Below are 124,139 nucleotides of genomic sequence, written 5' to 3' on the forward strand. Positions count from 1 at the left end.
AAATACAGCTTGCTATGCAAAAGCAGCACCAGTATAAGTAGTTAGTCACCCTTCCCACCCAACTGCCTCTCATGGTCCCTCCTATGACAAAAGTCTGGAGCCAACACCACTGGACATCTGCAGTTCCTTGCCAACAATTTCCTTCCTCTTCTAATTCTAGATCAGAATCTGCTAGATGCTTTTCAGTAGACTGAGGACCAAAGTCCCAGAAATAAGGTGGATTTGGGATGGAAAAAGGAAATTTGGGAGAGAGCAAGAAAACAATCTCTTCTCTACATAGTACAGAAGACAAAACGCTATTTCTCTAGCTAGCACTGTGAGTCTCCAGCTACCTTTTCTGGCTCCAGCCCTTCACAGAGTGTTTTGTATGTGTTATATCACATATGCTTCACCATAGCCCTTAGGGGAAGACATTGTTATTCCCACTGAACTGAGAAAGGCACTGGATCATGAGGAATTAGGTGACTTGCCCAAGGTCACACAGAGGGGAGCCACATTTTTATCACAGGTATCTGGACTGTAACTCCCATTTCCCATTTCACCAACATGTTCCAGAGCTATGAACAAAGACCTGGAATGCCGATGCAAGACCCACTCAAAAATTCTCAGATGATCTGGGATGAAATAAAATGTCTTTCAACAGGACATGGGGTGACATATATAAAAAAAACTTTGTAAAATTGTGATGTGCTCTGCAGAGGTTAATTATCACTGAATAGTTTGTACTTATAGGAGGCATACACCCACGGCTATATACCACTGAGTATGACTAAGTAGAATCGGCTGCTGTGCGGGATGCAGAGCTCTGTTCCTCCCATCAAAGTGAATTAAGGGAAAATTTTGTAACTTAATAGTGTCTTTCTCTTATTTGGAGTCTTGGGGACCAGTACTTTGAATAAGAGGGGACTCAGATTAAGTGAAAGAAATCAAAGTCAAACTTCTCTCCCCCATCTGCTTCCTCAACCACTGCCACAATACTCTGTCTTGGTGACATCAAAGATCACTGTCTCTAGTCTGTCTGACCTCTGGTTCCTCAACTGCTCGGCCACAACAGACATGTAGCCAGTACCCTCAAGCCTCACCTGTCCAGCTTTTCCTGAAGGCCAAGTCACATCTCATGATTAAGTCACTTGCCTCAAAGATGGCTCACCCATCACCTTCCTCTCACAGTGCAGAAGGCAGTAGATCCTCACCCAGAGCCTTCTTCTCCTTCAGTAGAAAGACAAATTTAGATCTTTCCTTTTCCAGCAAAATAGAGAGTGTTGACATTTCCCTTCTTACATTCAAAGCCCTCTGACGATTCTGCCTTTGAAAATTGTTTACTTGCAGTTCATTTCTAACACCTCCTTGACTATTAAATAAACACATGCACAAGTTTTTTCAATCCTCACCCCATCGGTTCCGTGTCAGAAATTCCAAAACAAACCTTTTGTTTCTTGCTCTGAGTTTGGCATTAACATTCTTTGTATCTATTTGGGGGCAGAGTCACCAAGTACACTGTCCTACAAAACAGGCTGCCAGACCCGGGATCAGCAACCCTCCTCCCAATCTGGGCTCTGCTCCCTCCTCCCTCCTCCCCTCACTTTTGCGGAGAGATTCACTGGAGACTGGGGAACTTCCTAGGGTTCAGAAGGAAAGCAAGCAAGTCCCACAGGTAAAAAGGAGGACCCTGGAGGGCAAAGACTCCCCTGTTTTTACAAAGAAAGAGCTGGAAGAGGAACCCAAGCCAGGAAGATTAGGGTAGGTTTCAGAAGTTTCATGGAAATAGAAGCAAGCCTTTTTGTGGTCTTCTGACTAGAAAACCCTGCTACAAATGTGGGTGTGAAATAAAGCGATGATGTGGTAAAAAAATAGGTTTCTAGAACTCGAGGAACCTGTTCTGCTAGTTACTTATCAGGTATGTAATACCTTCTCTGGGCCTCTATTTCTTCCTTATTAAAACTGGAATAATAATACCCACCTGTCTGGATTGTTGTGAGGATTAAAATGCTTAGTACAGTGTTTGGCATGCAGTGAGCACTGTGCAAGTGTTTGCTATTGTAGAGTGTGCTAAACCACACACCGTGCAGGGTGGAGTCCTGACTGCCACTTACAGGCTGTGTAATCTTGTGAACATTTCTTAACCTCTCTGAGTCTTGGATTTCCTCCTCTATGAAATAAAGTAAACCCCTAGGACTTGTTGCAGAGATTAAATAAAATTAAATGGGTAATTGTCATGTCCACAGCCCAGTTATGCCAGGAGAGGGCAAAGAAAATGCCCCAAAATGGCATCTGAGACTTGTGATTTATTGGGGAAAGCTTACAAGAGATAGTGACTGCTTCAAGAAGAGTTCAGTGGCAACAGGCTGACAGCCTGCACCTCCGTTCTTTGTCTAGTGGCAGCCAGCTAGACTTTCCACAGAGCCCTCAGTTCTGTACCTCTCTCCACTCAGAGCGGGGTTTTATATGTTGGGCTGCAGGAGCAGTGACATCATCAGCATTAACTTGCTTAGTCTGTTTGTTGACCAGCATCCCCAGGACCAACTTGCATGGTGCACATGCAAGAAATTGCTTTCTACAGACAACATTAACTTGCCCTAGGTCCCAGTGTGCATAAGAGACAGCCAGTAGTATCCTTCAAGATATTATGTATCTGGACTTTCCAGCCTAGGCTTGCTCTCATTAGTCCCTTAACTTGGTTAGGTTTTGGGGAACAGAAAAGGGGTATTGAGGGACATGGTGTTTTCCTGTCTCCCTTTTCTTTGGGAATGATTCAATAATGTATGGGATACAAAGCACAGTGCTTGAGACTCAGTCGATGTCCATTATAAGCTAATTATTATTACTATTTCTATAATTTTGTTGTTATGTGTCTCTCATTATCACTAGACTTGTCCTCTGTACTCCTCCAGTCTAATTCATTCCAATTTATCCCCCAGCGAAAGTGATCTTTTTAAAGAAAAACAGACTCAAAATGAATCTGTAGTGACATAAAGCATGTCAGTGGTGGTCGGAAGCCAGGGTAAGAGGGACATCAACCACAAACGGGCATAAAGGAACCTCCTCAGATGAGAGAAATGGTCTATGTTTCGACTGGTGGTGGTGGTAAGTGTATTCACATGTCAAGACTTATCAAACCGTACACTTAAGGGGATGCATTTGTTTTTATGTAAATTTTACCTTAATATTGTTGCTGGGTGGAGGGGAAATGTAAGGAGCTGGGGTGTGACTCAGTGGTAGAGGGCTTGCCTGGCATTTGCAAGGTCCTGGGTTTCATCCCCAGCAACACTAATAAAATAGTAATAATAGTAATAATAATAATAATAATAATAATAATAAGAAGAAGAAGAAGAAGAAGAAGAAAAGAAAAGGTAACCAGCCTTCCTGGTCATGCACTCTGCATTTTCTCTTTTCCATGGCACTTACCAGTATATACAATTATTTCATTCATTTCTCTACATGTATTGCTGAATTCTTCCCTCCACTAAAATATAAACTTTTGGGGACAAGGACTCTGTCTTATCCACCTGGACAACTCCAGAATCTCTAGATCCATGCCTGGTATATAAAAGGAATAATTCTTATTGACAGACTAGTTCAAATCCATTAATGGTTATAACTTCAAATTAAATGCTGATTTCACCTATTCTCATCATTCCCACTTTAACCCAGAGTACCATCGCCTCTTGCTTGGTTATGCAATTGCTTCCTTGCAGGTCTTCTTGCTTCCACAGTGTCCCCTCAATTCAGTCTCTCCAGAGCCCCCACAGTGCTCCTTTAAAAATGTAAACCAGATAACATTACTCACCTGCTTTTATGATGATTAAGAAGCTGATAAGTGAACAAGAAAAGGAAAGGCAATTTAAATCTCTATGAAAATATAAGAGCTATAATACAACAAAGGTCAAAGTCCTAACACAAAATTAATAAAAATGTAACAAATGCAAAAAATACCTCAACTATTAATAATGAATTGGAGGGGTGGCCTTCAAACAAACCAACAAAAAAGAATAATAATAATTCTTCTACTTGCACAGGTTACCACTTAGTAACTGCTGCTCCAGTCTCTGTGCCTCTTCTATCTGGTGAATCTCTACTGCCTTCCTGTCATGCCTGGTGGGACACATGAGTCTGCTCTGAGGTCAGCCAGGGTCTCATCTGCCTAAACACACAATGCAGCTTTCATTCCTTTGCGTCTTGCCACCCTTCCAAGTGCTTCCTGAAAGTGAACCCCAGGCCCTCGAACTTTGGAAACTCAAAAACTCGCCCTCTTCTCTCATTAGCCAAAGTGAATTTCCTTGCCTTAGAGGAAAGGCCCTGTTTCTCTGAGACACTCTATGCACCCCCAAGAAACACCACCTTTTATTTCATTCTCCAAACTCTGTAATTTCTTTAAAAACATATTAGGGTCAGGGAAAGCTAAAGCTGGAGAAGGGGCAAGAAATTTATGTGAACTATCCTGTTAAACATCTCACCGTTGGTGAAGTATCAAATTGCTTATCTACTTGGGTGGAAAAGGGGAAATAGAAAAAAAAAAGTGGGAGGGTGTATAAAAAAACAAGGAGCAAATGGAAAAACGTAAATTAATATCTCAGAAAATTACCTAGCTGAAGTTTCTCCCTAGGAGAGGTTTTCTGTCTGCAGATGTTGACATTTTTTTTCCAACCCTCTCAATAGCATAGAGATCTGAGTTTCATATTTTCCTGTGTAGTTGGCATTGTGAATGACTCCCCAACATTTCCATTGTGTTCCATGATTAATCTAAACAATTCTTGGCAACTTGACCCAATCAGTGACTCGTTCACAGATGGACAAGCCTGAGCCAATTTGGGTTAGTGGGATTCAAGGTGAGCCTTGATGGGGACTCTGGGAAGGCAACTTACTCCATCTTGAATGCCATGGAAAAGCAAGCTCTTTCTTTCCCTGATGTTGAGGATGGGGAAGCACAGAGCTCCCACTGCCACTAGCCATCATGTCACAGCAATGAAGGAAGGATGAAATCAGAGCTGAGAGAGGCAGAGCGAAGAAACAGAGACAGCCCACCACCTCCATGCCAACCCACCACCTCCACGCCATCATTCAGCCACTGGGTCCCGCCCTCACTCTCTGTTGTTTAAGCCACTCGAGTTGACTTTTCTGCTACTTGTTTCTCAGTGTATTCCACCTGATGCCAGGAGAAGTGGGTTGCACGGTGGCCTCACAAAGATATGTCTATATGTTAATCCCTAGGACCCACGATTGTTACCCCTTATTTGGAAAAAGAGTCTTTGCAGATATAATTAAGTCACACTTTATTATTTTCAAGTTCAGTCAGATGTTGAAGAGACATAAGTTGAAGATTTTTAAAAATTAAAATATCCTATTTAACCTTTATTACCTGACCATTTATCAAGATCAGAAGTCTTTTCAACACATCTTCATATGACCCAGCAGTATAAGGCTCTTTAAAAAAAATTTAGTTCCATTACTTATTTGGTGATGTTGATTTCAGAAATTGATTCTACTGTAATTAAAAATAATAAAAAAAAACTTGAACTAGAAATCTGAATCTGAGGTCTATCTATCTTAGCACTAAGTTAGGGGACCATGGGTAAATCACTTCCCCGTCTGAGCATTAGTTACTCTCCTATGGAACCATCAGTGCCTCCCAAGTGCATCAGAATCATGGGTCCTTGTTACAGACATGTATTTCTAAGCCCTTTCCTGGGTCTTCTGGATCAGATTTTCTGACACTGGAGCCCAGGAATAATTGGGTAACTATGATGTACAGCCAAGTTTGTACAGCACAATGATCCCCAGGCTCCATATAAATACTTGTTTTCTGATTTCTGTTCCTTCTCTCACTGTCTGGTCTCTGCTACTAGATATCATGGTGGAACAAAACAAAACACAAAATAACAATAAGAAACCAAGACCATGATTTCATCATCTCCATACCCCCCAACATCTTCACAGTGCCTGGTATGTAGTAGGAACTCAATAAATATTTGAAGAATTAATCAATGGCTATTAAATAAATGAATGTTATTTAATGTGTATCCCAATCACCTACCAATAGAGAAATGTAAAGAGAGAGAAACTATTTTAAACTTTTGTAGGATGTACTTCCACACTTTCTGACTGCCCTGCTGTACACGTCAGTAATGGGTTATGTGGATAAGGTTAGCGCATATTTAGAGACCACAGGTAGGTGGCCGAGATGCCCCCATAGGTTAGATTACCCCATGGTATTTCCCAGAGGCGGTGACAGTTCATGATTCAGCAGGAGCCAGTTTTTCCCTCATTGATTTTTTCAGGTCTAGAAAAACTTGTATCCTGCCTAGGTGACACAGGCCCTTGGGGCCATGCTTTAGGTCTCTCAAGGCCACCTCAAGTGTCTGGGGCCCCAGTGGTTGGGAAGAGGCAGTTATCTTCTGTTGGAAGTCACTGGTAGATTTGCCAGCAGTGGGTGTCAGCCTAGTACAGTGTCCTTAGCAGATGATACCCCAGGATGTCTGATATCATCTCATGTGACCCCACAGTCCTTTATCCCACCCCTAAAGGCCACCTTTTGAGCCTCCCCAGCTCAGACACTATCTGCTGGCCTTGGAAGGTACCGGCTCAGAATGAAATCTGTCACAGGGGTGGGCAACTTAGCCAGGGGAAGATAGAGGAGTTTGGCATCCAGGCCGGGGTTGTAGCGGATGCGGGGGCTCCGGGAAACAATGGCGTGCTCCATGCTGTTGGTGACGTCCCTGATTCTTGGCTCTGCCAGCTGCATCATGTTTTTCAACTTGTCGGTATCTGTTTGAGGGTAAGAGGTTCTGTTATTCTTCATAATATAAGATGAAAGTTTCTGTTATTTTTCTGAATTCTGTTCAAGCTCCCTTTCCATCAGATCCCTGGCCTAACACTTCAGGAAGGTTTTCACACCGATTTATAAGATCATTACAATTCATCTTCCTCAATTTTACAGTTATGCACTGAATTCAAGTCATTGCACTAGAATAGCAATGAGAAGAGCAGGGTTTTTTTGTTGTTTTGTTTTTGTTTTGTTTTGCTTTTGTGGTGCTGGGAATTTAACCTGGGGCCTTGTGCATGCAAGGCAAGCACCGTACCACCTGAGCTATACCCCTAGTCCTCAGTTCTTTATGTGACTGTGCCACTACAGTTGTATGAACTTGGGCTTAAACTTTCATTATCTATAAAACAGGGATAATGATACCTGCCTTGGAGAATAGCAAAAATGATTAATTGCGGGATAGGCAATGGGGTAGTGGGATTCTTAGGCTTTTTCATTTTGTTTCCTTCTTCTATGTACTTTCTAGAGTTTCCACATTTTCTACAAAAACATGCAGGGAAAAAAAGTTATTAAAAATAGTGATCCTGCCCTGTCTTGTTTATAAAGTTATTGTGGACATAAATGACCCAGGCACAGAAGGCACCTTGAAGAGCTCTAAGACAGGGGTGGCTCTCCTGTTTGCAGTGTGTGCACAGGTGTGGAGACAGGAGCAGGATGCTCCAGTGGTAGAAGCCCGCTGAGACTCACAACAGAAATAGGAGACAAGCCATATGATGCATTGCCAGACCCTCCCTGGGATTCTAGGACAGGGGCATGTCAGAGTAAAGAGAGCCCAAGGACTCCAGAGAAACTGGGGCCTGAGAGTCAGACTTCCCTGACAAGGATTTAGACTGGAAATCAGACAGTGAACAAAAGCTGTCCCAACTTGGGGATGGTCCAGGTAGGCAGAGAGTTCATCCCCTGGGGATCAGGACCCCTGTGGGTGGCTGGTGAAGATAGAGCAATGTCACTCAAGTTCCCTGCACCCCAGACTTTGAGGAATTCCCTTGCCATTTCCTGGAGAGAAAACTGCATTTTGGGGTTCTATAAGGAACCACGCTCACTTAAGGGCAGACTGTCTACAGAGAGATTATGTCCCAGGAAGCCTCAGACCTTGGGCTTGACCCCAAGTCTACCACCAGCAAGGCCCAGGTGGGAAGGAAGGAGGCAGTTGACGGGAGGAGATGGGGGGTGGGGAGACTGGTACTGGTGTATAAGTGGAAGGTGGGCGTTGACACAAAGCACATTCTTCCATCATCCTCTCTAATATGTATTAGCTCCTGTTTTGTGTGGGCACCTGCTAGGCATGGAGCAGAAAGGGAAACACAAGTTCCCATCTAGCCCGTCACTTTCCTAGATGGTGGGGAAGAATGTGGGCTTTGGATTTGGGCACCTGGGAAAATGTTTTTCTTCCTGAGAGAATTAAGGAAGAGAGTCTACAATAAAGTGGCAATTTGGCCCCAACATTTGAATTTTTGACCCCTTCTCCTCTGCTAGGGACAGGTCCTAGGCTTCAGGCAGACTCTCCCCAAGAAGAAGCAGAGGGGTTAAAAGGGGAATGTTTGATGCCCTCCCAGCAGAGTTCAGATGAGAAAAGAGACTAGGCCCTTGGCTATGCCCATAAGCATTAGAGGTAACCACGCCTGGTGAGTGTTAGCTTCAGGGCTGTTAGCACAAGAATGGTGATCTCTGTTTCTGTGCTTGTCCCTGTGATTCTGAGCACCACTTCTTTGGGAAGGTGCTCCTGTCAGTTGCTATCAACAAGCCATTTCCAATAGAGTTCTACTCTGGGTATAGTTAAGAATGACTCCTAGAGCTGTGGACATTATCACACATGTAATTCCAAATACTTGGGAGGCTGAGGCAGGAGGATCATAAATTTGAGGCCAGCCTGAGCAGTTTAGTGAAACCCTGTCTCAAAATAAAATTAAAACGGTTGGGGATGTAGCTCATTAGTAGAGCGCTTGCCTAGCATACACCAGGCCCTGGATTTGATCACTAGTACCACAAAACAAACAAACAAACAAACAAAAATCTGAGCCTGGTCCTAGGGTTCACAAGCCAGGGTCCTGTTTGGTTGGCCACAGCAAGTGGTTACCATTTGTGTAATGCAGCACTGCATGACCACTCCTAAATATCTCCTAAATATCTCTTGTGTCTGTCCCACTATTTTCCTCCAACTTCTCATAACTACTATGATGTGTGACTTCATGTCTTCATCCTTCCTTTGTAGGATCCACAATAGCCTCCCAGGTGGAGTCTTCCCAGAGCACACAACTCTGACCAATCATTCCAAAGCTATTCACTGATTTATTTGCGGCTCTGGGAATTGAACCCAGGGGCACTGTACCACTAAGCTACACCCTCAGCTCACTCTATTTTATTTTAAGATAGGGTCTCGCTAAGTTGCTGAGAGTCTCACTAAGTTGTCCAGGCTGGTGTCAAACTCATGATCCTCCTGCCACACCTAGCTCATAGCTGTTTAGAAGGCTGATATCCACACCCCTCCGTGTAAACACCAACAAGGTCCTTTATGCTCTGATCCTTAGTCTCTTCCTGCCCCAGTCCCCTCCATACCTCACTTGTGCCAGACTAGTAATAATAGCAATGCCTAAGGTTTGCTGAGCTCTTTCTATGACTGAGGGGATTACTTTACATTTTGGTTTAGTTCTACAGTCTGTAGAGGAGGAATCATCATACTTTTTTAAATGAATAAGTTGAAATTTAGAGAATTGTGTAACATGATCAGAGGGACTGCAGGAGTCCAGACTTGGAACCACACTGACTGCAAAGGCAATGTTGTGTCATGTCTCCAGATGTCACCTGTGCTTCTTCTGTGGGAAACATCTACTGTCTCTTTCCCTTTTTTGAACTCCTATTCATTCTTCAAAACTCTCTGAGGTGGGCTGGGGAGATAGCTCAGCTGGTAGAGTGCTTGCCTCAGAAACACAAGGTCCTGAGTTCGATCCCCAGTATCGCCCAAACAAACAAAAAAAAACTCTCTGAGGCATCACATTGTTGCCCATGTGAGGCTTTTGTGACGGTGGAATTAGTCTCTGTCCTGTTAACTGTTGCTTCCCATGCATGCCCGTTATTGATGATTCTCTGCATGGTGTTGTATTTGCTTTTGGATCTCCCCTATCAGATTCTCAGAGCCCTGTCTCAACCCTGTAATCACTAGGTAACTGAGGTGAAAATTAAGAGTATAACCACTTGGGGAAATGTTTATCTAAAGTGGTTGACACTTGCCTGAAATTTTTCCTCTGAAATCATGGGGTGGACTACAAATGAATCAGCCTATGGCATTTCATAAGCCCTGTCTTTAGTATTCTTCAGCATAACAATACCAGCTTTTTAAAATCTTTTTATTTTTATTTTTTTTAAGTATCAAGGATTGAACTCAGGGGCTTTCAACCACTGAGCCACATCCCCAGCCCTATTTTGTATTTTAGAGATAGGGTCTTACTGAGTGAGGGCTTTGAACTTGCGATCCTCCAGCCTCAGCCTCCCAAGCTGCTGGGATTAAAGGCATGTGTTACTGTGATCAGCAATAACAACCTTTCGATAAGTGGTTTCCACAGGAAATTTGTTTTCCTGCATATTCCTTTATAGATAGCACTAGAGACTCTTCAGTCCTTGCCTCTACTGAGTACTTACTTAGGAAGTGACTTCACGAACTTTCCAGATCGTGACTGAATTTGTGCCTCACAGCCTCACAGTAGCCCATAAATAATTTGAACCACTCTCTGCTAAAGGAGTTTTAGGGAGCAATCACACAGAGGATTTATGATATCCCCTGTCCCCCACTAACATCCAGTCCTTTTGTTCCCAACAGCTGCAGATTTCCCTTTGGGGATCCATGATTCCCTGACTCTGAATCCTAGGTCTAGGTAGAGCACGTGACCTGGCCTGAGCCAATGAGACCTTCTCTCTCCCCTGGGCACAGAGGTTGATTGGAGGTTGGGAACATCCTGCAGTTTTCTCTAATCCAGCCACCATAGGCCTTCCAGATTAGAATGAATTTTAGGATTTTCAGGGAAACTTCTAGAAAGAACTGTACCTATTCCCAGTAGACCTCACTTTGGAAGGAGGTAAGGAGATGCTACAACCATGATATTTCCAAAGCAAAGAGAGTTTGGAGTCCAGAGTCAATGCAAACAAGAAGAACTAAGTGATAGGGTGAAACCAAGTCCTAACAGTATCACTTTGGGACTGGATGGGGCTGTGCCTAAAGTCCATTTTGTTTAACTTTTTAGGCCTGTGAGTCAAAGAATTCTTTTCCGCTTCATTAAGTTTGGTTGGATTTTCTGTCACTTGGAACTGAGAAAGCCTAACTGATGTAAATCCTTGGGGTATTTTTTTTCTCCTCACAGAATTCTAATATGTCCAGAACCGAAAGATTATTTTCTTTAAGGAACACATTTCCAAAGATTTTTTTCCTGAGTCTTCCCTAAATCAATGGGTGAATGATACCCCCATTCACCAGATTCTTCAACATAATCCTAGCACTCATCTTTGATGGTTCCCTCTCTCTCTTCCCAGAACAGCTGGTCTAATATACACCTGGCATCCAGCAACTTCTTTCTACATCCTCTACCTCCTCTCTAGTTCAAAGCACCATCTTATCTAGCCTGGAACACGGCAGCAATCAGATTGGTCTTGCCCAGCTACAAATCAGATCACATCCTTATTTCTCAATGTGCTTTAATGCTCTAATTTATCCTTTGCCCCTCAACTATCCCTCACTGCTCCCCACCTACTGACTTCCTTAAAGTTCCTCCAAAAGAGTGTCCTGCCTCAGAGCCCTCCTGCAAAAATCTCCCTTCCCAGTCCCTTTTCCACTTTCCAGCAATGCCTAACTCTTATTTTTCCTTAAGGCAACTCAGAGAAGACTTCCCTATGCCATAGTCTGAATTGGGGTTTCAACTCCCAACCCTGCTCTTCTTTCATAGCCTTGCTTTCTCTTCAATGGCACTTGACTGCAGTTTTTCATTAAATATGTGCGTTTTTACTAACATTTGTCTCCCCTACTGGGTGTAAAGCTACAGGCAGTGAAGGAAAATCACACTGCTTTCTCCACTCCAACTCCCAGCCCCATGTAGTACCTCGCACCGCAACTTTGCAATGAAAGGTGTATGAAGTGAAGAAATAGCTTTCTTGGTTTTTGTTTCTTGGCTTTTAATTCTGTTGATGTGCGATGTCCAGGAGAGCATGTCACTAAAATAACCCTCTCTGTATAATTGCAGACCTGCCCCAGGCTTGATTGAGTGATGACATTTGCCCATTGCTAAAGTTTCCATCTGAAATTTCCCCCAAAGACCCATGGGTCAACGACTGAGTCAAAGGCTTGGGAGGCTGTGAAACTAAGAGGTGGGTACTTCTGGGAGGTCTTTAGGTCACTGGGGGCATGCCTGCAAAGGAGATCATGGGACCCCAGTCTCTTTCTCTTCTTTTTTGCTTCCACAAGGTGAGTTGTTTTGCTTGGCCATGAGATTCCTCCGTGATGTGCTGCCACAGGCCCAAAGCAATAACAGGGCCAACTGATTGTGGACTGAAACCTTTAAAACTTTTAAGCCAAAATAAACCTTTTCTTTTTATGAGTTGATTGTCTCAGGTGTTTATTATAGTAACAGACAGCTAACTAACACATCCATGGATTTTGGATAATTATAATTTAAGAATCTCTTTGCAGTATAAGAACTTATACCTTGTAGATACCATTGTAATAAAAAAAAAAAGGAGGCTAAACTTAGTCTAAGGGAAGATAATAAAAAACACCACAAACTTTTAAATCAAATTATTTTTACCAGGCACCAGGAACTACTCTACAAGTGTGTGTGTGTGTGTGTGTGTATGTGTAGCCTGGTTCTCAGTCTAAGAGCTTAACTGTGACAGAAAATTGCCTCTTGGGAATATACATGGAAGCCAAATAAAAGAAAAAAAGAAAAATCTGGGATAATGAGACATGAGACAAGGCCACTGAGGCTCAGAGGGAGCAGGAGCTGGACTAGATGTATGGCTGCTTCACTCTAGACTCAGGGACTCCTCCTGAGCCAGCACAGGGCCAGCCCTACTCTCTTGGCTGGTGGCATCATCAGAAAGGGAACCGGAGAAGGGACATGCCCGGCCAAATAGGTGCATGCTAATTGCACCAGCCAGTTACTGCTGACAGAGGTGGCACTGGGGCCTGCTCTCTCTCCAGACCCTGGGAGCTACTAGGAAATCTAGTGAATTCTACTCTTCTGAAACCAACTGGTTCAGCTCTGAGATTGGATTCTCTGAGTGAATGTAGAGCCCTCTGGTCCTCAAAATGACCTTCTCTTTTCTTCCAGTAGATGCATCCACAAAGCTTTTGGCCAATTTCCCCCAACTGCACATTCAGTCCATGCCCTCTCATGCTCCCCAAAGGCTGAGGCTCTGTTCATCCCCAAACTGGACCAGTGGCACACATTTGGGAAGGACAGTAAAGAGCTGAGACCTCCTCCTCCATCCTCCTAAGCACCTAAGGTTCACAGGAGACCCCTAGCTCAGGGAGATAAGAAAGTTTCCTAGAGACCCTCCCTTCTAAATACTCATGCGTTCATTTTCCTGTTTATATAACAAGTGCTTGGTGCAAGACGCTTAACACATACTAATCCTCATAGCAACCCTGAGAGATAGGCATTATCAGTAGCTTCATTTTCCAGATAAGAAAACTGAAGTATAGAGAGACTAGTGAATATGTCCAAAGTCTCCTAGCTGGAAAGAGGCAGAACCAGGACTCCAACCCAGGCAGCCATGCTCCTAAACACTCCTCTATATTTATCTCAGTACATTTTCACCTGACTCAACCTGCACAGTGATAGTCAAGGGCAGGTACCAGGAGTAGGCAGCATCTCTCCTGACTCCCCCATAAATCTTCCACTTGGTCTTTTCTATTCTCAAACCCCAGCCCTGCCACTAGCTGTATGGCCTTGGGCCCTGAGTCCCTCTGAGCCTCTTTCCCATTATCTGTAAATTAAAAGCTGGTCAGTGACCCCAAGATCTCCCTGCCCCTCTCTGAGACCCCACTCCCACCTGGGGAACTCACAGATGCGGAAGTATTCCTCTCCGTAGCTATCCCGGGTCTCTGGAGGGAGTCGCTCCCATAGCTTTTGCATGCGTGTCTCCATACCCTCCTTGCCCAGAATGGATGTCCGGTAGTTTCCTGGCTCAATGATGCTGACCTTCACCCCAAAGTAGTGGAGTTCACGCCTGGGAAATTGAAGTTGCATTTGGTCTGGGCCTCAAGATGATAGTAATCAGGGAGAGTCACCTCTGGAAGGACCTGTCTCAGCAGGAAACTGGAGGTCCCTCCACCCCCTGCTGCTGGCCCAGACACTTACTGCCTTCATGCAAATAAGCCCTCAGCCCTTTGCTAAGCTGGTCCAGCAGTCTCTGGGCAATTTGCATAAGGCAGACCCAGTAGGGAGGATGTAATGGAGGATCTAGGCCAAGGCCCTGTCTTCCACCAGGTCTTTCTCAATCTTAGCCCCCTGCTCAGTACCATACCTGGTGAAAGGGAGGTGGTCTCTACAAGGCCTGCATCCTCCTTGGAGGGTCTATCTCCATTCACTTCTCCTCATCCCTTTTCTTGATTCTTGGGGAAGGTTTACAAAGGTCTAGCCTCCCTCTTGCTATTGCTTTAGCTTCCTTGTTTTAGAACTGCCCTGTCCATTTGCTATCACCCCACCCTCTCCTCCTGAGTTAAAACACCCAAGACCTCCACCCAGGTCATTTGTTACCAGGGCCCAGTCACCTGATGCTGTCAGAGAAGGCCTCCACACCAAACTTGGAGACACAGTAACCGCCACCAATGACTGCCACACGACCACCAGAGCTGGACATGTTGACCACCCTGCCCCGGGCTTTCTTGACCATAGGCAGCATGTGGAGGGTCACTTCAATCAGTCCCACCAGGTTCACATTGATCACCTTCACAAAGTCTTCCTTGGTCAGCCATTCATTGGGACCACTGGGCAGGCCCACACCAGCATTATTCACTAGTGCCCAGAGGCCTAGGGATGAGAGGGAGAGAGAAAGAACCACAGAAAAATCAGCAGTGTCTTTGGGAAAGCACCAGGGACCATGACCTACCTGTTCAGGGCCATCAAGGAGTGGGAGTTGGGAGTTACATGAGCCTGAAGGATATTGTGCCTTTTACTGACTCATGTTCCCTTGAAGGGGCACTTTTTTTCTGATTGATGTAGTCTGTCAACTAGCTGAGGCTCTGTACCAGTCATGACCCAGGCTGCATGTGGCTAATAGCACCAAAGCTATTAGCCCTAGGATAGGAGATACCTTTTTCCTATCAATTAATTCATGTTTGAATTCCTTTGCCAAAGAGGCTTCCTTTTTCTATTCACCTAAGTGTAAGAAACCAACTCCATTTCACTTATTACCAAATCAGTTCGCTTATTCATTCATTTACCCTCTACACATCCATTCATCCTGTGTCTACTCTGTGCCACTTAAAAGGTGAAGGAAACAGAAACTGGACAAGACAGGGTCTTGTCCTTCGAGGAGCTCACAGACCAGAGAGAAAATGTCATATTTATAAATATATAAAACATTCATGAAAAATGTGATAAGGACTCTATTTAAATTGGGTCATATATAAATGGAGAAAAATAGTGGTAAGTATGGTCATTCAACCTTGACCAACACCTCAAGGTACTCTGCCAGCACAGTCATTTGCTCCTGAGGCAGATCTGGATGTGAACATCAATCTTGGCCATCTTTCCCCCAAATCCCCACCTAAGCCACACCCCTCCATCTTCCTGTTTTCTTGCAATTAGAGAGACTAGAGAAGACTAACTGACTAGCAGGGTTTGGAACCTTTCTAGGTAGGGGAGACTCTGGCCTTAAAGAGGAGAATGAGGTTCGTGAGACCCAGAGTCCATAAAACCCAGTGGTCTCTGCCTGTGGAGAAGGGAGACACAGCACTACTACCTCTGATTGTCCTGGTAAATGGCTCCAGCAGAGAATGCATTACCTGTTGGGGAACAGGACAACTTTATTTATTTATTCATTTGTTTATTTATTTATTTATTTATTTATTTATCTTCAAAGAGTAACCAGAGAATAGTCAGAGCAGATCTTTAGGGCTGTGCCAACTTCCTATTCAGGAACTCTCAGAGGCACTGAGAAAGCAGGTAAGAATTGTCTCCCTTCCCCCATCCCCAGTACCCAGTGCTTCTTAGAGTAAGAATGTTGCCCACGGCTAGGCAGAATAATCAATCCCAGATGCTAGGATTAGATTCCTAATCCCAGGGACCTGTGATATGTGGGGTTACATGGGAAAGGGGAATTGAGGTTGCAGTTGGACTAGAGGTAGCTAATCAACTGACCTTACGGGGGAGATTATCCCAGATTTGCTTGTCGAGCCCAAAAGAATCACAAGAGTCCTTCTAAGTAAAAGAAGGCAGAAGAGAGAACCAGAGAGATAGAGAAAGGGAGAAGAGGACGCAGTCCAACTTTGCTGGCTTTGAAGATGGAGGAAGCAGCCCTGTGTTGAGGAATGCAGGCACTCTCTAGAAACTGGGAAAGGCAAGGAAATGGATCTCCCCGCAACCTCAGAGGGAGCATGGCTCTGCTGAGTCCTTGAAGGTAACCCAGTGAGACCCATTTTGGACTTGTCTCCTCCAGAATTACAAGATAATAAATGTGTGTTGTTTAAGTCACCATGCTTGTGTGAATGAGTTACAGCAGCGATAGGAGACTAATACACTCAATAAGTCATGAACACAAGTGGCTCAAGGCTGAATGTAGGGAGTTGACTGAGGCGGCCTGGCACAGAGAAAGGCTCACCCTTGCTAAGGACATGTACTAAGAGACAAAAAAAAAAATCCTGTTCCCAGGAAACTATGCTAGCACAGGAAACAATAAGAAAAATAAGTATTGCATTGCGTTGGACAGGAATAAATGCTAAGGAAAAAAGTAAAACAAGGAGCTACTCTTTGGCTCCTCCTGGGTTCCAGGCGTTTGTTGCTCTTATCTGGACTGAGGTTCTAGACTCATTTCCTTTGGAGTGAGGACTTCCTCAAGGTTGCTGCTTCTACAACTGAGCTATCCTGTTCCTCCCTATCCTGTACCCACACCCTGTGTACTGGAAGTTCACTGGCAGGGCCCACCCCCACTCTTGGTTCAGCCCCAGTCTACAGTCTCCTTTCTCAGTGCAAGCAGCCACTCTGATATAGGCACCAATATCCATGGTGAGGTAAGGAAGAGATCTGTCCCCTCGCTGCCTGACAGTCAACAACAGCAAACGCCCCCACTCATGGAATCCAACCTTATGTCCCTTTGCCTCTTCCTCTAGCATGAGCACTACAAGAAATGTGTTTACACTTCCGTAGGAGCTGGTAGGACTATTGATGTTTCCAAGAGGCATCTCCATCTTTAGAGGTTTGGATATACAGAACACAACATCTTCCCTCCCTTGCTTCCTGTCAGGACCTCTTCCCTATCCCTGAGTTTCTGGGAGGGAACTATTTCTTGGGAATCACCTCTTCATGTGAACAGGATAAACAGTGCCGTGGTTTCCAATCTGACAGAGCCAGAGGCCCCAGCCCTGGTTCCCTACCAATTCCCTACATCAACTCTCTCATCCCCTTTGGACATCAGTGTCCCTAATACTGTCAGATGATGAGAGAGGGAGAGAGAGAGAGAGAGAGAGAGAAAGAGAGAGAGAGAGAGAGAGAGAGAGAGAGAGAGAGAGAGAGAGAGAGAGAAACAGAGAGATGCAGAAACATCATAAACTGAGAAAGCCGAAGAATGCCATTCGCCCCACCTTGCTCGCCCACTTGGTCCCTCACCCACTGGGCTGCTGCCTTGATGCTCTCAGTCTTGGTGACATCCAGTAGGATGGTCTGCAGTTGGTAGGAGGTATCCTGCTGAAGTTTCTGGGCCCCCTCCTCAGTGAGGCAAGCAGCCAGCACTCGCATACGCCGATCAACCAACTGTTTGGCCAATAGGTTCCCAAAGCCCGAGTCACAGCCAGTGATGAAGACATACTTCTCCGAGAGGTTGCGAACCAGATTGCAGTTCTTGAACCAGCGATACATAAAAGAGAGGTCCGTGAGTGCTGCCATTGGGTAGTGGGGAGCTGATGGCAAAGGTCAAGGCTCAGGAAACAGCAGGACAGGTTGGTTCTTGGGTCCCAGGCGACAGTCTGCTGGAACCCACAGGTAAGGAGAGTCTCTACTACTTGCAACAGATACAGGGCCCTGCCTGAAATACTCTGTCATCTTTATAGGTGGATACATCACCACCAATTAGCCAAGATGCAAGAAATTCAAGTCCAACCTGAAGCATGTCACCTCTGACTGCCCTGGTGATTACCTCCCTCACTCCCCCTGCCCTGATGGGTGAAGGTGCCCAAAATAGGAAAGTCCCCAGTGGCAATGTGAGTGCTAGGAGGAAGCTCACATGGATGGCATGAGAGGGCAAATAAGAAAGGAAGACTCAGCCTAGGGACCCCTGCCCTGGAAAAGCCCCACCCAAGCTCCACCACCAGTCTAGGGATCAAAATAATTTGCTGTGAGTATAGGCATATGAAAACATTTAGTTTTTATTTTCAGGAAAAACATTAAGATGTATTCATTAATTCAAAACAAAATTAGGCAGTGCCCCTCCAAACCCCAAGAGAAATTGAAGTCCAGATCATCAACTCTTTGGAGATCTTAAGTGAGTATCCATAAGAGATGATGAAAAACAAAGGGTTTTCTCAGGTTGTGGGCCTCCATTGTCCTGAGGTCAGAGGGAACTAGGTCCTCCCGTTAGGGAGGATGGGGATATGAAGCCCCAACTTCCAGAAAGCAGAAAGACCTGAGACAATCAAGGCCTGGCTCGTGGAGTAATACTCAGGTCATCTGCAAGGAGTCCCCACTGCACTCCAAACCAGTCCAGAATTCTACCCACTCCTACTCGCTGGGGACCAGGCCAAAGACAAAGGGCATAGCAGCTCCCCAAAAAGAAACTTATCCTCTATTCACCTCCCAGGACTTTCTTTCACACTCCAGGTAGTCTGATGAAGCAAGGAGCCTGAAGGTGGGATGACAGTGGGAGGGCACTCTGAAGAGACTCTAAAACCAGGAGACTCAGTGGGTAATTGAATGGAAGTCAGGAGTCAGAACAATTCAAAGGTAGGGGACCAGTGACAGGTAGAACCACAGGTGGCAAGAGAAGTCAGTAGGCAAGACTTTGGGCATGGGCAGGGAAGGGATCATTTTGATCCAAGCATCACTGAGTATGAGGTGAGTTCACTGGGCAGCTGATGAAAGGGCCTGGGCAGAGTCCTTAACTCTGAGAGGGAAGAGGCACAAGAGGAGGCGAGTAACAGGGTCAGGACTTGGAGGGGAAGGAGAAATTCCAGACAATGGGGCAGAGAACTCACAGAGGGGTAGGAAGATAGCTGGTAAAGCAAAGGAATAAGGAAACCAGGTAGGTGTGAGTAGTGAGGGGCCACACCCAGGATTACATAAGAAGCAAGGACAGAATGATGCTGCAGCCCAGGGTGGTTTCTTGGCTCAACCTCCAGGGTCACCTTTCATCAGGATGAGCCTAGTCACAGCTTACCCCTCCATGTTCCCTGTCTGACACAGAAATGAGCCACAAAGTTCCCTAGAAAGAAAAGTTTTATTTACTTTTTACTTTTTTGGTACCAGAGATTGAACCCAGGGGCACTTAACCACTGAGACACATCCCCAGCCACTTTTTTGTATTTTATTTAGAGACAGGGTCTCACTAAGTTGCTAAGTGCCTTGCTAAGTTGCTGAGGCTGGCTTTGAACTCACAATCCTTCTGTCTCAGTCTCTGGAGTTGCTGGGATTATAGGCGTGCACCACCACAGCCAGCTAGGACAGAGGTTTTAGCTCTATGCTCCACTATTTACCAACTCTGGCCAGGCCCCAAAGCAAAAGAATGACCTTGGTCATTCTGAACTGAGGATGATGGGAGTGTGTGTGGAGTCAGATCACAAACCCATCTCTGAAGAGCAAACCCAAAACGCACAGGCAATGGAGGAGGGAGTGGTGGCAGGCAAACCTGACCTACTTCATACCTTCCCCACAGTTCAGCACATCCTGTACTGGATCTGGCAAGCATCCCTCAGTTGCTTTTTGCCTTCTGGTTGTGTTAACAAGGAAGTTATGGCTGGGAAAAGTTAGATAATGCCCCCCAAGGGCTGAGCAGGCCCAGAGACAGTGGGCCTCCCAGTTCTTGAAGATGCAGACGAGATCTAGGAGTTAGTTCTGCCCTTGGAGAAGAATGACTCAAAACTGGCTCAAAGTAGACCTGGGCCTGATGCATTCATTTCCTGGACCTTTCTTTCTGCTCACTGCTGACCAAGGCAGTATTCTGCTGGGCTTAAACTGAAAAGACAGGCCTGGAAGAAGATGGGGTGAGGGCTGGGGGACCACATGCAGGGATGTGGATGCCTCCCACTCCCAGATGACAGGTGACCTGATGAGCTGCCACCTAACAGCTGTCGGTCTGGTGGTTGCCCTCCCACTCCACTCCATGTCCACAAGGAGTAAAGCCCTTAGCTCCTCCAGCTCATTTCCTCCTGAGTAGAGAATGTGTGGGGTATAGACTGGCCATGCCAAGTACACACTAAGAGGTATGCTCAAGGCAGTGCAGGTGTAGATTGAACTCCTGCCCCACGATGCTCATGCCTCCTTAAAATGTGTATTCCTCCATGTGGCAGGCGGGCCATGAGGTTCAGAGCCTTGAGTGACTGCTTAGGGAAATAGGATGCCAACATAGGCAGTCTTCATTCCTCAACTCCAAGAGGTGGTTCATTCTTCCTAAAATTCCCAGATTCCTGATTAATGATCCAGGGAAAAGCTTGGAGCATAGGTGACGAGGGACCCCCCTCACATAGGGTGACCTATGTAATCCTGGAGACTTGAGCTTATCCCTCCCGTCACTCTATTTTCCACTCCATGACATATCACCTCTCACCTAGCACCCCAACTAGACCCTTCCAAACACCCCAGTCTTGGTTTCATAAGGCCTTGACCAACCTTGCAGAGTTTCAGTAGACCATGGCTTCCATTAGGAAGGTGGGCTGGTAGCTTATGGAGAGGTAGGGGAGCTTGGTGCCCCAACCAGGTGAGTACAGGTATGTGTGGTAGTGGTAGGGGAAACAGGGGGTCAGCATATACTCCATGCAGTGTGTCACCAAGGACAGATTCAACCTGCTCTTTTTTTTTTTTTTTTTTTTTTTTTTTTTTTTTTTTTTGCGGCACTGGGAATTGAACTCAGGGCCTTGTGCTTGCGAGGCAAGCACTCTACCAGCTGAGCTATCTCCCAAGCCCTCAACCTGCTTTTTGTCAAATGTTTTCAAATATGTTGAGGTGTGTCCTGGATGACAAAAGAATGCACATTCTTTTACTTCCACTTATAGCTCTAAATTAGTAGGAAAGTTTCTAAGAATTCCTGGATCCACAATGATATGCCCCAAATCTAATCTATCCACATTCCCCAACAAGTGCCCCAACCCTTACCCCAGGAACAACTGTTCCACACTCAGGCACATCTGGCTGTCATCCTGGGAATATCTTGGTTGCATAAATTGAAGGTCTCTGCTAAAAAGCTATGCACAGGAAAATCAGCTATCTTCAAACCTAGCTATCTGACTATGAGTTCACCATGTCTTCCCTCTCTAACTTTAGTTGGAAGGTTCAGATGAAATAGTGGTCCCAATTATAAGATTAGACCTTTTTATTAGGTGATCAGCTGACCACAGCACTATGGGATGGGGTTAAATATCCCTACCTTATGGGGGAGCCAGAACAGGAATGATTGACCCTGATGGTAATGGAGGTGCAAAGGATGGACCCAACGCCAGATAAAGAATCTGCTTCTCTCCCCTCTATGTACAATTCAATCACAAGATGCCAGAAACTTCTCACCACAGATCACCTTGACCTCCAGTTTAGTACTGTCCTCCCATGCCTCCTGTAAGAATCCCACAAGCCTCACAATGTTGGTTATGCTGGTCTTGAGGAAGTCTGGCTCAGTAATGGCCAATTTTATCCCAAAAAGGAAAGTTTCCTGTTGCAAGACAGAAAAGCAGATGGCAAGGATTTCAGAGGCCTTGGAAGGTGTGTTAGTTAGGTTTTCATTGCTGTGACTAAAATACATGACAAGAACAACTTAGAGAAGGAAAAATTTATTTGGGCTCAAGTTTCAGAGGTTCAGTCCATTGTGGGCTGATTCCATTGCTCTGGGCCTGAAATAAAGCAGAACACCATGGTAGAAGGGCATGGCAGACAAGTTCTGCTCTACTCATTGCAGCCAGGAAGTAGAGAAAGAAGGTAAGATGAACCCTTTTAGGGCAAACCCCCAGTGACCCATCTCCTCCAGCCATGCCCCTCCCGCTTATAGTTACCACCCAGTTAGTCCATTCAAACTAGGATGGACTGATTAGGTGCAGCTCTCATAACCTAATCATTTTATCTATGACTATTCCTGCAATAACACAAGAGCTTTTAGGGAACACCTCATATCCAAACAATAACATTTCATCCCTTGTTCCTAAAAGTTCATGTTCATCTCACAATGCAAAATGCATTTAATTTATCTCCAAGAGTTTCCATAATCTTAACAGTTCCAGCATTGCCCCAAAGTCCAAGCCCAAAGTCTCATTTGAGACTCAAGTCAAACTTGGCTGTGAATCCTTGCAATGGTTAAAAGCAAGTTGCATCTATCCAATATATGATGGCACAGAATAAACATTCCCATTCCAAAAAGGAGAAAGCGAGGCTTTAAAGGAAGAGATGGGACCAAAACAAAACATAAACTCTACCGGGTAAACAGTTCCTGTAGCTCCACCTCCAGCATCTGGGGCACATGGTAGCAAGATGTCTTCTTCAGAGAACTTGGGCATTCCCACCTCTTTGGACTTGCTGGTTGCAGCACTCATGGCCTCTCTCTTAGGCTGGTTCTGTCCACAGCTAGCAGCTTTCCTAGGCAGATAGTCCATGTAACAGGCATCTCTGAATTCTTGGGATCTCCATTCCAGCTTTGGTTTTACCTTCAAAGCTTCATGCACTGCCCTCTCTGGGGGCAGTCAATGATTCTAACTCTGCTGCAATTTTCCTGGCATCCCAGGATTTTCTTCAAATCTTGATGGAAGCCTCCATGACCCCTTACCTACAGCATCCTGCATTCCTGCAGAACCAATACCACAAGGGCAGTGCCAACATCTGCCACCAGTTTTAGCAGTAGTTGGGCCCCTTGGGATTTTGATGCAGCAGTCACTGAGTGTCTGGGCAGCTGAACATGGTGAAACAACTTCCTAGACCCTCCTGTGTGAACAGGGTTCCCCCAGGTTCTCTTCTCAAATGAATTTTTACTTTTATACCCTTGAATATGTGATAGATATGGTCTTGCCAATTCTTAAGAAGCCCTCAAACCATCTTTCCTAATGTATCTGTGCAAAGTATTCAGCATCTCTCCAATGTCTCCTTAAAAACCACAACTTCCTTGACCCCAAGTTTTTCCTTGACATTTTCCTGATCAACTCTGCTTTCTGTTTCTGATTCTCACAATAAATCTGACTAAAAACTTCCAGCAAAATCCATGCCACTGCTTGAATGTGGTGCTGCCTTGAAATTTCCTGCACCAAAATAGTACACCACCTTTAAATTCAGCCTTACATAGTCTCAGGACATGGGCAAAATGTAGTTAAGTTCTTTGTCAGAATGTCACACAATGGCATCTAATCCTATTTCCTGTAGAGTCTCTATTCTTCTATTCTTCTGTGAAACCTCATGAGCACAATCTATACTGTCTGCGTTCTTATCAGCATTCTGGTCTTCTGAGTTCCCACTAGAATTGCCCATTAAGCTCTGTTCACAAGATTCTAACTTCTCCATCATGTGTCTCCAAACTTTTCCAAACTCCTCCCACAAACCCTTTCCAAAGGCTTCTGAACCACATGGTCAATCTAATCACAGAAAAATTCTCACCTCTTGATACCAGTTTCTGAGTTGGTCGGTCAGGTTTTCATTACTGCAACCAAGAAAACGTGACAAGAACAATTTAGAGAAAAGGTTTATTTTGGCTCATGATTTCAGAGTTTCAGTCCATGACTGACTGATTCCATTACTCTGGGTTTAATGTGAAGCAGAACATCGTGGTCAAAGGGCATGGAGGAGGAACACTGCACCACTAATAGTGGCCAGGAAGCAGGAGGTAGGGAGGGGCCTGCACGGAAGATGAACCCTTCCAGGGAACAATCCAGTGACCCTCCTCTTCCAGCCATACTCCTCCTGTCTACAGTTACTATCCGGTTAGTCTATTCAACTAGGATGGACTAATTAGGTTACAACTCTCATAATCCAATCATTTTACTTTGGAATATTCCTGCATTAACACAGGAGCTTTGGGGGGATATCTCTTATCCAAACCACAAGAGAAGGCAAGACAAAATGCTAAATAAATTCAATTCAATAAAAGCCCCAAACAGGATTGGAATGAGATAAGCTAGGAGGCCTGAGTAGTTAGAAAATACAGCATAGGGGAGAAAATCATGATGATGGCATTTCCTGTGTGTGCTTTTCCCCCCAGTACTGGTGATCAAATCCAGGGGTGCTCTACCACTCAGTTATATTCCCATTCCTTTTTATTTTGAGACAGGGTCTCGCTTAGTTGCTACAACTGGTCTCAAACTTGCAATCCTCCTGCTTTAATCTCCCAAGTCTCTGGGATTTCAGGCATGTGCCACCACACCCAGCACCTCTAGATGTTTAAATGTCGTTCCATGTATTTTGCATATGCTAGCTTACTGCTCTAAATCCTGCCTGTTCTGCTTCAAGGCACTGATAATTAAGAGTTATCTTCTGCCAATTCCCTCACATCCCATGAATTACAAAACTCTGCCCTCTGTACTCCTCAGTCCTCTTCCTCTCCTCTCCTGTCCCAGAAAATTCTCCATTCTTCTCTCAGCTGGGCTCCTGCAATTGCCTTCTGGGGAACATCTCTGCCTTTGGTCTTAGCTTCTCCACCCTGCGGTCAGCAAGGTCCCTGGATGCTGATTGGCCCAAGTGGCTCCTCTGCTTCAGTTCCCTCTCAGGTGTTGCACTGCCCACAGCATAAAGCACACATCTGTCCAGCCTCTCAGGCCCTCCACAAACCCCTCATGCCTACCTGCCCAGCCTTTCTCCTGCTTATCTCAAGTTGACATGTGGAGGAGGGGAAGGAAGCAGATATTACTTCAAGTCTTCCAAACAGTTGTGGAGTCTTACCAGCAAACACCCAGGAGGCATCCCCTTCACAGAGAAAAGAAACCAGCAGACACATTAGGAATCTGGGTGATACTTCTGTCCCCCACACGTTTCTTCATCCACTGGGTGTCTGCAGTGATGCTCTCTATCTTGGTGACATCCAGAGAGATCCCCATCTCCATCCTGTCTGACATCTGGTCACTCAGCTGCTCCACTGCCTCTTCTATCAGGAATGCAGGCAGTAAAGTACCCTCAAGCCTCACGTGTCCAGCTGCCTGGCCAGCAGGCTCCCAAAGCCCAAGTCACAGTCCATGACGAAGATATACTTGTCTTGGAGGGGGCTCATCACCTGCATCTCCTGATGCTAGCAGAGAAGGCAGCACAGACCCAAGGGAGTTGTCAGGCAGAACCACACAGCTTTATAGAGGAAGATACATACATGCTGGGAGGAAACAAGTCCGACTTCTATTCAGATAGGAGGACATAAGACCAGAAGGCTGTAGTAGGCAGACCAGCACTAGGTACTCTGGCATGAACGTCTTAAGTTTTCTTACTGTTGGTCTACATGCATGAACAGTTCCAATAGATGCCATTGGATTTCAAAAGAATGCCTTGACATGAGGACTTTTTTTTCCTAACCACTTCTCCTTGTCCTCTCACTCCTTAGTGATCTCCAAATCCCCCATCTCCACCACACTCACACACATTGGAAACCTTCATTCAGAGTCTCCTGGGTGACAACTGTTTTTTTGTTTTGTTTTGTTTTTACCTGCTGGAGTCCTGGTCCTGGGTATTCCTAGACAACAGAAAAAAATCTTAGTAGAAGGATACATTTTAAATTAGGATACACATGGATTTCAAACCCAGCTCTACTACCAAGTAACTGAATGCCCTTGGACAGCTTTCTAAGCTCCCTGAGTCTGTCTCAGCATCCAGATCACTCCTCGGAAAACCAAGTGAACATTCTTCCCTCAAGGACTACAAGGAAAAGACCAAAAGAGTGGACAAGAATAGGTCCCTCTTGGTTTCGTAGTTCTCTGGAAAAAAGAAATGGGAGATCCCCAAGGGGAAATTTGACCTCAGAAGTAAAGAGGGAATCAATTGAACAACTGGTTTCTTAGATGTATTCAATGAAGAATTTATCCCTGAATATTCATTCTAAGATACATTGAAATAAAAGTCAAAACATCATGTTACTTCACAGGAAATAGTTGTGATTTGTGCTGTAAGAGGAAACATCATTTTAGTTGACAGGACATTTTTGTGAAATACACTGTAAAAGGAAATTGAAAGCATTGTTTCCAAGTTGAGAAAACCACATAAATTTAGTCAAATATGAGTTCAACATTTCACAACAACTTGTCTTCCAACCTTGTACTTCCCTTTATATTTGTTCAACTAGGACAAAACACTTCTCTACAGAAATTGTAGTTACTGACCCAAATGCCAGTAACAGCAGCAACTGTATTCTCTGTGACTTCCTTAGACCATAAGAATAGAAGAGGAGCCAGGTGCAGTGGTGCACACCTGTTATCCCAGAGGCTTGGGAGGCTGAGACCAGAGGATCGAAAACTCAAGGCCAACCTCAGGAACTTAGCAAGGCCCTAAGTGACTTAGTGAGATCCTGTCTCAAAATGAAAGGACTGGGGACATGGCTCAGTGGAAAAGTGTCCCTGAATTCAATCCCCAAGAACAAAAGGAAAAAATAAAAATAAAAAAGAGGAGGAGAGGAGGAAGTCATGTTTTCAGAGAAATGTTGAGTTTGGGGTTTTGTGAAAAAAAATCTTCCTTTCAAAGAGAGACCAACGAGGTGAGTACATTTCCACAAACAGCTGTTCTTGCATTGTGTCTTCCAGTCCACCCTAAGCCTGGGTGACATGAGGAATACTGAGAAGCCAAGGACAACAAATTATAGTTGTCCAAGAAGTCAGTGCAAGATAGGTTTGAGTGGGGGACAATGATAGGTTGCAGTGTCTTGTGATAAATGTCTATCCATTGACAAATGAAATGAATTTTTTCTCAAAAATAAACCACAGAGGGTTGGGACTATAACTCAGTGGTAGAGTGCTTGCCTAGCATGCGTGAGGCACTGGGTTCGATCCTCAGCACCACAAACAAATAAATAAATAAAATAAAGATATCGTGTCCATCTATAACAAAAAATATTTTTAAAGATTTAAAAAATAAACCACAGAAAACATGAAATTTGAATTTGAATTGCAAAGTTTAAAATAATTGAGGCATTGGACCATGAGGACCATTTGCATCATTCGATTCTTCAATCCAAAAGGGGAAAAGAAAGGGAATGGGGGCTGGGACCCCACTTACAGGAATGACACTACCAGAGCTACTGAGAGGGAAGAAGAAGTGACTTGCACAAGGCAGGCATATCAGTTTTTACACTTCACATCCTGAAGACACCAGCCTTGGTTGTCCATCACATTTTCTTCCCCATCCTGTCCTGGGGCCTCCCATGCCTGGTCACACATCCAGAATCCAAGCCCTTCAGACACTGAGTGTCAGAAAGCAGAAAAGACTCAGCTGAACACGCATCACAGAGACAGCAGGGTTTCCTGAACCTCAGCCAGGCATGGAAGGCCCTGAACTCTAACCATTGGAAAGGTGTTTGTTCAGAGTGTATCCAGTGTGGCTGATAGGGAACTTCCCCTCAGGAGAACAAAGACAACTGGAGCCTGGACCCCATAACCACTGTCTATGGAGGAACCCTCAGGGTGAGGGGGAGGATGCTGTTTCTCAACAAGGCTTGAGGTAAGAGGGGCAGGGAGGCAAAGTGGTAGGTAGGGGGAGAAGAAACCAGGGTTTCATAGTTGAGTATCCCAACTGTCCATGTTTACCACATCTCTGATGAGTAAAGAGTAGGAGGAGATGAACTTGAAGCAAGAGGCTTCCTGCAGAAACCAGAGGCTCAGCTCTATGAAGAACAGTCATATCCCGGGGGCTCTCCCCAAGTGCTAAGCGCTTCTTGTCAGCAGGGCACTGACAGTATCTAGGCAGAGCTACCTGCTTAGATCAGGGGAGCTCAGCTCAGCTACAAGGAAACCATTTTCTTTAGCTCCAACCCCACCAATACTCCTCCTCCACACAAGTTGGGGCTTCTGCTGAAGAGGAGGTGTGCCAAAGAAAAATCAGAACTGGATAGGACAGGAAGTGGGGCTCATTGTGGAAATCTGTTCCAGCCCTACTCGGTCTGTGTTGGGGGTCCCCAGAAATGAAGGGACACCCATTTCCTGACAGAGCCAAAGATCTTAGGGTTGAAGACTTGAGGTTGGGTCTCAAAGACCTGTCCTCACAGAAGGCCAACACAACAAAGGGAAGGAGTGAGGAAGCCCCTTGTGCCATCCTGTGCACTCTGGTGAAGTGGGCTCATGTCCCTGCACAGATCCATCCAAGTGAACCCAGCCCCTCATCCAGGAAAGAAGTCTGGAAGGAGGAGAGGGAAGCTCTGCCGAGGGTCTGGAATGAAGGCTTGGACTGCTTTACACTGCACTTCATTTTAAGGCACTGTTCTTCAGTTATGACCAAGTTGGCACCTTTGAGTCACAGTCCATGCTTAGAGCCATAGGTCTGACCTGTGCATAGCCAGAATCCCAGTGAAGCCCAGCATGGCGGTCAGGGACTTGTATTCTCACACTTCCTTGACCTTCTGGAAAGGACTCCTGGAGCTGAGTCTAAACATCCCAAACACCAACCCTGATGGAGATGAAGTGAATCAGTTATCTTTAATTTTAGTTCATTGTGTTCTGTGCATGTGAATGTGCTCCATGTGTGGAAGGGGTGTTGTTATGGTCTGTGGCAATGCAGGATGTTTGCAAGTCAAGTGATTGGATGGTGAAGACTGTGACCTAATCAATCCATCCAAGTTTGAAGGGATGGGGCATGACTGGAGGAGGCGGGCCCCTGGATCCTGCCCTGGAAGGGTTCATCTTCCCTGTGGCCCCACCCCCCTCCCTCTCTTTGCTTCCTTGCTGCCATGAGGGGAGCAGCGTCCCTCTGCCTCACCATGAGCCCAGAGCAACGGAGTTGGCCATCTATGGACTGAGACCTCTGATACTCTGAGCCAAAATAAACTTTTCCTCCTCTTAGTTGTTCTTTTTTGGGTATTTTGGTCACATTAATGCAAAAACTGACTAAAACAGGTGCTGTCTGTGTGGGTACACATGTGGACAGGGTTACAGAATTCAGGAGGCTTCAGGTGAAAAAGTGAGTTCTTGCTCTGCCATTGAGGGGACAACATGGGTTGACTGTGAATGAGCTGACATAAGTGCGTTCAGAACTCAGAGCTCCTTCAGAACTCTTCTGGTTCATCTTTGTTTCTTCAACATCCAGATGTTGGACCCACACTCACTACAAGTTTTTAAATGAACGGCACGCAAAATATCACATGGCATTCATTAATATGCAGAATTTTAATGTTTTATGTATCAGTTAAAAGTAAAAATGAATAGCCCTGCAATGTCAGATATCACTGTTTTCAAAATGGACACTGGTCAATGTCCAATTACACAAGGTTCTCTAAAGGTTCCAAATCCTCTAGGGCAAGAAAACCAAGACACCTGGGGTGGTACTCCCAATTCCAGTGACTTACCCCAGGAATCTTCATCATTTTCTGCAAATGCTTTCTCTGTTCAGCCCACACTCCAGAGGATCATCACAATACTGACAACACACAGAGCCAAGTCTCAGGAAGCTGGGGATAATTCAAAGGCTTTCTTGTTCAGCACACAGAGAGTGCTCAGCAAATGTTGAACAGAAAAGGAAAGACCAGGGTCCAGAGTGACTCTCACTCCATACCACCAGAGGGGAGAGGGCGTAGAACAGAGGTGACAGACCTGAGAAATTGCAGGACAGAGCTGCGGTGACTTTAAAAGCAGGGTAGATCACGAGGGTCACAGAGAGGTGACTAGTGAGGGGAGGGAAGTTTCAGGTGCCCAGGAAAGGGATCTGAGACCTGCCAGATCCTCTGAACATCTCTGCGCTGGCCCATTCTGCTGTCTGATCCTATGAGTTAGGGTATTTGGAGTCTCAGAAGGGAAACAAGTCCCCCTCACCTCTGTAGCAGGCAGGGCTGAGAGAGGGCAGGGATTAATACCACTTCCCTCTTCTGATCCCACCTCAGGTCATTCCTTTCATCCTCTACTCTCCATGAAGACACCTGACTCTTCCTCCTAGTGGTCCATACTACTTTGCTCCTCATGCCCTTAGTTCAAATCACTGGGCATAGGTAATCAAAAGAAAGCCATGGTTTCCAGACAAATAAAAAATCGATTTCTGGGTCTCTGCCAGGATCTGTATTGAGGACATCTCCTCCCAACCAATGCCTGCAGACTTGGCACCTGAAGTCTGAGGGTATAGGTTGGCTGCTGATTGCCCACCTAAGCTGCAAAGATGGTTTCAGAGGATGGGTGCCCCTGCTTTCTCCAGGTCGTTTGCATGCTGCGTGAGGATATAAACCAACCAGGGATAATGCATAGCCTGAGGAGGAGGACAGGAGGACAGCAGGTGTGAGCTGAGCATCCTCTCATCTGCTCACAATCTTCCCACCTGTGGGGATTCCTCAAGGCTGGTCAAAAGGCTCAGAACCTTGAGCAGGTGCCAAAGTTAATTGGACATCAATGAGTGCTATGAAGTTCCTACTCTTTGGCAGAATTTCTTGAGTCTTTCCTCCTAACTCACCAGTTGTGAGTAATATCTCAACAGAATCCTTTGAATGAAGAAAGTGGGACAGATACCTTAGTGACAAGACAGCTCCCTCCTTCCACCCCAGTTCCCTTTCCCTGAAGCATCCCCTCCCTCACACAGTACCCAACATCCCACAACCCAAGCACTCAAATGTTGGCTTCACAGGGCCTTGGCTGGCTTTGGAGACATCCAGGAGATCACGGCATCCACTAGGAAGGTCGGCATGTAGCTCATGGGTAGGTAGAAGAACTTGGCATCCCAACCAGCTGAATACCGCGTGCGGGGGTAACAGGCAGTCAGTGCATGCTCCATGCAATCTGTCACCCAGGACAAGTCCTCTGAGCCACTGTTCTCCAATGATCTCATTGTTTTCATAACTGTTCAGAATGAGAAATGATCCAGATGTATTTCCATGTCCCAATACTCCTGCTCTGGGATCAACTTAGGGAGGAAAGCGTCTCTAAGAATTCATGCCCTCCTTCTTCCTATAAGCAGCCTGAGTTGAACTGTGAAAATGGTGCTCTACTCACTTGACCCAGGAAACCCCACAAAATCATGCAAATCAAGAGGTTCAAATCTTTGTGTTCACTTTAAGAACACCTGTGAAATTGCCCAGGCCATCAAGGGTATGCAGATCTGAAATGTCACTAAGTATCTGAAAGATGTCATTTTGAAGAAGCAAGGTATGAATGACTACATGACCAATGAAACTCCACACCGGTACAACCACAAGAATGGCAAGTTATATTCCATGTATATATAATATGTCAAAATACACTCTACTGCCATGAATATCTAAAAAGAATAAAGTTTTAAAAAATCATAATAAGAAGAGGCAAGGTGTGCCATTCCAGCATTACAGAAGTGGCATTGAGAAATGTACCCAGGCCAAAGAGTGGGGCTGGATTCAGGGTTGGTGGCCCCCAAAAAGTGCTGAATTTTTGCTGCACATGCCTCAAAATGCAAAGAGGAATGCTGAACTTAAGGCTTAGATATAGATTCTCTGGTCATTGAACACATCCAGGTGAATGAAACACCCAAGATGCATCGCTGTACTTAGAGAGTTCATGGTCAAATTAGCTCAAATGAGTTCCCCTGCCACATTGAGATAACACTGAAAATGAACAAATTGTTTCTAAACAGAAGAACAGGTTGCATGAAAGAAAAAGATCTCCCAGAAGAAACTGAAGAAACAAAATATATTGCATGATAATAAATTCAACATAAAATAAATGCAAATAAAAGTTTCAGGGGAGGCAAAGGAATTCCTGCTCTCCACCCCCAGAAGCCATGCCCCAAATCTAATCTGTTCCAGGCCCCAGGAGGTGCCACACAACCCATCCTCTAGGAATAACTGTTCCCCACCTCTGCCTCCTCTGCCTCTGTTTCTGGGAATATCTGGGCACATAAATTGAAGGTCTCTTCCAACACTAGAAATAAATCCAAGCATGTGGAAGGCAGCTATCTCTCGTGTCAGCTGACCATGAGTACACAAGTGTCCCTTCTCTGGTTTCACTTTTGTCCTTGTGAAAATAAGGCTTTTAGATGAAACAGTGTCCCAAGTTTTAATAAGCCAGGACCCCTTCTAAGGTGACCAGTTGTCCACACAGCACCAAGGGTATAAGGCCAATCATCCCACTTTGTGAGAAGACAGAGCTTGGAGATAGACCTGATACATGGCAGGCACTACTGGTAGTAGACTAAGGATTTTAGAAGAGGGTTTGCGTGTCTCCCCACCCATTAATGTATACCATAGCTTACTCACAGGATTCCAGATACTTCTCTCCATAGATCTCTTTGACCTCCGAGCTGGCCTGGTTCCATTGATTCTTTAGGTTCTGGGAGAATCTCTCAAAAGGGCAAATGTTGGTCCTGAAGAAACCAGGCTCAATTATAGCCACCTTCACCCCAAAATAAGAGAGCTCTCTCCTGCAAGGAAGACAGGCAGAGAGCAAGGATGTCAGAGGTCTCACAAGGCAAAACATAAACAATAAATAACATAATTACACTTCAACGTAAGATTGGGTGAGAGAAGTTCAAAAGCTTGGTGTATAGTATATAGCACCTGAGGCTAAAAATTGTGACGTTGGCCTTCCCTTTGTATGTCTGAATATCATTCAAGCTTTTTGTATATACCAGCTTATTGCTCTAAACCCTGCCTCTTCTGCTTCAAGGCACCAATTAAGAGCTATCTCCTGCCAGTTCCCTCATATACAATGAATTATGAGACTTTGCCCTTGTCATCTCCTCTATACTCCTCAGACCCCTCTCTCCCCTCTCCTACCCCGGGAAGTTTCCCAACCATCTCTCAGCTGGACTCTTGCAAGTGTCTTCTAGGGAGCACCTCTGCCTTCAGTCTTAGCTCCCTCCATACAGGGCCACCCTTCACACTGCATACCGATTGGCTCCCCTGCTGTAATCCCTACCAGGTATTGCACTGCCCACAGCACAGCCCTGTCCAGATCCTCAGGTCCTCTATAAACCCACTGTGCTCACCTGCCCAGACTCCCTAATGCCAGGTCCAGTCTTGTCCTTCTTCCCCAGGAGGACCCCCCCCACCAACTTAGAGGGAGTCAGCTAATGCTCACTCTGGGCCTGTCTGATGATGTTTTCTCACCCGGGAAGCCCTTCCACCCATCCTTATGGATCTTCAGCCCTCAGCTAAGACCCCTTCTGTAGGAACTTCCACAAATCTGGTAGCTGCCATGGTTACCATGGCTGATTTGGTCACAACTGCTCTAAGGGATGGCAATGACCAAGTATCTTCTATCCCAATCTGTCCCAGCTGTTGGAGGTTTTAGGTCAAGGACAAAACCTTACTGTGCTAGGATGCAGTTATTATGCACTCAGACAAGAGCCCCCCAAATACCCCTTGAATTGACTAAGATGCTGGTCCACCTCACTATGAGGGCTCCCTGACACTGAATACCGTAGTGGTCACATCCGAGCTCTGGTCCAACTCCAATTCTGCCTCAGAGACTTTCTGCCTATGGACCTTCCTCCATGGTAAGATGTGTTTAACCGCATTTGAAGCCTAGCACCTTTCCCTCTACCCAAGACATGGAACCGTGTCTCCCAGTTCAGATGGCCTAAATCCAGAAGGCAGAAAATGAGGAAGTCACAAAAATCAGAGAGGGAGTGATCTCCAAGATAGGGCCTCCAGTACCTGAGATTGTCAGAGAAGGCCTCTACGCCGAATTTGGAGATGGAGTAGCCACCACCAGAGATTGACAACCGGCCCAAGACACTGGCAACATTGACCACGCGGCCTCTTGCCTTCCGTACTAAGGACATCAGGCTCAGAGTCACCTCGATCACTCCAAACATGTTCACCTCCAGTACGTTCACAAAGTCCTGTTTGGTCAGCCACTCACTGGGACCAGAGGGTAAGGCGATGCCAGCATTATTCACCAGGCCCCAGAGCCCTGGGAACAGTGGGAAGATGAGAGAGTCACACTGTATTTTGCCTGTGTGGTACAGACACAGTTATGGCTCAAGTTCACATTGTACCAGACAGAGAACTCTGACAGGTGTTGGACGGGGAGGGGTGGAACAAGCGACAACATGGTATCTGTTGGGCTAGGGGTGCAGAAGTCAGGAGCCACTAGACGACAGGACTGACACCTTCCTCCTCCTTCTGTGATTCTTCATGGCCCAGTTCATGGGAGGTAACTGGAAGTCACCAACTATCTGATGATAGCAAAAAGGGATGTTGAAGAAGTACTGTGCATCCATTACTCTGGAAACACAGAAACTACTTTTGACCTCCTAAAATTATTGGCATCCTCACAGACATTTTATTCTCTCACCTACATTTTCACATCTTCTGGGCAGCTTAAACTGAGGGCTACCTGACTGTCTCAGGGGTCAAGAAAAACAGGAGAGAGAGAAATGGGAGAGGGATAGAGAGAGAGGGAGGGAGAGAGAGAGAGAGAGAGAGAGAGAGAGAGAGAGAGAGAGAGAGAAATGGGAAGAGAGGGTGCAGAGGAAAAGGTGAAAGGGAAAAGGAAGAAAAGACAAAGCTAATATCTAGGTAGAATATGGTTGAGATGCAAAGAACTGAAGTCCTAGTTGGGGGATGGGGATAATTTGGAAAAGAGTTGGTGTGTTTGTTTTCAGGAAACTGAACTTGAACCCTCCTGCATTGATATTGAGCAACTTTCCTGGGGAACTGCTTGTGAAACTCACAGGGCAGCTTTGGGGAGGAGGTGCCCCACCTCACCTACAGCACCCAAGTCCCGCCCTGTGCCTCAGAAAAATCACACCCTCTCTTCCCACTCACCCAGAAGACCCTCACTCCTCCCCTATCCCCAGTTCACTGCTCTTCAGGTGAACCACTCTGGAAGACCCCAGCTCCACCTCTAGGACCAAATGGCATTTCTATACTACAGATTGCCTGCGGCATAAGCAGGAGTCTGTCAATTTAGGGAAGTGGTGGTGCCTGGTGATCTGAGCGCGTTTTCCTCCTCAGTTCAGAAACGTACTTTGCCCTGTGGGAACGCATAATCTTTCACTACGATATTTCATTCCTAAGAGCCCAAGGATATAATAAATAGAACTTTATTAAGACAACATTTATGATAACGAAGCAATTTCAATATACTACTCTGAGGTATGTTCTAATAAGTAGGGTAGTGTCAAAGGATTGCATGTTCCAAATCATTAAATATTACCATTTGAAGAAATTTTCCTTAAGTGGTAAACTACTCATTTTTTAAGTAAAAAATATAATCCCATATGTTTAAAAATGTTGAAAGTATTTATCTCTGGGTGGTGAGATTTTAGATTAATTTTGTTGTGGTTTTATGCATTCCAGTACTTTCGACAATATTGTATTTTGCACTGACCCTTAGAAAAAAAGAAATCAACATTCCTTTCTTCCCCCTAATAACACAGACAAAAATAATGTAGTAAAAGAAAGAAAAAGTATATTATCTCATCAACATATTTTATGTGCTGAGAACATTTAAAGTCTGTTATTTTATTGTCTTATTATGAACACAAAACTGCAAAAAAAGAAAGAAAGAAAGAAAGAAAAGAAAAGAAAAAAAAAGTGACCCCTTCCTAGTTCATGACTTTGCTGAGCCAGTTCTTTTCCTTATGTCCTGCTCTGCCCCCAGGAATGCCCTCAACCCTCTAGATGGAGGAGGATGGCTGGCTGGTAAGAACAAGTTACAGTGCTATACACGAGCCTGGCTCCTGCACAGCGCTCCCCACTCCCCCAGCCCTCCTGCAGAAAGGCACCATCTCCAACCCAGCACTCTGCATCTAGTCATGCAACCCCCTGGCTTTGACAGGAGGACACAGAACAGAGAGGAATTCTTGAGGGCAAATTGTCATCAGGGCTCCCTCTCACCAAGGCTAGAGAATTCCAAGGATGGGAGGTGGGGCCTGGAGATAGAATAGTTCAAGCTGGCATGCTGGGGAGGGGAAGGAAGCAGATATTACTTCAAGTCCCCCAAACACTTGTGAAGTCTTGCCAGGGTGCACCCAGGAGGTGTCCCTTCACGAAGAAAAGAACCCAGCAGACACATCAGGAATTTGGGTGGTACCTCTCTCCCCGACATGCTCCTTCACCCACTGGGTGGCTGCAGCGATACTCTCTGTCTTGGTGACATCCAGGATTACTGTCTCCAGCCTGTCTGATGTTCGGTCCCTCAGCTGTTTGGCCCCCTCCTCCGTCAGACACGCAGCCAGCACCTTCAAACCTCGCATGTCCAGCTGCCTGGCCAGCAGGCTCCCGAAGCCTGAGTCACAGCCTGTGATAAAGACATACTTGTCTTGGAGATGGCTCACCACCTGCCTCTCCCGGTACCAGCGCCAAAGGTAGTACAGGACCACAAGGGCCACCAGGTAGAGCCACATGGCTTTGTAGAAGACAGGCACAGACACCGGGTGAAGTAAGTCTGGCTTCTGTTCAGGCAGAGGATAGAAGGAAGTAGGACACAGAGCTGTGGCAGGCAGGACAGCCTGCAGGCACTCTAGCAGGGAGGCTTTCCTTTCCTCCCTGGTCCTGCCCCTCCTCTGTGCTCTTTGATCTACTTTGGCTGATAATGATATTGAGAATCTTTTGGATATCCCAAGTCCAGTCCCAAAGAAAACATTTCTACTCAGCAAAACTTCCCTCATCCACAGATTCTTCTCTCCCTTCCAGTATCCAAACAGGAATACACAAATATGCACACACACACCTGACACACACGCCATTCTGACCTAAGTTTCAGGGTTAGAACTGTCTCTACTTAGCTTGCACACCAACACCCCTGCACCATGAATTTTCTGAATGCAGGTAGAGATTATCGAGAACCTACTCTTGGAACTGAGACAGCTTTACAATGAAATCCCTCTTTGAATGTGAGTTTCCTCATCAGGCTCAGCACCCAGAGTCACTCCCCAGAAAACAAAAGTCATTTTCATTCTCTCTAGGGACTATAGGAATAGGCAGAAAGAGTGAACAGGAAGAGGTATCCTCCTGGTATAGCAGTTGTCTGGAAAGAGGACTGAAGAACCACGAACAAGTAGTCTGACCACAGAGGTAAAGACAGTGGGGAGAAAGGGAATGGGGCCAGGAACTCCAGCAATGATATTCTCAGAGCTGCTGGGAGGGAAGAATAGAAGGACTTGCACAAAGCAAGTATAACAGTAGAAACTTACACCCCCTGAAGATGTCCATTCTTTAGCTATGTGGATTCAGTTTGACATGACTGCAGCCATCTTGAATCATAACCACCATGACTGCCCCAGAATAAACCCTAGGCAGATTTTTTTTCTTCTGCGTAGTTTCCTATTAGATGGGAACAATATGAGTAGGATATAGTGCTTTACAATTAGACTCTGGCATTGGGGATATGCCTGACTTTTTTTTTTTTTTTTTTTTTTTTAAGCATATTAAGCAGATTTTATTTAAAGGTAATAATACAGACTTCTCCCGGCAGGAAGAAGGGGGCCATGACTGATGTTCTAAAGTCCCAAGAAGTGAGCGCACCCTACATCTTTTATAGGTTAAAGTCTCTTTTGTTCTCCGGTTTTTTTCCCCCCTTATCTCTCCTTCCTTCCTGCCTACATGACTAGGCCTGGTTTTGCATTAAGTGAGAAGCCATGGGCAGGGGGAGGGCCAGGGTGACTCAGGCAGGGCCCAGAGGGCATTAATTAGCAGCTCCTTGCTTGCAGTCCTTGATAAAGGCAGGTAAATTTGGTCATCAATGGGCTCCAGAGATCCTTGACATTCCATTCTTCCAGGGGCAGCCTCCAACTTCCAGAGGCAGATGGCTTCATGGCTTCATTTCCTCGAATTGACCCGATTCCCTATTTCTACACTAACTACCTGTCCTTAATTCTGGCTTCATTCCCCCCTTTAGCTTTAGGAACTCCTAACTGCTATAAGGAAAAGAAAGGGGGCGTCGATCGTTCTGGCTGCTTCAAAGGGGCAGCGAGGGGCAAGCAGTTTGGAGTTCCTTTTTTAAAAATCAGGTCAATCGAGGGGTCCAAGGTAGAAGTCTGGTTGGGGAAGAGCAGGTTGTAAAGTCATCTGGGGGTGGGTGCTTCTATGAGAGAAGAACAAAAAGACATGAGTACTGAAATGAGATTAGTACAAAGTACATGTTGCAACATCTGGAACATGCCACTGAGTATTATGAAAATGACAGAAATTAATCTCTCACCAGGCAGAAGAACTGAGAAATTGTTCCCATAACTAGGCCTAGCAAAGGCTGGAGAGGACAAGGCCTTTATTTGGGAACTTTAACATTGTCCAGGTTATCAGGAATGTAAACACAACATTTAACTCTTAATGTCATAGATGTTCCCAGAAAATATAGTTAAGCTACTTAATGTCATCTGATTTTTGTAAAATTATGCCTGACTTTTTGATACCAGCTTAACATAAGGTACATTCCAGGCAGGATAAAATCACATTTTTGCCCTAACCCCTCCCTTCTTTCTGACCCAAACTTCAGGTATCCATCTGGTCTTTTTGCCAGGCAGGGCTATGCTTCCTTCAGTAAGTCCCCCAGTGCAATACTAGACCTATCTACCTTTCTTTCTTCAATCTGATGGGACCTTGGAACCAGTACTCATACACTCAGACAAGTTGTTCTAGACCTCCAGCCCCTAGTGCCTGTCACATTTTCCTTGCCTCCAGCTCTGGGGCCTCTCCTGCCTGGTCACATGCTGAACATGTGACTTAGTTGAACATTACTACAGAGATGACAGGGTTTCCTGAACCTCAGTCAGGCATGGAAGGCCCTGAGCTCTAATACTGGAAAAGTGTTTGTTCCATGCATATCCAGTGTGATAGAAGGGAACTTCCCCTTAGGAAACCAAAGATAGCTAGAGCCTAGACGCCAAAACCACTGTCCACGGAGGGGTTCTCAGGGAAAGGGGGAGAATGCCCTTTCTCAGCAGGGCTTGGGGGAAAAGGGGAAGAGAGGCAGAGTAGTGGGCAGAAGAAACCAGGGTTTCACCGTTCTGAGCTGCTTCAGACATTCACATTTACATGGATTTCTATCCCTGAATGAAGGGAGGTGGAGGAGGAGATAGACCAACAGGAAAGAAGCTTCCTGCAGAAACTTGGGCTGGAGAAGAACTGCTCCTCCTGGTGGTTCCCGTGTGGTACTGCAGTCTAGGTGCAGGTGTTGGCTTGCCATCTGCCACCAAGGATTTTTCAGCCCATTCCTGTAATGGTCACTCTCTCTAGGTGCCCCTCTTGCTGGCACCCTACAAGAATCTTCCACAAAGGAGGGAAACAACAAGATTTTGTTGACTGGGCAAGGCCTGGATCGTGTGTTAATTACTCAAACCTGTTCTAAGCCCTAAAGGGACAGAAACCCAAACCTAAAAAGAGAGACTCCTTCTTGGAGTATAACCTGGAGTCAAAGATCTGGGGGGCAAAAATGGGGAGTTACTGGCCTCTGTACCTCAGAAGATCCAGGATAGAAGTGGGAAGGAGTGAGGGTTTTTCCTCATGGCAGTGGTGCACCATGACTGGATTGGGCTACAACCCCTGTTCATATTCACTGCACTGGATCTGGCTCCCTTCCCAGGAAAAGAGGCCTGGGAGGAGGTGGGGCATGCTGTGGGTCTATGGAGATGTTGAGACCCAAATGTCTCAGACTTTTTTATCCATGTGCCTTTCCTTCCACTCTGTCAAGTCCTTGAGCTACAGTCCCAGGTGAAGCCCTGCATCCAGAGGTGTTAGCAGAAACCAGAGACCTCATAGTCCATTTCCCTGACACTCTTGAACACCTTCCCCCAGGAGTTACAGAATGAATTGACAATCAGTGTATTTTTCAGAGAAGAAAAATTATAGAAATCTAGAAACTTCAGTTTAAGTCTGAAGCAGTGGTTTCATTTGAATAAAGCAACATGGCTGGTGCCTTGAGAGTGTTGAACACCAGAGCTTGGGTGGACTCAAGAGTCCCCTGTGGGCAGGACTGACTCTCACCATTTTTTGAGTTTTTGGCACCTGGCAGTGCCTAGCTCCTGGCAGAGCAGAATGACTGCTTAGGAGAAAGACATTGTAACATCTGGCTGCACTTTCCATTTTCATCTGTATTTCTTATGTTGTCTTGACAGTATGAGATTTCTTAAGGCCTCTACTTTCTTCATCTTTACAATGAAGGAAGAGAATCAAGAGGACTTGGCAAGTTTCCTAAACCTAAGTTTAGGAAAGCCTAAGAATCCAAAATGGTGAAAACTTAGAAAGTCAGAGCCTCAGAAAGCACTGGAGAATTCAAGGGCTGCTTCTCACCAGCATACATTAGGTGCTCAATAATAGTTAGCAAAAACTGAAAAAAATCTGGTATCAGCAAAGGTCTGTCACCACATCCACAGGGAGCCTGGGAGAGGTGTGGGGTTTGGAGGATAGATCTGAGGAAGAGCCACCCAGCTTCTGTGTGAAGCTAGAGGAGAGGTGGGAAACAGAAGGAGGAGGTAAGGCAGAGGCATGCTGGGAGGTTTCTGGGTGGTGTGGAAGGGGAGGATGGTATCTGGGGCCCCGGTCCATCTCTTATCAGTCTTTCCAAGCTTCCTCTTCTTTAGAGTAATGTTGCTCCCTCCCTCCCCCACTCTTGGGAAATCACAGAACAGTTGTCCTTCTCATGGAAGGGTGGGGGTGGGGAGTAAAGACCTACCCCTACCTACTCCTTTCAAATCCCTCTCCAGACCATCCCATTAAGGGTCAGAGTACATGAGGGATACTCTTCCTCCCTCACTCAAGAAATTTCCCAGAATTCCCAGAAGCGAAGGACCTGCTCTGCTTTTTCTTCCTAGCTCCTTGCAGGAGAAACTCTTCAAGGGGTCATTTTTAACCTGTGAGGGCATCACAGACCCCTTTGAGAATCTAAGCAAGGCTCTAAGTTCCCTGAAAATGCACATACAAAACTAAATTTTACATATACAGTACTTTGCTGGGAGATCACTTCTGAAGTCTTTGGAGCTAGGAATTCTCAATTGAAGAAGTTTATTGAACTACTAGCAGTGTTGTTACCAAAAGTTCAGTCCTTTTCCCTGATGCCAATCTAATAAAGAGGACATGGCTTTAAGAAGAAGGAAAAAGAAATTTTATTGCTTTGCTAGCAAAGGAGAAACACAGGGAACTCAAGTCCTAGAGGCTATGATTCGCCCCATCAGCAGGAACAGGGGACTTTTAAAGTGGAGATTCAAAGCCTACTTTCCATGTGTTCTCTGTTGGAGTTGTAATTCACTTGTTAATTTGGGAGATAGTCATTTCTGAGATCTTCTGGTATCATCCCCAAAGTCTGGATTATGTACTCAAGGAGAAAAATCTGCCTAAAATGGGGAAGAAAGGTAATCCTGCTTCCACTGAGATTAGTGAGGGAGAGAGATTAGGGAGGAGCAGGGAGAGAGAAAGAGAAAGAAACACACCCATATAAAAATAAGTTGCAGTGTCAGAGCAGCAAGGGCTACATTCAAAGTATAAAGTGGACCACTGTTACAGTGTGGCTTGGGGAACTTATTTAACCTCTTTGTGCTTTGGTTTCCTCATCTATGATAGTACCCATCTCATAAGTGGTCATAAGGATTAAATGACATAATATGTGTTAAACATATTACGACTGTCTGATAACTGGCAAATATTTAATTAACATTTTACTATCACTACATGTCTTCTGCGGTAATTTATAGTGGCATCTGGGAATGTTCCTATCATTCGATTTAAGAAATACAACCCCAGAGAACTAAGTAAAAAATGAAATTGGTATTGATCTAGTTCAGAGAAAAAGTGATTAGTGGTAGTGGGACTATATATAGAGAGAGATCTCAATGTTAATTCCACAAAAGGTGATTTCTTCTTCTTTATGCTCAAAAGTGGGAAAAGGGCATGTTCATGCCAAGCACTTTTCGTGTATTTGTCTCACATATCTTAGTGACAGAATCATCAATGACTGACCCAAAGTCACACAACTATGCAGTGGTGAAACAAGGTATCAAAGTCAAGGTCTGATCCCCAAATTGGTGTTATCTTTCTAGGAAGAACTTGACACAGGCAACGCCATTTTGAAACATATCCTCCATCTTCGAAGGAGAGTCATCTCACAGTCACTCTGACTCAGTCTGACCGAAACCCCAGACAACACTCCACCATCATGCAAAGAAAGGAAATTGTTATCTAGGACTGAAATCCTAAAAAACACCTGATCAAAATATGAAGGTGACACCCCAGGGACCCTTCCCTGATGACCTCCTAGCAAGGGACTAATCGCAAAAATTCCTCCCTCCCTCACTCCCCTATGACTACCCCAGGCTGTGAGCGGAAGATGGGTCTCAGTCTCCACTGGGGCCCCTCCACAGCTTTGTCCTGAACCTGTGTTACTGTTGAGCTGCATCTCTTCTCCCTTCATCTCCTTCACTTGGTTCTTTCCTTACAGTCTCCACTGTGTCTTCAGACTAAGCAGAGAGAACCCAAAGCAGGGAACATCCTTCTTTGGGAAACCTGGGGAGCTCCTTTTCCAGGGTTGCTGGAACAGACAGCAGACAGGGTGCCTCTCTATTAGCCTAATTCAGCTTCTTTGCTCAGTGACCTGGAAGGGGACAGGAGTACAATTGTCATCAGACTCCTCAGACTTGATCCTCCCAAACTCTACCTACCCCTGCCACACAGGCCAGGAAACATGGGGGTTTCTGGGACAGCCTGCCTCACCCTTTCTCCAGGACCCAAACATAAGCCCTTTACCCTGCCCAGCCCTGGGAAGCTGTCTGCCTTTATCTGTGCCTCTCAATACCTCTTCCCCTACCTTCCTTCCTTTTTCATTGTTGATCCCAATGTCTTGTCTACAGTTTTTGGAAAAAAAAAAAAAAGTGAGCTGGGGGGAGGGAGAAAGAGTAAATTTCCAGGAATTGTTTCAGGCCTGCTGCTCCTGCTACATAGAGCAAAGCTGTGTGCCCCCTCCTGCCCAGGTTGGCAAGGAGCCTAGCCTCCTGCCCCTCCCTCTTGCCTCTCCTCCCAGTCTCTCTCTTTCAGCTGACCCACCCCTGCCCCCGCCAAATTAAAAAAAAAAACCCAAAAACAAAAAACAAAAAGCAAAAAAAAACCTTTGCGTGAAAACTATACAGCTCTCACTTATTTCTTCCTGAGGGAACAGCTCTCCCTCTGAGCCTCTGCCCAAAGGAACCACCATGACTTCCTCTCGATGGGCATAGGTAAAGTCTGGGAGCAGGTGGAGGCGAGGTTGCAGGGATGCTGTCTCCATATGCCAGGGAAGATTTGAAGACCGAAGAGACAAGAGTCACTAAAATGCAGTCTTGAAAGGAATGGAAATGGTCATCGGCACAGTTCACATGGAGAGGATGGAGCCCAGAACAAGGGCTTCCCTGGAGGGATTTTAGTCTAGCAGAGGCTGTGTCTGCATGGCTCAAAGGCACGGAGAGGGAAATGAAATTTTTTTTTTTTTTTTTTTTTTTTTTTTTGTGGTGCTGGGGATCGAACCCAGGGCCTTGTGCTTGTAAGGCAAGCACTCTCCTGACTGAGCTATCTCCCCAGTCCCCAGGAAATGAGATTTTTCAGAAGTCTTCTTATTGAAAAAAAGCTACCAATGGGATCGAAATTAAGGAGAGAGAGAGAGAGAAAGAGAGAGAGAGAGAGAGAGAGAGAGAGAGAGAATATGAATACAGAACTCTCTGAAAATTCAAAGTAAACCACAATTGGTCTAATAGGTACAGAGGGCTTAAGAAAAATCACAAAATGAAAAACATCCCCTCCATGGAGAAGGATGGGGTGATAGTGGTATAGTAATGTGAAAGTACTTAATGCCATTGAACTGTACACCTAAAAGTTGCTTAAGGTATAAATGTTAAATATTAAATATATATGTATATATATAAACACAATAAAAAATCAAGTAGCAAACTTAACAAAATCCCCTCCTTGAGTAGATAAACAAAATGTACATATAGTGTACATATATATGTACATATAGTGGAATATAGCTCATCATGGAAGGAAATTAGGCAGACACAGGTTATGTTGAGGATGAACTTTGAAAAAATTATACTAAGTGAAAAACCCCAGACACAAAATGTCACCTGCTGCAGGATTCCATGTGTAGTAAACATCCACACTAGATAAATCCATAGAGGCAGACAGTAGACTGGGGTTTGCCCTCTTTCTTGGCCATGCTTGAGAATGGCCCCTCTGCACCAGCCTCAGGATCCATGGAGAAGGACACCACTCTGAGTTCCATGTGTCCAGGAAGCACCACAAGGGCATCTCTCTTGTGTCCTGGACTTCTCTAAGCTGCACAGATACATCAAGGACCTTGTGAAGGACAACCAGTTTAAGAAGCGGAAGATGCCGTTCATTGTAGCCAAGGGCATTCACATGGGCTAATTTGTGTACTGTATCAAGAAGGCCCAGCTCAACACTGCCAATGTTCCAGCCAGGGCTCCAAGCCTGAGGGGACCATCATGTGCTGTTTGGAGAAGCCTGAGGATCAGAGATAACTGGCCTGAGCCTCTGGAAATAGCACCACAGTTATCTTCCACAATCTGGAGACCAAGATGACAGGCATGAAGTTTCCCTTTGCTCTTCAGGATCATTTCCCATACCATAGGTGCCAAAAATGACAAACCCATCCTGAGGGTCACTGGGCTTACTTCAAGTAATAAGACAAAGAAGAACTGCTGGCCACCCATGCAGGATATGACCATGATTCTGTGGAACATCCCTTCTGAGGTGGTAATCACCAGTACATGGGCAAACTCTCTACCACATGCAGAGAGGTCCTTGCTGGCCACAAAGTGGGTCTTGCTGCCAGACTGGGTGTCTCTATGAAACCAAGATAAAGAAGGTAAAGGAGAATGAGGAATAGGGAGTTACTGCTTAAAGGGCACAGGGTTTTTAATTTTGGGGTGATGAAGTGTTGAGGACCAAGACTGAAATGGAAGTTGCACAATGTGGATGTACCAACTGCCACTGAATTATATAATTTAAAAGGACTAATTTTATGTTACGAGGATTTCACCTCTATATATCTTTATCTCTTTAATACCTTCTAGCCAACACACCCTTGACCCTACATCCTACAAAACAGGGTTCAGGTGGCTCTACCATCTGTGCAGTGAGTCAGACAACTCTCTGGACTCTTAAGAGGACAGAGAAGCCCATCTTCCTCCCCACAGAAGTACATCCTGGTTCTCTGGAAATGACCGAGGTGAGAGGGCTCTGAGAGGCAGACAGCTCTGCTGACGCAGGATCTTACCAACACAATTCATGGGTTCCAAGCCCCTTACTCTGTAGCTTGGAGCGAGGGAGAAGGAAAGTCTGGTCCCTCCCTCACACGCCTTGCCCATCGTGGCCCAAGCCACACACCATGCCCTTCCCTTTCCTTCCCATGGTGAAGTGTGGAGTCTTGGAGAAGACTATGCCCTTTTCCCCTCCCCCCAGCTCCATCCAGGAGTCTCTATCCCACATTCAGTCTTTGCTCTTCAGATCACAAAATGAGGACAGGGAGCTGGAAACCCTGTGGGCCAGGTAGGAGTAGGTAAAGGGAGAATGAGGGGTTGAACTTGTAGGGACACCAGAGTCATTAAAAGCCTGACTAATTTTCAGATTTGTTTTAGCCCCCACCCTGCAGTTCTGCTCTAGTAGGAATCAAGACAGATGAGAAGAGTGGAACTCTAAGCCAACTCAGAGAGGGAAATAGATTTTTTTTTCCCCTGTGCTGAGCCCTTTGCCTTATGGCTCATTTAATTTAATTCTCACAACATCCCTCTTAGTAAGTACTATTGTCCCCATTTTGCAGAGAAGAACTGAAGCTTATAGAAGTCAATTCATAGAGCTAGTGAGTAAAGCGGCTGAATTTTAATGCTTGCATCCTGACCTCCCTACTCCCTTTTTGCTGGGACGTCCCCTCTAACAGGATTGGGAGAATGCAGGAAAAACCCCAGCCCTCTCCCACAGAGCTTCAGCCAGTGACAGCTACTTCCCGGATGAAGGGCAGCCCTGAAGCCAGCAGCCCCATAGCCAGGGTCCCTCCAGTCTCCTTGCAACTCCCTAACAGCCCAGACCTGCAAGACCTTCAGGACTAAAGGTGCATCCAAGAGAAATCCAGGTGAGTGTTGTCCTTTCCCAGGGAAGATGGAAAGCCAGGGCTTGGAGATAGATTTCCCCAAGGGTGAATTAGAGGGGAGAAGTGTATTTGTGCACACTGTCCTCCCGCACCTGTTGTCTGAATGGCAAGACAGAGCAGAACCCTTAGTGAAAACCCACACCAAAAGTGGAGAGAAGTGGAGATCGGAGACGCCCTGGGGCTGGAGGTGGGGTGGGACTGGCTGGAGCTGGGAAGAAACCTTGTTGGACAAACTGTTCTGGTCTCTTCTGGTCCTAAAATCCCTTAGCAAAGTGTCTGTGCTCTTGGCAAACATCCCTTTCTTGTTCCTTCAGTTCCAGAATCTTTTCGCAAGATCCCCCAGTCTCTGTGCCTTTACCTGGGGGACTCAAGGCTGCTTTCAAGGTCTCTGTTTTCTTCCAACCCTCTCTTCTTCCCTACAGGTGCTTGCTGGTCCTCATGTCAGTCAGACCCAGCTTGGGGCCAGGCCCCTCTGAAGGGCCCACTGCAGCATCTGACAGTGAAGAGTTCCACAACTGGGCAGAACTGCTCTCCTTCTTCAACCACACTTTATCCGAGTGCCATGTGGAGCTCAGCGAGGACACCAAGCGAGTGGTCCTCTTTGTCCTCTACTTGGCCATCTTTGTGGTTGGGCTGGTGGAGAACCTCCTGGTGATATATGTCAACTGGCGTCGCTCAGGCCGGGCTGGGCTGCTAAACCTCTATGTCCTCAACATGGCCATCGCAGACTTGGGCATCATCCTGTCCCTGCCTGTGTGGATGCTGGAGGTCATGCTGGACTACACCTGGCTCTGGGGAAACTTCTTTTGCCGCTTCACTCATTACTTCTACCTTGCCAACATGTACAGCAGCATCTTCTTCCTGGTGTGCCTCAGTGTCGACCGCTACATCACCCTCACTAATGCCTCTCCCTCCTGGCAGCACTGCCAGCACCAAGTGCGTCGAGCCATATGTGCAGGTGTCTGGGTCCTCTCGGCCATCATCCCATTGCCTGAGGTGGTCCACATACAATTGGTGGAGGGGTCGGAGCCCATGTGCCTCTTTATGGCACCTTTTGAAACCTATAGCACATGGGCCCTGGTGGTGGCCCTGTCGACCACCGTCCTGGGCTTCCTGCTGCCTTTCCCTCTCATCGCAGTCTTCAACGTTCTGACAGCCTGCCGACTTCGGAGCCAGGGACAGCCTCAGGGCCGGCGGCACTGCCTGCTTGTGTGTGCCTACATAGCTGTCTTTGTCATTTGCTGGCTACCCTATCATGTGACTCTGCTGCTGCTCACTCTGCATGGGACCCACATCTCCATCCACTGCTACCTGGCCCACCTGCTCTATTTCTTCTATGACATCATTGACTGCTTCTCCATGCTGCACTGTGTTGCCAACCCCATCCTTTACAACTTTTTCAGTCCAAGCTTCCGGGACCGGCTGCTGAGTGCTGTTGTCCGTTACCTTCCAAAGGACCAGACCAGGGCCCGTGCACGGGCTTCCTCTTCTTCCTCTTCCACCCAGCACTCCATCATCATTACCAAGGAGGGCAGTCTGCCCACTGCAGCCACTGCCCCCAGCCTCACGCAAGCCTGAACTCCCAGGCACCCTCTCTGCTTCCAAATGCCTCATCTCCATTTGGCAGTCTCATAGCCAGCTGAGGTAGATGCCAGGCTCTTCCATGAGCCAAGTAAAAGACTGGAGGGGGAGGCGAGAAACTTGGGGGGAGGGAAAGGGTCAGAATACTCATGATATATCAGAAAATACTCAAGAGGGGAGAGGGAGAAGGGGTGGGGAGGAATAGAGAACAGGTCCTTCATTGGTATTGTACTATTTGTTTTGGCCCTTGTGTCTAAGGGAACCATGCAGAAAAAAAGGCGAAATAAATAATAGAGAATAGCCATGGCTCTGCATCTCTGAGAACTCTGCACTTCCAGCTGGGCTTGGGAAGGAAGCTGAGGCTAAAGGGATACCCTGCATAGGAAACTAGACGCACGCATTTCATAAATCACCCTAGCCAGAAAGAATGAGCTCCACAGGAACTTCGCAAAACTTTCCTTTTGTGTTTGTGTGCTTGTTGATCTTCCAGCTCACTATGCAGGTTGTGGGGACATGAGGTCAGAGGTCAAGGAATCAGGAGGCCTCAGCAGGACATTCCCTATCTGTGCATCGTCACTGCTATGATAAGTGGAGGGGGATGGGGTCTACAGGGGTGGGGCAAAGCTGGGTCTGAGACAGGCACCCTGCAGCTGGATCAGCAGGATGATCTCTCCACCCTTCACCATCCAGGAAACAGGGCTCCATTTCCTTACTGATACCCTCCCCTCCCCCTTGTCCATCCTGCTCCTCCTCCCCCAAAGTAGAGGCACTGTTCCAGAGTCAATGCTCCTTGTAGCTTTTGATTTAGGACAATCTATCTTTCACGGAGACACAGAGCTATCAAAATCCCACCACCATCCCCATTCTCTCTTTCTCTCCAGATCATAGGAAAACATCCAGGGACATCCATTCTGGATCAAACCTGGGTACAGTTAGTAGCAGGTGCTGACAGCTGCTCCATCCCTCTGCCTTTGTTCCCCACCCCCACAACAGGGATGGGAAAGTGGAAATTTCCCAGTTCTGTGACAGAGTAGAGCTCTAGCTCTCCAACTAGTCAGTTCTCCCTAACCAAGTCTTTTCACAATTTTCCTGCCTGACAATTTACGGTAACACTTGTTGTACAGATGGGGAAAGAAGTCCTCTTGTTAACAAGTAGGTCTTCTGGAAAAGGCTCATTATCAGTTTGGAAAATTAGGCTCATGAACTTGAATTCATTCTGATGTAAAGTCTAACAGGCTCTGGTTTCCATCTTTCAATAATGAGTCACATCTTTGACCTCTCAGTCCTGCTTGTGGAGAGCCAGGGAGCTGCAGATACAATTGCTGATCTCATCCTCTGTCTCCTCTGTTCTGCTCAAGAGCTCAGTGTGCCTGGGATGTTTAACTTGGATTAACTACCACTTACCTGAAGACCAAATCCTCTACTTTTGGAAATCTTGACCCATATTCAACAGATGCATTAAATATGTGTTCCAATGGTGGATGCAGCCCAGATCTGTCAGGAACAGAGGGGAAACCAGTATCTGCCAATCCCTGCTCACTTGGCCCAAACTGAAGAGGGTCTTAAGCTACAGACAGTTGCTCAGTGACACAGAGCTGAAACCTTTTTCAAACCAGGTTTCTGGATTGTTCTTGGGGATGCAAGAAGGGCTTAACCTAACAATGCAGAAATGGGAATGAAAAGACTTTTTTCCTTTATCCCCACTTAGAAAGCAAGCCAAGATCTGTTGCCCTTATCACTGCCTGCTTTGTCTTGGGATCCAGTAGCTTTCTGAAGGAAATCCTATTTTACTTGTGTCACATCCCAAGTCACCACAGAGGCCACTTCCCCAAAACTCGTTATCACCCTGGCAGTAGGAATACTTCCTTAGGATCTTTTCACCCATGGAAGGAAAGACTGGGAACTAGCTATGCTGACAGCAACAAGGCTGTTGTGCTCAGCAAACATTTATTGAGCAAAAATGAGAGCTGAGCCTGGGTCGCGTGTTCTGCAACCAACAGGACCACATCACTCCCTAGCTGCTAGAGGTCTGTTTCTTCTGTGTGAACACATTTGCACCAACCTCATCACATTATGCCAAACCTTTCCCTCCTCTCTATTCAAATCTTCCTTTCCCCTCCCACTTTCCATCTGCCTCTCCACACTCAAAGACATACTGCTTCACCAGGAACGAAGTGGCAATGGCAAGACAATTTACAGCTGAATCACTTACTTAGTCCAACTAGACATTCAGTCTCACTGCTCTCTGGGCTTGAGAGAAGAGCCCCTCAGGGATGTCGCCCTGAAGAGGCTGAGTTTTTGACTTAAGTTCCCACTCAAAACTGATCAACAAACTAATCCTGGGGAATCCCAGCTTTAGGAAAGGGAAAATGGGCTACCTGAAAGAATTCTGGCATCTGCTGAGCCAAAATGTGAAAGGGTGATGGGCCCAGATATTCTGAACTCAAGGTATGAGCATGTTCATAGTACACAGGAAGAGAACTCTCATTTTAAATTTCTTTTTTTTTTATTCTAAATAAAAACCACACTTTGTGCTGAACAATGGAATATAAAAGAATCAGATGTACAACGATTTTAGACATCTACTATTTGGGAAAAAAAGTTTACAAAATATACAAAACTTTACAGCAATAGATAGTAAACACTTAAATATTAGGAGGTCAGTACTTATTAATTTAATGGAAGGAGTTAGACATCAACAACTCTTTTCCGTTTCATAAGAGACATTAGCTATTAGAGATGGGGGAAGTTTGGGAGGGTTGCACAGGGGATGGTGTTAAAGAAACATCAAAATCAAATGTTTCATTTTCATTCTGATGTTGTTATAATGCATAATCACTCTGAAACTAATGCTGTGTACCCTGCTTCCTGTCTCATTTGGTGCAGGATTTAGGGAAAAAGGACATGTGGGGACTCCCAGATGGGCTCAGACTGCTCCACACAACCCACTCCCTGCCAAAAAAATTCAGTGTCTGTCTACAAAGGGATTTAATTTCACTTTCAAAGTTGAGAGATCTGGGGAAAAGAGAGCACAGCAGGAGGCCGGAAAGGAGTGTGTGTGTTGGGGGGTGGTCATCAGTAGCAAAAACCTGACAGGAAAAAAGGCATTGAAGCCAGATTTGTCCTGGAGATAAAAGTGGTGCTAATAGATCAGAACATTAAGTGAAAAAGAACTTTTGCCCATTTCTTGGTTTTTAGGGGTCGCCTGGACCCAACCCCCTCCTTACCTCCTTTCTTTCCAACTAACCATGAATTAAAGGGACTTCTTGGAGTCTTAAAACTCAGGACCAGATACTGTTCAGTAAAGCTTCCTTCCAGTGGATACTGTGGCATCAGTGAGCCATCGCGTCACTGGAGTGCCAGGTACTGATCCCATTCTAGCCACAAGCAGACTCTGTTCATCCCAGCATGCCAAACAAGGATTGCAGTTTCACCTCAGGAAACAAATCAGGAATGGCCTCATGTTTGGTTTAACGCTCTACAGTTGCCATATTGAAATTCCTAACAATTTGTGAACCAGACGGCTTTGCAAATTATGTAACTGGTCCTGAGTTCAGATCAAAAGAAAAAGGGAAAACAGAAGAGAGAACATTCAAGGGTAAATAGAACTTCAGAGCACTACAGAAGGGGACAGTGCTAAACTGGGTTCCTGGAGAGAGGGGGCAACACAATCAAATGAGCATTAGGTTGAAAAATTTAAAAAGACAAAATAAAATTAATCCCTTCCACCAGATACTGTTCAGCAGAGCTTCCAGTGGATGCTATGGCATCAGTGAGCCACAGGTACTCTAGAGTGCCCTTTGTCACAATATAGTGTTCAAGTAAAACTCAGAAAAGCGTGAGCTAGAGGCAGAGGAAGCACAGAAGGGGACTTCAGTGTGACTTCACACAGGAGAGTTCAATGTGAATACAGGGGACACCCAGCAGGGTAGGGTTTGGTCAGTGACACTCATGAGCTACTGATCCTGTTGCTACATATCTGACTGGGACCGACTGGGCCTCCCTGATCAACCACTAAGCCTTCGGGGCATTAGAGGGTACAGTTCTTTTGTTTAGTGTTTCAAGGGCAAAGTTTCAAGGATATGTGTTTTGGTTCACTGGCAAAAAGGGAAAACTTCACAGTTTCAAATTAAGTATACAGACCACCCAGCATCCACAATAACTGTTAAAGAAAAGGGTTTCTCCAGTATGATTATCCACTTTCAGTTATCTGATCCAAAAGTACTACCTCTCTCAAACTGACCCCCTCAAAACCCAGTCCTCACCAACAGTCTGGGAGGAACCCTAAAGCTTGAAAATCTTGGTAGATACTTGCTCATGGCCTGTTACATTCCCCTTCTTAAATTCCTAATGGTTAGGAAGGTGAGAAGCCAATCAGGAATGAAGTCTCGGCATTACTCTTCCTGAGGAGAATGTCCCAATTTGGGTTTAGATGATGAAAGGTGGGCCTTTAACTAGACACTGGTGCCTGGAGGTGGCACTTGAGAGTATCCTGTCATCTGGAAAAGGACTAGAGAATCCTGTGCTCCATTCTGAGGCTTTCTCAATTTCGACTGGCAAGAGAGGCAGTAGGCCTATTAGAGACAGAGCTTTGGTTTGGTCATGTTTCTTAATATAGACAGATAGGAGGGTCCCCATGTTTAGAAAGGATAAGAAATTGTAAAAAGGTCCTTCATGTGACCTGATCCTCTCAATTTAATCCCCAATCTACACCATCTCAGGATAGAAGGGGAATAAAAAGTCTGGAAAATTTAACTGGCCCCAACTTTCCAGAACTTACCTAAAGGGTTCTGTGGATTTACTCTGCTACAGACATCTGGAGAGAAAACTGACTTGTTTAAAAGGCTTGACACATTCTCCCTGATTATACACCTGTTCCCCAAATCTCTGGCCAGGACTATTCCCTGGAATATGGCTACTTGCTGGGGAGAAACTCATTTTCCTGAACTCTTTCATTCAAAAGAGATGCTGGGTAATATGCATACAAAAACAAAAAATAAATAAATATTAACATCCAAAAAGGCTTTGTGAGTTAATTAGCTTGCTTGTGAAGCAACCTGGGTGTTGCTAAGTCCCACTGGGGGCAGTGTCTGGCGAGGCCAGGGACTCCCAGAGCTCGCCTTAATAGGGTGAGGTAGTAAGAGTTACTGAGGTGCCACCTTGTTAAGTATGCAAGACTGAGGGCCCTCTCCCTCCAGCCTTCTTTGGGCAAGACCCCTTCGAAGACCAATGAAAAATGGAGTCAAACAGCTACATGGACTGGGCTACCTGGGAGGGCCTTAATCAGCTGCCACCCTGGAGATGATGCAAAGACAGATCGAGATCAATTCCAGCAGGTCAAAGGTGAGCTGCCAAAGCTCCAGCACTGTCAGCACAAAAGTAAACTACAGGTTACCCGACTGGGACAGACAGTCAGAATGCACACCCTGCTACATACCAATTACTCAGGTCCCTTTAATCCTCAGGGGCTCACAATGTACTACCACTCCACCTCCTCCTGGGTCTTCCCATCTACCCTACAGGCCAAACCTTCTGGGTGGGAAACTGATGTAAATTAAGGCAAGGATGCTGCTGTCAGACCTCCCCTCTCTCCACCAGGAAACTCAAGGTTACTGGAGGTTGCCAGAATGACAGATGATTATATCCCCTTACTCTGCTCCACAGGGAAGGCCTGTTTCTTTGGAAATGAGAAAAGGGAGCTTCCTCTCTTGTCCACCCAGACAGCACTACAGGACACCCCTTCTGCTAGCAGAGTTATCCCAAAGCTTTCCGACATAAATAGAAAGCTTTGTCCCCATTTTGGATTTAGTTGCCAAAAGTTTTTCATTGTCCAGTCAGCAGATTGGGGCCATGGAGCAGGTAGGCACCTCCATCCCTGACACCTTTCCCCTGCTAAGAGCTGGCCCTCGAACCTGAAGTGAGCAGCCCTGCGGACCAGTCTTTTCCAAATGACCACATTCCCCAAATCCTTCTCATAGCTGGTCATCCCAGTTAGAGGTCTGGCCCTAATACCCACAGTGAAAACCTCTCTCCACCTCTTCCTTCCAGTGAGGCTGTTGGTTGGATTCTTAGCAGCATGAAACCTATCAGTAAACTAAAACTAGACAGGCTGGGGAAAGGGATCTAGCTGACACAAACGCTTGACTAGATCCCAAAACCAGCCTCAAAAGAATCAAAAACAGCCCTGTGGGGGCAAGAACAGGTATGGAGGTAAAAGCGATAGGGCCGTTGCTTCTCAAAAACAGTTTATGTGCTATTTATTTCTTTTTTCTTCTCCTTTGAACACAACACAGAATAGAATTCCTAGCAAGGCAAAACTGTAGTGCCAGCTGAGGAGGGACCGACAGCCATTAGAAAATCACTACCCTGGCTGCTACCTGGAAGCTCCCGCTGGCTCTACTGGGACCAGTCAGCTGTCTGGGGTCTTTTCGGCCTCTTTGGAATGGATAATGTACATGAAGGTTTGCTCAATGGTGAAGTCAGGTGGCAGGCTGCCTTTGTGCACACCAACATGTTTGCTCATGAGGTTAAGGGTGGAACTGTAGTGGCCACAGACAGTGCAGCGGTACATGAGTGCCCCGGAGTGTGTCTTGAGGTGGCATTTGATGGTCGAGCGGCCTCGGAAGAACTTGTGGCACACCTTACACTGGTATGGCTTCTCGCCTGTGTGGATCCGCCGGTGGTAGTTGAACTCACTTGTGTGGGCGAACCTTTTGCCACAGACCTTGCAGCTGTACTTGCTATTCCCAGGTTGGCCCTGCAGAGCCAGATCCTCACTCAGGAACTCCTCTGCTGGTAGCTTCCGCTTCTGTAGGGCTGAGTGCTGTAGCCCCAAGCCAGGCCTCATGTCAAGGCTGCTGTTGCACTTATGCTGGCTGACATGGTAGCGATAGGCGGCCTCTGACCTGAAGCTCTGGCTGCACAAGTGGCAGCGGAAAAGGGCATCTTCCAGGCTTTGGTGTACAGCCATGTGCTTCTCTAGTAGGTGCCAGTCCACAAAGCTGCTGGCACAGACAGAGCAGGAGAAGACCGAAATGCCCAGATGGGAGAGTGTGTGCCACATGAGGCTGCAAAGGTTGAGGTGGCGCTGGTCACAGACACTGCACACCTGGCCCTTCAAGTTCAGATGGTCAAGGATGTGTCCTCGGACCACATGGAAATCTTTGGCCAATGCTTTCCCACAAGCAGCACATTTCAACTCTGGGGAGGTTGCCCCTGAAAAGAGACCCAGCTTCCCAGGCAGGGGCTCATTGGGATGAACAATGATGTTATTCTCAAATATTCCATCCCGTCGGTGAAGGGTTAGCTGCCACTGGGTGAAGAACTTTGTTTCACACATGTCGCAAGAGAAGAGGAAAATACCAATATGGGACAGAACATGGGTCACCCGAGAGTTTCGGTCCTGGAAGTGGGTCTCACAGACCTTGCAGTTACCTGTCAGCAGGTCCACATGGTCCCGAGCATGTTGCCTGATCAGCTGAATGTTGGGCTCTAGAACTTTCTTGCACACCTGGCAGGGCATAGCTTTATTCTCTCTGTTATCATTCTCTCCAAAAAGCTCATCCTCACTGTCATCACTCAGCTCAATCACCTCCTCAGCTGTCCCAATCTCCTCAGCAGTGTCTTCAAATTGCAAGTCATCGTCCCCCAGGTCCTCTAGCTGGAGCTCATCTATCTGCCCAAAGCCTGGATCTTTGGCGTGGTCACTATTGCTCATACAGGAATTAGTCCCAGTGGTAATGTCTATTGCATTGTCAGGGGTGAAGAAGCTATTTTTACTGAAATCTCCATTGCTTTGAACTTTGTATGGTTGGCAAGAGCTTGTGTTGGTCTGGATGCCTGTGCTAACAGTGCCTAGGACTGGCTGGGTCACCATACTAGAAACAGACGTGAAAGGAGCAGAGACATCATGGTCTTCTGTCTTTGGTGGCAATGATGGTTGTGGCAGAGGCAGGCTATGATTAGCATCACTGGCAACATTTCTTTCTTCCTCTTTATAGCTTCCTCCCACATCACTGGACAACACATAGTTTTTATCAGGACCAAAGTGCTCACCACCACCCCGGAGTTCTCCAAGGGGATGGGCAGGATCTACTGAGGGACAACTCAGGGTACCAGACTGGTTGTCACTGGTGCTGGTCAGAGGCTTGGTCACAGCTGTGCTCTCCAGGTCAGGAAAGGTAGAGTGACAGGCCCGGAGGAGGTCCTCCATGCCCAAACGCTCAGCTACCTCATAGATAACGCCAACATTGATCAGGTCTGTGAAGAGCTCTGATGTATAGACAAAGCTCAGAATCTTCTCAAAGTTGGCAGGAGTAATGAAGTCTACCACGTAGGTCCTGGCAGCATCAAGTCCAGTATTCAGGAAGAGGTTCTGGAAGTAGCCAGCTGCACAGGCCAGTACAGCCTTATGGGCTGGGAAGGAGCGGCTCCCCACCACAATGGTGACATCGCACATGGTCTCTGAGAGCCGACACTTGTTGAGTTCCTTCAGCAGGTTATTGGGGTGGTTGGTGCTTTGCAGTTTGATCCTCATGCCCATCTTAGCAGCTCCTATGAAGTTGCCTCCTTATCAGCACAGTTAATCTGTAGACAGAAAGAAAATAAGATGAATGGTCAAACATATCCCAGCATGAGAGGGGCTCTGCAGGAGAAAATACCACCATACTGAATACACCTAAGCCCAAGGGAGCAGGGAGCAATGGACATGGAGAGCTGTTCCATTCTGAACAAGAACAGCAACAATGGTGAGACAATGACCTGTCCCCCTGCATATATACCCAAACACAGAATCATGATGACAAAACCCAAATCAGAAAAAGAGCTGATTCACTCCATCTTAAAAGTCAGAGAGGGTGTAGGCCTCAAGCTAGTGCCTTACAGCTAGGTGGGAGGCATTCCCTTGAACACAATCCTATATTTCATTACCACAGCAACTGGCTCAAAGTTTTCTCACATTAATATCCTTATAAATATACACTTTGCATCTCAGTAATTCTATTCCTTCCTGATGCTAAATGCCATGCATATACTTGAACATAATTATCAAAGTTCCATTTGCTAGTTTTCTTCTGTCATTTCTGTGTTCTTTCAGCCTCTAAATACATCTCACACTCCTGAATTCCCATCTCTCGCTACCTACGCTATATGCCTAATCTCTGGCCCTACAACCCAAAGCCATTACAGATGCTGCTCTACCACATTCCCTGTATTCATTCTGTGGATGAAGTTAAAACACTAATATGAAGAAGAAAGCAAACTAGAATGCAACTGTGGTATTTTATATTATTTGGATACATTTCATTTCTTTTTACCAACCTTTTCTGGGTTTATGCTTATGTTGACACTATACTAACAGATTTACTCAGTGTCTTTAAGAAAGATATGTAATTACGTATGTAAGACTCCTACAGGCTAGTTCAATATCACTTTTTCCCTATTCCACTCCTGCACGCCTAAGTTGCATGACTGGCCCTGCGCAGCACAGCCCCTTTCTCCATCTCACCACATTCTATCAACTCCCAACTTTTTCCGGGCCCAGCAAGCTTCTGAGTATTGTTGGGTACCAGTTATGCATCACCCGGGCCCTGGCGGCCACTCATCCACGGTGGACGGGTCAGGACACAGGGCAGCCTGACCTGGGACCGGAGGGGGAGATTCGGAACTTCCGAGGAGGACGCCCAACAATCAGTGGCGCCGCGATCTCCCCCACGGAGGATCGAATCCGCGCGGGCAGGGCGTTGGATTGGACAGGGGCACTCCACCTGAAGGACTCCGGGCGCCAGCAACCCCCACGAACAGCGCGGGGTCCACCCCGGCGACCCCGGGTGGGGGGCGGGGTGGGCGCCGGGCCGAAGGGGACCACAGAACCGCTGCGGGGCCGGCGCCGTGGCGCGCGGCGGAAGGACGGGGCCGGCCAGGAAAGCGGGCAGGAGGAGCCCAAAGAGAGCGACAGAAAGGCCGGGCCGGGGTCGGGCTCGGCCAGGGGCAGCCCTAGCCCGGCCGCGCTTACCCGGTTCCGCGGGGCCCGAGCACCATCGCCGCCGCCGGCTCACACAAAGGCCCCGGCCCGCTGTACCCGGCCCGACGAGGAGGCGGCGCCGCCGGCCGCGGCCAGACTCTCCATCCGCCGCGCCGCTCGCCGCGCCGGCCCGGGCAGCCCCCGCCGCCCGGCCCGCAGCGCCCCCCGCCGTCCCGGAGGAGGCAGCGCCCCCCGCCGCACGGCGGCAGCGCCCCCAGCCGCCCGGGAGGAGGCAGCGCCCCCTCATGGCGGGGCCGGGCGCCTGCCCCCAGCGCCAGGCCCCCAGGCCTGGCCTTTTCCAGGAGCAGATCCGAGGCTGGAGGATCACCCCTCCTCGCCCTAGCGCCAGGGGAGTGGAAAACCTGGTCAAAACTCAGCTCTCATCGCCTCCACTACTCCTTTTGGTAGTTCCAAAAACTTCTCAGTGTTCGCTGTTGTAATTTTACAAAACATTGGATGCTTCCTGAAGGCAGCTCCTGACTTCATCTCCACTCTTACCACAGTCCCTTGTAGATGCTTAACAAAGCCTGTGTGAATGAATGAACTAAGGAATGTATGAAGGAGCACTTGAGGGCTGAACCGCTGGTGGATCCTTCTGATGACCCACGGCTGTCCCTTCTTCCACTTAGCCAGATGAAGGAAGTCACAGAATCCACTGCACCCTGGAAGCCCAGGCCAGTCCCTGAAGCCTGTCCTCCCAGAGTCTTTCTAGAACTCTATCACTCTGCCTTCCCAACCTTCTCCTGAATTCTCTTCTCAAATGCTCCTAAGAGTAGTCATCAAACCAAAACTACTTACCCTGTCTGCCCTCCCTCAACCCCCTCAGAGACATTAGAGGTTTTTGTCACCCCACTTTGCCTCCTCAGGAAAGAAACAGCGGGACCCTTCAGTTTCATCCTCTTTCTGGTTTCCTCCCATCCATTGCCTGAAGATAGCCCTCAGCAAGGCACAATCCCTCAAGACAGATACATGGTTATTCCTTAATGAATAAATTAGAAGGAGGAAACATAGGATGTTGCCAACTGATCTAAGCCAGTTTGGTCATTAGGAAGTGGCATGTTTGTTCTCTTCATGAGTTTGGAAGATCATGTGTCTTCATTTCCACAACCTCATTAACTGATGGTTGTTATTGAAAGCAGGCAGTGTACTAAATGCTGCCAAAAATGTAACTTTTATTAGCTAGAAGGCACAAAAACAGTCATGTAACCTGTCCTTATAGTTTGGGGCTGAGGAATTCCATTTTGCCCTCTAGTGAAAGAGTCACTTAGAGGCTGATGCAATGTTCTAATGGCAGGCCCAGCCCCCATGGCTAGGCAAGGTGAAAGAACATCAGCAGGTCAGAAGGTTCCAAACCTCCAGCACAATTCTAGAGATGTTAGGTGCATGACTTGCTAGGGCCATGGTTCAATCTTCCTAACTAACTGCCTAGGCCATCTCTGAAGTGTTGACTCTAGTAATCCTCACAAGCTAGCAGCCATCTGAAGGGTGTAGGTGAATGTTTACACTGTTCGTACTGAAGTATTTTTATTTAATTTGTTTATTTGTTGGTACCAGGGATTGAACCCCGGGGCATTTAACCACTGAGCCACATTCCCTAGCCCATTTTATTTTTTCTATTTTGAGACAGGGTCTCCCTAACTTGCTTAGGGCCTCACTAAGTTGCTGGGCTGGTTTTGAACTCGAGATCCCCCTGCCTCAGCCTCCCAAACTGCTGGAATTACAGGCTTGCACCACTGTGCCCAGCTGAAGTCTTTTTAAAGTAAAGCACCACACAGTCACAACACCACGCATACAGAAAGCTAAATGGAGAGGAGAGTTCCAGGAATTTAGTCAAGTTCTTCTTGACCAAGTCTCCTCCAGTATCACTCTCTTTACAATAGCGAGAGGAGGGTCAAAATCCCTTCACACATTCTCTAAATTAAAAACAGAAATCTGATTTAAAATTTGTCTTCATTTTTCTGCAATACCCAGTACTGCAATTTTTGTCAGCCCCACCAGAGAGCAACCTTTCTGCATTTATGCTTGTACCTGGTAAGCAATTATCTCACCTCAGCATATAAGCCTGACTCCAAGTCTAAGCAGAATTAATTTTTGAAGTTTCCGTAACCCAAAGAAATTCTCCAGATTCCTTGAAAGTATCCCCACTTTTCTAGTATATAGATAGCTAATTTTGAAAAGTGAGACGTGTCTCACAGGAGAAAGGCTCTAGGCTTCATAGCCAGAGGTATACTTTGACCTCTGGCTATTAGCGGGGGCTCTCTTTCTTCTATCCCCATTAGGCAATGGAATGTTCTCTTGATGCAACAACTGTCAGTCCAAGGTGGCTCCAGTCATGCTCTTGGAAGAAAGAACATTCACTAGTTTGAAAGAACTACAGGAAGTGGCCTCTGGCTACAAGGCCTCATCCTGATGCCATCTTGGGAGAGCTGAGTGTTGGTTTTGTATCAGTGTGAATGAGGGGCACAACCAAGGGACCTGAACCATGTTAAGATGGGGAGCCTAAGGACTTCCCAAAGTATTCCATTGGGTTACAGAGGCCCCCTGGGATCTGTAGGCTGTGAGCATTGGCACATTTGATTAATGAAAGATACCCACACACTGCATATTTAAGTGCCTTTACACATTCTGTACTATTAGGCCTGTCCTGCAGGGGCTGGTAACAGGCAAATTATAGAGGAATCTGAAACAAATGCTTTCCCTTTATAATAACGAAGGCAGCCAGTTAATGCTAAAGATTTCTGCTCCTCTCTTTCTAGGTCTCTGTAGTCACTTCCCTGTCCACCCTCCATTCTAGCCAGATCAAGTTCTGTTTGCTTTTCTTTTTTCTTTTTCTTTTTTATACCAGGGATTAAACTCAGGAGCACTTACCCACTGAGCCACCTCCCCAGCCCTTCTTTGTATTTTATTTAGAGACAGGGTCTCACTGAGTTGCTTAGGGTCTCACTAAGTTGCTTTGAACTTGAGATCCTCCTGCCTCAGCCTCGGGAGCAGGTGGGATTACAAGCGTGTGCCACCACACATGACTGTTTGCTTTCCCACAACACTGCTAATCTTTAAAAATCTGTGTATGGATCACCATCTCATCCCCATGATCTATCACAGAAACTGTTCCATGTTTATAGACAGTAAGATGGTACAGTGCTATAGACACTTTTTCTGCAGCAGGGTCCTTTGCACAGCCTGGATCCCACTTCTCTCTCTAAACAGTGTTAATTCAGGGACCAAGGTCTCCAGGTCCATCCTACAAATACACACAAAAGGTTTCAGAATATTTGTTTTTTCCTTATCTGAAGCTGGTCTGTGAAAGCCTCTGAGTGTTAAAAATTATATTCTAAAAATTAATTCTAAAAATTATATTCTAAAATTTATTCTTTTAATCATTAAATAAATCTAATACTAATTGTGCAAAGCATTATGTAAGGCAATATTAGGGCAGTTGATGTGTACAACATAAAAATACCTCAATTTGAATATATGTGTCATAATATGCATGTATGTATTTATAATGTAGCTGGAGAAAGGGGAAAGAATACATCGTATCACTCATATGTAAAAATCCTTTATTATTGGGGAGTAGAGAGAGACATATTTTAAATGTAGGATGCTATGGACACAATACTCAATCTACAGAATCTACAATCAATGCCCATTGGGACTGGTGAAGTCACTATGCAATTTCCACACCAGACTGGGAGAGAAGAGTTGGGGAGGGTGTCAAAGCACAAAAATGTTACAAGGATGGGAAAGAGAAAGGGAAATAGGAGAGTGTGCACCTGGGGTTGGGATAGGGGACAGTGTCTTCTTGATGCAGCCCAGGGGTCCAGAAGTGGAGCACTGAGGACAAAACACATACACACACACACACAAATCACATCTTATGTCTTATAAAACTCCCACTGACCATCTGCTGGGGAAGAAGGGGAACAGGGAAGGGGCTTTGTAAAGGAGGAGAGAAGGGAAGTCTTAAACCTCAGTTGTCGCTGCAACCTTTGGACTGGAAGACTGGACCTCTAGCAGCAGATGCCTGCCTCTTCCCTGCTATCCATCCAGGGCATGGGGTACTAGTGCTCCCCTGACTTATTCAGTCCTTCCTTTTCCAAGAAACTTCCCAGAGAAAGGACAGACACACAGATCACTTCCTTTTTCAGCAGTTTCATGTGAATGAAATAAGATGATACAATGATCTGTGTTGATCCATCTCATCTAATCTCCTTTAAATGCCAGCCTTCGGGGACCTTCTGTCCTATTCTGCCTGACACCTAACAGGTTGAGAATGCTTCATCAGTGGTGAGATTATGAAGGCTGCAATTATGGGCCTGGTCCCTCTGAAAGAGCCTGGATTCACCAGCAAACATTAAAAGTAGATTTCCACAATGCACTTGTTTTTGCCATTTGTATAAAATACTATGGCAAAATTGCACTGTAATTATCTTTATGGCCGGTGCATAACGCTGGAGGAGACTATGTCATCCAGATATAGCTGCCCATATAATTATCTGGCCGACGGCAGGACTGAAATAACCATCTAATGAGAGCAAAATGATACGGTAAGCACCATGTAATCAGCGAGTTACAGTTATTACAGCTTTTGTGCCCTCTCACCCAATAGTAAATGGGGGGCCAGACCCAGTCTCTGGTCTGGGGAGTCATGCATAGGCAGTATCATCACAAGCCACCCCTTGGGTCCCTGGCTGGTCACCTTGAGACCAGTGAAGGGCACAGGGAGAGAGGCAGGAGGCTTACTGTGATTATTGGGGCTCACACAACCTTCTCCTCTTCTCTTCTCACCCTCTTTTTTTGGAAGTTAGTGAAAAGAAATCCATTAGTTGTGCACTATTGCTGGGTATGGGGAGATGGTGTCAAGGCATTAGGTTCTGAGTTTTAACTAGATATTTCCCCTGGGGGCTCTCACACTCACAGACAAGTGAGGGATCTGTCAGCCCACACAGGCCTGAGGTCCACCCCAGACAGCTCTCAAAGGCAGACCAGAGCCAACCAGGAGAAACACTAGGATATTCTCCCATCTACCAGACCCAAAGAACCTTAATCCAGTTAACACACAGCACTGGGCACCAGGCACTGCTCTGAACACTCTCTCTACTGCATCCCCAAAACCATAACCCTGGGGGGTACCACCATTGCCCTCATTTTTCAGATGAGGAAACTGAGGCACAGAGGATTATATAACTTGGCCAAGGAGTCACAGTTAGAAACTGGCAGATTCAGGATTCAAACTCAGGCCATTCTCAAATCCTTTACACGGCACAGAGAAGCTAAGATGTGGTTTCCAGCTACTCTTGTTAGACTTCAGAGTCACTTGCATCTCTTCCTGAATCATCCTTGTGTCTGACTAGTTCTGTGTCTGTTTCCTGAGACTTTGAACTGAAAGAGTCAGCCTGCCCAGGGGGCAAATGCTTCACCTGTGAATTGGACACCATACCTATAGTAATCAGATGATGATCTCTCCATCGCAAGAGAACAGGGTCCAACAACAGAAACTGCCTTTAGATAAGGACCAGGAGAAACCTGTATCTCCCTATCTACCACCATTCCTTCTGCTTAGTGGGGTCCATGACACAGAGGAAAGATGAAAAAGAGGGGTCAGTGTATGTGAGTGTGCCTGTGCCATTAAGGTGTTTTTGTATTTGGTTAACAATGTGCTGGGCACTTGTATTTTAGGGCAAATTAATGAGCACCAATATCTTTAGCATGCAAGGAAATGTGCAATTGGCAAAATCCCCCCACCCACGACACACACATTCACACCCAGTCGCCTCTCCTCTCTTCAGCCAACAGTCCTTACTTTATTCTGCACTGGGGGGATACTTGAGGGTACCGAAGCTGGGGATGTTCTCTGGATTCACATCAGTAGGTTTATCTGGATGAAGTAAACAGTGTAATTAGAATAATTAGAAAGGATTTTTCTTTTTTCTCTTTTTTTCCCCAAGACTAGGGATTGAACCCAGGGCTTCACGCAGGATAGGAGGGATTTTTCTGAATGTGTCCTTCACCCTGACCCAACACCCTGGCTAGGAAGGATAGTTTTGGAAGACAGAGTTGGGAGAGTGGGGAGGAAGCAGAGCCTCCCTGTCTCATTCTCAGCAGCAACAGGACTATCTTAGAAAAGTGTCCACCCCCGCATACCAGGGAGTGCTCAACTATGGATCCAAACTGATTGGGTAGAAGGGGCCAAGGAATACTCACTGCAACTAAGAAAAGTCTTATCTTTCCCTCCGGTGACAAATAGACTTTACTTCTGTCATGTCCTCCCCAGTTCCCCAAATCCTTCTTTTGTACCTCCATACACTCCTACCTGGCTGGCTATTTCTCTTGCCCATAAGTCCAACAAAGAAATCATGCATGTCTCCTGCAGAAAAAAGCCAAAACTGTCAACAGAAGGAGCAATGCTTTCCCCATATGTGTGTCAGGACTTCTGAGGTTGGGTTTCTGTCTGTTTCTTTATATTGACCCCTCCTAGCTAGCAGGACTATCATTTACCACCACCTTTCCCTCCTCCACATTTCAAGGATCTCTGCCCCAGCAGGTGCCTGGTTTAGCATCTTCACAGCGCCCCGCCCCCCAGAGATCCTTTTATTTCCTAATGTCCAGCCAGTGGAGCAGGACACCGCCCACCCCACCCCGCCCCACCCTGGCCTTCACACCTGCTTCCCCCTAGCTGCCAGTTGTCTCTCCCACTCACACAAAGCTGGCTCATCAGTTGCAGCTGGCACAGTGTCTGCACCAGCTGAGATGGGACTGACCAAAATGGCCCCTAGGCCCATGCCCGTGGAGCTTTGAGTAAATGATCAAGGAAGCAGAGCCTCCTTGTCTCTCCCTCCCAGCAGCAGCAGGACTATTTTAGAGACCCTATCATAGATAATTTGAAGGGAGAAGAGGCTACTCACGTTTTTGGGGAAGTGATGATTCCTTAGGATCTGAGAAACCAAGAGAAAGTGTGTAAATGGAGAGTGGACACCGGAAAGTTATGATGAAGGGGGATTGGGGTCACAACCCTTACAGATTCACTAAACTATTCCCTGTCTCCCACCCTCCCAACCCACCTGAATGGGTCTCCCAGGCCTATCTCACCTTCAGAATCATTCCCCTCACACCCTCTCCCCCAAGGACTGCCTCCTACCCACGCTAGCCTTGCTCAGCATTTTGAGCAATCCTTCCAGGGAGACCGAGCGGCTGTCAGAGAGTCTCCGCAGCAATGATGGGGGCAGCTGGTAGAGATCCGAGTCCTTTAGGAAAGAGGAACAGAGGGCTGAAGCAGAAGGCTCATACCCTATCCACTAGCTCTTCCCATACAAAGCAAACTGAACCTATCACAGCTGAATTCCAATGCCCTGATTCTTTCAGAATTTATTTGGTTTACACTGGAAGAGAAGTGGGTAACAAAAGTATAGTGTATGACCAATGGCAGCACCAGCATAGATGGGAGCTTTTTAGAAAGATGGAATCTTCCCTCCTTTGGCATATAGAATCTGCATTTGAACCGGACCCCCAGGTGATTCATATCTACCATGAGGTTTGAGAAGCCCTACTGAGGCATCCCTGTAGGCTGGTCAACTGTCCTGGTTTGCCTAGGACTAAGGACTTCTGGGGATGAAGGACTTTCAGTGCTCAAGCTGGGTCAGTTGATCACACTAACTCCCACGCTCAAGGAGTATTGTCCTTGGGGACTCCATCCCAGTCCTGCCACCTCTCAGTGACAAAATCCACAGGCTTTTCTCTCCCTGGCATATCAGGAACCAGTGTGCCCAGGGATGTGGTTGTCCCACTGAGAGAGCCAGGAAAACCCCCATTCCCAAGAAAATGCCATCAGACAGAGCAGGTGTCCTCTGGTTTGTGCTCCATGGTTGAGTCATAGACAAGACTGGGCCTGGGGTGGAGTGGCAGAAGACAGCCAGGGCACACCAGCTAACCTAACATTACCCCACTCTGGGCTATGTCCACAGACATTCCCCTCTCTGTTTCTTTATGGGAAGGAATTTTCTCATTCTCTCTTCTTCTCCATGGCTTTCGGCCTCTGGTTTTTGCTCCTTCTCCCCTTTCTCTCCCAAATCTGTAATTTCAGGAAGGCCACATGCTCAGAAAGTTATCCCCTCTTCTTCCTCATCAAGAGAACCCCCATATTCTGGAACTGCTGCCCAGCAGGGGCTCTTGCTTGTCCTTATGATTTTTTTCTAGCAACTTGGGCACAGCTATGGGCACACTATGGGCACACATAGATCCTGCCCTCTTCCTGCCTCAATTTCCCCATCCTCACAACCCTTGGGGAGAAGGGACTGGAGGGCAGTCCTCTTTCATTGGCCAGGAAGAGCAAAGGGGAGATCTTATTGCCCAAGGTCCAGCAGCAGGTTTGTCTCTTAAGAACCCAGACACTCCTACTACCCCAGGCTGGAACTTTGGAGCTCCTGGGTGATTTTGAATGGGTTCAGGGCTTTTGGATCTGGCAAAGCTGCTGCCACCTGCAAGACTGCCCTGCAATCTCTTTTTCTCTTTCTCAGTCCAGAAGCCACTTTCCCCAAATTGTTCGAATACTCTGCCCAGCTCTTGTAATGAGATGCTAAACAGATTGGAGCTAGAGAGGTGGTTAGACTTCACACACTGAATTTGTAATAAACTCCACCCATAATCATCTTAAAAGCATTTGTACCAATGTAACTGCTGTCATTTCAAAACCTTGAAAAGAGGGGCTGAGGAGATAGCTCATTTGGTAAAGTGCTTGCCTTACAAGCACAGGGCCCTGGTGTTCGATCTCCAGCACCGCAAAAAAAAAAAAAAAAAAAAAAAAAAAAAAAAAAAAAAAAACTTGAAAATACTTCTTCCCTGTCCTCCCCCTGCACCTTAACCCTGGCAATTCCTGTTCCTATTTTCTTAGAGGAACTTTGGAAATCAGAGTTCATCCTTTCTTTTTGGGTTTTGTTTTGTTTGTTTTTGTTTTGCTATCCCATTTAAGCAGAGGCTAGAGGCAGGCAAAGCAGAGGAGAGCTGGAGATGGGTTGAGATCTTACAAGTACCTGAAATTACAAGGGGTGGATAAGCAGAGGAAAAGACAATTTATTTTCATTTGAAATAAGATAATACACATAACTGATAGATGAAATAGTATGCAAATGACCATTTGGGAGAGAAATTCTGCGTTTCATACTATCCGGGGAGTAGAGGAGATCTGCCCTTGCCAAGAGATAGAAACTGAGCCAGTCCATACAGAACCTTATCCCACCTTAGCTCACCCCTCACAGCACCATCAAATCACCAAGCCACCTGTCAACCAACCAACCAAACAACATGGTTTTGGGCACCTTTTATGTATAAGGTGTCAAAGACATGCAGAGACAAAAATCCTTACAGACCTGAGACAATGGGAACATGAGAGGACCAGAGGCAGAGAAACTCAAAGGGAGACTAAACACCCTAGGACGGAGAACCCACCTAACTCCCGACCCTGCCCACCCGCCTTCCTCCCTACTGTACAGACAGGCAGAACCCCAGGTGTCCATGATGTTCCCAGGACTCTACCAGGGCTGCCTTACCTTGCTGTGGCTCCCACCAGGCACCACCTGTTCCTGTGACTCTTCACAGACAGCCCCAAAGGTCTGAGCCAGACTGAGGGCCAGGATGACTGCGAACAGCAGGGTGCTCTTCATGGTGCCTGGGAGGGCAAAGGGACAGGCCCTGGGCAAGGCAGGGAGGGGAAGATGATACAGCTCCATGAAAACACAAGAAGCATTTGTGACCAGCAGCCTGGCTGCTCAACCCTGCTTTCCCAGCCCCCAATTCTCCCATCCAAGTCCTCGTCAGGAAAGAGAATGAAACATAGCTCTGAGCCGGGAGTTCATCCTTTGGGCTCAGTTTTCCTGCTCCCTCATTAGACGTCTCCCCAGGATGTGCCCTTGGCAATGAGAGTGGTCCATGATGCTGGACTCTAGCTCCCAACAAAGATGATGATTTATAGGTCATGCACTAGTCTGTTTCTTTAATCAACTTAAAAAGAGGTCCTGAGGTTATTTTCCAGGACTAGATAATGCCAAGACTTATGCAAAAACTTTCTGGTGTGGAATAATCAGTCTGTTAAAGCTCCAAATATTAATGGCTCTCGACCCTACAGACACTTTCTGCTCACCACTCTGCTCACCTATCAAAAAGTGCCATCGCCCTCATTCCCTCCTGACTCTGGCGCCTGAACCTTGCTGCCAGCTTCAGACCATCCAACAGTCTTCCCCTTGTGCCTACCTGTGGGGCAGCTCTGAGCCTGGTGCTGAGGAGGACTGGCAGATCAGGGAGCTGATCAGTGGAGACTCCCCACTCCCCACACGCTGGTGCTGCCGGTGCTGCTGATGCTGAGGCAAAGAGAAATGGTGGCAGGGATCTGGAAGGTGGCAGGAGCTCAGCCCCAGATCCCCGATAAAGGCTCTGGGAGGGTCTGGGGGAGCCAAGGGGAGGGGCTGAGAGTCACCAATCCCAGGGTGGCTGGAGGGGAGGGGGGAATATGGTGGGGGTGGAAGGGCGCAGACTGCAGCCACATACCCAGACACACACACACACACACACACACACACACATACACATACACACACACACACACACACACACACACACCACAGATCTGGCAGTGAGCTGGAGCTGTCCAGCAGCCCACTTTCCAATGACACAGAACGTAGGCATTCTAAGGAATGTCATTGTGTATGGTTTGTCATAAAATCACCATCCTGGGTCTGCTTAGTGGGTGTGGCCCCTGGACCCCTTTCCTCCATGTTCACCCACTAGCTCCTTGCCCTATAAACCTTCAAGTTTGACAGCCAGGCTGGAATAGCTCAGCAAGTGCCTCTCTGTCCCTGTCACATCAGGATCACCAGGTGGATGGCCCCTGCCTGAAGATTGGGGTGAGTCTGGTCTTCATTCTCTCTGTCCTACCCCCAAGGGGAAGCCACCCTGTCACACTAGTCCTCACCCCAAGTGAGTATCAATGCTTCTCTCCTGCTGCTGAGTGCAGAGAGCCCAGTCTGCCTCCCTCCCCTCTCCTTCCTAACCCTAAAACAGTCAGACTTAGCTACATCCCTTTTCAGTTCTACCTTCTATCCCTCCTGTTGTAGTCTCACGGAGGAGGAATGAACACTTGGTTGAACGGTACCCCTGTCTCTCCCCTGCTCCACTCTGCTCCAGCACTGATCTCCTAATTGCTTCCCTTTTTCCTCACAGTTACATTTTTTCCGGCTCTAATTTGCCTCCCTGCAGCTCAAGATCTTCTCCTGTGACCTTTCAAGTCCCCTGTTCATATCCCACACCCATAAGGGATATCACACACCCAAAGGAGAGAATCCCAGAGGAGAGGCCAAGTCAGGTTCAGGATCAGAGTCCAGACTCAGTGAGGTGATTCTCAAGAGATAAGGGAGAACTGTAGTGAAAGCCAGCTTCCAAGCAAGGCATCAACTTCAGTATTCTCCCTGACACAAGGTCTGAGCATTCACAAGGTACTCTGGCATGGAACAATCCATTTGATATTCAGCACCTCCACAGTGGAAGTAGGTAAGAAAGGTGCCTATTTTTTCAGTTGAGGAAACTGAGACTCAAGAGGTTCAGTTATTCACTTCCATGTATACAGCTACCCATCAGTACAGAACAACCACAAATTCAGATTCTTCTCACTCCTTATCTTCCACTCTTTTTACTGCATTGCCATGAGCATTGACCTGTGAGAGAACAGTTGGCACTCCCAAAGGGAGCAGATGGCCCACCTCTCTGAGACTTTGGAATATGGGACCATTTACTCTTCTACATCTTGGGATGAGGAGAGAATAGTATCTCTATCTTACATTTACTACAAAGACTCCTGCTTAACAAGATTTTCTCCAATCAACCTATTTATAATAATTTACCACCCCATACTCCATGTCCCCCTTCTGTTTTTATTTCTTCATGCACTTATTATAATAGCATTATGCTAATTATTGTCTCTTTACCACACACTATCTTCACTAGACTATAAGCATCACAAGGTCAAGGACTTTTGTCTGTTTTGTTTGCTATTATGTCCTATAGTATTTGGCATATAATAGGTGCTTAATAAAAATGTTTATAAAATGAAAAGGTGAGCCAGAGTCAAGCTTCTTGTAACTCAGCCCAAACCATAGATCTTCTAGGGAGGCTCCCAAGTGCTGATGGAATCCTGAAATCCTTACTCATCACTCTACCCATCCTGGGATTTGGGTTACATTGACAGAAGTTACCCTGGCCGCACAGGGCCTTATGTTCACCCTGATTAAGGGCAGCAGCTGGGTATCAAGGCCTCTTTATTATGTGAGAGGCTAATGGGGCCTCATTTAAAGCGTCTCATTACCCAGCTAATTGCAGGGCTGTGTGGGCAAAGAACATGGGCCAGAACCCAGGGCTGGGAGCATTTAGTGGGATGAGGAACAGAAGTGAATGGCAGTTTTCATACAAATGGCATGACTGGTTCATTCTTTTGTTGTGCGGTGCTGGGGATTGAACCCAGGGCCTTGTGCATGTGAAGCAAGCACTCAACCAACTGAGCTATATCCCCAACCCTGGTTCATTCTTTTAAGAAGCTCAGGTGCTCTTCCTAATTGACCTGTCATCTTTCTTCCTCCTCTCCCATCAATCTGGAGATAGAAACCCAACCTCGGCAGGCAGAGGGAGTTGGGTGTGCAGAAGGAGGTGTTGGACCAGTAACCTCCTGGGTTCCATCTTTGTAACAACCTATGTGTCCCTGCCCCCAAACCCTGGCACCAGGGAAGCAGGGCTTCAGCAAAGGTCCACCATGAATAATGTCCTTTGATGATGCGGCATCTCACAGAGGATGGCGAGAGCCAAGGCTGTGGGGAGCAAAGTGATGGCAGGGAGAACTGATCACCCCTTGATCTCTGGGATTAGCTAAGACTTGAAAGAGCTGATGTTAACCTAAGTTAGAAAGGTGATGAAGGAGGAAGGCATAGGAGAGCTGTAGCTGGCGACTTCATTTTGCCCATGAATCATATGCAAATGACATGTAAATTGCCTATTGCAGCTATAGAGCACCTAGGTGTTTTTTCCGTGACTATCTACTCTTTATTTGAGCCACATCTCAGATGCTGTCACCAGCCTAGAGGAGAGGGTACTTGGAGTCCAGACTCCCTAGCAGAAGATTCCATCCCTCCTCCCCCCGCAGATGCCCCTCTTCATTGAGGGCAAGGCCAGGAAAAGGTGGGTACAGATGAACCCACTGAGACAGGTTTGTCAGTCTTTCTCTAGGGGCTGGAGGTAGAGGCAGATCCTGTACATCCTTGTGCACACATGAAGACCTACAACTTCCTACCACCACATGCTCACTTGTGGACTTCCTCCACATGCTGGAGAGGTGCTGGGTGTGAGGGTAGGGCTATGGCCATATGAGACCTGGGTGGAGATACCACTGAAGAATGGAAAATCAGCAGCATCTGTGACCTTCCATGTCCTGCGTCCAGGAGACAGCTGGAGACAACCCACAGAGTAGGTTGATTGGGGAGATCCCCTTAGAGCCTCTTAAGAGTCTCTGAAAAAAATGGGCAGAGCCAGGACTGTGCCAGAGCTGATTTAAGCTGTGAAATGTTAGAATGGTTCTTCATGTGGTCAGGGAAATCCAGGATGGTTGTGCCTCTCAGAGGTTGGAACAGTCTAGATTTTGAAGGTGCTGAACAGATAGTGGGGGAAAGGATTGGGAGAAAAGGCTGGTGGCAGAATTCTCACTTCCCCATGGTGAGAAAGCCAATTCCAACCCCTATAACACAGGTAGGGAAAACTGAGTCCTATAGTTTTCAGATTCCTGGGCTTCAGAAGAGAAGAAAAGCAACACCAGGAAAGAGGAAAATGGAGAGAAGGAAGGGTAAAGGAGAAGAGGAGCCACGTCCATCCTTGAAGTATCATCCACCCACATGACTGATACAGGTAGGCCAGACACCTATTCCCCCCTGCTCCCCCGCCCCCTCCTGCCCTGGCCAGGGAGCTGATAGTTTCCTCAGCCCTGGGAAAAGAAAAGCAGGATAGGGAGCAGCAGCTGCATTTTCTCCTGAAATTGCTTCTGAAAATGACCAGACACTTCACTGGGAAAGTGACGACAATTTGGGCCCTGGGAGCAGGAGATGAGGCAGAGAGCGGGGGCGATCAGGATCAGGTCACCACCCCCCTCTGGGCCAGACAGGATCTTCTCAGCCTGATTCTGAGAAGCCAAGGATGGGGGAGTTATCGGGTGGAGGAAGGCTGTCCAGAGCCTGAGCTACCCTTCATCTGAACACAGCTCCCATAAGATAAGCTCCAGTCCCTCACCCGCCTGGGAAGAGCTGACATCCTGGGTCCCATCTCAGCTCAGAGCAGGGTGTGTGGAAGCATGGGGCTCCAGCTCAGAAAGCAAGATTCATTTGCAGGCAGGAAGAAAAGTTAATCAGGTCTCCCCGACAGCATGATTACCTGGAGCCGTGAGCTGCCTGTTGATGGAAGCCAGGTGAGGCAGACCCCAGCCTCAAGGCATGGCAAGCTCAGAGCTCAGCAGAGGAGGCAAAAAAGAGGCAGGGAAAGTAGAGGTTATGGAAGGAAGAAGAGACTTCCAGAGACAGTGACAAAGGCAGCCCTTTGTAAGCTCTTGTAGAAGGCAGATTTAAATTTCACTGTGAATATATGGGCAGCATGTTTCCCAAAGGTAAAGACCAGGGTGGCGAGAGGTTGGACAAGACAGAATCTATGAGGAAACAGATGTGTAGGGGAGTGGGAAAATATATGAAGCATTCTATAAAACATTATATATTTATATTAGAGCCCACATAAACAGGGACAATGAACTAGTATGAGATAGTTGGGGACTAAGAAAAAGAAAATGACATTAAAACAGAAGAAATAAAGAGGAAAGGAGTTCAATCATAGGGGTAGGGGAACCTCCTCTTGTCAAGTGTCAGGCCCCAGCTATGGGACAGTGATAAGCAAGATAACCATTGGCAGCAGCTTGGCATTTTAGTTGTGTGTGGAAAGGCAGTGGGTACCAGGCAGGCAGGTGTGATGCAGCCCAGCGCTAAGCTTGGGGGTGGAGGGGTGATGGGAGCTCCTGGGTGCAGGGGACCCTGCATTCCCCAGCTCACCTCAACTTATATGAGCCCTCCAATCTTGGGCCTCTTCTCAGGCTAAATCTTCAAAGCAACCCAGTCTCTGCCAAGAAGGGATCCTCACTTCTTCCTTCCCAGGGACACATTTAATGAATCAGCCCATTGGCCACCTGAGACCTGAGCATTGTCCCGGATTGCCCCACCCCCGCCTCCCCACCAGAGCTCAGCCGGTCAAGGAGCCCAGAGACAATTTCCCTTTTTTCCCTTATTATCCATACTAGCTGGCTCTGAGGAGCCAGAGGGAGGGGAAAGGGCATGGGGGACAGGGATCTAAATGAAACTGTGTGAGGAGATGGGGAACAGGAACCCACCCACACTGACCAAACCTTTCAGAACCACATTTTATTAGTGGGCAAAGAGGCTAAGGAGAGCTCTGGAAGGGTTGGGGAAAAGAAAAGTCCTCTTCAAGAGTTCTTCTATCTCCAGGGCCCACCTCACGATCAGAGGGGCTAGACACAAGATGCCCCACAAAGACAGGCCAAGGGAGTTAGTCCTGGTCCTAGAGGAAGAAGCTGTGTCTCCCGTGGAGCCCCTCCTCACTGCACAGTCACCTCCAGGCAATTACTCCCCTTCTTCTTGCAAATAAACTTGCTCTTCTCACCATGCCCAGGGCCCTGGATGACCTTGATAGCCACACTGCTCTCTTTAAACCTCACTGAAAACCTGGAGGGGGAACAAACAGAAAAAAACAGAGCTAGCGCCCCCATCTCCTTAGCCCTACTCCTACATATCCATGATGCAAGCAAGCACATGGTACTTCCCCCACCCTCTATCAGATGACTCAAGGTCCCAGAGAACTTGGGTGAAGGACTAAGAAACATTGCCAAGACCTTCCCTGACATAGCATACTTCACTTCGATTGCACAAATTTCCCCGGTCACAATGACCATTAGCCTGATCATCTGTTTTAAGCCGTCCCTCACCACCAGCTCCATGGCCTTACCCCTCAGTCACAGTGACAGAAAGCTGCCTTTGTGTGGCATCCAGCACAGCCTGGTACATTTTTGTCAGCAGTTCTACCACATGGTCACTGACCAACAGGAAGTCACCTTTGGAGCCCACTGGTGACATCTTAGAAGAGGAAAAAGTAGCAGGAAAGGGATTCATTTTTTTTTTTTCCCCCTCAGAAGCAGGTTAAGGGATATCAAAGAGACAGAGTGAGAGGTCTGACCTCTAGCAGCCCCAGACACTCACCCTCTTTTTGGCCCCACCAGCTCTGATACCTCATTCAGATGCAAACCAAAGAGCCCATCCTGGAGACTGGTGACTGACACCCCAGACACATGGTCCAGCCCAATGATAGTTTTGGCCTGGGTCTTCTTGGTGTCTGTGAGAATCACATGCCCCTTGGTTAGGAGAAGAATCCGGGCAGAAGTCTAGGGATGGAATAGGAGAGAGCAAAGATGGGCAGGATCAGCCTCCAGTCCACTCTATTCAGCAGAGTACACACAATCCTGTTCTTCTGCCACCCACTGGCCCCAGGTTTGGACCCAGCTATGGAGAAGAGTTCAGCATGCAGGCTTTCACCTTGCCATTGCCACGGTTGACTTTCTTCACTGTCTCTGCCACCAGAATCGGCTCTTCCTGCCTGCCCTTCAGTTTCTGCAGCTTGGGGTTGCTTTGCAGCCCAATGTAGTCACCACGGAATGGAATGGGGACACTGAGGACACATGGAAGGTATGCAGTGGGGACAAGACCTTATACCTTCCCATCCTCAGAGTGTCCATTCTAGTTCTCTGGGCCCTTCTCCCACCCTTCATCATATCCTGTGTCTCAGTGGTTCACAGATGTGGTCCAGGACCAATAATATCAGCACCACTGGTAGACCTGCTAAGCCAGAGACTGAGGAAGGGCACACTATCTGGGTGTCCACAGTCTTGCCAGGTGATTCTGATGCAGGCTCAATCTTGAGAACCTCCTCTGGATGGAACTAGCTGTGCAGGGTGGAGCCCTTACCTCTGGGGGTAGGAGGCCTTCTTGCCCTTGAACAGTTCACTGGCACAAAGCTTTTCCCTTAGCACCTGCACCTGCTTGGGGGACAGCTGATCACGGAACTTCTTGCACTATGAGGAAAGAGGAACAGTAGCTAAGATCATGGAGGGGAGGGCAGGCAGAGCTGGGGAGGAAGGTAAGAGACATGGACCAGAACACATTAGGGGAGAAGAGAAACAAAGGGAAAAGGACAGGCACTGGACACTTCAGAAGTGTGTGCACTTTAGGAGAGGTCAGGAGCTGGAGGACTACTGAAGAGGAGGGAAGGGGCCGAGAGGGAAATGGAAACTATCACATATGAGCAACAAGAGGGCATAAGCTCAGCACGTGGCAAGGTTTAGCTCAAACAGGGCCTCAACGAGTATTTCCTGAGTAAAAGAACAAATGACATTACACTAAATGAAATCAGCCAGGCACAAAAGGACAAATACTGTATGATTCCCAGTCATGGGAGGTACCTGTGATAGTCAAATTCATAGAAACAGGAAGTAGTGGTGATAGGTTATGTAGAGGGAGGTAATGGTGAGTTACTGTTTAATGGGTACAGAATTTTAGTTTGGGGGGTGAAGAAAAATATATGGAGATAGATGATGGTGATGATTGCACAACAATATGAAGGTACTGGGTGCTTCTGAACTATACACATGAAAACAGCTAAAATGGTAAATGTTATGTAATCCATATTGTACTACAATAAACAAAAATGTGGGGAGTGGGGAGCACAAGAGGGAGGCAGAAGAGGGAGACACGAAAAGCACAAAGGAAAAGAGAGGTACCTGGCCTCACCTTCCATTGGTGGAAGAGCTGATGCAGCTCCTGATTAGCCCTGTTGAAGCACTTGTAGGGGGCAGCTGGCCACGTGTTGTCCAAGACGTCGGTAGATGGCAAATTGTTCTTCAGACCCAGGAGGAATTTCTGTGCCTGGGTTGGGAGCAGAAGATTGGGAATGGAATTATAAGAAGTAACACTTCCTAGCAGGCAGACTCACATCCAGATCCTGCCACTCACCAGTAAGAAGCAAGAACAGAGTCAAAAAGACAAGGAGCTCTATCAGCATGAAGTATAGGTTGAGGCTGGGAGGTGAAAGCATGAATGGGAGAGTGGAGGGAGACAAGAATGAGCTCCAGTCAGTGACCTGTTACCCAGGGCAGTGAGGTGGGAGGAACCAATATAAAGGCTGGTCTTAACATATTGCTCCCATAGTCTCCTATCCTTTCAACTGAGTGGCCTACAGTTGGTGGCCACTGTCTGTTGGCTATTCAATGGGTAGCAAATCATTGAAGTTTAACACCTCAGTCTGCCATTCAAAGTCCCCCACTTAGAGCCCAAGATTGTGTCATAGGATCCCCTTCACTTCCCCAACCAGGCAGGACTTCTTGCCAACCTCTACACAGCCCACATATTCTCATTCTATGCCTAGCTCAGGCCACTCCTCTGTTAGCTAAACTCTGCTCACCAGATTCGGCTGCATCTGAATCTTGAGGTGCAGCTCAAGCCTTCCCTGATGCCCCAGGCCATAGAGCATCCTTACTCTGAAGCCCCTCATACTTTGTCTAGACCTTCATCTTCACACTACAGTTATTTGTATGGAAAACATCTTCCCCTTCTAGACAGGGAATCTTTGGGAGTAAAGATCCCAAAGTACCATTTTTTTTTTTCACCATTTAACATTTCTTGAGTGTCTCTCTGCCTGTCACTGTTCTAGGTATAGGGACACAGCAATGAACACAGTGCATAAAGTCTTGATTGTCATTGAGTTTATTATTCTACAGGGGGTGGGGAAGGGGACAGACCACAAGCAAATTAATCCATAATGCAATGTCAGGTAATGCTATCTGTTATGATGCAAAGAAGCAGGTCCTGAGGCAGGAATGACATATTCCAGAAACATAAAGAAAGACAGTGTGGCTGGAGTAAATTGGGCAAGAGGCAAGAACTTTGGTTAGGGGCAGATCATAAGGGGCCCTGTAGGATGTGGTGAGGATACGGAAGGCTTTTACCAAGAGAGGGCTTTAAGTAGAAGAGTAACATGATCTGACTTAAGTTGTTTATATATGTTTAATACAGCTTATTTTTTATTTTGAGTTTTTATACTCACAGAAAAGCTGAAAAAAAACCCCAGTACAATGAATACCTGTATACTATGTACCCCTCACCTAATTCCCCAACTGATGTTAACATTCTGCCCTCTCTATATGCTTTCGTATGTATACTAGCACACACACATATGTATATAAACATATACACACACACAGTCACAAATCCTTGCTACCACACTATGCTTCAAAGGTTACAGATACCACAACATTTTCCCCTAGAACTTCAGCATGCATCTCCAAAAAGCAGGGACACTCTTGCACAACCTAACTCCATCACATCTAAGAAAATCCACATTTATTAGATACACTCATCTAACAGCAATCCAGACTCAAATGTCTCCATATGTCCTTCATAAACTTCTAAACATGTCCTTTTTAGCTCCATTTTTATTTTTCCTGTTTCAAGATGCAGTTAAATTTGATGCGTGACATCTTTCTGTTTAACTTCTATAATTTAGAACTATCCAGAGAACACCTAGCACCTATTTGTTTATGGCATAGACTTATTAAAGATAGGGAAAAAAACTTGACCTTGGGAATTGCCAGATGATTGAAATTTTTATAAAAATGTTTTACTAAGACATTAGGTTTAAAAATTATAAAAATTTAAATAGACAAAGGCAGAACACATGGTGTATTGCTGGCACTCTGCAGGAACTGCCCGTTTCCTCCACAGAAGCAGGCTTGGGCCATAGGACATGGACCTTGCAAGGCCTCTGGTCACTCTGTAGTACCCAGTCCTTGGTATAATTTGATTGAATTTAAGAAATATTTCTAAGCATCTCCCATAATCTCCTTTATTTGAATCAGTGTGGAGCTTCTGAGAATTTTATTCTTAGTGCTTTTTTGTTCTAGATCTAGAGAGTTCTCCCCTGCCCTTGCAATCCTCCTGCCTCCTCTGCCAAGGGCCATGAGTTTCCCAGGCCTATGTTAGTGTCAGACAGTCTGAGGCAATAGTTAAAAGCTCTGGAGTCAAATAGTTTATATTCCAGTTCTATCATTTACCAGCTGTGAGACCCCTAGAAAGTTATTTTACCTCTCTGAATCTTAGGATTTTTTACCTGTAAATTAGAGGAAAGAAAAGGAACTACCTCACAGGACTACTAAAAGTCTTAAAAGTTAAGCATATGGGCTGGGGATGGAGCTCCGTGGTAGCGGACTAGCTTATCTATCATGTGTGTAGCCCTGGGTTCAATCCCCAATACCAAACAGAAAAAAAAAAAAAAGTTAAACATGTAAAGAGCTTAGCACATGGTAAGGGTTCAAAATATAATGGGCGCAAAGACTAGTCTTAATCATTACCAAGGACTTGGCAAACAATGGGATAGTGGGAAACACTGGGGGAATAATACTCATGATCCCTACATGCTGCTATGGTGGGGTGTGATTTATTGAAAGTTTGGCTGAATCCAGCAGCTCCTGGATTGACATTCAGCAGCTCCCTGATAAAACACAGGTGAAAAAGTTCAAGGACCAGTCAGGAGATAGGAGCAAAATCAGATTACAGGTCTCAGGTATGTAGCAAAAGAGCACGTACTCTGGGGGTGCAGACATACTGGAGCCAGAAGGAGAGGAGGCCAGGTGAGGAAAAGGCCAGGGAGGAAGGAATTTCCCCAGGAGGGAAGAGAAAGCAAGACTAGGGAGACAACCAGGAGGCCCTGAGCCTCAGAACTCCAGTTCCTCTCCTTGGCTGGGGGTCCCAGCCTCTGACAACAAAGAGGGGCTTCAATGAGTAGTAAGGACCCTAACAACTGTCCAAAATCCCATCAGTGGAGGTCAGTTATCATTAACCTTCTGTCAGAGCTCCTGCTCCTCCTTCCCTTCCCTGGCCTTTCCCAGGGTTTCATTAATTACTGCTTTCACCCTGGGTTCCTTCAAACACCTTGCAGAAACATTACTGCTATTTGACAGATGTCTCCAGAAATCACGCTCCTCTGTCCCTATTTTCCTCATTGGAAACTGCCCACAGTTTGAATGTATGAGCCAGGGCCTGGCTTCTTCCTGCCCATCCTGACACAAATCCTCCAGAATTGAGAGAGGTCCTTCCTGAGATTTATTTACTTTCTGACTTGCCCAATATGGATTCAGAGGGCACAGATAGAAGATGAGATTCCTCCACCCTCACCCCAAAGCAGATCTTGGAAGGTTGGGCCAGTTAACCCTCTGTGTGTCCTCGCTCTGTTCTTACAGGAAGTGGTTTAACATCTAGCCCTAGTCATTCCCCCAACCATTTGCCCATGGACCAGATGGTAGATGTGCTGGGACCCTTTTTGCTACAGTCTGCCAGCAGTATCCATGCGAGCCAAAATGCTGTTGGATTCTGCCCTGGGCCTGAGGTAGGCTGGGGTCCTACTCCCCACCGGTTACTGCTCCATCCAGTCGTCTAGGACTCAGGTACACACAAGTTGAGGAAGCTCTTGGAAAGCTTTGAGTTGCCTCTTCCTCTTCCAAACCTGTCCCAACCTCTTCTACCCTCCACTTCCACCCTAACCTGCAGTACTTACTATGCTCTTATAGATGAAATTTGCCAAGGTGAGGGCAGCTCCTGACCGGAAATATTTTCGATAATTCTTGCGAGCCTGGTGGGGACATATAAGAAAGAAGCCAAAGTGAAGACAGATTCTAGAAGAGGTTACTTTTTCAGTCATGAAAGAACAGAGCAAGATAAAGAGCTGAGACTGTGGGGTGCAGGGTGAAGTCAGACAAGTGGCAGTGAGGAGGACAGCTACGGCAGAAGGCAGAGCTCTGTTGCCCAGTCAGAGACACACCCTGACACATGTACAGATCTGCCCCACACACCCTCACACAGAGGCCTGCATGAGAGGAATGCCTGGATGCCACAGGACTAGCCCTTGGGGTTCCTTCTCCCCAGCAGCTGGCTCAATTCAGGGGAAGGGGAGCCACGAGCAGGGAGGATCCCTTTTACTTCCCCCTTACCTTCCACCCTCTCACAAAAGCCTGGATCAACAATGCTGATGCCTTCATCCTCCCATAGTATTTCTTTTGCTGTAGAAAACATTAGCACTGAGAAAAATCAGCATCCTGAACCACCTTTCTCACTCTCATAAGAGTGAAGAGGATAGGATTTTGGGAGCAAATGTACCTTGTTGCCCCGAAACCAAGCTGAAATGAGTATCTGACTCTTTCGCATCAGCTGGTAGTGGGTGCGGCAGCGCCAACCCCGGTAAATCTTCTGTATGAGAGTGGCCAGCTGCTGGATCCTCAGGCGCCTCTGCTCTTCCAGATAGAAAAGCTGTGGAGGAGAAGCGTGGGGCAGAGGGGCTGGCCTGGGGAACATTGCTCTCTTCCCGTACCCCATAGGACCACAGGCTTTCCAGCCCTCAAGTAGCTCTGCTTCAGGCAGAGGTCCTCAGAGGTCAGGCTGCACATCCAGCTCCCAAAACTCAGGACAGGAACTCATGAGGATTCAGTTCCCAAGGACAGATCCCCTGCAGACTTCCTGAGCCATTATCCAGTACAGGTTATGGGTACCACCTTCCCTCCAGCTTTCTTAGGAGGGATCTTTAGTTCTCCACTTTCCACCCCCACCAAATGCAACAGCACTTTCTCACAGTCTTGGGGCTTCTGATGAAGATCTTTGTCTTCCCAAAGGCCAGCTCCTCTGAGGATATGCTCAGCTCCCCGAGCAACTTCTCAACTCCCTCCCTATAGAGGTAGATGAGAGAAAGCTGCAGAGGGGTGTCTCAGTAGGGAGTCCTCTTCCACGTTTCCCCTAACCCTTTCAGCCTCTGGGAAGAGATCTTCCATTTCTTCCAATATCCATCCACCAGCTTCAGCAGGTGTGGTTGGCACCTCCATATCTCTTCCCCAGAGATGTTCCCTGTGCTGTCCTTCACTGCTGCCTAGTCATACTTCACTGTGTCTTACCTGTCTCCCCCATTCCAGTGAGGCCAGGTGCTCCGGCTCAGCAATCGGTACCTTTCCAGGAAAGACTTGTAGCCCTGCCGGTGGGCATAGCCTGCCCTTCGCACCCGCACATTCTCCAGCAGTCCCAGGTACCGTGCCTGGACTGCCACCAGCTCTGAGGAGAACTGACCTTGCTGCTGATGCTCATTGGGCTTTATGCACCTGATAAGAAGTAGAGTAAGGCATAGGATTCAGGAGCAGATACAATTGCCAGTGGGGCCTTATCCTGGCCTCCACACCCCTGTTCTGCACATAGTCCCCTTAGCTGAAAATTTCAGTGAAAGTGAACCACCAGCATTCCCAGTCTCATTCGCTACTCTGATACTGCCCTCTACACCTACAAACCATTCACCTTCTCATCTGGCTCTGTCTTCCATGACAAAAGGTTCTCTGACACCCTATTCCAGAGACACCCCCTACAGACATGCTCTGCAGTGTGTGGACCATGCATATATCATCACATATGAAGCATGTTCCCCTGTATGCCCAACTTGTCACCTGATGTAATTGGGATTCTTGGAATACAGGTTCTTCATGAGTATGGCCACAGAATTCTTGAACTGGGACCCAGCAGTTGGGGGGCGTTTGAGGGACACCTGTTTGGGATTGCCTTCAGGGAACAAGGACCGAAGGAGAGGATGCTGGGCCTTCCACATAGCCTGAGACAAGTCTCGGAAGAGTAGGTCGTTATTCTTGTCAATGAAGCTGGTCACGTTGTACATCACCTATAGAGGAGTAGCTATGGGTTAAAGATTCCACACATTGTTCCAGCACCCCGAGTCTCATTGTAAAGTATTGTCAGCTATCATCTCCCCCCAGGGCCTCCCCCACTACCTTCAGCCTGTGCCCAGGCTCTAGTCTTTACCCAGCATCCCTACTACCTCACCTTGCCCGCATAGTGGCAGATGCGGAAGCAGCTGAGGCCCATGCTGTGGTCATACAGGCGCTGGGCATTCTGGGTGACCTTGCTCTCATAATGACTGTGATTGGAGAAGAGCTGGTTCAGCTTCGCTAGGAAAGTGGAGTCACTGACCACCCCAGGCCGCAGGCACTCCTCATCCAGCATGGCCAGGATGCCTCGTTGATTCTGGACCGAGAGAACAAGATCAGTGAAACCTACACCTGATCCTTCAAGATGCCCACATTCTCATTGCTGCCTCCTCTAGCCCCTCTCATCCTTTGCTCTCCTTTACCATCCTTAACAAGTGGGCAGTGGAGAGAAAGACAGGGAAAGGATATTCTGGAAAGGGAGCTCCTAGAGGTAAGAGAAAGATTACTCACGTGTTCAATGAGGTTACAGATGATGCCATTATCAAAGTAGTCCACCTTTGTCCATGGTATGCCCTGGAAAGGGGAGAGAAATTACAGGAGAGGATTCAAATCAAGTCTCCAAAGACCTTCCTTTTACCTATCCTACAAAGGACCATCAGAAAAGTCTATAATTCCAGGGGTCCTTAGTATGGTTCTTTTTTTTTTTTTTTTTAAATCCCCAGGGCCTTGTACATGCTAGGCAAGCATTCTATCAACTGAGCTATATCCTCAGCCCCCTGGTACTATTTATGTTCCTGCCCCGCCCCACCAGGTTCATGGAGAATTTGAGGGGTGAGTGGATACATACATAGGAGGAACAGAGTCACCTGTGAGAAAAGTTGAGGCAATGCAGAGAATCCTGTATGTTGGGTGGAGAATAGGACAGAGATTATTCCAGTATGGGAGTGAGAAGGGATCTATGTATATGTGGAAGAGTAATGGCTACTCTTCTCTGGCAATAAACTCTGAGGCTGGAACACATAAGCAAGCCTCAAGAATAAAACTCAATTAAAAAAAAACTCAATTGATACACGTTCAAAGATCTACATCAGTGATTTTCAACCTTGTGAGTTCATCATATTCAACTGGAAGGCTTGATAAACACAGATTGCTGGGTCCTCCCTGCAAAATTTCAGGTTCAGCAGATCTGGGATGGTGCCCAGGAATTTACATTTCCAAAATGTTCCCAGGTGATGCTGATGTCATTGGTCTAGGACCACACTTTAAGTGGTCTAGACCACTGATCACTATACTTTGGGACAATGTAAAGTTTTAAAAATCAAAAATAATACAATAGCAGAAGACTAAAAGACAATCATTCTCTGCTTTGGGGAATTGTTGAGTTTCAGACCCACAGTCAGGATAGCTCCCAATCCCTTCCAGGCTGAGTTCATTCCGAAATGTGTCTGGGGAGCATAAACCTTTCCTTTCCTCTTCTCTCACAGGTCTTTGGAGGAAGTACAATGAAATTAAATCAAGTTTATTTCCTATTTCATCCCCAAATATATTCCCTACTGGTTAAATGAATTATGATATCTTTACTATCCTGTGTAGGTATAAAAAGGATCTTTAGGTGGAAAGATCTCTTGCTAAGTGAAGATATCAAGACGTGGAATACTGTATTTACTGCCATTTGTATAATTTGTATAATTGTAGAAAAATACATTTACATATTTGCTTGTACACTCCTCCTCTGGTAGGAGGCCTATCTTGGATGCCTCTGGCTGGGGATGGGAACCAGAAGGCCAGGGACAAGAATGGCAGGGAGACCTTTAAGTGTACAAATTTTTAAGCTTTTTGAAATTTGAAGCATTGGAATGTATTATCTATTGGGTAATTTAAATTGTTAAAATAAAAATATGCAAAACAACTGAAAAAAACTCTTTCACACATTGTGACCACATTGCCTGAAATTCTGCCACAACAGATTCTTGAGAATTCACAAGGAACATCCCTGGGAGGGTTTTGATGAGTGAGACAGACATTCACACTTTGGGATGGATTAGCTCAATCTGAGAACTTTTCTAACACCTAGCCATAGTAAAAGAGGGGTTTGCACTGAATCAGGGAAGGAGTGTGGAAATTTGGAGCCATGGGGCACTTGCAGTGAGGAAGTCTGGAATCAGGGTGCTATGAGGGGATGGCAAGCGCCCAGAGGAGACAAGGGATTCTGAGATGTTGGAGAAGACACAGAAAGGGATGTGGGAGGATGCCAAACCCAAAAGAAATGTCCTTTCTAAATTTGGCTCACAGACTGCCATAGGCTACACACAGCTGTCACTTCATTCTTGTCAGGACTCTCCACACATACATCTTTCCATCAATCTGTCCCCTGCCTGGCCTGGCCTGCAGTGGAGGTTGGGGACACAGAAGATGGGGAGCAGAACATTAGGGCTACTTAGTAATGCTGAATGCTCAGCTGTGCAAGGCAAACTTTTTGTCCTTCATATTCCCATCTGGAGACAATTTAGAAGAAGTTGTGGTCAAGGAGAAAGGAAGATCTGGCATAGTCTGGAAATAATTTAAGAGCAGAGGGGCATTGGGGATGTAGCTCAGTGGTGGAGTGCTTGTCTAGCATGCATGAGGTCCTGGGTTTGATCCCAGTACTGGGAAAAGAAAAAAAGAGTAAGGAAAGGGAGAGGACTTAGCTTACCTCTCTCTTATATTCCTCTTGTTCCTCCTTCAGGGTCAATTCTATGAATACCTGCTGCAGCTTCTCATTGCAGTAGTTGATCACAAATTGCTCAAAGCTATTATCCTGAGGGTTAAGGAGAGAGCCCAGTTCACCCAAGACCCTTCCTCCATTGCAGCCCTACCTCCACTCTCTCACATCCCCCTATGAACCTGTCCCCCGGAACCAAAAAGCAAGCTGCTGAGGTTGGGTGAGACTCTCTCACCTCCAATATCTCAAAACCGTAGATATCCAGGACCCCCATTACCTTCTTCTTTTCCCCAGTGCCTACCTGAAGAGGAGAAAGGATAAATCTGAGGACAGGCCCTGTGATCACATCAGGCCAGGTCCTTCTGGGAGCAGATGGGGTCAGAGTGGGGGTAAAGAGAACTAGAATGAGCTTGACCAATCTGAAAAGGAACTGTGATATCTTATTCTCCTTCTTCCTCCAAAATCTACAGGATAAGCAAAGAATGAGGGAGGAAAAGGAAGATAAAAATAGATTTCAGGATGCTGTTCCTATGGTATGAGCTAGAATCCTCATACCATTAAAATCCTTTCAGGATAATAACCATCCCTTATATTTATAGAGCATTTTACAAAAAAAAATCTATTTCATTTAATAAGCTTATCATAACCTTATAAAGTATGATTATTCCCATTTTTCAGACCAAAAAAATCAAATTTCAAAAGGGAAAAGCAATTACCCCAGCCTAAATTCAAGTCCCATCTTACCTGCTGCCTTTCAGTAGTAGCTTCTAAGTAGATGGTACTTTCATGTAGATAATTGCTTAAAAACAGCTTTACTGGGGCTGAGGGTATAGCTGAGGAACTTTGTGAAATTGAAAGACCACAGCTGGGACTAGATGAATTGGACTGTTGAACTCAAACACCAGTGATGTTGCTATAACACTATTGGAAGGAGCTATACCCTCCCCTTCATCCTCCTCTCTTCATCCATCTCAGAAACCAAGGAATGGAGATAGTGGCCAGGGTGAGAAGCTGCAGCAGGCAGAGGGTGCTGAGGGAAGAGGCCCACCACTCACCTTGATGCTCTCATTGATTCGATTCACTATCCAGTTGAAGAGGCGGCTATAGATGTTCTTAGCCAAAGCATCACGAGCATACTGAGCCTGCAGGGGGCAGGGGCAACTTGGTGAGTGTGGCAGTCAAAAAACAGACTTGAAATCAGCCCCCACCAGGAAAGCCCTTACCTGGATGACATTCAGTACAGTGACCACCTTTTCCTTGCCTGTTTCCACAGTCCTCGAGCACAAAGCTCTCTCTACTTCCTCAGAATTCAAACCCACCATCTCCCCAATCTCCTGAACACCTGGAGTGATGAGGAAATACAACCTGGTTAAAGAGGGGGTTTTCCCTCTGGGGAGGAGACTGATAAGTGAAGCTGCCTGGGAAACTGGTGCCCTGGGTCTTGCTGGGGAAGTCACTGCAGCTGATTCAGAACATGACCCTGGAGGAATGGCAGGCTGCGGGGGGGGGGGGGGGGGGGGTTGGGATATAGGCATTCTGTGTGCAATGTCTACTTTAATATGAAAATCTCCTGAAATAGGCGTGATTACCCTTATGTTGCATAAGAATCAACTGAGACTGAGAAATCTTAGATCTAGGTCTATTAAGCTTATTGGGAGTTCTCATTGAGTCTCTGGGGCAGAACTCAGGAGTGGGCGGAGTGGGCGGAGTGGGATTCATCAGGGTGAAGTCAATTATACTGGAGATGGTAAAACAGGACTCAAAGTAGGAGCTTCAGGATGGGAGCTGTAGCAGGGTGAGACAAACCTTTCCCATCACGAATGCCACTTGCTGGTATTCCATTGGCCTGGAATTCATCTGTCAGCTCCACATTTCCCAGCTTCAGCACCAGGGCTGTCACCTCCAGCACTTGTCGAATTTCCTCCTCTGAGAACCCAATTACTATCATTGCTCTCTTGAGGAGAAAGTAGAATTTAAGCTGAACTGGTGGTACCAGTCCAATGCCATCTTTCTCAAAGCCAGAACCTGGGCTCAGGGGGCAGATTAAGGTCTGAGACTGCCCCACACTGGTCACCCACCTGTACATCCTGGAAGTTGGAGGCATCATTCATGCCACCCACTCTGGACACTTCCTGGTTCAGATAGGTGTAGGCACTTGTGTCCCGCTTGAGCTTCAGGGCCTCTGGAAGGGCCAGCATGGAGGAAGGTTAGTACTAGGCTCTCTGGAGCCCTCCAGCCTTAACATCTTGACATCTCACTGTCCTTGCCCTAATTGGTTTCATTCCTTTATTCCTAGGGGAATAAAGAGTCTTAGACTCTTCCCTTTTCTCCTTTGTTTAGGGATCATTAATTCCTATATTGATACAACTTAGGTAGTATTTTAGGGGTTGGGTATTCAGACTTGTTGTTTTCCCAACAACTATGAAAGAAAAGCCTCATTTGACACTTATCCCCAAGCTTAGGGTTCTAAATAATGAAAATAATCAAGCAAACCCTCCACCCTGCTCAGATCTCAGTGCCTTTGGGAAGATGAAGGTAAGAGAAGAAAGACAAATGCATATCTTCCACCCTACCCCGGGCCTCAACACCTCACTTACTGTTGGCCTGGTTGACTCATTCATTGCATGTTCATCAAGCACCAACAAAGTGGCAGATTGTGTGTTCCCTGACCATAACACCTATTCTGGAAAATTTACTCTGAGGCTGAGGAGTTAAGTTAAATGGCTCTCTTGTGTTCCCCTGCAGTGAATCACTATCCCAGCCCATATCACATGGCTTATGTTTTGATTTCTTTCTCTGTCTCCCACAAATGAGCAACCTGTGTATTAGGACTGTTTTTCATCTCCATATTCTATATGCCTGGCTGACAAGTAGGAACTTTTTTCCTTTTAACAAATGAATCAAGGAAATGTTCAAAGCTGTATACTTAAGATGGGAAGAATTATTCTAATCAGGAAGCTTGAGAGGTGTCAATTATCTCTTTTGAAAATGAGCTGAGAATCAGGGAATATGCCTCAAACTAGAGTTTAATGGTAGCTCCCTCTAGCACACAAATTTTGAAACAAGAGCCTGCTAAGGAAGGGCATCTGGAGGGAGAATGAGTCAGAAAACCCAGGGATAATGACACCAGGGAGACTCCATCCAGACTCAGCTTAAACCAACAGGTGATGGAACAAGCTAGAACAAGACTTCAGTGCCTATGATTCAGACAAACTGAACCTAGCTAAGACTATTAAGCCAAGCAGGAGGATAAGACTTGTGGGGACTCTTGTACCATAGAGATCCAGTAGAGGGGAATGCAGTCAGGCATAGGACCAGCAAAGAACAAAAAGAAATCAAAGGGACAGATGTTTGGGAACCAGAAACCCATGGTTCTTCTAGCTAGAGAGGAGATTAGGAGGTAAATTCTAGCAGGGTCAAAGTCTCACCAGATCCTACAATGATGCCCATCTTCAGCCACCTCCATCCAGTCCAGCACCCAGGCTCTTCCCCAGGACAAGGCAAAGGACTCCATACCTTAATCCCCTATAGCCACCTGCACAGGTCTATTGACACCAATCACAGTGTACTGCAATGTATCTGTTTACACTTGTGCTCATAACTAGAGGACTAAGTTCTTTAAGGACAGGGCCCATGTCTTACTAAACTCTGTATCCCTAGAGGCTAGCATAATACCTGATCACAGTAGATGCTCAAGACTTATCTGATGAATGAATGAATGTATAAAATCACTATAAACTATCTAAGAAGAGAAAATTCGGGACAGGGTCCTGATGTAGGCCCAGGACAGCTTCAACTAGAGCTCCTTGGAAGTTCTTGAACATTTATAACATCCTGGATGCTTTCCTGCTCAACTGTAAATAAAGCCCCTGAAGTTGGAGGTAGAAGGAAGGTAGATGGGAGTGATTGTTCCTTGTTTGAGGTCAGCTTGGAGAAAGAGGAACCAGGCAGGACAGAGGGATAAGAGTAGTGAAAAGACAAGAAGCATATCCATGGCAATAAATCCCCAGAAAAGGAAGAGAACAGAGAGACCAGGGAATTTGTTCCCAACAATGGGTAGAAAGGTTCCAGGTGGGGAATTCAGACAAGAAGAGGTCTGGGGGCTCAAGGGAAGGGCACCACAGGGGCTCACAGGGGCTCACAGGGGCCTGCGGATCTGGAGACAGAATGGAGGCTGGGGATGCTTTGCCATGTGTTCAGGGAAGGCACGTACTCAGCAGTTGTTCATCTGCTCCAGCCAGCAGCTGGTAGAAAATGTGAAAGTTCCTTTCGCCTTTGAGCTGCTTCACCACTCGGGATTTCTCAAGCAGATCTGGCAGAGAATTAGAAAATAACCTCCTGAGAGCCTGGGAGATACCTCAGCATCCATCTGAGTCTGCCCTCAGCCCTGGTGCTCCTAGTGGCTGGGAAGTTTCCAGAAGTCGAATGCTCCTTATTCCTACAGGAGATGAGCAGAAAGGGATGCTGCAGGGCAGGTGGAGGACAGTTTGGTGAATGAAATGGGGAAGACACATACAGTTTGTGATGACACCGCCGAGAGGAGATCCTTTGAAGTCAAACTCGATATCCATGTATTTTCCCTTCAAAGAGAGACCAGAGGACTTTGCTTCTCCTCCTCTCACCACCCTGTCTCAATTCCCCACCCTGCTTCTCCCAGGCTGGCTATATTCACTCACAAATCGAGAGGAGTTGTTGTTGCGAATGGTCTTGGCATTGCCAAATGCTGCAGGGATGAGAGAGGGCAAGTAGGGTGGTTGAGGGGAAAAATAAAACTAGAGAAGGGAAGGAAAATCCTCCAGGGAGGATTCCTTCCAATCCTCATACCAATCTCAGTTTTCAGGCTGAATAGGAGAACAGTGGTTTTGGAGCACTGGGGAAGTGGGTCTAGGTCTGAAGGGCTCTGGGGACTGGGGACTGGGGGAATGTGGGGAATTAAGAGGGCAAAGACTAGAATGCTCACCCTCCAGTACTGGGTTTGACTGAAGTAGCTGTTCCTTCACAGAGTTCACCTGCTCCCCTTTCCCACAGACGGCAGCCACATAAGACATCACCAGCTTGCTAGCCTCTGTCCAGAAGAAACTCGTACTCAGGTCCCCACCCAAGACTGACCCACCCTCCCACCTTCCTCCTTAACTTCCCTCACCCTAGCACCTCACACCCCCTTGGAGTTGGAAAGAATGGAAAGGAACTCTGCATTGAGAGGAACGGGGCTAGGTTTGGCTTGGAAAGAGGTAGGGGGGAGGTTCCCGAGATGACTCCAAGGGTTCCTGGCCAGGTGCCTCACCAGTCTTCCCAGCTCCACTCTCGCCTGTGATGAGGATACACTGGTCTCGGTCCCTGTCCCTCAGTGACTGGTACGCCACATTTGCCAAAGCATAGCTTAGAGGGAAAGAGTGAGCAATGACTAATGTGGGGCCAGCCCAAGACACCATCTTTCACTCAATCCCTAGCAGTAGACTCATTCACCCTCCCCAAATAGGTCAGATCAGGCAAGAAGCAACAGGCCTAGGAAGGGACCTCCAGAGGGCCCAGGGAGGAGGTGGGCAGCTGATGAATCCTCCTTAGGGGAAGAAAGGAAATTAGGATGTTCATTGTTACGAAGTTGGGAATTTTTCAGCCTTCCCTTGGTTCCTCTACTCACATATGGGGCTTTAGCTCATAGAAGGTATAGTCCTGGTATTTGGCAATGAACTCTGGGCCATAGATGGGCAGCTGTTGGTAGGGATTCACTGAGATCACCACATTCCCAATGTAGGTCTGGAACCAGGAAGAAAGCAAAGGGAATGAGCTGGGTGGGTAGGGGATGGGAATACAGGAACTCTCCAACACACCCACAGCAAGGGGCACCCATAGTGAACGAACATAAATCTCCTTGTTTTCATAACGAAGCTGAAGATTCTTGAGCAGAGACTCCTCCTCCAGGGGTTCTAGGAGGACAAGGTCCTCCACCCCAATGGAACCTTCTAGGATAGGCATGTCCAGAGGGGCTGTGGATCCTAGGAATAAAAGGGCAATTTGTTGATGTCTGTTTAACTTAAGGGGCCAGTAACCACATGAGAGGTAGAGGGCAGAAGGACCTGGGAGCTCTCCTTTCCCCTGTTCAGAGAGTCCCTACCTAAAAGAGCCTCTGGACCAGCCCAGGTCAACCAGGGAGGCCCAAATTCTCAGCAGGATGTAGGGTGAACCCTCTGCTCCTGGGGTGGACAGGATAATGACTATCTCCCTCTGACCACCTGGGGAAGAAGAACTGCCAGCAATGAGGGAGCAGAGTTGTGCTTGAAGGAGAGAGGGCTGAGGAGGAAAGAGGGAACCAGGTAGAGAAAGTTCCCTCCCTCCTGCTCTCAGGCCCTGGCCAGCACCCAGACTCTGACTTGGACTGCTCAATACCCTACTTATCCAAGTCCCTATTTAAGTCATCCAATCCCCTATAACCAACTCAGGAGCAATTCTAGAGGTCTCTCCTCCCGTGTCATGGTACAGCAAACTTCATTTTTATTTCTTACTATATTTTTTGTGGTACTAGAGATTCAACCTAGGGCCTCACACATGTTGGGCAAGCAGTTTAGCACTGAACTACATCCCAAACCCCTTTTAATATTTTACTATGACATAGGGTCTCCATAAATTTCCAGCCTGGCCTCAAACTTGCAATGCTCCTGCCTCAGCTCCCCTGAGTTCCTGGGATTGCAGGCATGTGCCACCATGCCTCTCTGAGCTTCAAGTTTAAATGGAAAGTTGACAAGGCAAAGAGTTAGAGAACAGAGGCAAGAATACTCTGAAAAATATTGGAATTCCTGCCAGGTTCAGTAGCACAGGCCTGTAATACCAGCAATGCAGGAGGTTGAGGTAGGAGGATCTCAAATTCAAGGTCAGTCTCAGCAACTTAGCAAGACACTGTCTCAAAATAAAAAACAAAAGCCCCTGGGTCAATCCCCAGCACCTAAAACAAACAAACAAACTGGAATTCCCCATAAAAAATGAAAATGGGGTTTGCTTCCCCAGTTAATAAGCTGTCAGGCTTCTGAGGTCCTCTAATTTTCTATCTCCAGCTTTTACACTGATTCCTGTAAACTTCTAGCATGGACTTTGCCCAGAAGGACACACCCAGCTTTTTAGTAGCTGGTGGGTGGGCAAGGAGGAGAGCTACAGGGACAGTTGGGGGCTGGGCCCCATGTAGTAGACACATGGCATGGCAGGTATTCTCTCAGGAAGAAGCCCAACCCTCTTCAGTCTTTCCTGTGGAACTCAGTAGGTGGGGTGACGTGATACAGGACTGAAGTATTTGTACAATGGTCAATGCCACTCCCAAATAAGAAAAAAAGAGACACATTTTCCCACTCTCCTATATCCTAGAACTTGGGTGGGGGAGGGGAAGGGAGAGGAGTGAAAGGTGGGGCAAGAAGCTGACCTGGTCTTTTCTCTCCCCTCACCCTGCTTCCCCCAAGCTCCAGGAACTTCTTAGGCACAACTAAGGAATAAGAATACTGATAAGAGCAGTCTCTAGAAATCATGCAGTATTTACCATGGGCATGACAGGTAACACTATGCAAATACTAATTCATTTGATGCTTATAATGTCCTGATGAAGTAGATACTATGGTTATCTCAGATTTAAAAAAAAGAAAAAAGAAAAACTGGGCTAGGGTGTAGCTCAGTGGTAGAGAACTTGCCTACCACACACAAGGCCCTGATTGAACCCCTGGGGGTTCAATCCCCAGTACTGCAACAACAACAACAAAATAGAACAAAACAAAAACCCAATGCTGAATCTTTGCAGTAACATTTAAGGGTGAGAAGCAGGAGTGGGTTAGAAAGAGGCAACTTCTTTGGGTTTGGATTTGAGAGGAGTGGAAACGTAATTAGTAATAGTTAGGGAAGGGGGAAAGGAAGCCAGACCTCAAATGGGGCACCCCAAGGTGTGAAAGAGAAGTAGTGGCAAGTCAAGGCAGGACTTACCACACCAGTGTAATCCAGTGTCCCTTGGAGAATGGTGGATGAAATTCCAATTTGACAAAAAGCAGGCAGGAGTCCCAAGTGCCAAGGGTGGAGAGGAGTCTCAGTTAATAGGAGCTGTCCATGGTGTCAAAAGCCAGGAAAGAGGCTGCTCTCCTCTTGCCAGTGTCCACTCTTCTGACCTACCTTTGTGCTGCCTCTTCCAGTCCAGGCTCCCCGTGCCAGTCAGGCCAGGAGGGGCTGGGAGAGAAGGCTGCTCAGCACAAAGTCCGAAGCTGTTCCTGCTTAGGGTGTGGCTCACTTAACCCTTGCAGGTCTGCCATGCTCATTCTCACCTGGTTTACACTGAGAGTTCTTGCTTCATTGTCTCCAAAATTTGGACGTGAAAGTAGGAAAAATGAAATTCATAGCCAAGGGAAAGATTTTTCAAGGAGAAATCAGGAATAGTGCCAAGGAGGAAGGCAGGTTGGGATATCTTCTTAGCAAAGAAATTACTTCCCTCCAATTTCCCTTTTCTATCTTATTGGGAGTCAGAGGTTATTTATGAGATTATTTGGGGTGCTAAGCAGACAAAATTCCCAAATCTTCCTCTACTTCCCTTTACCTGTGAATAAGACCTCATCACAGAGACTCAAAGATTAAAGTTCACAGTAATAATACCTCACATTTGTATGGATATCACAGTTTAACTGAACTCCCAACTATCTCTTCTGAGTAACTGCACCCTGTGATGCAGGCGAGGCAGACCCTCGATTCAAAAGGCAAACACCAGACTCAGAAAGGTTATGCAGTGTGGCCTTAGTCCACAGCTACACATGTCAGAACCAGGAACAGAGTGCAGCTTTCTAAGTCTACCACAGGGTGTAGTTCAAGTTCTGATGTTTGTAATTTTTTTTTTTTTGTAGTTGTAAATGGACAGAATGCCTTTGTTTATTTTATGTAATACTAAGGATCAAACCCAGTGCCTCACACATGCTAGGCAAATGCTCTGAACTACAGTCCCAACCCATGATGTTTGTAATTTTAATCTTTCTTCAGCACTAGGAACTGAATAAGACCCTAAGATGGTGTTTCTTGCACATTAGCCTAGCAGAAAGTAGCTCCCTCTAATAGTTAAAAAGCCTATCAAATCCAATTTCCCAAGCACCCTCTCATCTACCAGAAAATTCCTAAACAGTAGGCCTCCTCTGCTTGCCATCATCTCTCCCAGGCATGCACAAAAAACAAATTAGGTAATTATAGACACTTAACTGAAGATAGAGACTTGATTCTCCAACTCCCAGCCACGGCTGCTTGGTTCAAGGTCCAAGTTCTATTGCTCTCACAGAAGCACTCTGCATAAGCCTAGGCCATCAGCAGTTCCATTATCAACCTGCCCTTACATAATTTATTGATCCACTATATCTATTAGAAGTGGAGGAAAGGCAAGGATAAGAGAAAGAGAAAGCCGAGTGGAAGTGACTTAAAAACCTAGTCCCTGTTTGGGTGGAGCAGTACCACAGGGTCAGAGGCAAAAGTGACTATAGATCCCATTTTTCAGTGGAGGAAACAAACCTAGAGTGAGAAAAGTACTTTTCCAGAGCCATATCACTGCAAATTTGGCAGAGAAAGCACTAGAACCCAGATCTCATGTTCTCTTGGCCAGGAATCTATAGTCACTTGGGAGGTATCTGTGTGTCTACTCATTCATTCATTCTAGAACCTACTGTGTGCTCTCAGGAGAGAAGTGACTATAAAATGAGAAGGCAACCTTGGGTTTTAAAACAATGGTATGAACATTGCAGCTATAGCAACCAACGATGCTAGTCTGCCTACAACTTGTGATGGGTCCCACCCACCTGGAAGTAGGAATTTGGGTATCAAAGCTAGTTAAGTCCTGGGTAAAATGGAATGAGTATGTCACCCTAAATTAACAAGGTACAAAGAAACATACACAAGGGATTTCAAGATCTATCAAAACATTGCTGAGGTGGGAGGTATAGAGGGATATAGCATTGTAATATCTTTCTAGACAAGACAGAAGCAAATGAAACTTATTAGCTTATTCTTCTACTGACTCCTAAACCACCTTACTTTGCCCCCCATTAAAATGTCCAGTCTGGGGCTGGGGAGATAGCTCAGCTGGTAGAGTGCTTGCCTCGCAAGCACAAGGCCCTGAGTTCGATCCCCAGTACAGCAAAAAAAGAAAAAAAAAAAAAAAAAATGTCCAGTCTGGGATAGCTCAGTGGTAGAGTGCTCCCTTAGCATTCACTAAGCCCTAGGTTCCCCCAGAAGCAGGGGGAAAAAAGGTCTGGTCCATGTAATAGTCATGAGGGAACTTTTTGGAGTGGTGGAACATTCTATATCATAATTGTGTTACTGGCTATACAACTGTCAAAATTCAGCAAAACCATACTTAAAATAGGTATATTTTATTGTATAATGAATTATACTTCAATAAAGCTGACAAAAAAAAAAAAAAAAGAAAAGAAAAGAAAACAAAGAAGAAATAACCCCAAACCCTATCTTGCAGATTTCTAAAAAAGCTGGGAGGGCAGCAATCTGATTAAACCAATTCACTCAATAATTCTGAGATATGAACTTTTTCAAAAATATCACACAATAAATATACCTGAAGTTTTTTTCAGAAATGATGGGCAAAATATTTAGTAGTACAGGAACTTTTGGGTTCTCAAAAGTTATCTAGTATCAATTAGTAATACTTATCATAGTACCTACCATGTTCCAGTCAACAAGCCAAAGGCTTCATATCCTTGCTATTCAAAATGAGATCCATAGACCAGCAGCATCTAAATTACCCAGAACCTGATTAGAAATGCAGAATCTTGGGCACAAACATACTGAATGCAGACAAACATATTGGATCAGAATCTGCATTTTAACAAGTTCCCCCAGATAATTCCTATGCATATCAAAGTTTAAGAACTGCTTTACACATCCTAATGTTTTTCTATCTTCACTAAAGCCCTGTGATACAGCTATCTAGCAATTATGCTTTAAGTTTTTATTAATTTAACCATCAGTGATCACATATATCTCTTAATTACCTAGTAGTATGTAAGGAAAAGGAGAAAGGATGTCATCAATATGCATTCATCTACATAAATTTACATACAGTCTAAATCCTGTTTTCTTATTTTGCTAATTTTGTCTTTTAAAAAAATGGACAATGTGGGTTCGATCCCCAGCACCCAAAAAAAAAAAAAAAAAAAAAAAAATGGACAATGGGTTTCCATGTAGTCTAAGTAAGAAGAGAAAAAATAGGTACAGAATTAGTACAAATGCTATGAAGGATTCCCAGAATGAAGAAAACAGACAATACAAAAAAGAAAATGGAAGGTACCAGACTCCTACCGCAGAAGCTGGGCTTAGACATAATTGAAGTTTTTATTCCATGACTCCTATTACTTTCAACAGCCTTGCCTCCTCTTCTACCCTACACAAATCTCTTGGCAGACATTCCATAGTTGGATCCACTGGACCCAGATGTTCCCCTGAGAATCCTAGTGAAAAAACAAGATACTTTATACCATAAATAAAGAACTAAAGTACAGAGTAACTCTCTGGACAAGGAATAACCTTTATTTTGCTTTTCTACGAGACAGCACAGTAGTACAACCTGCTACTTATACAAGAATGTCCCTTAGAGATCTGTCATCCTGGAAAGGGTAACAAGGATGGAAGCAGGCAGACTCAGGATGGTGGAAGGTAGTTAAGAAGAAAAGGGAAACTAATGGCATGAAAACTGAGGAGTTAATTGCTGATTATGTGGAAATATCAAATCCAAACAAGAAGACTGTAAGTTCATTAAGAGAGACCACTATATAGTCTATAAAACTTTATTAAAATTGGGATTACTTACAAACCATATAATACAAATGAAAAAATACATAAAACATCATTATTTTTTCATACAGAAAGGTGGGCAAAATAAGACCCATGGCAAAGAGCCATCCCTGATAGTTTTTCCTTTCAAACATTCATGAACATTTATTTTAAATATAAATGACAAATCTTTTCTTTAAGTAATACTAAGGCATCACCTGCAGGATAAAACTCACACAGTAATTTCTTAGCCCTGTTATTTCAACATTAATTCCATAAATATAGGAAACAGGCAACTGCAGGCTGGAACACTTTCTAAAATTCACATTATGAGCTGTCTGTTAACCTAAGAATGCTGCTCATGCTATAGGGAAGTACAAAAAAAGTGATTTCAACATTTTCAAGTCATCATCAAGAATGTGAAAGAGGAGGATAATACACACAGGCAGAGTATATGGAAGACCAAAGCTGCACATTTAGGAAGTCTGTGTGACCACTCCCATTCCTGCTAAAGATGCAGGTTGACATTGGCATGAATCTGGTTTTTAAAATTTTATTCCCAGGAAGCTCTGACTCTTGCAAGGTAAGGCACCAAACACCCTTTTCAAGGTAGTACTGTCAAGAATCCAACTCAATAACAACCTGAATCCATAAGGTAAGTCACTAACACACCATTGGGTCACCATAATTGCATAGGTTCCTCTAATGAGGAAAAAATAATAATTTATGCTACACAGAAAAAGAAGCATTTGTTTTGGGTGCATTGGTCTTAAGAAATGGTTATTTACTTGGTTTACTACTTGGTTTCAATACCGGTATAATGTTAGGGCACAATAAGTCTGTTCCACTGTCTTTTCCTTGGTTTATATAAAATTCTTAGCATTTTAATATAGGTTATTATCTCACATGTCAGACCTGAGTCCAAAGGAATACTTCACCACTCAATTCAAAAAAGAGTTATGAGTACATAGTTAGGGACCATTTTTATGCAGGCATCCATCTTTGTGTGTGTGTGTGTGTGTGTGTGTGTGTGTGTGTGTGTGTAACAACAAAAAGATTGAGGGCCAATTACATAATCCATTCCCAAACCTTTTATTTTATGGATATCAGGACCTGGGGGCACTATTTGGGTCCTTCAATTCATCAAACCTCTAACAGATATGCCAAGTGGAGACTGAGTTAAAGGGAACACAGTGGATGAGGGCTAGCCCCTAGAATAGGATATACTGTCACAGAATGGTACAGGTGGGACCCAAAAAGCTATCATCAGCAGAAATTCCTTTGCAAAAGACATAAAAATCACAAATTTGGGGGAAGAAACAAATTACTTTTGGTGTGATGCAGACTGATAGGAATTTCTTATTAGAAGATCTCAGAGTTCGTAAGTTTGGTTTTGGTAATGTGTTCTGTTGCTCTCATGAAAATAATGAGTAAGGAAGTGAAAGGAAAATGTTTTAGGCTAGTTGCCTCTTTGTGTTTCCATTAATGGGAGTCATGCTCTACACAACTTTGTCAGACCGATTAGAGGCAATAGATTTCCAATGTTGATGAGACCCTGAGCCCTGGAGCCAATTTACAGCTTGATATTTGCCAAGCAAGACGCTGACGTGGCAGCAGACGTGGCTCCGATGTCCAGCTCACCCCACAGTTATCCCTTCAATCCTTCTTGATGAGATTGGTCTGAGAGATGAGACTGTGCTGAAATTGCAAGAGCTATAACTGCCAGAGAAAATTAAATAGGGGCTTCAAGTAGTGACTGAGCCAGCAGACTAAGTGGCCATGAGGGAGACAAGAGCAGTTCCTAAAGCAGGTTTACAGAGTCAAGCAATCTTCAGGCAAACAGAGGCTCTGAAGTATAGCCACACAAGCAGGCAGGGCAAGGACATGCACCACACCAAAGAGGCACTATCCTTCACTGTCTTGAAAGCAACTCTCATCCTGCAGGATAACTGTCATTTCCAGCACCTGCAGCTCAGTTCTCCAACTACCAGACAGGGAGTAATAAAATGAGTTTGATTTTACTCACCCCAAATTCTAGCACAGTGAAAAATTGGTCTTGATATGGAAACTATATTTCACAAGGAGTTTACTATACAGAAAAGATGAAGACCCTTTCTAATTTCACAATGCCTTTCTCACAAAAACAAAGACATGAGTCAGGAAGTCGCCTTAGAGGCAAGCTACCACCTCTTGAGGAGTTATTTTGGGGAAGGCACCAAAGTCTCCATAGAGTCCCGAGACCACGCATAAAGCTGAATTATTTCTTCAAATCAACTTATGTTCACATATGCTAGGTCTCAATTTCTATACATAAGGTCAAAAATTGGGCTGGTGTTGTGACTCAGTGGTAGATTGCTTGCCTGGCATGTGTGAGGCACTGGGTCTGATTCTTAGCATCGCATATAAATAAGTAAAATAAAGGTCCATTGACAACTAAAAAAATATTTAAAAAAAAATAAGGTCAAAAAATAGAACACTTCAGAGGTTTTTTGTTTTTACGTGTGTGTGTGTGTGTGTGTGTGTGTGTGTGTGTGTGTTTGGTGTTAGGGATTGAACCCTGGGCTTCATACATGTTAGGCGAGTGCTCTTCCATTGAGCTACATCTCTAGCCCCTTGGAGGTTTTAGTAGTTCTTTGTAGAGGAATAAAATTTTACCATGTACATAATTCACGAAGGCATAAAAGTTTCCCAATATAAAGTTCTTGTACTCTGTGATTTTTAACCCATATCTGCCCAAATACTGCTCACTTTCACTTTCTATTATTTATCTCTTTGCCAACTGAGGTAGTTGTCACTTTAGGACAGTTTAAGGCTCCAGAGAACACTAGTGGAAATAATCAACTGGCCACCTGGAGGGGAGTCTCAGAGCTGACATTTTAGAAGTTAGCAATGGAGCCTTGGGCCTTTCAAAACTACATGCTAATGGCTGGTCTGAGGAAATCATAAAGCTTTTAAAAGATTATCTTTCTTCTCCATGATCATGATACACCAGGAAATTCAATGTTGTGTACCTGCCATGAGTGTCTATCTTCCTAGCTAAAGGAATTACAGCTTTTTCCAAGGTTCAAGGATGAGGATCACAAAGAACCAAGCAAATGACACTTAGGAATTTGCTCCCTCATAAATGACATTGCTGGCATAAGGGTACTTTCCAATGGCAAAGGAATCTGAAATTAATGCCACTATAACAAAAGGTAGGATGAACCTCTGGTGAGAAATGGAATTACAAATAAATATGGTAAATTTTGGGAAAATGTGTCTTATCCTAATGGCTAAATGAGCATCAGAGGCATAAAGATAACCTGGAGATCTATTTCCTGGCAAGGCAAATTATGGCACTTAAATAGCTACAAATAGTAAATCAAGAAACTTCACAGATGGTTCAAACTAGCCTGACTCAACAAATTAGCCAGATTTGGGAGAGGGCAGGTAGTAAGGAAAGACTGAAAGGAATAGGTAGAATGGGTATATAAAGGAAGAAAAAGGGAAAGGAGATAATTTCTTGGTTCCATAGCAAATCAACGATGTGTGACCCATGAGAGAAAAAAATGGGGTAAACATCATCACTTCTCCTGGCTAGCAAGAATAATGCTATATAAGCCAAGGGGAAGATGAGGTAAGAAATGAGACAAACTCTAAACTGTATGCAATAGACTCTTCCTGAAAGGGAAAAGGAGTTCAAGGAGGAAAGGGAAGAGGAAAGGCAAATATATTTTTAAATGGAATTAAATGTTGAATGAAATAAAAAGTCCAAGAGCTCTTACCTAGAGAAGAACCTATAGGCATGTTACTAAAAGCAAGCAGGACTCAGAATACCACATGTGTGAAAACTAATTCCAAGCTCAATACAACAGCTCCTAGGGCTTTAATGGATAATCCATATAAATAAATATCTGGGGGCCAATCAGTCTTGTCACTCTGGGACATCTGCTGGTTCTGGAACATGAGTTTGATACATTTTTAAAAATACATTTGTTTAAAAAACAAGACAGACAAAAGTCCATTTTCCTTTCAAAATAATTAAATCAAGGATTATTCTAAAGTCACTGAAATAAAAGTAGAAGTGAAGAATGCTCAGACTTATAGACTTATCTCTGGCAGATGCAGCCTCTGGTCTAAAAGCCCTACTACACTTACAATTCTTATTTTAGAGGGCTAGTCACAGTGACAGAAATGTCACAATTGAATCAACTTTCAAAGAGGCGCTAGAATGCCATGCTGGCTCCAGCCATCCAGAGTTTTTTTAGGAACAGAAAAGTGGGCTAATAGCTTAACATACAGAAAGCAAACTACCACAGCATTGACTTTATCTACTCTCCTTCCTTAGGGAACCCACAGAGACCACCAAGATCATTCCCAGAAAGATATACTCAGGCCTCTCATTTAATTTGTGCACTATCCTTCAATGTGCTATAAAGGCCTGGTAGAAATGCACAGCACTTGCCACTTGGTGCCACTAAGGCACCAAGTCAGTCTTCATGAAAATAAACGACCACCACACTTAAGTCAGGAAATTGTTCTGTATGGCAATGAGGTGCTGAGAACCTGAGTCTTCCTCCTCAGAAGATGCTTCCTCATCCTGGGCAATAATGCTCCCTAATCCATACTCCTGTTCATGGACGGAAACTTCATTTGGTGTGAGATGGAAAGAACCTTCTACAAAGTCAGCAAATCTGAAAAAGAGAAGGTAATGCTCATTAGGAATCTGCCTTCTGTCCTTTCTGATTGTCTTTCAATAAAAACAAATCGAAACTCCTGATATGCTCACAATTCAAATTATAATGAGTCGAGTCAATATCCCTGTCTTTACTCTGACAGGTAAATGGAGTAAAGCAAGAAATAGAGAGAAAAGGAAGGCTGGGATCATAGACCGAACTCCCCAGCAACCCTATCCTGTTTAATAAGCAGTAGCCTGTCCTTTTTAGTTATGGAAGTGCCAAGGTTCCTTGAGTCACCATATTCCTGATAAGACATGATTAGGGGTATTACACAGTTATTTGTGTTTATGGCCCTATAAACTTCATACTGTCAGGATTCCAAATCGAAGCTTCACATATTCATTGGTACAATTGCTCCCAACTAAAGGAAAAGGAAAAAGAAAAAGAAAAACCAAACCAGAGAACAATGTAAAACTTTCTTCACAGGACAAATGTAATATGGAATCTTCCCATCTCAGTGCTATAATCGAAGGTAGGGCAGGTAGTTCCTTGGGGAAAGTGGGGAAAGAGGAAACAGGCAACTGATATAGGTACCTTTCTCTTGACTACCCTTAGGTTAACAGTAAACAAAGGCCACAAATACAACATAGCTATCTAGAAGTATGATCTCTGTTAGAACTCAAGGTCACAATTACCCTGATAGATACCTGGCTTATCTGGGTAAGAGTTTACCTTTTTGGAGACTGGATTCGAGAAATTGTCTTCCAAGCAGAGCAGTCTGGGCTGTTACAAAATTCTCGGAGCTCCTCTAAAGCCCTTCGGGTCTCTACCTCTCCTTGGATACGATATTCTTCTTCTGTCAGGAGACGAGGGGGGACAGGCTTTTCTGTTGCCTTACACATCTTTCTGTGCTCACCAAAATAATATCATGAATCATTAATCAGTAACCTATATTTATCCTTACTTCTAGAGTCCTTCAGCAGACCAAGCATACAGCAGACAACCTGAACATTAATAAGAGTCATCACTCCCATTTTTCTTCCACAGACATCTTTAGTTTTAATGGACTCCTAACACATTAAACTTCAAGTGAAAAGTCAGAGGAGTCAACACTATTCACTAATGCGAATAAATTCACTTATCTTCCAATAAATAATAAACAAAGTATTTATTTCCCAATAAATAGAAAAACAGCAAGAAAATGATGTTATAATATTGTGGTCTATTAACTTCTTTCCTCAACTGAAGATATCACTCTGACTATCTGCAGTAGAACAACCACTGAAAGTCTCAGAATCCATGACCATTCCATATTCACTGTGCAAAGTGATAACATGAATTACATCTATGAATTACATCTTCAAATAAGATTAAGACTTCCAAAGCAATTTGATCACCAGTGTGAAATAATCTGAAACCAGGTAACCTGAGGCCTGTGGTACAAAAGTGATATAATTTGCTCCACCTAGTGGTAACAGGAACACATAACAATTTACTAGATGCTTTTATATAAAATGATTAGAATAAAAATTGTAAAAGCCTAACAGAGTCTAAAAACATAGACTCAGGAAGAAACAATGGCAGAGTATAACACAGTAACTTCTCATTAACAAAGAGGCTCACAGGGCAACACCTCTGGATCCTTTTGCTACAAACTATATCCCACACTGCACTGTGTCAAAACAAAGTTATACTGCCTTTCAGTCACCTGTAGGTGATGTACAGCCACTGAATAGGGTACTCCAGGTTCTTAGTACACAGTGCAATGATGATAACGGCAAGGGCAATGTGAGGTATCTGGATGCTGGAATACATGAAACCCAGGCCCATCAGCTGCAAGGTCCAAGTCAGCAGGTTGATACTTCGTTCATTCTCCAAGGGCCCATACTTGTAACATACTGCAAAACTCATGAATCCAACTGCAAGGATGTAGCCTATGAGAAGAGTTATCAGAAGAAATTCTTTTTCATCTATACCTATAAAAATAATATGTATGGGAGCAGTACTAAATTCACTATATAGAATCTATTGAAGCAGAAACTGGATGTGATTTATACTCAATTATTCATTTTTCATTATTATAAAATATAAATATATAACCACACACATATGAACACACACATATATCTTTAATTTTCTAACCTTTTTCTATTGTACTATTTGGTTCAAATGAAACAGTAAAGCTACTGAGTCTACTTTTAAAAACCTGAAATATGAAAATATGCAGATAATTTCTCAAATGATAGATTGAGGGTTTCTATCAGCATGACAAAAAAATTCTCATTTTATAGACAAGATTCACTGCAGTCTTTTTTTTTGGGGGGATAGGGGTACTGAGGATTGAACCCAGGGGCATTCAATCACTGAACTACATCTCTAGCCCTTTTATTTTTACTTTGAGACATGGTCTAACTTGTTCAGTCCTTTTATTTTTTACTTTGAGACATGGTCTAACTTATTCAGGCTGGACTTGAATTTGCAATCCTCTTGCCTCAGTTTCTTGAGTCACTCTGACTCAAGGCATAGGCCACCATGACCAGCAGCCCCTGAAGTCTTTTACTTCTTAACCCCTTTAAGTCCCATCATCCCAGATGAGAGACACCTAAAAAACTTAAATTGTGCAAGAAATATACCACTTATGGTAACTTTTGAAATAAATATTAAGTTTTCACAGTTCTATTCTTTTGAGAAAATAGGTGAAAAGTGTTTTAAAGATATATTTCATATATATGAAAATATATGCAAAGGATATATGAGCTCTAGATTATTTTAATGTACTTGTGTCAATTTCATTGAAATATTCAGTGTTGAAAACTTAGAACTTAATGAGTTAGGTCCTCATGTACTTAAAATATAATTATATTAACAAAGTCAATTTATAGCTTGTCAGAAAGATATTGTGTAAAGAGAAGTGAGTTTATAAACACCAACAAACTAAAGTCTTCTTAATAGCTGCATTTTAGGGGTTGGGATCTTGGCTCAGTGGTAGAGCACTTGACTTGCATGTGTGAGGCACTGGGTTCGATCCTCAGCATCACATAAAATGAATAAAATAAAATAAAGGTATTGTGTTCATTTAAAACTAGAAAAAAAATTTTAAATGGCTGCATTTTAATTTAAAATAAGGTAGTAATGGTAGAGATGCTTAAAATAGTGGAAAATTATGATTTTTAAAAGTTAATCAAATGACATAAACTATTAACTAAAACAGCCTACAAATATGCAAAAAGAGAAGCAAAACCAACAACACTTACTTAAAAGATACTGCCAGTAACACCTCCAGATCTCTTGTAAATTCTTAAAAACTAGCTGAATGAGGTACAGAGAAAAGGACCAGCCTCCCACCAGGATGACGTAAATGGGACTTTTCTAAGACAGAGAGTAAAAGTGAAAGCAAAAAGTTACAACAGATTTTCCATACATAAAAGAAACAAAATGGAATTATGATTTTTTTTCTTAAAATTCAACCTACTCAAAATGCTCAAAAACACATCTCTTAAAAAGATGTCCTTTATATCTAAAAGGTACAGTCTGCAAGGAACACTAGGAAGATGAGATGCTAAATAACCTAAAAGCCTGACTATGTAATTAGAAAACAGAAAAGTGACTTTACTCTCCCACTGAGCCCAGGATTTTAAATAAAGAGAGTTTTATACATAATTAGGCTCCATGTTTCATCAAGGAAAGTACCTTTCAGAATCAAGGAAAGAGTAGGGCATTCACTCTGTCATCAACGCAAACTTTCAATGTTCTAAGATTACTCAAGAAAACAGCTCTTCAGCTGAGTTCAACCTAACTGCATATAAAGATTCTGCTACTTACCCTGGGCATGAATTTGGATAGTATAAAAATGATGATTAGTAGAGAAGCTACAATTCCCACACTCATTCCCGTGGAGTAATAGAAAACTTGACTCCTGCAGAGAGAAAATTTACTTAATGACTGACTGTAGGTATATATTCTGTACCTGGCATTATTGAAGCCAGGACAACTAACCAGCCAAAGGATTTTTTAAGGGTACAAGATTAAAGTAGGTATTTGCCCAAAACTTGAGGTCACAGAACTGTAAAAACTGATAAAATATAGTTGCTGGGAGATTATAAAGATTAGTATAAATGAGGTCCTCTCAAATATATCCCAACAATAAAACTCTGCTTAATCTTCCACTCATATCCCCAATCTCTCTCCCAACCCAATTCTTATTAAGAATCACTCTTCTGAGGAACTGCACAGCTTCTCTGGGGAGAAGGAAGGAACAAGAATACTGCCCAAGTAAACACTGAAAACTGAAACCAAACTGACTATCCAGAAGAATAAACTAATTTTTCATGGGGCCTAAAACAGAGAGGTCCTACTTCTATTCCAGGTTCTTTCTTCCAGTTACTCCCCACTCACTGTGAGTTTATTTTAGGATCCCCAAAATAAAAGAAAAATTTCTACCAACCCCACTTCAGTCCAACTTCAAATTTCAATTTTTAATCTTTCACTCACTATTCCACAAATACTTTTTACTTCATACACACAAAATGCTGATTATATTTTCATTCAATGTTTGCTTAGTTATCTGTTTTCTTTGCATCTGTACATGACAGTTTCACCTCTCTTAGTAGGTAAAAAAGAAAAGCAGTGAACACTAGCTGATGTTTATCTCCTTCACATAAACAGTATGAAACATATCAACATATGACCCTGTAAATATGAGACCTAGAAGTATCACTTCTAACAATGAAAAGGGTGATGATGGTCACCTTTACAGTAACTGGCTAACTCCTATAAGCCCAAAAATGGGTCTACTCAATGAGAGAATTTAATTATTAACACTGCTATTCGAATCAGAACACGTTATTTTAAAAATATACAGGCAGGCAACATCTATGACATAGAGGTCCTGAAGAGAGGATGGCAGTCCTTATGGTTATGATAAAAGTCAGGTCTTTTCAAGCTATACGCTAGCCTTCAAACCTACCTGCTCAGTAAGTCTCCACAAAAAAATAATGTAAGTCCAAGGAGGAAAATGAGGAAGAGTTTGGGGTCAAATCCTGAAATAAATAAATATATTTTTCTTAAAAGGGTAGCCAAACAGTTTAAGGCATTATAGAATAAAAGGCAGTTTTAGCATTATTGGTCAGATAGAATAAAATAAATACAAATAGCCCACACTAAACAGCATTGTAAATTCCACACAACGCCTGAGCACTCTTCCAAAGAGAAAGTATAATTAGGTTTCTGTTTAATCTACTTTCTTAATGATCTTACTTTTATTTTGGCTAACTACACTAAGGTTAAAAGCTGAGCTTCACTTTGGACCAGACACAGTGCCATCAGCACTTCAAGCAATTGCCCACAAGAGGTCTCTACCACTCTGACTGTCAACCCTTAAGTTACAGCACTGAAGTCAGCAGATTTGCCAAGAACGCTGGGTCAGAGCCTCGTGTTGCTCTCTAGCTGCTTTTCTTGCCCAACCTCATACTTTCCTTTGCTACACAGCACTGTGCTGGAAAAGTCTACCTGCCAAACACATCTCACCCAAGACTAGAGGACCCAAGTAAAGGTCCCTTAGTGGCATACCAGAGACTCCTGCGGCTTTTACATTCAAGAGCTGAGTCTAGGAGAGGCCCACAAAACAGAGCAAGAGGGATTAGTAAATGTAGAAGGGAACACCAAAAAACAGTTATATAACCATAGAACTCTAGGACATTGGAAGGGCCTAATCTATTTTTGCAGTAAAAACCTAAAAACATATCTACTACTCGCAATATCCCAGGACCCTACGTAATAACCAAGGAAAAACCAAGTCAGAAAGAATTCAACAGAATATCACCTCTAAAACATTCTCGGATATCTTCAAAGAAGAAAAAACTTCTCCCAGCTCCACTGAATAAGCCTTAAACTGCAATGGTCTTTATCTTTACTTATGGTTCCACAAACACTCTTTAATTGTGAATTACTAATAATTAATTTTACCTTTCTTTGGTTTTTATTATTTAACCATTAGTCTTCAAATACAGGACAGCTACCTTTGTCCAGAAGTGTCTAGAAGGCATAAACATAACTGACTTACTATAAGAGTACTATGCATATCAGCTCAGGGCCATTGGCAGTATTAGAAATGTAAGACTTCACAGTTCTAGGAAGGAGGTACTCAGAATGGCCTGAAGTAGAGTCTTGAATCTAAGTCTGAAGAGTGTGATGTGGGGTGGAGTCTCCGTGAACTGTTTGGAACTATGGTATACTCAGAGTTATAATCAGAACCAAAAGGGAACCATCTTGGGCTGACTTGTCTGTCTCACTAATTATACCCTCCAGAACTCAGTCCCTTCTCACTCTAGAATCCATCAGGAAAACAGAGGTAAGACTTACTCCGGGTCACAATGACATTGTACTCGGTGTCCTCTATAATTTCAACTTTGAGGCAGGTTTTTGTGCTGTATAGACCCACGTTAACATAGGTGTCATTCAATTTCTCTTTTAAAAAAGAGGAAAAAAAGTTCCAGATACTAAACTGCTCTAGCTCCTTCAGTTTCTCTTCATTGTCCACCTGGGTGACGCGGACCAATGTGGAACTATTTACCCGGATCTGTAACACAAGTAAATCAGGGTGAGAAAGGAGAAAGTAGGTTTTTAAATTTTCACAAATAAATTTTTTAAAAACCCTTAAAGTAAATAGCTTAATCAGTAATGTTCAGTTTTCTACAAGGCTTACCAGAAACAGAGATGCAACAGCTAAAACAATTGGGCAAATAACACTGCACATGGCACAGAGAAGGAGCTGTTAGAATGTCTGTGATCTGTATCTACTATTAGGCCAGAACATAGTGGGGTGAAAGACTCTCACACTGAAAGAGTTATTAATACAGCTATTTATAAGAGATCATACAAAGAAATGATCTAGAATATTAAGAAAATTACCAGTCATAAACAGCCCCAGAAAACTGGAAATGTTTCCCATAATGACAGGCTGAGAAGTTCAACACATTGTTACAAATCACTGATTACGAGTAAATGCTGATTACAATGTAACCCCAGATGGAGTATGATTTTTATACGAGACAATAAAAAAAGAGAATTAAAAAAAAAGAAAACAAAAACCACAAGCCCACTCATAGGTTTTTGAGGTGAACAACAAATACCCTTATTAGTAACTATACTTATAGTAGCAGCAACATTTCCAAAAGGACTAATTTTGTTCAATCACTATTACAGCCAGATATTCTTTCTTGCCAGGTAACATAAAAGTGTTATGAAACAAATGAGACCAAAGTCATTCTACCAAGGGGAAACTTTAGCTCTGGGGGTTAATGATGCATCTTGTGTAGAATCAAAATAGAACAGGGGCAGCAAGGCAAGAGTTTACATCCTGACAGGCAAGCGAGTTTCCAGCCCAAAGAAGGCATAAGACCTTTAAAAAGACAGAGGTGTGTTTGTGTGCACACTGCAAAAGGAAGGAAGGGAAGATAGGGAGCAGTTTCTTTGGGAAAAGAAGGAAGAAAGGAAGTTTACCTCAAAGTCATAGTACTGTAAGCTTCTTAAAGGAGCTGAGATGCCCCTTCGAGGGGCTTCCAAATTATTACCTGTATCCGTGTCCATATATCATGCCACTTTGGGACAAGCACATTTTTATAACAGAATTGTTGGCTGGTATTCATATTATAAACTTGGGATTCCTGAAGCATGATCACATTTACATCAATTCCGGCTTTATGCAAAGAAAGGAAACAAAAATTAAGTATAACAGAACAACCTAATAACTACAACTCATTTTATAAAAAGAACTAAACTTACCACTTTCTTAAACTTGGGGCTGAAATATCAGCCAAACCAAGACACAAGAAAACACTAGAATGAAAGAATAAGGCAGTCTTATTTCAGTATGATTTAATTGTTTTCATGCCTGTGTGCACTCAGGATTAAACCCAGGGCCTCAAAAAAAAAATAAAAAATAAAAAAAATAAAAATAAAAAAATAAAAATAAAAAAAAAAAACCCAGGGCCTCGAGCATGCTAAGCACACAATCTACCACTCAAACCCAAATTTTACTATTTTAATATTATAAGCAGTCATTAACTCAGAATAAGTAATAATTACTATTAAGTGTTTATTAACATAGTGTTTCATTTAACTTTCTCAACAGTGCTATGAGAGAAGTTTTCATGCCTATTTTACAAATGAGGAAACCAACATTTAAGAAAGATTAAGTAATTTGCCCATAGTTAGACAGCTAGTAATAGCCTAATGGTGAGAGTCACAACCAGGTCTGATTGCAGTCTTAACCATATGTTATCCTGCTTTTCCTGTAATGGGAAAATTAAAGTAAGCTAAAGTAACCCCATCTGTTGATTTTTTAGATCCCCTTCCTGAGTAGGACAAACTAAAGTTGTTTTTTTTTAATACTACTTTAAGAGGAAACTAAAAGATTGCAAGTTGCTGTTTATTCCAGCTATTTCAACTTTTCAGAGGAGTCAATATGCAGTCCCTCTGATTTACCAAAACAGATTTTCCCCTCAGTTTGTATTCACCCTTAGCTAATTCAAGGTTTAAGAGTGACCAGGTGTGGTGGCACACATCTGCAATTCCAGCTACTTGGGAGGCTGAAGCAGGAGGATATCAAGTCATAGGCCAACTTGGGCAATTTAGTGAGACCCTGCCTCAAAAATAAAAATTCTTAAAAAGGGCTAAGGATATAGCTCAGTGGTAGAGAGCTTGCCTAGCATGTGCAAGGCCCTGGGTTTAATCCCCACTACAGGGTCAGAGAGGGAAGTAACCAATTCCCTATATTTTCCCACTCAAGTTTGTCCATATTCCCTTTTTAAATTTATGTGTTTAGTTTTTTGTTGTTGTTGTTTTGTTTTTTTTCAGTGCTGGAGATTGAAGGAGAGCCTCACACCTGGAGTAAAGGCCTCTACCACTAAGCTATATCCCCAACTGGGTAACTTCCAGAGTTCTATGTTTTTACCAATTTATCACACGCTACCACTAGAAATTTAGTTATCACTTTGGTTCTTGGTATAGTATAACAGAGGAGAAATTCAAATAAGCTGAAAAAAATAAAAATGTAAAAATAAACCTTGCCCAAACCTTAGAAAGTCAAAATTATATACACAAAAAATGGCACTGATGTCTACCAGTCCAAGATGGTGAAGTTTTTTGTTTTTTGTTTTAGGTACGGGGATTGAATTAGGAGCATTCAACCACTGAGTCACATCCCCAGTTCATTTTTGTATTTCATTGAAAGACAGGGTCTCACTGAGTTGCTTAGGGCCTTAAGTTGCTGAGGCTGACTTGACTTGCAATTCTCTTGCCTCAGCCTCCAGAGCTGCTGGGATTACAGGTGTGCACCACTGTGCCTGGCCCAAAATGGTTTTAGGATGAAGTTAAGACCAATTTTGAGGTTACATTTAGTCTTTTAACAAAAACTACAAAACTCAGAAGAAGACATAAGTATAAATCTCCATGACCTCAGATTAAGCAATGGTTTCCTAGATATAACACTAAACTATAAGCAACTAAAGAAAAAACATGTAAACTGACTTTATAAAATTAAAAACTTTTGTGCTTCACTCACCACCAAAAAAGAAAAAAAGAAAATCAACAACAACAAAATATTTATGCTTCAAAGGACACTATCAAGAAGGTGAAAAGACTAACTCAAAAAAAGGAGAAAAGGGGCTGGGGAGAAAGCTCAGTCAGTAGAGTGCTTGCCTTGTAAGCACAAGGCCCTGGGTTCGATCCCCAGCACCCAAAAAAAAAAAAAAAAAAAAAAAAGGAGAAAATGTATTTGCAATCATGTATGGTTTAGTATCCAGAATATACAAATAACAATTACAACAACCCAATTTTTTAAATAAGCAAAGGATGCGAACACATTTCTCCAAAGAAAATACACAAATGTCCAATAAACACATAAAAAGATTCAACATCATCAGTGATTAGAAAAATGCAAATCAAAATCACAGTGAAAAATTATGGCATTTGCAGGCAAATGGATGAAATTGGAGAATATCATGCTAAGTCAGATAAGCCAATCTCAAAAAAACCAAAGGACGAATGATCTCACTGATAAGTAGATGATGACACATAATGGGGTTGGGAGGGGTTAGTGTTAGGGTTAGAGTTAGGGTTAGGGAGGGGGGCAAGAATGGAGGAAGGAAGGACTGTATAGAGGGAAAAGAGGGGTGGGAGGAGTGGGGGGAAGGGAAAAAATAACAAAATGAATCAAACAACATTACCCTATGTAAATTTATGATTACACAAATGCCTTTACTCCATGTACAGAGAAACAACATGTATCCCATTTGTTTACAATAAAAAAAAGCCACAGTGAAATACTACTTCATGCTCATCAGAATGGTTATAATAAAAAAAGAGATCAATAACAAGATATGGAAAATTGGAACCTTCATATATTGCTAATGGTAATATAAAATAGTGGTCTCATTGAAAAAGTTTGGTAGTTCCTCAAAAAGCTAAACATAGTTACCATAGAATTCTACTGCAAGTTATGTACTCAAGAGAACTGAAAACATGTTCACACAAAAACATGTGAATGAGTATTCACAGCGCCATTATCAAAACAACCCAAATGTCCATCAACAAATGGATAAGTGAAATGTGGGTACAATATTATTCATCCATAAAAAGAAATGAAGTACTGATACATGCTACCAGACAGATGAATTTGTTGGGCACGCCTATGATCCCAGTGACTTGGGAGGCCGAAGCAGGAGGATCGTAAATTCAAGGCCAGACTCAGCAACTTAGAAAGACCCTGTCTCAAAATAAAAAAAATTAAAAAAGGACTGGGAATCCAGAAGCTCAGCACTCCTGGATTCAGTTCCTAGTACCAAAAAGAAAAGATAGATGAATATGGAAAACATTACACTAAAGTGTAGGAGAAATCAGAGCCCACTCCTTTCCAAAGTCTCATATTGTACAATTCTGTTGATACAAAATGTGTAGAAGAGGCAAATCCACAGTGACAGAAAATAGATTAGTAGTTGCCAGGGGCTGGAAGGACAGGGGAATGGGTAGTATGTGGGGTTTCATTTTGGAGGGACTAAAATTTTATGTAATTAGACAGTGGTGATGTTGGCATAACCTTGTAAAACATTAAAAACCACTGAAGAGAGAATCTTATGATATGTGAATTTATATCTCAATTTTTAAAAAAAATTTTTTTCGTTTTTATAAACTATCAGTTTCTCACTAGGGTTTAACACAATAGTAACTTGGATTTCCTCCAAGTCTTTTATAAAATGAAACCTTTTCAAAGTCCTGTTGACATTTACCTCCCCTCACAAGCCCACAAATAAACTAAAAGAATACCCTCACAAATATGGATCAAGTTTATTTTATTATTAAGAGTGAAGAGTATGGTTACATAAAACTTCAAACATACTGTATTTACAAATGTGTTGAGGCCTGCAAAAACTATGGGAAGTTAAACAAGGACACTAGGAAATTAAACAAGAATCTATCACTTTGTTAAAATAATATGCAGTCTATTTACAAATTCCCAAGCAAAAACATGCACCTGTCCAAAAAAAAAAAAAAATTATTAACCCCTTCTCTCCCACAACACTAAGTAATATGACATAACACCTTTCTAAGTCTATTATTACTTTCAAGAGGGTAGTTAGATACAAACTGTGCCTCAGTAGCACAGGACATTTGTAAAACAATATCAGAAAAAACCCTCACAGTTTTTGTTTGTTTTGGTTCCAGGGATGGCATCAGGGGCACTTAACCACTGAGCCACATCCTCAGTCCTTTTTTGTATTTTACTTAGAGACAGGGTCTCCCTGAGTTGCTTACGGTCTCTCCAAGTTGCTGATGCTGGCTTTGAACTCGAGATCCTCCTGCCCCAGCCTCCTGAACCACTGGGATTACAGGCATTGGCCACTGTGTCCATCATTGTTTTAAAAGTTAACTTTATTTAAAAAAAATGAGAATGTAATAGAAAGGCAGAAAGAGATATATTTCATATATATTAAACATAAAAAAATAAAAGTATAAAGAAAAGAAAAAACATATAAGCCAAATGTAATCCTTGATTTTTCCATGAATTTTCTCTTCCTTCAGGTTTTTCAATTGAAATAAATGGATATATCATGTAGACACATAAAAAAAAAAAAGTTAACTTTAAAGTTTTCCAAAGCCACACTCCTAAAGAAGTAAAACTATACTATAAGACTCGCTACCAGAAATAATCTTTTAAGATCTAGTTTTTTTCTTTTCCTGAGTTCCACACCATTTGAGGGGAAAAAAATGAATAAATAAATAAAACTCTTCAATAGTAACCACCAACAGAAATCAGCACCTTGGCCAACCACATCCTTTGAAATGATTTGAGGGGAACAAAATGCCAATTCAGCCTTAGGGAATAATCTGCAGAAACAATCAGGACTCCAGATACAGATTATCTTTTTAGAAATATACAACTGAACCAAATGACCTTAAATATATACAAAGTTGTCAAAATGCTCCTGTTAGTACCTTGTGTTGCCCATAGCAAAATAACACACATCACTTTTCTTTTCACTCCTCAAAGTGAGTTAGCCAGCAAATTAAAAAGCAGAATAAATTAAGGTCAAGGGTATAATTCAGTGGAGGACTACTTGTCTAGCATATATGAGGCCCTGGGTGAAATCCCAAGGACTGCAAAATGGTAAAAATAAAAATTAGCAGAAATAAAAAAGCAGAATGAATTAAACATTCAGGAAAACATCTGAACCTCCCAGAATTTAGTGAATAATAAATTGCTAACTGTATTACCTATAAAGTTGCTACTCAAACATTAATAGTTAGGGGATGGGTTCAAGTACCAAAGAGAATGGGAGTACAATTTTAAAAGGTAGGTAGTAGCACCAGGTAGCAGGGTAGGTAATAAGGTGCTTGGCTAGCCTGCACAAGGCCTGGGTTCAATCCCAGTACTGCAAAATTTTAAAAATAAAAATAAAATCATTTGAAAAAAACCTGAAGAGAATGTGATAAAATGGATTACCTCTAAATGGAATGAAGTGAGGGTTTTGATTACTTCTTTATGCTTAATTGTACTTGCCAAATAGTTACAACAAATATGTATTACTTTTATAATCAAATATTTCAAAAACATCCAGTGATAAGGAACTAGCTCTTTTTTGGGGAGGCGGGGCGGCAGGGCATTCTACCACTGAGATATATCCCCAGGTCTTTTTTTTTTTTTTTTTTTTTTTTTTTTTTTCCGGGTGCTGGGGATCGAACCCAGGGCCTTGTGCTTACAAGGCAAGCACTCTACCGACTGAGCTATCTCCCCAGCCCCCCCAGGTCTTTTTATTTTGAGAGGGATTTGCTAAATTGCCCAGGCTGGACTTGAACTTGCTATCCTCCTGCCTTAGTCTCCCAGTAGCTGGGATTATTCGTATTAGCCACAGCAGCACTACTATCTACCTTTTGAAATAGTACTCCATTCTATCTATGGGTACCTGAATTTTAGAAAATTCTCTATTATGTGATTGCTGTTTGTAGCTGCCACCCACATAATTTATCAGGCTGTAGAGAACAAATATCATCCCCAAGTTTATTCTTCTCCAAGCCCAGAAGTCCCTGTTCCTCTCAACAAAACTTCAGGGTTCAACTGCCAGCACCTCGGAAAAAGAAACTTCAAAGAGAAAGGAACTTCTGATTGACTGCTTAATATTTTCTCATTTCATTTCCACAATCCACAATCCCATTTTAGAATTTCAATCAGATGATAGTCTTCAAATGTCACTTAGGCCCTGCCTCTGTAAAAGGACATTCCTGGATACTTATTCCCCTCTCCCTAGGTGTTAAACTTTTCAGAAGGATGCTGCTCTTTGGAACTAGATCTATGAATGCTGATATGACACCTAAATCCTAAGTGACAGCAGGAGATAGACACGAAGCAAAAGGGAAAAGCGAGAACACATAACGTGTATTTACAAGCTAAAATTATTTTTATTTTCCATTTCCACTCCCTCCAGTGGAAGCTTGGAAACCTCACTTATTTTTCTACGATGAATTTAACAAGGGTAAAAGGAGGTTTCTAGAAAACACACTTAGAGTTTTCTGGATTCCAGTGAAAAAGGGACAGCTTCCTTCCCAGTCCCAAACTGGCAGCTCGGCTAGCAGGTACCAAATACATGTGTTTGAAAGAATACGTAAATTTCCAAAAAGAAATCTATCGATGTTAAATGGCACTCATATCTTTTTTGGGAACTGAAGTATAATGACCGCAGGTCTGTTAAATAGGGCAGTTGGGGGACAGGGTCTTAAAGAGAGCAGAAGTTAAAGAGCAATGCATTTCAGTAAACTCTAAAGGACCTATTCAACTGCCCGTGCTCCGGGTCCTGACAGCTTAGGCTGGAGGTGGTGTTTGCTAGTTTGCTAAATGAATGGGATCCTCCCTTTCCCGAGGTAGCTCCCCCGACCCGAAAGGTGCCGGGATCTTATTCCTCTTAACCTAGAATCACGAGGAGACCCAGCAGCGTGGCACAGTCCCCACGGCCGCTTCTCACTCAGCGCAGGCCTCTTTCTCCTGTGTTCGTCAAAAGACTCCAGGATCCTCCACACTCTCCAAGACCTCCCAAGAGCCCTAACCCATCAGTCCCGAAGCTGCTTCCTCAGCACCCCGCGCTCTTCCACAGAGCCGCCGCCCCTTGGCAGAGTAACGGCCCACGCCCTCAGGGCAAACCCCACTTTTCCAAAAATAAACCCTTCCGCCCCCACCCACTAAGCAGCTGCTGCCCGGGTGGTACCTGAGCCGCAGACCAAGCAGCCGGAAAGGACCAAGAACAGCCGCACTGCCCCACCAACCCCGGCCCCCCAACCCCAGGACCCGGGACCAACTGCCGGCGACACCGCTACTTTGATTCCTCCCGCCATGGTTGCCTTAAGCCGCCTCCTCCTCTCTTGCCTCTCCCCAGCTATTAGCCCTTAACAGGCAGACACAACAGCCAATTAGCTACAAGGCCCTCTCCTATCACCTAACTTGGAGGGCGGGGCTTTGAGCGCTCATTCCTCCCAAGACCCTAGGAGTCCCACCGCTTAGCAACTGACGTAAGAGGGCGGGAGAAGCATCTTTCAGCCTATTAGAAAACGGGTTCTCGCCTCATCTTAGCAATGGCAACAGGAAGATCCCTCCCCTTAACAACATGCTTCCGTTCCCTAGTTTATTTACAAGTACAATTGATGGTAAGTTCTGCCAATAGAAAACCAGAATAGGCGAGGCCTCCTGTACAAAACTTGGTATTTCCATCGAAACTGTCTCAAATTCCTTCCGTTTCTTTTTCTTCTTTTCTTACCACGAACTTTTTGTTATATGAAGCCTGTAATTAAGATCAATATTCTTTATGAATAGTCTTACTTTTTTTTAACTTGTAGATGGACACAACATCTTGATTTTATTTATTTTTATGTGGCGCTGAGGTTCGCACTCAGTGCCTCACACGTGCGAGGCAAGCGCTCTGCCACCGAACTACAGCCCCAGCCTCGCAATGTTTTTAAATAAAACGATTGACAAAGTGTGGTCCTCCAAAGTCCTAAATGATGTAAAACAGAAGTCACAAAAATATTGTGTTGTCAGGGTTTTAAGGCATAAATGTTAGTTTAAAAGTGTGGTCATATGTCTGGGGATGTAGTTCAGTGGTGGAATGCCATATTAGTATATGCGAGTATATTAGTATATACCACAAAAACAAACCAACACCAAAAATGTCATAGGAATTTTTATTTTGAAAGTAAAACGAATTTGAGAATTGAGAAAAATTTTCTTTCCTGTTACCAGTTTTTTTGCAAATATGTAACAAGAAATCCCATCATAATACACAACTACGATTCACGTGGAAAGAAGAAGAAAGAAGAAAAAAAAAAAAAAAAAAAAAAAAAGCAGCAGCAGCCCAAGACAAGACAGGCAAAGGAATCTACCCAAGATTGCCTAGTTAGTTCATCTGGCGTGTGATTCCAACCCAAATCCTTCCGACGCCGAAACCTCAGTTCTTAACAACTACAACGCACCAATGGAAAAAATGTGGAAAAAAATTTTTAAATGGGGGGGAAGGGCTCAGTTCTTCCTATGCATCAAGTTGCTTACCATTAAATGATAATCCATAGAGGACGTGCCAGAGTGTAACACTATTAGTAGAAATTGAAGCATTTTCTTTTTTTTTCCCCCATAGGATCTGATGTGTGGATAGTAAAACTAGATACAAAGGAGCAGGGGTAACTTCTGAAGAAGAGTCAAGCTTTCAAAACAAGGAATTTTTTTGTTTTGTTTTGTTTTGTCTTTTCTTTTTTGAAATGGGGACTGATCCTAGGGTTTGGGTATACAAGGAAAGCACTTTGCCACTAAGCTGCATCCCAGTCCATCAAAATGAGGATGCTTTAAAAAGTCCAAGTGGGCTGAGCTATAGACAAGAAGAGAAATTACACCCTCATAAAAAGTCTAGGCCAACCATACTACAATGTTCATCCTATGTCTCATAGAAACATTCATTGGCTGACCTACAGAGGTCACTATCAACAACAATAAATCATACTGAAATTATACATACCCTTGCCATCATCTGATGAAAATGGTATTTTACTTTTGTGGTAGTCCTCCTCAAAACCTATAACAAGCTGGGTGCAGTGGCACACACCTATAAGTCCAGCAGTTCAGGAGGCTGAGGCAGGAGGATTGCGAGTTCAAAGCCAGCCTCAGCAAAAGCTAGGCACTAAGCAACTCAGTGAGACCCTGTCTCTAAATAAAATACAAAATAGAGCTGGGGATGTGGCTCAGGGGTCGAGTGCCCCTGAGTTCAATCCCCAGTACCAAAAAAAAAAAAAAAAAAAAAAAAAAAGTAATAAGGGCTGTGGATGTCACTCAGTATTAGATTGTATGAGGCCCTGGGTTCAATCCTCAGCATCAAAAAAAAAAAAAAAAAAAAAAAAAAAAAAAAACCAGAAACTAGTAACACCAGTCTTAATCATAAGAAAAATACTGCACAAATTCCAGAAGGACAGTTTCCAAAAATGCTCCTCAAAACTATCAAGATAATCAAAAACAGGGAGTCTGAGAAACTGTCCCAGACAAGAGGAGCCTAAAGAGAATCAGAATTAAAAGTAATGTGGTACTGTGGGTGAAATTTTGGAACAGAAAAAAGAAAGGTAAAAATAAAATTAAGGAAATATGAACAAACTACAAACTTCAGTTAATAATAATGTATGGGGGCTAGGGATATAGCTCAGTTGGTAGAGTGCTCACCTCACAAGCACAAGGCCCTGGGTTCAAATCCCCAGCACCGCCAAAAATAAATAAATAAATAATGTATGAATAACTGACTATGATGTTCACCTGTAATCCCAGCTACTCAGAAGACTGAGGCAGTAGAATTGCAAATTCAAGGCCAGTCTGGGCAACTTAGCAAGATCCTATCTCAAAATTAAAAAAATAAAATGGGCTGGAGATGTAACTCAATGCTAGAGTTCCCATGGGTTCAATCCCCAGTATCAAAAAATTAAAAAAAAAAAAGAAAGAAAAAGAACTGGGTAAGTAGCTTAGTGTTACAGTGCCCCTGGGTTCAATCCCCAGTAGCAGACACACAATAATAATAATAATAATGTAGGAATGATGTTTCATTAATGATGGATTAGTACCATACTAATGTTAAATAGTAATAGGGTAAACTGGGGTGTATGGGAACTCTCCACTCTTCAATGTTTCTGTAAGTATAATACTGTTGTTAAAGTCTAGTAATATGCATGTATATATATTTTATAAATATTTCAAAATGCCATTATGTACAAATATATAATATACATACACATATAAACACACACACACACATGCATCTTTTCTTCCACACTCCATTCTCACTATTCAGAGCTTGCTTTTTAGTTTTGACTAAAGGCAAACTAATTTCAGGTTTGGAAACTAATTCCAGAAGATCACTAACTACTGATTATTAAAATGTATAAATGAGGTATACAGTAATGAGATTAGTGATTCACAAACATATTACACCTTATCACCCAAATGATTGCTGTCAGTTCAATCCAGTAATTCAATGCTTGTAATACCAACAACTTCAGGGACTGAGCCAAGAGGATCTCAGGTTCAAGGCCACTTTCAGCAACTTAGGGAGGTCCCTACATACGCACACCTCCATCTCAGAATTAAAACAAATAAAATAAAAAGGGTTGAGGGTGTCACTCAGTGGTAAATCACTTCATTCCCAGCACCAAAAGAAAAAAAGAAAAGTAGTAATTTAAGAAAGTTTCTGCCTTATTTTAATAATGAGGATACTGCTCAAAGCACTTTGAGATTCACTTTCAAAGTCTATGTAGCACACACTACAATGAATATTCATTATCTGCAGGTGGATCTGATTTATGCAAATGATCAAAAAAACTTAGGCCAAGCTAATGAATAAATAGGGTGGGAAATCTGGATGTAAATGTGTTTCAGAACCTTTTGGATTTTAGAAAAATAAAATGGCACATATGCACTAGACCAGGGGACAATCCTAATGGTATCTAGGACAGCACCTGGTAACCAAACAAATTAATATTTTTGCAATGACATATATGAATAGTGATGCTAAGATAAATGAAAGAGGTATAAATGAAAACTATAAATAACCTCATGTAAGTTTAGGTCAAGTTCTCTGCCATAAATGAGACCAGGTCAGGTCAGGATGAAGGCTTTGTTGTTGTTTTCAGTGATGAGGAATAAACCCAGGGCCTGGCACTTAGCAAGTGCTCTATCACTGAGCTACATCCCAGCTTCCAGAATAGATTTTAATGTCAAGTAAGTTATGAAAAATACTTTTGGTTTTCCTAACTTCAAAATTTAATTATTGTGAATAAAAGATTGCAGACTGTGAATATTCAATGAAAACAATTTGGCCATCACCAAATCCTACTACTTTTATTTTCTATCTTTTAGACCTGTCCTTTCCTCTCTATCCCATGCCAGCTCCACCCAGCACCTTGTCATTTCTCACTGGGACGATCTTCAAATGACAAGACCCTTTGATTTCCTTCATCCAGCCTCCCTGCTGTTTTTGCAGTTACAAATCCTTCCTTTACTTTGCTCCTAAATGCAGATCTGACCTTGTCATTCTCAAGACACAGTCTTTATGGTTCCACATTATCTCCATAGGATGAAACCCAAAACACAGATATAAAGATACTATAACAGTGTTAATCAAAGTTTGATACTGTTTGATATTTTAATATGCAATGAAACAATTTTAGAAATTAAGTATATTTAGAAAGTTTAATAGCAATTTGAGAAGGACTCTGAGGAGCTGCGCAGCCACAGGCCTGTGGTCCGTCTGCAGGAGAAGGACCACAGATGCCTGCCTGGTCTCCTGTGGTGACCTCACTCTCACCCCAGTCAATCCCCATGCACTGGGGACCTGGCTACACCCTTCCTGTTCCAAGTCACTGGTGGGCCATTGCCCTGTACTCCCTCCACCTTCCTGTGGTCTTCCCATTTCCCTGTTACCTCAGGGAAGCCCCCGACCATCTGGTCCCCACTCCACAGCACCCGGGCCTTTCTGACTTTTGCTGATTTCTTGGTTGTCCACCTCTACTGACTGAACACCAGGGGCAAGCAAGACCATAGTTGCTTTGTGGATTGTTATGTTGTCCATCTTATTTCCAAGCACAGCTCACAGGAGGTGCCTAATAAATGTGTGTAAAAGGAATGGTGAAAAAAAAAAAAGCAATTTGAGGGAGAAACTTTATTTTTATGGACTCTAATTTTTAAAATGGGATTTTTTTCATTTTTCTAATGCACTTTTGGTGTATTTTATAAAATTAGTGGGCAATAATAGGTTGGAAAAAATTTTTAAAGATTGGCCCAGTCCTTAACTACAGTTTGAGATATATTGGTTTACATCCTTAATACAAAGGCTTATACACCTCCCAGGACTCATTTCTAACCATCCCCACCCATTACCCAGCACTAATAAACAATACTGTCTAGTTTTCCAAACATACAGTTCTCCATGCAAGCACACATTCTGGTCTGATTTGACTTTCTTTCTTCCCAGAAATTTCTTCATCATCTCTCCAATACCTGTCTAAACCAGTCCATCACAAAAGGCAGAACAGATCACTTGCCTCTTAATACTTCTATCATAATTTGTACCCCTATTATTGCATTTTGTAATAATTTGTTTGTATGACTATCTCTGCTACTAGTCTGAGTTCTATATAGACAGAAGTTGGGAACATTTGTCTTTAAGAGGCGAAGCATTCCTTGTAAAAGAACTGAGTGGTGAGCACAGGTACGCCCTTATAATTCCAGTTACTGAGGAGGTTGAGGGAGGAGGATCACAAGTTCAAGACCAGCCTTAGCAATTTAGCAAACCTAAGGTCCCAGGTTTGATCCCCAGCAGAGAGGGGGGTGGGGGCAGGCACTAAATTGAATGACAACACTTCATAGATCATAAATTCTGAGGGTATTAGAGAAAAAGAAAAGGATTGTCATTACTTTATTTTCATTTTTTCTATTACCAGTAAGGATTTCAGCCTTCTATGTATAGTACCAGGGTGTGAATTAATTTACCAGAGTAGTGGACATTTAAGAATGCCAATGAGCCAGACTTGTGGGACTCACTTGAAACTAAAAGGAGAGAAATGAAACAAATGTCTCCACTTAACTTAAAACAACTTTGTCCAGGCTCAGCCCCTTTTGCTGTAAGTTTTGTGTTAACTGCCCTTTTCATAGTTGCTCAGGCCTGTAAATAGCATCATCAATTCATTCATTTTAGAGAGCTGACCAGAGATCAGGCCTACTCCGAAGAGGTCCTGAGTTGAGGGTGAAACAAGCAACTAAATTGAAATGGTGTATAAAGACCTCCTTGGAGAGGTGGGAGGAATTAATTTTGCCGGGAGGCCTGGAGGTGGTCCAGAAAGGAGAGGGTCCAGGAAGGTGAGTTTGAGCCAGTGAGTGAGTCTCCAAGCATTTGGAACTGTAAAAAAGTGGGGAGGAGGAGTGAGCGGTGCAATCTGCTAGATGAAAATCTACACGTGCCTGGGAACAACAATCCTTCTGGTTCGCAGTGACTGGTTTGCAGTATCTTCACTCCTCATCCACCCACTTTCTCCCATTTCTTCACAATTTTTCTCCCCATTTCCTGGAGAACTAGGACCAAGGTTACTGTCTCCTTTCCTGAAAGAGAACGGTGTAAACAATAAAGGTAACATTAAGCTCTGATTAAATGAGATCAGTTGATCTGCTTTGTGAGCCTTTGAAAACAGTGATGGGGGAGGGGAGAGCAGGTGAGTCAGGTACCGATGTGGTCCTGGAAAAAAAAAGTGGGACACCAAGGAGAATGGGGCCCATGCAGAAAAAGAAATGAAAATTTTTGTTTTTTGTTCTCACTCCTCTTTTGTCACCCCCCCCCCCCAAACACACACACACACACACACACTCTCTTATCTTTATGTTTTTCTAGTTTCTCCTGGTCTTAGTCTCTTCCACCTCTCTCTCCCTTTGCTAAAGGCTGGAAATTCCTTGTTCTCAACGGAAGGGAGTAGGAGGGGAGGTGGGGGTGGTATGAGTGGGAGGGAAGCGAAGAACAGACATCTCAGCAGCTCCGGCGCGGGCTGCGGGGGCGCTCTGGGCCTCTGGCGGGGCCTGACAAGTCAATGATTTTTAAAATATATATATTTTTAAATTCACACATAGATGGGCCCCGATACAAACCTAGATAGAGACACAGATATACAAGTAGATATAAAGAAACAAAAATACATACGCTCAGGGTACTGAGCTTATTTATTTAAGACAACAGGGTCTTAAATTTGCTTAGCATTCTACAATTTGCAGAGTTTGTCACATAGTTTCTATTTGAACCTTATGACACTCTTGAGATACAAATACCCAGTAGTTTCACTCTCCCACACAGATGTTAGCACCCCGACCCTTTCTGACTGCCTTTAGAGGAGTGAACAAGCCCCTTCTGCGGAATTTTACGCCCCTCCTTCCTCTCCGGCCAAGCATCCGCCCCGGGACCCGAGAGTGCAGCCCTCAGAATCGTCTCCTCCCTCCTCCTCTTTCCTGGGCCGGGACCCAGGAGCCCAACACCCAGCAAGTTGCCGCCCCCTTGCTTCACGCCCTACTCCGCCTCCCTCCACCGACGGGCGTCGCCCAACAGATCCCAGGACTCAGCACCGCCCCAGGGGGGCTGGTGGGAGGGAGGGGGCGCCTGGAGCAGAGGCTGCGTGGGCGGAGGATGTGCGTCACGGGGAGCGTGGGCAGGGGAGGGAAGGGGCACGTGGAAACCCGGGGCCAGCGGCTGGCAGCCCGGACTCCAAAATAACCCTAGTGGGGGGTGGGGGAGGGAGACCAACACTCCTCCGATGGTGTTGAGGGGGTACCCCAGGAGGGAGCCGTCTAGCTGAGCTCCTTCCTTGCAGGATGGGGTGGGGGGTGGGGGGTGGGGGTCCCTACTGGTTCTTACCACCCAAATTATGTGTGGTGTTTAAGAGGATGGAAGGAAGAATCTGAGATACTGAAATTCTCCCAACCAATAACGCACTCCTCCTTCCCTGCCCCCACCAGAAAAAGAAAGGTCCCCTAGCCAGGCCGGAATGTAGAACCAGCCAGGACCCACGCCACCCACGCCCTGTCTGACCCAGCCACTCAGAAGTGCGGAATGGGCGGGCGGGACTAAGGTTTCCAACTAAGGGGACCCTCGCCTGTGGCCAATCTTCTAGCTTTCCCCTAACTCCTTTCCCCGCGGCCTAAAACCCCCACTTGCCCGCCCCCCCACCAGCCCTCCAAGTCGTGGGCGGGAGTGTAATGGGAACCAGATGGGGCTAGGAGAAAGCAAGGGGGGAGGGGCGGTGGGTTGCGAAGTGGGGCTAGGCTCCTTGAAGGAGCTCCTCCCTCTTGCTCTTCCACTGGTAATCACGTCGGACGCTCCCAACCTCTTGATCTCCCACAACACTCTGCAGCGAGGTCCTCTAATAGGCAAGGCGTGAAGGGGCGTCCTCCTTATCCCAGGCTTGCCACCTATCCGTCAAGCAGGAGGTCCCCATCCTAAGCACTTAGTGTGCCACCCCTCCCCAATCCCTGCCAGACCTTCGCTAACCAAACCCCCTGCGCGCCTATTTGGCGGCTTCTACCATAACCTGCCCATCCCTA

At 44.8% G+C, this 124,139-nt stretch overlaps 6 protein-coding genes across 16 annotated transcripts; 1 reads left to right on the forward strand and 5 right to left on the reverse strand.

The window, feature by feature from the left end:
- Positions 1-5,257: 5,257 nt before the first annotated feature.
- Positions 5,258-25,813, reverse strand: Sdr9c7 (short chain dehydrogenase/reductase family 9C member 7). Of its 5 annotated transcripts, none has more exons than XM_047549396.1 (8): positions 25,072-25,813; positions 23,794-23,836; positions 22,629-22,788; positions 17,632-17,862; positions 15,770-15,812; positions 14,577-14,835; positions 13,869-14,032; positions 5,258-6,762 (listed from the first exon to the last, which is right to left on the reverse strand). In XM_047549396.1, the coding sequence occupies exons 3-8, from the start codon at positions 22,743-22,745 to the stop codon at positions 6,545-6,547; spliced, it is 1,032 nt and encodes a 343-aa protein (XP_047405352.1). In that variant the 5' UTR covers positions 22,746-22,788; positions 23,794-23,836; positions 25,072-25,813; the 3' UTR covers positions 5,258-6,544. The 5 variants fall into 5 exon arrangements, with proteins under 5 accessions (XP_047405352.1, XP_047405351.1, XP_047405350.1 ...); XM_047549395.1 differs by having other exon boundaries at positions 22,629-22,993; XM_047549394.1 differs by having other exon boundaries at positions 22,629-22,993; positions 24,974-25,813.
- A 6-nt stretch (positions 25,814-25,819) lies between these two features.
- Positions 25,820-36,770, reverse strand: Rdh16 (retinol dehydrogenase 16). 2 transcript variants are annotated; one of them, XR_007108310.1, is made up of 6 exons: positions 36,303-36,770; positions 33,917-34,175; positions 32,516-32,679; positions 29,657-31,127; positions 28,641-28,761; positions 25,820-25,846 (listed from the first exon to the last, which is right to left on the reverse strand). XR_007108310.1 is itself a non-coding variant. In XM_047549400.1 (4 exons), exons 1-4 carry the CDS (start codon positions 36,613-36,615, stop codon positions 30,910-30,912), a joined length of 954 nt encoding a protein of 317 aa, XP_047405356.1. In that variant the 5' UTR covers positions 36,616-36,770; the 3' UTR covers positions 29,459-30,909. The 2 variants fall into 2 exon arrangements, 1 of the variants encoding a protein (XP_047405356.1); XM_047549400.1 differs by lacking the exons at positions 25,820-25,846; positions 28,641-28,761 and having other exon boundaries at positions 29,459-31,127.
- Positions 36,771-46,183: 9,413 nt separating this feature from the next.
- Positions 46,184-48,095, forward strand: Gpr182 (G protein-coupled receptor 182). Its single transcript, XM_047550866.1, has 2 exons — positions 46,184-46,319; positions 46,760-48,095. Exon 2 carries the CDS (start codon positions 46,776-46,778, stop codon positions 47,913-47,915), a length of 1,140 nt encoding a protein of 379 aa, XP_047406822.1. The 5' UTR covers positions 46,184-46,319; positions 46,760-46,775; the 3' UTR covers positions 47,916-48,095.
- Positions 48,096-50,429: 2,334 nt separating this feature from the next.
- Positions 50,430-58,066, reverse strand: Zbtb39 (zinc finger and BTB domain containing 39). The gene is made up of 2 exons (XM_047551482.1): positions 57,931-58,066; positions 50,430-56,504 (listed from the first exon to the last, which is right to left on the reverse strand). Exon 2 carries the CDS (start codon positions 56,458-56,460, stop codon positions 54,328-54,330), a length of 2,133 nt encoding a protein of 710 aa, XP_047407438.1. The 5' UTR covers positions 56,461-56,504; positions 57,931-58,066; the 3' UTR covers positions 50,430-54,327.
- Positions 58,067-61,549: 3,483 nt separating this feature from the next.
- Myo1a (myosin IA) lies at positions 61,550-90,539 on the reverse strand. 4 transcript variants are annotated; one of them, XM_047549992.1, is made up of 27 exons: positions 90,426-90,539; positions 90,205-90,320; positions 89,848-89,942; positions 89,524-89,628; positions 89,240-89,286; positions 89,080-89,143; positions 88,777-88,875; positions 86,642-86,745; positions 86,370-86,517; positions 85,787-85,905; positions 85,619-85,705; positions 84,799-84,864; positions 84,555-84,659; positions 82,373-82,435; positions 81,978-82,178; positions 81,590-81,816; positions 81,053-81,253; positions 80,737-80,830; positions 80,268-80,417; positions 80,102-80,170; positions 79,669-79,743; positions 75,852-75,986; positions 75,030-75,136; positions 74,601-74,733; positions 74,297-74,449; positions 74,017-74,144; positions 73,492-73,736 (listed from the first exon to the last, which is right to left on the reverse strand). In XM_047549992.1, exons 1-27 carry the CDS (start codon positions 90,537-90,539, stop codon positions 73,610-73,612), a joined length of 3,132 nt encoding a protein of 1,043 aa, XP_047405948.1. In that variant the 3' UTR covers positions 73,492-73,609. The 4 variants fall into 4 exon arrangements, with proteins under 4 accessions (XP_047405949.1, XP_047405952.1, XP_047405951.1 ...); XM_047549993.1 differs by lacking the exons at positions 73,492-73,736; positions 74,017-74,144; positions 80,102-80,170; ... (17 more) ...; positions 90,205-90,320; positions 90,426-90,539 and adding exons at positions 61,550-61,773; positions 63,743-63,817; positions 64,253-64,306; ... (2 more) ...; positions 67,482-67,623; positions 68,182-68,288 and having other exon boundaries at positions 79,669-79,875; XM_047549995.1 differs by lacking the exons at positions 73,492-73,736; positions 74,017-74,144; positions 80,102-80,170; ... (17 more) ...; positions 90,205-90,320; positions 90,426-90,539 and adding exons at positions 63,686-63,817; positions 64,253-64,306; positions 64,845-64,874; ... (1 more) ...; positions 67,482-67,623; positions 68,182-68,288 and having other exon boundaries at positions 79,669-79,875.
- A 5,802-nt stretch (positions 90,540-96,341) lies between these two features.
- Positions 96,342-115,879, reverse strand: Nemp1 (nuclear envelope integral membrane protein 1). 3 transcript variants are annotated; one of them, XM_047551578.1, is made up of 10 exons: positions 115,753-115,814; positions 108,782-108,835; positions 108,571-108,695; positions 107,360-107,576; positions 105,966-106,038; positions 104,822-104,915; positions 104,254-104,368; positions 102,708-102,933; positions 101,732-101,905; positions 96,342-101,014 (listed from the first exon to the last, which is right to left on the reverse strand). In XM_047551578.1, the coding sequence occupies exons 3-10, from the start codon at positions 108,670-108,672 to the stop codon at positions 100,843-100,845; spliced, it is 1,173 nt and encodes a 390-aa protein (XP_047407534.1). In that variant the 5' UTR covers positions 108,673-108,695; positions 108,782-108,835; positions 115,753-115,814; the 3' UTR covers positions 96,342-100,842. The 3 variants fall into 3 exon arrangements, with proteins under 3 accessions (XP_047407534.1, XP_047407535.1, XP_047407533.1); XM_047551579.1 differs by lacking the exon at positions 115,753-115,814 and adding an exon at positions 115,458-115,534; XM_047551577.1 differs by lacking the exon at positions 108,782-108,835 and having other exon boundaries at positions 115,753-115,879.
- Between the last annotated feature and the right edge of the window lie 8,260 nt (positions 115,880-124,139).

Source organism: Sciurus carolinensis, chromosome 4, assembly GCF_902686445.1.
Source record: "Sciurus carolinensis chromosome 4, mSciCar1.2, whole genome shotgun sequence".
Taxonomy (NCBI): Eukaryota; Metazoa; Chordata; class Mammalia; order Rodentia; family Sciuridae; genus Sciurus; species Sciurus carolinensis.

What these genes read in the sequence shown, in the direction of transcription:
- Nemp1 (XM_047551577.1), bottom strand. Translation starts at nt 115,879, where the DNA reads ATGGCGGGAGGAATCAAAGTAGCGGTGTCGCCGGCAGTTGGTCCCGGG. An exon ending in CTGCTTGGTCTGCGGCTCAG is followed by an intron (nt 108,696 to 115,752) that starts GTACCACCCGGG and finishes CTTTGCATAAAG; the next exon opens with CCGGAATTGATGTAAATGTG. An exon ending in TTACTGGCAGTATCTTTTAA is followed by an intron (nt 102,934 to 104,253) that starts GTAAGTGTTGTT and finishes CTCTTCTCATAG; the next exon opens with GCTACATCCTTGCAGTTGGA.
- Sdr9c7 (XM_047549395.1), bottom strand. Translation starts at nt 22,805, where the DNA reads ATGGACTATCTGCCTAGGAAAGCTGCTAGCTGTGGACAGAACCAGCCT. An exon ending in CTACAGGAACTGTTTACCCG is followed by an intron (nt 17,863 to 22,628) that starts GTAGAGTTTATG and finishes CGCTGGTTCAAG; the next exon opens with AACTGCAATCTGGTTCGCAA. An exon ending in ATTTACCAGGACAATCAGAG is followed by an intron (nt 14,836 to 15,769) that starts GTAGTAGTGCTG and finishes TCTCATCCCTAG; the next exon opens with GCCTCTGGGCACTAGTGAAT.
- Myo1a (XM_047549992.1), bottom strand. Translation starts at nt 90,539, where the DNA reads ATGCCTATCCTAGAAGGTTCCATTGGGGTGGAGGACCTTGTCCTCCTA. An exon ending in TATGAGCTAAAGCCCCATAT is followed by an intron (nt 89,943 to 90,204) that starts GTGAGTAGAGGA and finishes TTTCCCTCTAAG; the next exon opens with CTATGCTTTGGCAAATGTGG. An exon ending in CTGTACTGAATGTCATCCAG is followed by an intron (nt 85,706 to 85,786) that starts GTAAGGGCTTTC and finishes TGCCCCCTGCAG; the next exon opens with GCTCAGTATGCTCGTGATGC.
- Rdh16 (XM_047549400.1), bottom strand. Translation starts at nt 36,615, where the DNA reads ATGTGGCTCTACCTGGTGGCCCTTGTGGTCCTGTACTACCTTTGGCGC. An exon ending in GGAGCATGTCGGGGAGAGAG is followed by an intron (nt 34,176 to 36,302) that starts GTACCACCCAAA and finishes CACTGTTCCCAG; the next exon opens with GGCTCTGGGGCCTGGTGAAT. An exon ending in GCCTTCTCTGACAATCTCAG is followed by an intron (nt 32,680 to 33,916) that starts GTACTGGAGGCC and finishes TCTTCCTTGCAG; the next exon opens with GAGAGAGCTCTCTTATTTTG.
- Gpr182 (XM_047550866.1), top strand. Translation starts at nt 46,776, where the DNA reads ATGTCAGTCAGACCCAGCTTGGGGCCAGGCCCCTCTGAAGGGCCCACT.
- Zbtb39 (XM_047551482.1), bottom strand. Translation starts at nt 56,460, where the DNA reads ATGGGCATGAGGATCAAACTGCAAAGCACCAACCACCCCAATAACCTG.